The sequence below is a fragment of the Urocitellus parryii genome, chromosome 14 (genome assembly GCF_045843805.1).
Source record: "Urocitellus parryii isolate mUroPar1 chromosome 14, mUroPar1.hap1, whole genome shotgun sequence".
NCBI classification, from domain to species: Eukaryota; Metazoa; Chordata; class Mammalia; order Rodentia; family Sciuridae; genus Urocitellus; species Urocitellus parryii.
Window position 1 is genome coordinate 63,504,247 of NC_135544.1, and position 120,940 is coordinate 63,625,186.

At 41.9% G+C, this 120,940-nt stretch overlaps 1 protein-coding gene and 4 pseudogenes across 2 annotated transcripts; 4 read left to right on the forward strand and 1 right to left on the reverse strand.

Moving 5' to 3' along the window:
* Positions 1-6,358: 6,358 nt before the first annotated feature.
* On the reverse strand, positions 6,359-43,055 carry LOC144250164 (dihydropyrimidinase-related protein 2-like). 2 transcript variants are annotated; one of them, XM_077792665.1, is made up of 12 exons: positions 42,951-43,055; positions 29,724-29,888; positions 27,514-27,575; positions 27,175-27,255; positions 26,611-26,679; positions 22,254-22,374; positions 14,492-14,648; positions 13,851-13,992; positions 12,088-12,258; positions 9,251-9,430; positions 8,305-8,470; positions 6,359-6,901 (listed from the first exon to the last, which is right to left on the reverse strand). In XM_077792665.1, exons 1-12 carry the CDS (start codon positions 42,994-42,996, stop codon positions 6,810-6,812), a joined length of 1,452 nt encoding a protein of 483 aa, XP_077648791.1. In that variant the 5' UTR covers positions 42,997-43,055; the 3' UTR covers positions 6,359-6,809. The 2 variants fall into 2 exon arrangements, with proteins under 2 accessions (XP_077648791.1, XP_077648790.1); XM_077792664.1 differs by lacking the exon at positions 42,951-43,055 and adding an exon at positions 32,467-32,540.
* On the forward strand, positions 36,037-36,738 carry LOC144250165 (thyroid receptor-interacting protein 11 pseudogene; annotated as a pseudogene).
* Positions 43,056-50,905: 7,850 nt separating the features above from the next.
* LOC144250088 (thyroid receptor-interacting protein 11 pseudogene) lies at positions 50,906-52,906 on the forward strand (annotated as a pseudogene).
* Positions 52,907-64,410: 11,504 nt separating this feature from the next.
* Positions 64,411-67,847, forward strand: LOC144250089 (thyroid receptor-interacting protein 11 pseudogene; annotated as a pseudogene).
* A 10,759-nt stretch (positions 67,848-78,606) lies between these two features.
* LOC144250090 (thyroid receptor-interacting protein 11 pseudogene) lies at positions 78,607-110,417 on the forward strand (annotated as a pseudogene).
* Positions 110,418-120,940: the final 10,523 nt, after the last annotated feature.

Sequence of the window (120,940 nt, forward strand, 5' to 3'; positions counted from 1 at the left end):
AGGATGCCCAGAGGGACATGGGGATAACTACTGAGGAGAGAAAGGGGGATGAGTGCTGGGGAGGCTGGTAGCTGAGGCGAGGTCGGGAGGCTGAAGGTGCGTGAAGTCGGAGGGCGGGTGCAGGGGCAGGGGTGTGTGGGAAAGCCGGAGAGGGAGTGGAGACGAAGCAGAGAGCCCACCTCCCTCCATCCAGGAGGGCTCCCCAATCCACCCCAGGGATGCCTGGCTGCTCTCCAAAATATATAATAAAACAGACTGTCTCCCTCCAGCAGAGGGCGCTCAATGCCACCAACAGATTGAGGACAGCCTGCTCTTTCCCCTTGACCCTGGGGATGGGCCAACAGAGGCCTCCCCAAGAGCTGAGCATCACCCCCCACCCCCGGGCCCTGCCTAGGCCTTAGATGCTGGAGAAACCAAGGAGGGGCTCAGAAAGTGGGCCCTGGCGCCGCGCCCTGCAGGTCCTCTTCCCTTGGACTGCAGGTCCTGAAGAGCTGGGCAGCCAGACAGCTCGTCCTCCCCGCCTGCCCCCTCCTTCCTGGGGGTCCACCCTGGGTTCTCTCAGGGTCCCTTGATGGAACAGAAGCCTAAGGAGAAACTCTTTGAGTGCATTCAGCGTTTTGCAGATTTGGGGAAAGAGACACAACGTGTAAAGCTGCAAACATGTGATCCAGGTCAGGGGCATGGCTAGAGGACACAGGGCTCCTGCTGGGCACCCCCACCCCCACTGCTTCCCGTTGGAGGCTGCGTGGAAAATGAGGTGCCCCAGGATGACGGGGGTGTGGAACTCTAGCACTAAGCCAGGCTTAGCTGACAAACACCATCACACGGGGCACCTCCATGTAATCAATTATTTAACCATGAAACTCTAAGCCCTGGGGCTTGCTCCTCCTCACTCTCCCAGCGCTCCCCACAAGGTCCCTGTGGGTTGTGTGGAGCCCCGTGGGGAGGCTGCACCTCACAGCCTCCACTGCTCCTGGTGCCCAGAGCCCATGACCCTCCTGTGAGCACCAGCCCCCTCCAGAGCTAAACCTCAACTAAGTGTCAGTGCGTGTGCCTATCTATCTCTTGGGCCCTTTCCAAAGTATTTTTATGTCCTTTCCAAAGTATTTTTATGTCCTTTTTCAAAATCCTCATAAAATTAATCATGCTACTCAGTCGTGTACAAACACACATTCATGATTTTACCAAATCAACAGTTTCCCCAAATCTTAGCTCTAAAATTGAATTATTAGCTTTCAGTGACCCTCATCCTTCCCCAATTTCCTCCTGGGGCTGTGCTGGGGTTGGCTCTCTCACTTCTTACCAGAGCCCTCCCACTTTCAAGTTCAAGTTGGCTCCTGGTGATGGCCCCAGGGCTGTCTGCCCCTTTCCTCCCTGGGCCTCAGACCACAGGCCTTCTCCTCTGGCACTTTCCAGCCCCCTCCCCCTCCCCCTCCTAAGCCAGGGCTTTCCCACCAACAGTGAATAAGGGCAATTGAAAACACGCCCCATTTCCTTCAGCCTTTGAGTGTCGTCCCTCTCCTACTTCAGTGTGGGGAGACAGCTAGACACAGTGCAGCTATATTCCCTGTGTCTATTTGGGCTCTTTTCTGGATTCTTTTCCATTATTTCACACATTCACATTGCTATCAATATCTTATCTAATTATAAGGGTTTTCTATGATTCATTGCTGTCTACGAGGCCAACATTTCATTTTTCTCTTATTATTAAATTTTCTGGCCATTCTTAGATATTCTCAGATCATTTTTTCCTAATTTCCGAAAAGAGAATATTTTCCAACCTGTGTCTGTTGAGGACAAATGCCCATTTTTTGATAATAAATTCTCCCTTAGAAACCAACTGGCCCCAGGCCGCATGGACTCAAAACCTGCTTCTGAGCAAGTTGTGGGGCTGTTTCTGACCCCTCATCTGCTCCACAGCACAAACCTGATGCCTCCTTCATACATTGCTGCGAAGAGCAGCAGAGTTAGGTGTGAAGCTCTTAGAGCGGAGCCTGGACATCGTGTTAGCTGTCATCGCCACGGTGACTTTAACCAGCAGATTGCTCTGTTCAGCAGTCAACACCATCTCTGATGGCTCACAGTCCTGCAATCTCTGCAGTCCACCAAAGACCTTGACAATCCCCAGTCTTCATCTCCTAATCATTTCTGTCTGGAGAGACATTTAGGACACTGTCTGCAGCAGCCTCCTCCAGATCCTGGCAAGCCTCTGCTCTGCCCACGCCCCATTCATGGCTTGCCCTTTACTAAAGGTCTAGGAAAGCTGGGGATTCAGCTGCGGCTGGTTAGATAACATCATCTATCTTTCAGAGAGGGTAACTCAGACCCACAGCAGTGAAACCGTTTTCTGAAGACATCCCTGATCAGCAGCGCTGTCAGGGCTGAGGCCCACCTCCGTCGATGGGGGAAGGAAGAGATGGGCCTTCTATTCAACTTGGGCTCCAGAAACTCGCCAGACAATGGAGCTTCCCACTCCTGGCACTGCAAGGCCAAGCCACTTCCCAAAGGCTATGTGTGCCACTTACTCTTCCTACATGCTCCAAAATGTGCCTCTGGAGTAAATCACACCCACAAAGTTATGTAGCTGGTCCAATCATTTAACAAGGCGCTAGTGCCCGGATCCATCTCTAGAGACCCCCTGGCCAGTCCCCTGCAGCCTGCCTCCTGCCACTCTTGCCATCCACCAGGAGTCACTAAGACACAGCTTAGGAGGCCCTTCCAGGACAGCTTTGGTACCTGGGCCCCAGCAATCCTCTTCTCAAATGGGCCAGAGCCTGCTTCTCGTACCTGCCTGAGCTCCTGCTGGGTCTGTCCTGCAGACGGTGGCCCTGTCCGCTGTGAAGGACAGCCCTTGTCAGGGTGGGGCAGCATGTGCACACACACCTCTGTTGGCATGGATAGGAACCTGAGCCTCTGAGGTGTGGGAGGACATTGGTGTGGTCTGGGCATTGGAGACGGGCTGTGGCTCTGGGGTCTCTGCTTTCTCTCACCGCAGGCCTTCACACATTAGGGTGAGGTGTCTCATCCCCCTCTTTGGGCAGATGTGATTCCACTGGACCACAGAGGCAGCTCCCAGCACTGTGGCTACCGAGAGGACCCAGGACTCTCCCTCTAAGCTGACTCGGGATTTTCTCGATTTCTTCTCAAGGCCTCATTTATTTCTTTTGTCACTGGTCACTGTAAATGCTGGAACTGGCAAAATCAGTGCTCTCAGAGCTCCTGAAGTTTCCAGGCCCAGGGCAGACACTCAGTGCCGACCCACTTGGGTCTTGGGATCCCCGCTTTTATTTTCCTTTCACCCGATGAGTCTTTCTTTATGAAATCTTGGGACCAGGTACATATTTTTGTAAGTCACTCATTTCCTGTTTGGATAAGTTTGGACAGAAATCCAAAAGGGAGGGAAGGAAAAGAGGAGGAAGGGGGAAAACAGAGAAAACGACTTCGACCCTATGATGGCCCCAGAACCCAAGGCCAGCACCTCACGCAGTTCTCAGGAGCGGCGATGCCCGCGACGTGTCAGTTAACCGGCGACTGCAGGAGCAAGACCTGGCCCTGAGCCGCACCCTTGGCCCTTGGCTGAGGGTAGAGGGAAGCACTGGGGTTTTCTCTCTGGTTCCCTAGCAGCTCCTCTGCTGAAGGGTGGGTTCAAGTCAGCGTGATTCAGTCACCCACCTTTAACGCACCCAGGCAGCACGAGGGTTTTCCACGGTACAGAAGGAGGAAGCCCTGGGACAGAGGGACCCCACCTGAACCTCAGGTGCTCCACTGACTCCCAGGATCAGTCGTATGTCCACAGCAGGTTCCTGGGGACCTCTGGCCTCTCTGGGACGTGTTCTATGAATTTCTGACGTTTGTGGGCTGGGGTCGTGGCTCAGTGGTAGCACATTCGTCTGGCATGTGTGAGGCACTGGGTTCGATCCTCAGCACCACATAAAAATAAATGAATAAAGGTCGCCTGGACATGGCCACCGTGATGGGGACCGAGTGTCAAGATGAGATGACCTACGTTTTGATGCTGCACTTGTCCATCTACAACTAAAAAATTATTTCTAAAAGATGCTACTTAAAAAAAAAAATTCTGACATTCGGCTTCCGTGCACCCCACAGGATATAGTTTTGCTTGGAATGAGACCTTATCCTATGGCCTGGACAAGGCCACCGTGATGTGGTCCGAGAGCTCCTTAACTGGTAGAGTCACCAAAACCAAGCCAAGCCAGAGCTTCCGTGAATATCCAGGGGAGAAGCATTTTTGGAGACCAAGCAGCCACCTCCTGAGCACCCCAACACAGACACACCCCTGAAACAACCACATTTTGCTTTATTAGGTGTTCCATGGTGATATAAAACAGAGTTCTTAAGGAATAATAAACACGAGACTTGTCTTTTACCATAATTATTTTGCCATTAAGACAGTGGTTACAAAAAAAAAAAACCAAAAAAAAACAAACAAAAACAAAAGTCTCTTCTGGTTACACACATGATCAGCTTTAGCACTGAAAGGTCCTCCACTCAGGGGTCACAATCACAATCGCAAGGATTAAAAACCATCTATTATTAAGCCCTACACTGTTTTAGAGCATCAAGTCACTGCAGTTATTCAGTTCTGAGACACTGTCGATTTATTTTAGCATTTACATATGACATTCGTTTAACAGACACACACAGCAAGCCAACAGGTAAACATGCTTACACAGCCTGCGGAAATCTTCAGATTTTAAACTGTTTTTTTTCTTTTCTTTTCTTTTTTTTAAGAAAACAATCAAAACAACCAAAGTTACCATGACCTGGTACAGGAAAAACAGGAAGACAAGTGAATACTGACGAGCTGCTTGTGTTTCTTAGAATTGAAACAAAAATGTTTTCCAACTTGTTCAAATTTCCTCTAAGTGAAGGTAAGAAAGAAAAAAAAAAAAGAAACAAATATATTAAGTCAACCAATTAATTTTTCAAAAGTGCAATTCACCTTTAAAATAACAAATAAACAACAACAACAAACCAAAACCCCGACCATAACCCTGAAGGCAAAACGTGAGGATAGACAAGCGTCAAGATGTGATGACCTACGTTTTGATGTTGCACTTGACAAAAGCAGATTTGGTTTCATAGAAGCCTGCAGACCTGACACTGCTTACAAGGACCTGGAAACAGGTTTGGAAAGAAATGCGACACAAGTCAGCAGGGACAGAAAGCAGCCAGCTAGTGTAGGGGGGGTCTCTGAGCCAAGGGAAGGGAGGAGTGTGAGACACGAGGCCACCGTGGTCTAAGTGGGCCACATGCTGGACTTGAAAGGTTTTCTCCCACAACAGCCCTGATGTGACATACAATACATACAACATTTTTCTTTCCTCTTGCAAAGTGAACAGGTCTTGAAGTCAAAGTTCCAAGGGATTTTCTGGGTTGACAAGTTCTCCCTATGTTGCATTACATCTTTTGAAATAATTGAACGGGGAAAAAAAAATGGTCTTTTCCCCCTAAGGGAAAAGGACCAATATAGAAACTTTCCAGGAGAAAAAAGATCTGACCCTCAGGGCCAGACTCCCATGGCCAAGGCCCCTCTAAGGTGGTAGATGGCTTGCGTTTGGCTGGTTCACCGGGTTACTGGGTTGGATTTATGGATTGGGCCAGTTAGCTCTGCATTTTTCTCCAATGCTTGGCTCTGTGTGGCTCCATACTGGGCCCGTCCTGGACAGCGTGGGTGAGAACCCAGCCCATCCCTGCACCTGGTAAGAGTCTTAAAGTCAGACACACCTCCTCGTGATGGTGGGCGGGTAGCACCACTCTTCCAGGACCAGGATAACATGTACTATGGTCACAAGGGCAAAGCTCAAGTCCTGCTGGACAGGTTCTGGCCTCAGTAAAACTGTTACCCTGGCAATTGGAAAAGACAACGGGGACAGGAGGAAAAATACCATCTCAGAGACAAGGGCCAGAGGAAACATGGAGAAAGAGCCAGATATCTGAAGGTACTCATGACTGACAACACTAGAGAGAAAGAGAGAGAGAGAGAGAGAGAGAGAGAGGGAGAGAGAGAGAGAGCAGAAAAATGGCAAAGAGAATCCTCAAAAGATCTAATCTGCTGCAAAATCTAGGCCCAAAAAGAAAACTTGCCCTTTCTCAACAGTTGACCCAGAAGATTACAGAATGTCGATGTGGACACTTTGGAGCCTCTCAGGAGGGACAAAGCGAGTCTGCCAACCCCCCTGAGTCAGCATGATGGTTATATAATTGCATCATTAGGATGTCCAGTTCAAACCCTGTGTGTTAATATTGAATCAGACTTTCCAATTTAGTATTAAAAAAAAAAAAGAACAAAACTCTAGCCCACCCCCTACCCCTCCCCAGCCCCACAAAAAAAAAAAAAAAAAAAAAAAGCTTTTTAAAAAATTTAAAAAGAAAAGGAAAAAAAGGCAGCTCTGGGCAATTCACTGTATCTCCCCCCATGAGAAGGAAAGATGCTGACGGGCACAGGGGGGCGCCGTGGAGGGCGCCCTCGATGGGGTTTGCTTTGTAGCATGTCTGAGTGTTGGGTGCAGCTCCGTGTGGGGACGGGTGGCTAGGCTTGGGTGTGGTACTCATGTACAGGGATGTAGGTGACAAATTCGTAACTCCAAGTGAGAGACGGAGTGCAGGGCCCAAGAGGGAGCCCCATGAACTGGCTGCCCACAGCAACTATCACAGGCTCTTAAAAAAAAAAAAAAAAGAAAAAAAAAAGAGGAAGAAGAAGAAGGAGGAGAAGGAGAAGGAAGGAAGTCTCAGAATGTCCTCAGGTGTCCCATCCCCCATTCCCCAGTGGCCTGCAGGCCAGAGCTCTAGCCCAGGCTGGTGATGTTGGCACGGCCACCAGGGGGCGCCACGATGCGCTGGGTGGTACGGCGGGGGATGTTGTCATCAATCTGAGCGCCTGGAGGGAAGGGGAGAGAAGACAGGGGTGAGGGGACACAGCAGTAAAACAGTCTCCTGCTTTAAACCCAAAAAGCAGTCTAGAAGGGGTGCCGGGCACAGCCTTCTCCGTTTTTTTTTTTTTTTTTTTTTTAAACATGAGCTCAAACCCCAAAAAGGAGATGGACCAAAGTTAGCCCAAGAATTACATCCAGGACAAGCAGTCCTCGTGGGGGCCTGGCTGGATCCATTAGTGGGGAAGTAAAACCACAGATAAGACCCCGACTTTTCACCCTGCAGCCTGTCCTGGTTCCTAGGGGGGCAGCTTTTCTGAGGACACAGCAATCTCCCTCTCTGGTATCGTGTTTCCTAGTCCTACACACGCAATGAGGAGCAGGAACACAGGAGCATCTGGGATCCAAAATCCCAAATCCGAAACACTCCCAAATCTGAAACTTTTTGAAAGTCCACGTGACCTCACTAGTGGACAGTTCCCCAGCTGGCCTCATGTGGGGGCTGCAGTCGGAACACATGCACTCTAGAATAGCATATAGAATTTCCTTCTGATCGTGGACGGTAGATACAAAACATGAGTGAACTTCATGTTTAAACTCGGGGCCAATCCCCAAGATATTTCATTATGTCTACGCAAGTGTCCCCAATATTTAAAAAAAAAAAAAAAAACCTGAAATTTGAAACACTTCTCATTCCAAGTACTTGGGATGAGGGACCTGCACTTTTATATAACTGCATGACAAAAACAAGGTTCATTAATTAAACTTTTTGAAAATGGGTAATCTATATATGGCCTATATGGCAATTTTCTAGAAAAAAAAAAGAGAGACCTGACAAGAAAAACATCTAATGAGTTATTTCTTTAACATATGGCAGGACTCTGGAAGGTGGGAAGCTCTGGTCACAGGCCCAATGAAAGAGGGGAAGGAAGTTTCAAGGAAGGAAACCTTAAAATCTAGACCTTTCCTCTCACCAAGGGAACATCACATATTTTATCCCAGCAAATAGCTAACAGCTCTCCAATGGCTCTGATCTCAGCATTTTGGTCGAACGTCAACTCAACTGATCCTCACAATTCCATAAGGGAGCTGCTACCGTAGTCCCTGTTCCACGGAAGAGGAGATCGAGGCCCACGTGGAGCTGGGCTATTGAGTTTGCTCCAGACTCCGGGACTACTCCCCCTGAAATAGTAGTGTCCTTCCTGAGGATGGATACAACTAAAAAAAATGTCCTTGCCATCTATTAGACCCTGGACCTAGGAGGGGCCTGGTAGTGCCACAGGTGGCATAAACGAATGTGGAGATTCTGACTCTAAAGATGCATCTTGGGTGACAGGAGTGTGTCCCACCTCCCACTGCAACCTCACGGAGCTGGCCTACAGAGGGGCCCCTGGGCAAGCCGGGAACCTACCAGACAAGCTGAATCCAGACTGGTGCAGGTTCCGGACAGGCGGGGCCTGCTGTTTGGCGGGAGACGTCTTGGCTGAGGAGGCTGGGGTGACCGTCTTGGGCGTCACGGACACCTTGCACACAGGTCTGTCATACAGGCCGCGAGGGACTCCTCTTAACTCTGCCAGCTGCAAAACACAAGAGCCCCTCTGCTCAGGCCACAGAGGACACCTCCCCTGCTGGGAAGGAACATGGCCTGGAGCCCAGGCGTGAGGAGATGGAGGGCTTTCCTTACAGACGGGAACAACAGGGACTCATGTGGCGGAGGATCCCGCAGCTCCAGGCCCAGCTCCCACGAGGTGGGCTACAGGTAACTGGTTATTCCACAGTAACTAACATTTTTTAGATTTCTTCCCAAGGCCCCTCAACCTTAGACCCTGGAAGAGTCCCCTAAACTTACAGTGTCATGTCCGAGATCTGCCCCAAGCTCTTTCTAATCTCTCTCTTCCTGTAATTCTCATAGGGCTCCATCCTTCCCCTGCCTCCCAGACCCCAAGCACCAGCTATGCCCAGACACGGTCGGCTTCCAGGCTCATGACAGCCTCCCTCTGCAGTTCCTGCACCTCCCTTCTCTGACTTGATAAACTCCTACTTCACCTTCAAAACCCAACTCGAAATGCCCCCTCCCAGGACACCTTCCCTGCTCTGGGCTCACGGCAGCTCCTCGCCGCAGCACACGCTGCAGGACCACAGGGCGGCACACACTGCCCTGGCTGGCTCTGAGCAGGCTTCTCCACCCAGACCTCCAGCACCAGGAATAAGAAGATCGGGTCTCCTCATCCCCATGTCCCTCTGTGCTCATCCCAGGATTCTGACATCAGTGCTTCATACATGTCGGTGGAACTGAACTTAATCCAAGACTTAAAAAAAAAAAAAAAAAAGAAATTCCTAAGAACAAAAGCACTTACCCTGCTCCTTGCCTTGATGCGCTTGTAAACAAAGTCGGGGAAGGGCTTCCGGGGAACATAGAGCCCTGAGCCCTCGGTGACGTGCAGAGTGCCATCCTCCAGGACGATCTTCCCCTGGCTGATGACCACCAGAGGGGGGCCCCGGCACTCCATGCCCTCGAAGATGTTGTACTCCAGAGACTGCAAGAGGGGAGCACAGGAAGTTCAGAGCAGGCCCCGCCCCTTGCCCCTGCCAGAGTCGGGGCACGAAAGGTCTCTTGCCACCTTCTCCGGCAGGGCAGCCCCACCTCTCACTGACCCTCTAGGCCCAGGCTGGGCTGCATGGCCCAGCATTTTGACAGGCGTCTCCTATGAGACTTCTCCTGTTGGCTCTCCTCCATCATCAACTAAGGGACTCTCTTACCACCCATGGCATCTCAGCCACAGTAACATCCAGGAGCTGTGTGACTCTGGGCTAGGTCACTTTAACCCTGTCTCAGAGCTTTGGTTTCTTCATCTGTCACCTTTCCAAGTCTTCAGTGACAATGACAACACAAAAGGTTTCATCTCTGTGTAGTTCGTCAGAGAACCCTGACATCTCTGAAAAGCCCTTCAGAAGGTGTGTGTCAACCTGGGTCAAGCCATCCACATTATCCCACAACCCCTTGTCTAATAAATACCTCTGCTTGAACCCTTCCAGACAGAGACTGAACCTAGGGCCATCTTCCTGGGTCCCCACCCCAGGTCTGCCATTTGCCAGCTGTGTGAACCTGGACAAGTCCCTAACACCTTCCTCATCCGTAAGTGGCTAAGACCCACTTCAAAGGACAGAGGCCAAGAGCAAATGAAATGAAAGCAGCTATCTGGGGCTTGGCACCGAGGGACATTTGGCTCTTTACTGGCCTACCAGGGTGTGAGCCCTTTGGCAACCAAGGCCTCATGTGACACTTGTACTAAGCCTTGTCACCTAGGAATGAGCCCCTGGAAGGGCTCTGGGGACATCTCACTTTCAAACGCTGGATGGAGGGACCAGCCCCACGGCTCAAAGTACCATAAAACCGAAGCATCCCGGGGTGGGTCACAGCACTGGGTACTCAGCCCTTCAGGCACCTGTAGGCAGGGGCTCCGATACGCGATACCCACCCAGCTCCCCAAAACCCATGCTCATTGCTCCGTGGCAGGAGACACGAGTGACACAGGGTAAACCTCCTGCTGTGACTAATGACACACGGCATGCTGAGTGCCGGGGCTGTGAGGCAGGTGAGGGCAGAAGAGAGGCGATCTGAAAGCCGCTGTTTCCCCACAGGGTCACCTGCAGGAAAGGCAGGCAGTGCTGACCCTCTAACAGGTCTGAGTGGGAACAGACGGAGCCCAGCCTCTGTCTTCCTGAGGCTCATCCTCCATGGTCCAGACGGAGCACGCCAGAGGCGAGTCCCCAGGTCATCTGACCTCCAGCCAGGACCCTGTCTGCTCTTTCCATTGCCTCTGGGGGAGGGACTGTGCGCGGGAGGGAAGCACTGTCTCCATCAACCCTGACCGCAGGCTGTGTGCTCAGCCTGGCAGTGAAGGGCCCTGGACGATGTTCAGTTCCAATTCTGGCTCGACTGCAAAATCGCCGTGTGACATAGACCAGTCACTTCCACTCTCAAGGCCTCCATCTATTTATCTCCCCTCGTGGGGTGAGAAAACGCCCTTTACTGGGGGTCACATGACAGAGCAGGCGGGAGTGCCAAGCTAGGTGCCCAAGGATACGTAGGTTCCCCAGAGGGGATCACTCAGCACCCAGACGGGATCGAGGCTGGAAGTGGGCCAGCCAACGGGGACAGAGGGAAGGAAAGGCAGCCCCACACATGGACTGGAGCCCGCCTCGCCGCAGCCCCAGAACCTCTGTCCAAGTGAGGGCCCCAGCCTGTCCTGGAGAGATGCCAGAATCCCATCCCCGTGACTCGGGGCACTCGGGTGGGGTCCGTGCTGGCTAGATCAACTAGAACCGGTCCACTGGAGCCAACAGCTCTCCACGGAGAACTGCACCCAGAACCTCCTCTTGTTTCGTTAAGGAAGCACTTCAAGATTCAAGTGAGGTCCTGAGAAGACACTTCGGCCAGAGGCACCCTTCTTTTCCACAGCTCACCTGGTCCATGCTCTTTCGATTTTACACACAGATGATTTTTACAGAGGAATTGTGCTCATGCCCACTGCCCCACAGCATCACAGGACACACAGACCTCAGCTGCTGTGGAGACCGAGACCTTTAAAGACAGCACATTCCCAAGCTTGAGAGCCTAACTAAGAGGCGAGAGCTCCCCACACCTGCAGGTCCTAACCATCATCCAACGGCTGCACGTATTTCTTCTCTTTGGGGCGAAGTCAAGGTTGATCAATTCACTTAGGACAGTAAAACCAGCTGTCATTTTCCGTCAGGTTCCGGGGTAACACCACCCCCACAGAAAACAATGACATGTGAAAATTAAAGTGCCCGGTGACTCTCAGGACTGTACAGTGACTTCTCTATTCAGGTCCCTGGCACCAAGCACCAGCAAAAGAGGTGCTGCCGCAAACCATGTTGCTGGAATGATGCCCAACTTCTAGAAGCTTCTTAGGACCCAATATCACCTTGGGGATGCTGAAGGTAAAGCGTACTCTAAAATGTGGGTGAGAGTAACATTCTTAATGAATTCACTGAAGAAAGTGAAATGGCTTTTTTCTTTTTGTTTGCTCCCTCAACAAATTTCAAGTTATCACACATCCTGGGGAAAATTCATTCCCAGCCCAGCAAGTACTTTTTACAGCCCCTGGGCCTCTCCCTTCCTCTGCCCCTTGTGTGCCTGTAATCCATGTGGATGAGGTGTGAGGCTTACACTGTTATGCGTCTTCGCAGAGATGGTTTTGATGCTGTCAGGGTCCTGGATGACCAGATCGGCGTCAGATCCCACAGCAATGCGGCCTTTCTGGGGGTAAAGGTTAAAGACTTTGGCTGCATTGGTGCTGGTTACAGCCACAAACTGGTTCTCGTCCATCTTCCCAGTGACCTGAGGGGCAGAGCACACACGACAGCAGGTCAGAGAGCTGCAAGGTGGGATGCTATCCAGCATAGAGAAGGGACATGCCATTGGAACACAGAGGTTGCATGTGCCTCTCAACAAAAGAGAGGTGCAGCTGGGTGGTACACGCCTGTAATCCCAACGGCTCCAGAAGCTGAGGCAGGAGGATTGCGAGTTCAAAGCCAGCCTCTCAGCAAATAGTGAGGCACTAAGCAACTCAGTGAGACCCTCTCTCTAAATAAAATACAAAATAAGGCTGGGGATGTGGCCCAGTAGCCAAGTGCCCCTGAGTTCAATACCTGGTACCAAAAAAAAAGACAGGGAGAGAGGCATAGATGTCGCCTCGCATCTAGTCTACCTGCAGGTCTCAGCTCTGCCTCTGGCTCCACAGAATACAGTAGGCGCCAATCACATTAGCTCAAGTCCTTTCCTTTCCAAATCTGTTCTAAATTCAGTACAACAATGGGCACAGGAAATGATCATGCAGCAAGAGAGAGTCAAAAAGGTACAAATGGCCAAAAAGCACATAAGAGAATATTCACTCTAATCAGTAGCTGAAGAAATTAAAGGTCAAACAATAAGACTCAACATTCACCTAACAAATCAGTACTACTTTGAGCTTTTGGCTCATAGTACCCATTTGGACATGGAGAAAACACTGGGGTGCAATCTTCCTAGAAGGAATGCTAACAATAATATGCATCAACAGCCTTAAAAATGCACACACCCTTTTCCCTGATGATGCCTAGAAACATTATTAAGGATGTGTCCAAGGATGTATCTACATGGATGCCTATCCCGGTAAAAAATATCAGGAATGTTCAAAGCATTGCCAGTGAATCATCATTTAGCACCAAATGGAAAAGTCTGCTATCAAAAATCAAGTGCATTTAAGGATATGGAAACTTTTTCATGGTATATTAAAACTGCCCAAAAAACAGATCTCAAAATACTATGCATGACGCTAATGTTATTGACACACTGTCACATAACATATGTAACCCGTGCACTTAAGCACTCCTTAAAAATGGAAAGGCACTTGCTAGCATGCTCCCTGTAGTTGGGTCTGAAACAAGGTGATTTTTATTTACATAATCTAAAAATTCATCAAGAAACAGAAAACCTGTTGCTGTTACATTTTAAAACATTAAAATGAAATAGACCAAAGATTTCCCCAAAGCTCAGTGCCTGTTCAAACTGGGCATTCCAGAAGCCTGAGGTGGGACAGAAATGCTAAATCCAGACAGCCTTCAGAGAGCCCATTTCCAAAGGGACAAGAGGTAGCTGATTGAGTCACCAGGTGGCTGAGGAAGTTCTCTCCAGACGGGCACAGAAGTCAAATTTAAAGACTACATGTTTTCAGGCTCCGCTGTCCCAGAGATGATGATAAGAGACATGTAATACTTAAGGTGAAATGATCTTTCAGGAGTAGTCATGGAGACTATTCCTACTTGTGTAGGAGACTGCCACACAAGTACCAGCTTCTAGAATGTTCTCAACCAGCATCTCAAGTCCATGCCTGCAGATGAGGAGGCAGGGGAGCACCAAGGCGCACCATGAGTGAGGCCCTTGGTCCTTACCACAGCCTTGTCCCAGATGACGGACATCCGCTCCTCCGTGCCGTTGGTGCCCTCAGGAATCAGGGTGAAGTTGTCCTTTCCTACGGCTTTCTGGGCAGTGTTGAAAGTGCAGTGGGCACTGCCAGTGACCTGGAGGTCTCCACTGGAAGGAAACATATCATCGGATAACACTGTGCCCAATCTGTCCTATGAGGAATCTGGGGGAACTCGTGGCACCAGAGAATCAGAACACCCAGGGCTCAGTCCAACAACACTAAAGAGTATGGAGGCCACCTTCACCAGGGGACACTCGCCGGCAGCCCACCAGCACTCTCCTCAGGCCTCTAAGGAGATGGCATCCTCGATGCACAGGTGAGACAACTTGTGGTCAGGGAGGTCAAGTCCTGCAGCCAAAGAGGGGTCTTCGGATACCAACTCATGCCTCATGGCTGACTGTCACGATGGCCCAGCTTTTTATCAGGAACACCCTCCAGGGACAGTGACACAATGACAATTCCTTGTTCGCATCTATCGACCCCAGTTTGGTGCATGCATAAGGGTCTATTTCCAAGCTTGCTCTGGGCCACCGCATGGTCACCTGCAGGTCAGCTTGGCCTGAGGAGTCAGAGAATGTGGAGTGTGAGCAGGGGGCCAGGACTCACCAGGACAGCAGGGAGTTGAGAAAGTCTGGAGTGGTTGGATCTGGGCTCAGGGGTGGCGAGGTGACAAAGGCAGCGGCCTTGGCCCAGTTCTTGCTCCAGTAGTGAGAGCCGTCAGTCCCCAAGCTGGCGGTGATGGGCTCGCCGTACACCACAGTTCCTGAGGGTCAGAACACACGTGGCTCAGTCAGACAGGAGGAGGAGTGGGGCCACCTTCACTGGGGGACACTGGCAGCCCCCACTGCTCTCACCAGCCCTGTGAAGGGGACGGCAGCCTTGTCACAGGTAAGGCAATGCATGCCAGGGAGGCCACGTCCCTCATCTGGCCAAAGCCAGATAGGGAAGGTGCTCCCGGGAATTTCCTGTGAACCCCCCTGTGAAGCCTGCGCATTGTCTCCTGGTGGTCCCAAACAGCCCCCAGGCTTCTGCCTCCCACGCCTGCTCCCAAGCTCCGGGAACAATCTCCAGCTTACTTGGCTTCAAGCACCCCGCCCCAAGTGCCACCTCGGCTCTTCTCGGATGCACTCGAACGTGCCCTTGGGGCTCAGCAAGCGCCCTCTCCACTCACACGTGCCGGTGCCCTGCCCTGTCTAGTTCTGTTGCAAGGCCAGCAAGAGGAAATCACCCAGGACAGGACGAGCCGAAGCCCTGGACAGCAAACACACCACCTCCAGACCTCCCGAGAGGAAGCCTGGACCCGGGTGGCCACGTGAGGGGAGCTGCCCATGTCAGCTGCCATACCCATGGCCGACTTTGGTGGAGTGGCCACAGCCACACTAGTGCGGTCTCAGAGCTTCCAAAGCCTTGGCGAATTTGATACAATGTCCAAGAAAGAACGCCAGCTCCTGCTGCCCAAGTCCTGTCCCCAACTCTGTCAATGCAGAGCCAGCCAGGGTGTTGGGAATCATTTATATACACGGGAAGGCAAACTGTTAGTGCCCTAAGCACAAAAATTTTAAAATTAAAAAATAAAAGTAAAAATAAAATAAAAACCACTCCTCACTGAAACATCTACTGCCCTCACTATCCAAAGGTCTCCCCTTTGACACCATGCCGAGAACAACTCGGCCTCACACCATCTGCCCCAGAATCCCATCCTCCGCTCCACTGAATGCCCAGTTTTGAATTTTTTTGACTCCTCTCAATGGCGACACATTGAAGGCAATTTATTCATTTGCACAGAGTAGGCACTCAAAAACTACACGTTAGATGGATCAAACGGCCCAGTCATGTATTAATTAAAGGCATCAGAGCCGGAATTTGAGCTCGGCCAGCCACATCCACCTCTCCTACCGCAGGGTTCGCCCCCACCCACATTGGCCAGCCTAGATTCCCTTCTCCCCAAACACAGGGCCCAGTCAGGAATGCGCTTCCCTTCCTCTCCACAGCTTCCAAAGCCTTATCACCACATAATATTCCACAGCACCCTCTTTGCCCGCCACTTAGAGCTGGCTCAGAGGAGCTGCCCCCTCCTGCCTCAGGAATTCCACAAAGAAGTCGCTGTTCAGCTGGGAGTGGTGGAGGCTCCGGCAGGCCGCTGGCTCCGGGCAATCAGTCCCAGTCCCAAGCAGGAGGAGGGACCCCAGGACCAGGGGGCCTGCCCAGAAGAAAGCCCCCAGGAAGAAGAGTGCCACTCAGGACGACTGGAAGGGACCCTGCCTTCCTGATCCACTCAAGGACTCCCCCAGAAGCTGGTGCAGAGAGCCCACTCAGCTCACCCCAAAGCAGAAAAACAGCCTATGTGACAAGGACTTGTTACAGCCAAGGTCCTTCACCAGATGCCAACAGCTGACCAGGACCCAGGGGCAGCCTCTCACAGGACCTCAGCTCCCAGCTTTGGGGTGGTGCATCCAAAAGATCTTGTTAAGTCTAACTTGATCTGGTTAAGTCTCACTCTCCCGGCCCAGCCAGGTCTGGACGTCCCACCTACTGCTGCCTGCCTGTCTGAGCCCAAAGGTGACATCTGTGTAAGCCCTAGGAACACCAAGGATTCACAGTCCTGAAGGTCTTCTGGTTCTATCCCCACGGCTGTGAGAAAGTTCATGAGAGAAAGGGTGCTTGGAGTAATAAAAACCAACCCAACAACCAGTAAAAACCCATGGTCAGAGGGCCTGGAGGTCCCTGAACCAATGCCCACATTTCCCAGGGTTCCAGGTAACTTGTCGTGACTCATCCTCTCACTTGAATTTGCTGCTCAGTCCTGCCCTTGGAAACTGAGCACCAGGAGGGGATGGTGCTAGGAGCGCTGGCTTCATCTCTCCCTGTGATATACCACTCGGGTTGGGGTAGGGAGCTGCTCAAAGGTCTCTTCCTTCAGCACCCAGGACACCCACCTCACAAGAGAACAAACTCAGCCTTCAGCCTCTGGAAACCTCTTAACTTGATGGGTTGGGGCTCCCAAGGCCACTGCTGACCAGAGCCTCCCTGCTTAGACCAGGATAAGCAAGGACTCCTAAACCTGAGCCAAACCAAGATGGCAGCAGCATGGACAAGAAAGGGGGCACTAAGAGAAAAGGGGAGCCTCTGGAGGGTCATTTCTGCTTTGTTCTGTTCTAATTCACGGAGGGATTCAGAGGTTCTTGCTGTCTTTGGACTTTATTTCTGTTCTTCAGTTCCAAAGGCAGGGCAGGGATTAACTACCAGTCCAAGGCCTCCACCTCCAGGCAGCATGGGTCTACAGAATGAGGCTCTCCCCAGTGGCCTGGTGCCTCCCCCAGGGCTCGTCTCCCCATTCTCTAAACAGCATGCACAAGGAGCGCTGAATGAGCTTCCGGAGCTCAGTCAGGCCATGGACACCAGGGAGCTTGCATGCCAGAAATAATTGCCACTCATAATAATAAACCACGGAATGGCTTAATCGGCCTTTCTGCACTTCTCTAAACACACTGCTGACGCTTTCTTGGCGGCCCTCGGAGCTTCATGATTTTCTTCTCCAGGGAAAGTCTAAACTGAAGGATGTGACCCCAAGCCAGCCTCTGGCAGGCTCACTCGTAACCCTGGGAAATGCAGGGACTCACAGGGGACACACGGGTGGTGTTTATTCACAACCAGCCTGGGGCCAGGGTGCATTCGTGAAGAATAAATGCAAGGTTGGGGTTTAAAAATGTTTGACAGCTCCTTGCTCCTACAGTTCATCATTTCCCATGAATGAGAAGCAGGAGGACAAATCCAAAGGAGGAACAATGGAAGATCACATGTATGTGTAACTCAGAATGAAGCACAAGAGAGACAGAAAAGAGCCTGGGACAGAAAGACAGAGAGACAGGCACACACCACTCACACACACACATACACACACACCAGACTTGCTCTTTCAGAGAACCCATGCCGCACCCATCAGCCTTAGGACCGTGCTATCAGATTTTGGTACTAAGAGTGGTTCTAGGGAAACAAAAATCTCAAGACTGATTTTCAGGATTGCTTCTGAGGTTGTTGGAATTGGTTTTCTAATCCAATTCAATTTAAAAGCCTTAAGGTTTCTATTTCCAGTAAAGACAGCCCTTGCCGTCGATGGCACAATGGGGCGACAGATACACAGAATCCGACTCCTGATGCTCCCTATCAACACTTCTAAGAGGCAAGATTCTGGGTGACACTGTAGAACATTTTTGTCAAACTGACAAAATGTCATGAGATTGACTGTTGCTCTTAATGGTGCTGGAACCAAATGGGGAAAGAAAACAATGGATTCAGGGGTTCGAATTCCCACATCAAGCACCACATAAATGGCCTGAAAGAGACTCCTAAGTCTCACAGATGCAGAAGTGAGATGGCTGAAAATCAAAAGCAGGATCCAAGGGCACGTGTTGTTCAAAGGAGAGAGTGTTGACCCAGAAGGGCTCGTCTCTGGATAGCCTGTGGACTCAGGTGAAAACCTCCTCCCTGGGGTCTCCAGCCTGCTAGCCCACCCTGCAGGCTTCAGACTTGCCAGCCCCACACTTGCATGAGCCAATTCCTTAAAATAGGTCTGTCTCCATCCCCCACCCCCTTTGGTTCTGTTTCTCTGGATAATCCTGACTAATCCAGACTTTGGTAAATTTTATTTCACAACCCAACCCACCTGCCACTCTCAGTTCTAATTCTAGGTTGCTATGTGGTGCACTAGCTGAGCCCTAAGGGTTCATCCCAAGCTGAGGGGGTCCTCCCGATGCCCGAGCACACCTATTGGCCTGCAGGGCATAAGAACTCCTGTCCTGAATCAGGGTTCCCAGGGCTTAAGCCCTCAGCAGCCACAGCTGAATGTGTCTGCCTCTGGGTTCTGGGGGTGGTTTGAGGAGGAAGAAAAAATAGCAAGTCCACAAATGATGTCACTGGGCACCGCCCACGGGCCGCCATTCACCTGTGAAATCTGCCATTCACACACCAGTTTTCATGTAGTGACAAAGGCAGTGGGAAGGAGACCATTCTAGGAGAGAAAGACCCACAGTGAACCCCTTGGACAGAAAGATGCCCGGGAGTCTGGAACTACTTCCCCCAGGCCCCATGATCTGGGGTAAGATTCAATTTCTGCCTTCTGGTTCCTCTTCCAGGAAACAAAGCACTAAACTGACCAGTGTCTGAGATCCTTTCAAGCACAAAAACTGTCCCAGGCATCCTGGTCCTCGCTGTGCTTTCATTTCCTAATCTGCAAAATGGGTTGACGCCATCTGTCCTGCTATGGCCTGGCACAGAAGGATGGAGGCAGCCTGTGTCCAGGAAAGACGGGCTCAGTCGGGTCGGGTCAGGCCAGCATGGGAGAAAAGAGTCCTCACCGATGTTCATCTCAGCGTCTCCCTTTTATCTCAGACCCTCACTTTCCTAAACATCTAGACACACAGACGTCGTAAAGGACCACAGGGGACACGGGAGACACCGAGGTACAGGGGCTCACAAGAGAAGCACCTGTCACTGCTGGTTATGAGTTACCAACTGTCCACATTGGTAGAGAAATTCTGAGTTCTGGCCCCCTGAGGCTCTGTGTAGGTCCCCAGCCCTGCTTGGCTTATACCTCCTCGGTAGCACTGACCACGTCCCACGGTCACTTTATGGTCAAGAGTCCCTTTCCTACTGGTGAAGGAGCTGGCTGAGGCTTGGGACGGTGTCTTGTCCCTGATACCTAGGCCTAAAGTATCACATAGGAAAAGTTTGCTGAAGGAAAAAAAAAGAAATCTCTCTCCATTTCACAGATGAAGGAGTGGAATGGATAAAGCCTCAGACCTCAGACCTCAGACCTGGGGGCCAGAAGAACCCTCCGAGGCAGAAAAGCAATCCTTAGCAGAAAACCTTTGCCCTGAGTTGGCAGTGTCTTTCCTCTGCTTGCCTAACAAGTCTGAGGATAAAGCAGCCCTTCATTCTTTCATCCTGAGGATAACTGGCAGAAGTTATTGTATACACCTTTACCTACATGATCACATTTAAACGGCATCATTGCCCCATGAGATGAGTGATGATTACTACCCTCCCCTTGCAGGTGGGAGGAGGTTGCATGGGAATCCTTGCTTCCACATTCCCCAAGCTTCTGCCAGGTGTCAGGCTCCAGTTTCTACCAGGTTCTTGAGGGAAGCCCCAGCCCAGGGAGACCACAGCATTTCCTAGTCTAACATAATCTCCCAGTGTGCAGGTAAGTCAGTCAAACATTAACGTGGAGATCTGTGGGCTGAAGTCAGACGCCTGGCAATCGAGCCCCAGTTCCACACTTTAATAGCCCTGACCTTGTTGACTCAGCTGCAAAGGAAAACAAAACATAAAAGTTGCTGCCTGAGCTGCCTCCTGAAGTTGTCAGGGAGTCCCAACAAGGTGGAAAGAACTTTAATGGCCGGTGTGGTTGGCCAGGGTTCCTGTCCTGCTCGTTAGCACCCAAGAGCACTGAAATTCCTTCCAGCAGCTCAGGTCTGACACAAAGGCTTTCAAGGACTAAAAGGGTGACAAGACCGAACGCAAAAGCCACGTTGGCAACCATGGTGTGGGTACAGCTGGACTGATCCTGGGAGGTTCTGGAACTAGAAAAGACTGAAATCGTTCCCTTGGGTGCTCACCCCGCGGACACACACAGAGCTGAAAGTTAGTGGAACAATAGAGGGCACCGGCCCCCTGGATGCTTCAGTAACACTCCAGACCCTCATTTAGATGAGAAAACTCAGGTACCGGAAGAAAGGGCTTCAGCACCACTCAGGGGGCTGGTCCCCCAAGACCACCTGCCCTGAGTGCAGTCTGGTGAGGGTCCACACGGTCCATGCTCCAGTTTGGGCAGGTGAGTGTCTCAATTCAGGTACACACTAGATAACAGGGCCACAAATCAAGATTATTTTAAACTGTTTGCCTGACTGGTGAATTATCATCATCCAGGCACAGAATAATTGATAAAAGACACAAAAGTCAACTGCCCTCTAGATTCTCCTTTTTGGATACTGTGTGAATAGCCCCCACGCTACATGGTACTGCGACAGGTGATCAGTGTTGTGGCTGAGCCCCACCTGGCCGTCGTGCAAATGTGTGTCTGGGCGATGAAGACATCATCCGCAAGGTCTCCTTGGGTGGATTATATTACGTCTGAGGAGATCATATCACTTTAGGGGAATGCTGACTGCAAAAAAGCAATTCCTTGAACCTGCCAGGAGAGGGCAGGTTCCCAAGAACGCACCAGCAAAGCAACCCCTTGAGAGCCCCAGAGAGCTCCCAAGCACAGGGGCTGGGAATTGCTGGGTCTGAGCAGGCAGTGCTAGGTCCATCTGGAAGCCATCTCCTGGGACCAGCTGACTTAGTGGTCATTGAGCAATTTGTTCTGGGGCTTGTATGAAGTCACCCACCAGTGAAATAAATCCCACAGCCCTCCCCGATCTGTGTGGATCACCTTCCTCGGGGAAGTGGAAACGGAGCTGCAGAGGTCCAAGTGCTCCCTACCGACAGAAACAGAGAGAGACACAGGTACAGACAGAGACTAAGAGAAAGAGAGGCGGAGAAAGACAAGACCCAGTCAAGAGAAAATTAGAAATGGGCAGGTAGAGAGGCAAGCGGTAGGGAGAGAGAAAAAAGTTAGGAAGAAGGGGCTCCTTTTCTCGTGTTCATTTCAGATCAGACTAAGATCCACCATCAAAGCCAACTCTGGGCTCTCAGGCTCCCTGTGTGAGGAGCGAGCTCCCAAGCTGGGGACAACAGGTCTCTGCTGCATTCATTATGCAGAAGATGCTCCACACAAGGAAGCGTCCCCTGAGGGAAGCGCTGGAAGCTGCACTCAATGAATTAGTTTCCAGAGCCTTCTCAATGACTCCCTAGTATGAACAGAGAACCAGCCTTGACCAGGATGCATCCATAGTTTATTAAAGGGTCGGGGGTGTACTCAAGCCCAGGATCTTATCTGGGGCAGAAAGGCACCCCTGCCCACCACGAGGCTTTCTGACCTACCCCGCCAAGATCACCAGCCTCCAAGGGGAGACACCTTTGCAAAGTAACGTTCCCCAGAAAGGCTCTGTAGCAAATGAAAAACGACGTCACCCACGTATGTGCCTAGTTTATTTAGACGGCATCAAACTAAATCCCACTTTTCTACAGGGCGGGGGGCGCCCACCAGCCGGCTGCGGCTTTAAATAGATAAGAACAAGGCCGCAGCAGAGGAACAAAGACAGGAAACTGGAGCTCCCTGCCTCGCTGGGCTGTAATTAGGTTAATGCTGGAACGTGATAAAAGTGTCCCAGTTGGCATGAGGGTCGGAAAAGGAGCCCTCCTGGGTGAGGAGCCCTCCCTCCCGCCAACCTGTCCACAGCCAGGTGGCCCAGCCCACAGCACTCACCCTTCTTCCGGGCCTGGGCAATGACTTCAGCCGCGCTCTTGCTCATCACCTTGGTGATGTACAGAGGGCAGTTGGTCTGGTTGCCAATGGTGATGGAACGATTCACAGCTTCCGCCTCCACCTGCAGCAGAAGAGCGAGGTATAAGAATTCAGCCCACCCCAGAGCCCCCATCTTTATCCTCTACCCACCAAGAGACTGACTGCTGTGTCCCCAAGGTTCTGCCCCAGGGGGTACCCAGTGTCAATCAAAATAGGAATGGTGGCAGGGATAGGGCCTTATTCCACAAGCTGACAACATCAGCATCAACCAGGTCCATAAGAAACCCAGATTCCTGGCCCAGGGACCAGATTCCAAAACCCGGGGACCAGAACTCCAGGAGCAGGGCCCAGCCATGGGGGATAAAACATGCTAATATTTGAGAACCACCATGTCCAGGGAACTGGCTGATCTCTATTCAGTACGTTGGTTCAGCAGCCAGTCTTGAGCCAAGACATTGAGTACTGTGACTCTGGACTGGGCTTCTGTCAAAAGCTCATGAACGAAACCAGCATCACCCCCAAAACAATGCACCCTCACAGGGCTCAGGACAGGGACAGGCAGCAGCAGCTGTGAGCACCAAGGGCCTCTGTGTGCACACACCAACACGGCCGGCCAGCCGCTGCCTGGTACGCCCTTGAGCCCCAGAGGGGAGGACTGAGCTCATAAACTAACCCAGTATCCCCAAGTTGGCCAGGGGCTCAGGTTCCCCACTGGCTGTAACTGGTAAACCTGGCTCTGCACATCGGCTGCCTCAGTGGACAGTATTTTAAAGATCCCCCGTGAATACCCATCAGGGAAGACTCCCCAGATGCAGTTTATCTTCAGGGCAATCAGCTATGTGTGTCTAAAATGGCAGGTAAGGCTGTGTCCATGCAGCCTCGAGAGGTCACGGGCTCCTTCCAGCAGCCTGTGGTGTGCACTCATCAAGGGGAGGGAAGGGGTGGCCTGCTCCTCCTTGCCCTGCCCCCAACTCTCCCAGGGTAGTGCCTGGTTTGCAGCAGATGCTCGATAATGTTTGCTGCACAAATAAATGACTTCACTTTATTAAGGGTACTTAAAGCTGGGCATTCCTCAGAGCTGGTACTTTCCACCTGGAGTCGCTAACCCAGAATCCCCAAGTTGGCCTGGGGCTCAGGTTCCCCTCTGGCTGTAACGGGTAAACTAATGGCGAGAAGTAAGACAGCTCCATTCACATGTGGCCGTCTGGGCACCACCTATGTGAAGAGGGCTGTCTGGAGGTCCACAGGCAGGGCAAATGGCTCTTGAACATGCTCATGAAGCACCCAAATCTTTTTAATTCCTGGCATAGCTGGGGAAGGGACCCACCCCCCCCTCTCCAGGGCTTCACAAGTCCCCAGAGTGAAGTATGAAGAGGGCTCTGCCTCGGTCCTCAGCACTCCCCAGGGATGCCAGAAGCTACCCAGTTCAATGTCCCACACAGACACTTCTGACGGGGAAGAGGCACTATCAAGGATTCCCTAAGGAGACTTTCTGACCGACCCTGCAGAGATCACATTTGCAAAGTAACATTCTGCAGAAGGGCCAGCCCTGAACTGTCCCAAGCAAACTAGTGAGTGCAATGGGTCTAATTAGGGGGACAAGGAGCCTTTAACCAGGGGCTCTACCCCTGGGGGACTGACTCCCACCAGGACCAGCCTTGGACAGAAGAATCCAGGTCCAGGGCTCTGTCTGGATCTGCATACCTGCTGTGTGCTATGTGCTGTGTGTGAAGTGAGCTGGTCCCCACCCCTGCCCCAGCCAGCAAGAGGCTCAACCGAAACCTTCGCTCCTCAGAAGAGAAGTCAGTTAAATTCCACCTGTACCACGAGTTTACCCTCCTTAGGTGTGGGCTTCTGGTGCATAATCACACACTGCTCCACACAATGCTGAAAGAGTAGGATAGTTTAAAAGTAAAATCTCTGCCTCGTTATAGGGCTCTCGGGGACTTGGGAAGTCATCTATTCCCACCTTCTGCAAAGGAGACGACCTATCCAGAGACACACACTGTCAGTACACCACCTGCTCAACCGCACTGGCCCCCTGGACTCCTGGCAGACACAGTGCATGACATTCTGTGAGGCCCAGGCGGGAGTTCCCCTCTCCACGAGGCATTCTTCACCTGCATCTGAGTCCCCAGGCTCTTCCTAGTACCAGGGTCTTTGGGTCGCTCCTTGCTCCTAGCTCATCACATTCCGTCCTATGTACTTGCTTCCTATCTGCCTCTTTGTCCCCAGCTCGTGAGTCCCTTCAGAAAGGACCATGTCTCTCTCATCTCTCTGCCCTGCAGAAGCCTGCACAGCCCAAATCAGAACACCTGCTCGACAATGGAATATTACTCAGCAATAAAAGAGAATAAAATCATGGCATTTGCAGTTGGAGAAGAAATGCTAAGTGAAGTCAGCCAATCCCAAAAGAAAACAAATGGCGAATGTTTTCTCTGATATAAGGAGGCTGATTCATAGTGGGGTAGGGAGGGGGAGCATGGGAGGAATAGACGAACTCTAGAGAGGGCAGAGAGGTGGGAGGGGAAGGGAGGGGGCAGGGGATTAGCAAGGATGGTGGAATGTGACGAACATCATTATCCAAAGTACATGTACGAAGACATGAATTGGTGTGAACACACTTTATATACAGAGATATAAAAAAATTGTGTTATACATGTGTAATAAGAATTGTGATGCATTCTGTTGTCATGTATTTAAAAAAATAAAAGCAATTTAAAAAATTAAATTAAAAAAAAGAAAGAACACATGCTCAGTCACCTCTCGCCCATTACAGACAGTGATCTCCAGAATTCTCTCCAATCTCCTCCATCTTCTCAGATAATGACCAGGGAAAACCCTACTGAGTGGTCTCACATGGTGGGTTGGGAAGAAAAACATGGCGGCGGGAAGGTGTTGGTAAGTTCAAACTCCGTTAACATCATGATGTGAGTGGTTGAAAGACCCTGAAACCGCATGGAAACTGGACTGTGGTATTAGCTGCTGCTTCCTATGTGTTGGGGGCTCTCCCCAATGGGACGGGGGTGCTCAGAGCCACTCAGAATGTTTCCATGTTTCATTCCCTTTACCGCCCACTCAGGGGGTAGCTCACAACAGACCTCTCTTGGCAAACTGACAAAGGGAGAGGAGGTGCAGCTGGAGTGAGGTAGAGCTCTAACTCTACTGTGCCACCCATCAGGCCTCGAAGACTCCCTGTGTCCCCTCCTCATCTCGAAGGACTGTCACACGGTGAAATTACTCAGGGGAAACACCCCAGGCACAGTGCAGGTGCCTCCAAGTCAGATGAAAAGACATTCCCTGACTGGTGCCTGCCCTGAGTTGTGTCTCCTGAGGAGCCTTGCCAACTAGCTGCACCCGGTGCAACCAGAACAGCTTCCCCCCTGCAGCTCTCCTTCCCAGTAAACCCAGGCGAGCTGTCTTCCTGTTTGCTGTGGGACAGCCCTAAAGCTCTGCTTCAGTGGTCCTGCCCCTTTACAGCCCTCTGGTCAAGCATCTTCCTTCTCCTGTTTCTGGAGGAAAACTCCTAATTTCAAGCTTCTATCTGCCCAGGTCCTTGGCGGTTGCTCTTCCTCCTCCACACCTTCTGTTTTTCCACCAGTTCTTTCTGTAGAACATCTGTTCAGACTCCCTCATTGTTCTCTTGGCTCAGAGCTGCCAGACTCGGCCTTAGCCAGGTCTGCCACAGCTTGACCTTGACCAAAATCTGAAAAGCATTTAAAGGCCAAAAATTCTACTTGGGAAGAAGAGATTGTCTGTCACCTACACCTACACGGTTGTGAGCCCCCTTCCTGTTCACAATCGTGACTCACTCATCCCAGCCAGGGCCCTGATTCTTGGCTGTGGCGCCAAACAGGATCCTGCTCTAAATTTTCCTTCCCCAGTTTTAAGGGTCTGTCCACCAAACTCTGCTGATCGTGTTGTGCTGTGTGCAGGCTTACCACGGAAAAGCTTACAACCCCCCAGAGACACAGAAGAGCTTGGTGATCTGCGTTCCTGTTTTGGTAACTGGCTGCTGGTTATAAACTACTAGGCGACAGGAAGATAATCAAGAGCTTCCCAAGGAAGGGCTTGGAAAACCAGAGAGGAGCACTCAGGCCACACAATCCCACCCTCTACCTCTGGGCTCCGTAGAACACTTCATTTTGCCTGTGTAGATATACAACGCACGCCTGCACACACATGTGAGCCATAGCTTCTCAGAGAGACCAGTCTGCACGACAAAAGCCCCGTTCTCAACTGGCACAAAGAAGGCTCTGCATGCTCTGCACAGCACCCAAGGGACCTCAAGTCCCGTATCCCATCTGGGGGTGTTCACCTCCTCAGGCCGGCTCAGCACGTGTCCCTCAGGGCCTGTGATGCCCAGATCCAGGATCCTCTGCTGTTCCTGAAATGTGTAAAGAAAGCCAGGTGGTCAGGAAGCTGGCCTTCAGGTCTGACCAACAGAGACCTGGGACCAGGGTGACCCGAGCAAAATGTGAAATTGGCTCTGCTGATCACTCTGCCCTCGTCCCAAGACCTTATAAAGAAAAAGGTTCACTGCCCTATACCCTGGCCTGTCTGACCAGCCTCTGCAAACCACTCAGCCTTCCCCTGGGAGGCTGAGAGCAATATGCTCCTGGTCCTCAGCCTCAGCCACAATGTAAGATGCCCAGGCGTGACCAGGGAGCTTCCGAACCCCACCCAAGGCAGCTGCACTACGGTCCCAAGGGAAACAGCCTCCTTGAAACAGGGACTGGCTGGCGGGACGCTCATGCCTGCAGGGAGACTGCAGCGGAGTCCAGCCCAGGAACACCAGGCCCTCTGATCTCCCTCCTTGGTGTTCAGCTACCCGCGTCACCCTCCAGGAGATGCAGAAATGATGCAAACGAAAGCCCCCTACCTCTGCAATGATGTCGCCGTTTTCTGCGTGGACTTGGGCTATGGCACCAATATCCCGGATCACACTCAGTACTTCATAAATCTGAGAGAGAGGAAGGTGGGATCAGTCAAGGACTCTGCAATTTACAAAACAGCACAAACTGAAAGGACACGGATGAGAGCAAGAAGCCAGGGCTAAAGCCCTGGGCTCACATTCTCCCCAAAGGCTGAATCACATCCCTAAATGACTCCACCAGCCGAGCCCCACAAAGCCAAGGATGTACGTATACTGGAGAATGCTTTCCCAGGGGGCAGCAGTGACCACGTGCCCACCAGCCCATTCAGAAGAGCTGATGCGTACCTGGGAATCCGTTAGCTGGAAGTGATCTTTGAAAGCCATGTACACGAGGAAGGAGTTGACCCCTGGGGACAGACAAAATAGAGAGGGAGACGTGACTTTTAATACACAAACCAAATAATCTGGAAGGGAATGAGAAAGTGATGCTACCACATGTGTGTGTGTGTATGGGGAGAGAGAGAGAGAGAGAGACAGACAGACAGACAGAGAGACAGAGAGAGAGAGGGGAGAAAGGAAAAGAGACAGAGATGGAGATACAGAGAGAATGATAAAGCAAACCGGGTAAAACATAAACAACCAATGAATTCTGGGGACAGGGTTCATGAGAATTCCTTTGAGTAGTCTTATAGTTGTTCAGGAGGCTTAAAATGATATCAAAATGAAAAGCTGAAGTGGTTATACACCCATGTTCATAGCAGCCCAAGTGGCCATCCAATGGATGATGAGATAAAATCTGGTCTATACATGCAACAGAATTTCACTGAGCCTTAAAAAGGACATTCTGACACCTTCAATAAGACAAATACCATGTGATCCACTCCTGTGAGGGGCCTGGAGAGACAGGAAGTGGAATGGGGCTGGCTGCCTGGGGCTACAGACAAGGGCACGTGGAGACGCATTGTTTAATGTGCAGAGTTTCAGTGTAGTAAGAGGAAGGGTTCTGGAGATGGATGTGCTTCGTGCCACTCTCCCGGACACTGACAGGTGGTTAGAAGGGTGAGTTCTGGGTTATGTGTATTTTACCACAGTTCCTATATTTTTTTTTAAGCTGCCCCCAACACAAGTCTGTCGTGCCTTTAATAAGAAAATGAATTAGAAGTTTCTGTCTGTGAAGATCAGTACCACATGTCTTCTCTTTGGCAAGCAGACTATACTCCTTGCCGATTTTTAAGAAACTCTTTTTTAAATAAAAAAAGGTCCAGTGGCTCAACAAGCAGACATCCCGGGCCCATCCTCTCTTCTCTGAGTTCTTGCTTCCCCGCCTCCCGAGGCAACAGACCAAACACCCCTGCCCAACATTCATCACAATGTTAAACAATCGTCCTGACAACCTCCTCGCCTTGGAGCTTAATTCAAGCCACCTGGGGTGCTGGGCGCTGCCTGAGTTAAATGCTCCTGGACATCCTGACCCTTCTCTCCTTGCTAGGCAACAGTTGTCATGGTAACTCTCAGGCCTGGTTTAAAGTAGATTCACTCTAAATATTGAGAGTTAAATCCATTGGAGTCTGGTTATTCTCAAATGTGAAGAAGGTCAAAGGTTACCCACTTTCTTGTTTGTGGAATCTTCAGGCTGGAAAGAAACATCGCAGTGCAGTATGCTCATGTGGGAGATTTTTTTTTTTTTAAAGGGAGAACCATAAACTTTAAGCAACTTGCCCAAGGTCACAGAGCTAGCCTGTGGAAGGGCAAAGAAATAAGGCTGAGGTTCTAGCTCTCCATCCTGCAGATTCTGCACCACATCTGTGGCTGCCCCCCATCCCCACCCCATCCACATCCACATCCACGTCCAGGTTTCCCTCCTGCTGTGGATCACAGCACACAGCACGCCTGAGCCTGGAAGTCCCCTACGTGCATGATGCTTCCCTGAAGGTCAAGACCCAGTGAGGTCAACAAGTGGCCCCAGAAACCCAGTCCCCAGCCAAGTTCAAGAAGACCTGGAAACACCACGTGGTTTGACTTCCCCACCAAACCCCTGAGCCCCCAGGCTCCTGTGAACCGGAGTCCTGGAGACACCTTAAGGTGGATTCCTCCCACCTCCCAGTGAATCTCTCCAATCCCTGGAAATTGTGAAACAGAAAAGCCCCCTTAGGTGTGAAGTGTCCCCCTACTTTCACATCGACCCTGGACTCACGGCTCAGGTGCACCCTGACTGCCCAGCAGCCTCACGGGGCTCAACCAACGCTCACCACATCCCCAACTCCCAGCCTGGCTAGAGAGCAAGGGTCCCTGAGACCAGCAAGCTGTAGGCAGCTGCCACCCAAAAACAGGCCAGTAGCAGGGCTCACATTCTCTACCAACCACGACTGCAGGGGGTTAGGCCCTCCAGTGAGCACAGGCTGCTGCCCAAAGCCCGCTCTCCTTGCTCAGGGCCAGGCACCAGCAAAAAGCACAACTGGGATCCAGAGGCAGTACCCAGAGTTTCCCCAGGGCCCTGCCAATGCCTGGGCGGAAGCGCAGCCATCAGCAGCAGGTGTCAGGGCAGCGCCACCTACCGTGGTCCTTCACCAGCGCCTCCATCTCCTCCTGGATGCCCTTATGCCACTCGGTGATGTCCACGTGCAGAGAGTAGTCACAGCAGGACTTGCTGTCGGCCCATTCCCTCCACTGGTCAAAGGCGGCCAGCAGGCTCGTCCCAGACTCGGGAACAACGTGGTCAACTAGGAGAGAAGAGACACACGGCGTCATCTTCAAGAAACTCACAGGCCACGGCTGGCAGGTGTTTTCCCACTTGGCCCCTGAACAGGGCTTCTTGGGTTCCCAACCGAGACAGCGATGCCTTCGTCAGCCCCTAAGAATGCTCTGAAGCCAGCTGAGTACTCAGGAGGGACGAAGGAGAAACCTGTCCTTGGATGCTCCGGGGAAACCACACGTGAACTGCCCGGATCTGATTTCCCAACTCCAAGTCCCTAACCCCGGGGGCACGCTTCATGGACAATGTGTCCTTATGAACAATGGCAGTGTCAAATGACCGGCCAGAGGAGCCAGAACTTCTTTGTGCTGATAGCTGCCATGAGACGCCCCCACCAGACAGCTAGGCACTGGGGGGACTGGAGCGCAGCCACACACTCGGGCCTTTCCAAAGTGCCCAGGCTCAGCTACTCTCCCGTGGCTGCTCATGTTTCTGCAGCATAATACCAGTCTGTAATTTAAGGGAAATCTTTCATCTTAAGAGTTCAAAGCATTCTAAAACGGTGGCTGCTGTGATATTATTATGGAGGTAGGCTGACCCGGAGGACAAAGGACCATGGCTCAGGCTACCTGGGGTCTGTTTCCTGGCTCCCCCTTCAAGGTACCCTTGGGTAAACTACTTAATCTCCATGGTCAGAAATGTCTTGCTGGTTTAAAATGGGGGACAATATTACCCAGCACAGACATTTATTATGGGGATTAAATGAGAGGCGTAGCTATCACCCTTATCGAGCTCCCTGATTTAAACCCTCCAACAGTGTCCCATTGCACGTCATATAAAGGTTAGAATCCCAGCCAACCTCCACACATGATCCTAGATCAGCCCCACCTTGCATTCTGCTCTCCAGCGCCAAAGGCTGTTTTGGGGGTGCTGCACCCCCAGCCCGTCCTCCCACCACAGGGCCCTTGCAGGTGCCATTGTCTCTCCTAGGCCTAGGGGAGCTCTCACCCAGCCACTGTGATGACAGGCTTTCTAGACTACTGTCACCCAGCTTTACAGGAAGCACCTCAGAAATACAAAGCAAAACGATTTGTCCAAGGTTGAATCAAACTTGGGCAACAAGAAAGATGAAGCCCAGGATTCCAGATGCCTAAAGCAATGAGGCATTCTTCCTAAATAAAATATTAGATGTTCTGCACCCAGGTAAGCAGTTCTGAGCTAAGAAAATGCCAGCCTTGGCAACACGGTGAGCTCAGATTTCTGAAATGAATCAAACTTGCAGATGCTGCTAAACTGGGATCCCCTGAGCTTGCCTTTATATATGTCAGGGATATGGTCATCGGACATATTGACTACCCTGATCAGATCATTACAAATTGTATATATGCACTGAATGTCACACTGCACCATATGAAAGTACATGCAGTTACTATGTGTCAATTAAAAAATTTATAAAAATATGGCACACTGTGGTAAATTTCTTTGGATAGAATCCACTTTTCCATAAATATTTGCAAGCATTAGTATAAAATATATGCATGTCTATATAATCGATCAGTCCTGATATCTGTAATACGCTAACATTATCTAAAAAAGTAAAATCGATGCACATTTTAAATGCAATTCTGTTCCGTTGGTAAAATGTTACCAGAAATTATGACAAAACAATTCTAATTCTTCTTCTTAAATTGTGCCCCTGACTCCCTCCTCACAAAAAAAGAAAAAGAAGAAAAAAAAAAACAGAAAAACCTCAGCAACAATCAGTTTGGACAGTCTCCACGGCCACTCCCCTGCTTCACCTCTCGCCCTCCTCCAAACCTCCCTCCTAAGCAGCCAAGTGAGTTTTCTAAAACCTTTACTCAGCTGCTGCCAGTCGCCGGCTGAAATCCTTCAGGGGCCAGCCTCCATCTACAGAGTCAAATTCAGACTCCTTCCCCAGGTCCCGTGGGTCTGGGCCCAGCTGACATCCCCAATGCACTCTGTCCCCTACCTGCTCACGGCCATGGCCACCCTGACAGCTTGTCACTTCTTTGGGCAGCCCAGCACCTGCCCATCCCAGATGCCCCCTCTCTGGAAATCTACTGTCCTTGTTCCTCATCCTTCTCATCAGGTCTGTCACCATCCCATGGGGACACCACGATTTGAAATAGTTTCCATACAGGCATCACTAATAATGTGCTGTCTGACCACGCCCCCACTAGGACAAATTCCTCAGAGCAGGGACTGAGGGTTGGGACACAGGAAGAGCTCAATAAATGAACTAAGTAAGTAAAAGAATGTCGCCTCTCAGCTCTCACGTTCCGCCACACAGGATCAGGTGAAGCAGCCAGAGTTAGAGTCACCCCTTGGTATTACGAGGCAAAGTCTTGCCCATGCCAAAATCCACAGACACTCAGGTCCCTTATGTAAAATGGCATAGCATTTGCATATGACCCATTCAAAACCTTGAGTGTCCCCTCCCTCCCTTCCTTCCTCCCTCCCTCCCTTCCTTCCTTCCTTCCTTTTGCTTTATTGTGCTCAGGATCAAATCCAGGGCCCCCAAGCAGGCCCCCTACCACTAGCTAAATCCCACATACTTTATATCATCTCTAGATTATTCATAATACCTAGAGGGATGCCTGCATGCCTCCGTTGGAGCGGATTCAGTGGATTCAGCATTACTACTTGCTTTGAAGCACATTTTAGTTTTGCTTTTTGGTACTTTCTGGAATGTTTTTTTCCAAACATTTTCGACCTGTGGTTGGTTGAACCCACAGTGGGTTGAATTCACAGATGCAGTATGTGTGGATATGAAGGGACATTTGTACTGTCCTAGAGCCCAGCAGCTTTTCCTGCTCATGCCCCAGAGCTGCTGTGAAGCCCAGAGGGCCCCTGCGCAGCCATGCTGCCTGCCAATCAGAGGGCCGTCTTCCACTGGTGGCAGGGGATGCGGGAGACACATGTTTTCTTGGGATAGATGGAGATGTCCAGGGCTTGCCAAGCACGTGTAAGGCCTGGGTTCAATCCTCAGTACTGAACAAAGAAAGAGGAAAGACTGCTTGAAAAAAAAAAAAAAGGTTTTAGGGCTCAGGGTGTGGCTCAGTGGTAGAGCCCTTGCTAGTACATATGAGGCCCTGGGTTCATTTCCCAGTGCTGCAGAAAAAAAAACAAAAAAAAGTAGAAAATCTCAAATTTTAGGCAAAGTTAATATCACATCTAATCCAATCTCTACCACCATCACCCTGCCAAAAACCAGCCTACTCGAATTTGGTACGTTTCCTCTATACCTTTTCTCTACACATTGTATTTTTATTCTATTTTTTTTTATTTATAGTTCGTCTCCTCTCAAAAAATTTTAAAGTGGGTTAAAAAGATAATTATAAGAAGACTTGATTAAAGCAGAAATAGGAATAAAAGATGATATAGGAGGAAAAAAATAATGGTGGACATAAAATGAAACCAAGAACAAGGCCTGTCTGTATGTCCATGTGTGTGTGTGTGTGCATGTGTGTGTGTGTGTGTGTACAAAACACTTGTGTTTGTAGGTAGATGTATTTGCACATGTGTACAGATAAACAACATTTGTCCTACACATGGCTGGATTTAAGGTCAGGCCTTCTAGCCAAAGTAAACAAGGAAGCCTGATATTTTCAGCAGATCTGTTTCCTTTGGGATTAAAAGAACCCACCACTCCCGGGAGAAGGGCAAACACTGCCAAGGCCAAGATCCACAAGCTCGCAGCTAGAGAACGATCCTTTCCACTCTATTGCTCTCCGATGACTTTTAAAAATACTTTAATGTTAGTACTATTAGATAAAGCATTTGATAATATTTTTAATTTGCACATACATTACAGAGAAATAAGACAGTTCTGACCCTGGGTTATTTTTCTTTTGTTCCCTTTGTCACTCTTAGTATTAAATGAGCAGCTGCTTCTTTGTAGTTGTCCATGGATCTTTATTTTTTATATATATGTGGTGCTGAGCACAGTAGCCTCACACATGCCGGGCAAGTGCTCCACCACTGAGCCTTTAGAGCAGCTTCAAACCTGGTGGTAAACGTTCCAATTTATTCCTCTTTTTTTTCTTCCTTTTTTTGGAACCCAGGGCAATTCTAGGCAAGCCTCTACCAGTGAGCTGCACCCCAGGTCTTTAATTTTTAGAAGAAAAAATATTATCTTTCAAAAGCTCGGTTCCTCCATCAGCTTCGCTTCCCTCCTTAACCTGGGAACTCTGGGAAGCCCTCCTGAGCATTCCTGCTCCACGCCCTAGAGCAAGCACTCCCCCCTCCCTAGCCCACACAGTGGGAGGTGTCTGCAGAGGACACCCTCAGACCAGTGACAGCCCACAACCCCAGGTGCCCCAGGGGTGGCAGATCACTTGTGTCAGGGTCCTCATGCCCCTTGGAGCTCACAAGAACAACCTTGAGAGCTTATTAAAACCCAGTGTGGGCCTCCCCCAGAGCTCTGAGGCTAGGTGCAGGCTGGGACCTGGTGATCTGCATTTCTCGTGAGCACCCTGATCTGCTGAGGACCACTTTGACCACAGCCAATTAGAGCACAGTTTCCCATTTGCTTCCCGCCCTCCCCCTGCATTCACCAGCAGGACCTGTGGCTCCGCGACAGTATCATGAGAACATGCATCAGGCTCCCTGGCTGCAGTCCACAGCTGCCCTCCACGCTGGGCATGCAGAACTGGCTTGGGAGCCAGTGCCTAGCGCTGGGGACCCTTGAAAACTCAGGACCCAGAAGAAGCCGAGTACTTCGCGCTTCTTCCAAGAGCTAGCGAGGTTGAGAAGCCCCGAGGAGCTGCATGGGTTTTCCCACAGTCCTCTTCCCGACCGAGCTCTCCTGGGAAGAGCCCCTCCAAGGGAACAGGACAGAAGGTCACCCTCACTTCCGGAGGCAGCGGAGTCCCTGTTCGGATGCAAGCTGGAAAGACTTGCCCGGAACTCACAGGCCTTCCCTCTGGGGACCTTCCTATGCCATCCGCCCCTGCAGAGGGGGCACTCAGCCACCAGCCAGCCACCAGCCAGCCACCAGCAGTGACAAGAGGTGGACCTTGGGGTCCAAGCACCCCTGTCCTGCCACAGTCCTCCTTGCTGTGCTCACACTCTGGGACTTGCCATTTTGTCACTAAAAAACACAGACATGAAGCCACCCACCGTGAACTACAAAAAGTCTACATAGGACCTGCAAACAAACACACACACACACACACACACACACACACACACACACACACGGGCTTCCTCAGGCTGTGCTGGGGAACACTATTGGGGATTCTGGGGGGAGTCTGGGAACCTGCTTGGTGGGGAAGCCAAGAACAGGCCAGGGACAGTGGCCCGAACTTGGAAGCTACAAGCAGAATCTGGAAGTACTTCCATGCAAACACCACCAGCTATTTCCAGAGGGCTATTACAAGATGCCGATCCTTAATCCAAGAATCCAAACCCCAAAATGCTCTAAAATCTGATACCACAAGTAAAACATCCCACCTCTGACCTCATGTGACAAGTCCCAGACAAAACGCAGGTACTCTAAAATATTGCATAAAATAACCTATGTTAACTCGTCTGGGCTACGATGCCCAGATACTTGGCCAGCTTTTATTCTGGGTGTGTGTCTGTGCTGGTGTTATGGGGTGAGATTTACTTTTGAATCGGGGACTTTTAGTTAAATAGATTCCATTCTCTAATGTGGAGCGAGACCTCACCTCGTCAACTGAATGCAACTGAATGGGACAAAAAGCCCACCTCTCCCAGACAAGAGGGAACTGTCCGGTGAACTACCTTTGGATTTCATCTACAACATTGATTCTTCCTGGCTCCACAGCACACTGCCTTGGGACTCAAACTGGGACACTTTCCTGGATCTCTAGCTCCTCCCAGCCAACCCTGCCCAATCCTGTGAGCCAACAGCTGACAGGCAAGTGCAGGGAAGAAGCAGAGGCCCTGCAGGGGGTGAGTGTGCTACTGGATGCCAGTCCCTGGTCAAAGCGCAGGACAGGCTTCTGAGTTTACAGGCAGGAAGGGATGATTAGTGTTGGTGGAGCCCCAGGAACCCCGCGCTCTGAGGAATTCTGAGCGCTTGGGTCATAATCGACCCCGGCAACGCCGGAGGACGTTCGGGGCAGAGAAGTGGATGGTGATGGACGCGCTTCTCAGAGCTGGTCCGATGGATCGCTGAAGTGGCCACGATGTGGTCCTGGTTTGGAGGCCTGGGCTCAGGCTTGGGCCACTTCTTGGGTCAGGTGGGGAGCAGCTTGGCTTTCCTCACCGGCCAGAGCTCCACCTTCAACAGGGAAATGCTTCTGGATGACTTAGGAGACCCAGAAGCAGCTTTACATCATTGTTCGAGAAAGGAAATGGAAACTACTGATTCCACACTAAGATGTGAGAATGAAGGACCGAAAAAGTGCTGTACTGACCTGGAAGAAAAGCATGAAGCATCAGAGCTACAAATAAACCATCAGTCTGTAAGTTCCCAGAATCAACTGCCACAGAAAGAGGTAGAGATCAGCCATCCTAAAGCAGGACAGATTGTACTGCAAGATCAAATGTTCCAACTACAGGCAGCTGCTCAATCAGTACGCTCGGGAGCTTGTGGTGTACCAACAACAACTGCACCGGCTCCGTTCGGTCCCCTGGTCGGTAGTCATTTTTCAGCCTTTCGTGATGATGACACGGACTTTAGTGACATAATTTTATCACAACAAGAAACAAACGGATTACCAACTGAAGTTGCAAAACATGAATCTGAAGTTGGCCACTCGAGGCAGATTGCTGAGGCTCAGGGAACGCACCATTCTGACTCAAGTGAAATCTGCAAAGTACTAAATACTATCAAGACTCTTCAACCAAACCAAAGTCCAGACATATATGATCATCAGCATGAAATTTCAGTTTGGGAGCAGAGTTCTACTGTGGCAGAAAAGGGAAGAACCCTTCCTCAGCATTCAGCAGTGGAAGAAGTGTTCAGGCTTCAACGAGCCCTGGCTGATGCGGAGAAGGAAATCGTGAGACTAAATGGTTTAAACCAGGATAACCGTCTTGCTGAAGACAATCTGAAACTTAAAATGCATGTTGAAGCTCTAGAAAAAGAGAAGTCATCATTGAGTCAAGAAAAAGAGGAACTTCAGATGTCACTGTCAAAACTGAGCCGTGACTATCAAGTCATGAAAAACAGAGCTTCAACGGACATGAATTTGAATGTACAATTACTAGACTTAAAACTTCACTTGAAGGCAAAGGAGGAAGAACTGAATCAGACTATCAATGAAAAGAAAATGCTGATGGCTGAGTTAGAAGAACTGGATCATCGGAATCGGGAAGCTACAGAGCACATGATTTTGATACAAGATGAGCTATCAAAACAACAAAATGAAGGAGACCTTGTCATCAAGAAGTTGGAACAAGATCTAGATGATGAAAAAAAGAGAGTTCATCAACTTGAGGATGAGCAAATGAACATATCCCAAGAGCTGCATGTGCAGAAGGAGAAGTTAACTGAGAATGCACGGAGCCTCAGTGATTTGCGTTTAACCAAGCAGAAGCTTGAAGGAAAAGTAGAAGATTTAGTAGATCAGCTAAATCAGTCACAAAAAAATAGTTCAAACATCCAGCAGGAAAACCTTGGGCTTAAGGATCACATTAGACAACTTGAAGAGGAGCTGTCTGGGTTTAAGAGTAAGTATCGAACCTCTCTGAATGAAGACTCTAACAGTCATTGTAAGGATGACATGCCTAAAGAACGAGAAGCTGAAGCTAGCAACCTTTCTGAAGAGGAACAGCTCAATGAAAACTTAACGAAAGTTGCTGTTGAACTCAAGACGGAAAATGAAATGTTGATTTTAGCACGTGACGATGTAAGGCGTAAGTTGGAAGAATCTATTGCTGCTTACAATCAAATCTCTCAAGAAAAAGACACTATCACGGAGACTCTCAAAAGAGACAAAGAAGAGACTGAAGCCAAACTGCACCAGGCAGAAAAAAGACTGTTGGAAGAAGCAAATAATCACAGGCAGACTATTCAGGAACTCTCCAATGCACATGATTGGAATACCTCGGCCTTAAAGCTGAAACACGAATGTGCAGTTCAACTCAATCAAGAGAAGGACTTTGAAATAGCAGGACTCAAAAAGAATATTGAGCAAATGACTGCTGATGAAAAAGAAACTGAGGAAATTTTGGCATCTTATATAGAAGAAGAGGAGCGATTGACACAAGTCATAAATGAGAAAGAAGTTTTTATTGAAAAACTCGAAGAAAAAATTTCACAACTACAAAAGGATTTACATAAGTGTTCTCAGGCCTTAAGAGAAAATGAAACTTTAAGGCAATCCGTTGAAAGAAAGGACAAAAGTCTTACCTACATGAGAGCAGAAAACAACTATCTGCGAGTAGAACTGGAAATACTTACGGAACAGCACAATCAAGCTGCACCAGTGGCTGAGCCTGAAGCTCTTGATGCTATCACAGAACTAGAATTGGAGGTATCTCAACTGAACATAGTCAAAAATCATCTGGAAGATGAAATTCAAGACCATCTGAATATAATTGAAAATCAAAACCAGCATAAAATGCAACTACTTCAGTCTTTACAGGAGCAGAAGGAGGAAATGCATGAATTTAAGTACAAGTATGAGCAGATGAATGCTGCGCATAGCCAGTTAATTTCAGAAAGAGAGGAGGAAATTAAGAACTTGCAGAAAACTATTGAAGAACTAAAAGCCCAGTTGCCTGGAGAGAGAGGAGACGCTCAAACACTGAATTCTGATATTTTTCAAGAGACCAAAGTAAAAATCCTAAGAGAAAACGAGGTTCAACACTTCCAAGAAGAAGAGAAAGCTCTGCATTCTGCTGAACTAGCCAAAGAAAAACAGTCAATAGCTGAATGGAAGAACAAGGCCGAAAAGCTAGAAGGAGAAGTAACATCACTGCAGGAACGTTTGGATCAAGCGAATGCTCTGTGGGATTCTGCTTCCAGGCTGAGAGAAGACTTAGATCTCAAGGAAGAGCAGATGGCAGAACTGAAAAAACAAAACGAGCTCCGAAAAGAAATGCTGGACCACGCACAACAGAAATTGTCGACTTTGGTCAACAGCGCAGAAGGAAAAGTGGACAAAGTCCTCATGCGAAACCTTCTAATCGCTCATTTCCAGATAACAAAAGGCAAACGTCGTCGTGAAGTATTGCAGTTGATGGGGAGCATCCTGGACGTTCCAAAGGACGAAATGGAGCACTTGTTGAATAAAGATTATGGTGGTGTCAGAAAGTGGATGAGGAGTTGCCTTGGAGGGGCTTCAACAAGTGTCCCCAGCACACCTCCGAAACCAAATCAACAACCCCAACCCGTGCTTCATAGTTCTTTTTCAGAACCCCTTTACCAGGAAATGTTAAAGACGGAGCCAAATTAAGAGCTGGCAGAAGCACCAACGGGAATCCACTCTTGGTCCCACGTTCTGCAGCGGTGCCTCTTAGTAACCTCGCTGGAGTTGGACTTGGTGGACCTGGGCGTCCTCTTTTCACACCCATTGCAGATTTCATGCCCACCTTTACACCGTCGCCAGTGTCCCTGCACAACAGGGCCAGAGCTGTACTCCAGGATCTTCTAAATATTTAGCATTATTCTAAAGAAGCCATAACCCTTTTTGATGTTTTACAGCATGGCCTTTTGAAAAAGCACGCATGTGCTTGTAGACAAAAAGAGAAAGCAAAACAGCTGGTATATGTAAGTGTATAGCTACTAGGTATTTTATTTTATTTCTTTAGTTGTTGTTGTTGTTGTGATTTTTTGCTATAGTACTTTTTAAAAAATTTGTTTTGTTTTTTGTAGCACTTTTTGTTTATAGAATTTTGTTCCAATGTAGCAGATAATCATCACCAGTTATCAATTCTGATGTACTTTTGTGAGCCACTGTACAGAGCAGCCTTCTTGAACCACTAGTTCCAACCTCACTTAATGGCATTAAGATAAAAACGATACATGCAATCACAGGAAACGAGAGAAATCCAACCCATAAGAAGGATGTCTCAGATTTAGAGTACATGAAAACCAAATATAATGTTGCAAAACGTTGAGAATATTTAGTTTATCCAAGATAACATTGTACAACTACCAAGCGAAAATTCCAATGGGGAGGACCTAAACAGGAAGCTTAGTGGATAAATTCTAAGATGCTTTGAATCCAAATTCTATGACCCCTATCCATTTTGCTGATTTCCATTTCTCTACGAAAGTCACTTCACATTAATTCAGTTTTCCAGATGATAAATATGTCCAGAAGGAAGAGTATTTTTATGAGGCAACCCCGAAGTGGGATCACATGATCCATTGCCAATGGAAAAGTTAATTAGTAAGAATGTATCATTAAATATCTGGACTGCTTATCTACCTACTATTGGGGGCTCTACAATCGTTCTTATAAACACATTTTATAAAACATTTGATCAAAACAAGTTGGGGAGAGAAATAAGCTGACAACAGTTTTTGGAAGATGAAAAGCTTTACAACAGGAGTAGTTATAACCTTTTGATAAATTAAGGTAAAAGATGAATCAAAAGTTTCTAGCTTAAGTAGGTGAAATCCGAGAAGCGAAAAAGCAGATTGCATAGCACATACTTCTCTGACACCCGTAGTTTCTAAAACCATTCAGAACGTTTTTATTAAAATTAATTTAAACAAAATTTAATATGTTTTTAAATATAAATTATACTATCATTTAATATAAATTAATCTAATTTAAATCAATCTAATTTAAATTAATTTTATTAGTAGTATTATTTAAATTTCTTTTATTAATACGATGGTTTGATTTAAATTTATTTTATTAATTGATATTGTTTATTAACTTATGTTAAATTATAGTATGATTTATATTTAAAAATTCATTAAATTTTATTTAAATTAATACAATTTAACAAAGTAAATTTAACATAATATAGATTGAATTATTTAATATTGACTATATAATTTAATATAAATGTCAATAAAGTTAATTTTAATAAAAATGCTCTTAGTTGTTTTGGAAATTACAGGTGGCAGTGAAGTATTAGCAATGTTATCTTCTTTTTTCTCCTCTTTGATTTTACCTAACTTAAGCTAGAACCTTTTGGTTTATCTTTTGCTTTACTTTACAAAAATAAAAAAAAGGAAGAAAAACACCTAGTAGCTACACACATATCAGCTTTTCCTTTCTTATTTCTAAATTTCACCTTAACATTTACATTATTTTACCAAAATTAAGATGCCATCAGTTGTTAGGCATGAACAAAATCACTGAAACAACAACTGGAGGACGCATCCCAAAGGCACATTGGCCAAGTATTCAAAACATATAAATGTCTGAGAACCGATGAGCTCTGATAGTAAAGTTTCCCACCTATGAAAAGTTTCCCAATGCTATGGAAAATGATGACATTTCTCTTTTTGTGTTTTTTAAGCTGAGAACCAACCTAAGGTATGTTATCAGAAATTGTATGTAACTCAAGTCTTTAAATTTCTTATTTTTCCTGTACTGCAGACAAAGAGGCTCACAATTCCTTGAGCTCTACTAGCATTTCAGTGACAGGAAAAAATTCAATGATGCATAGTTGTTTATTTGCATTCAATGTCTATCAATCTTACATACTTTGGGAAGGGTCACAAGCCACGGCCCTTATGCCTCCTGCTCTATTTCAAAGCCTCCAGCATCAGTTGCAACAATTCTAGGAAACACTGGGAATACTCTATGGTACAAAATGCACAATTACTTTTATTTGAAAGCATCTCTAAGACATGAGTCATTAGGTGACTTTCTTGTTCTAAGTAAATTTACTGAATTATTATTAAGTGATAACACGGTAAGCCAAAATGAAAAATGAAAGCATATGCTTCAAATCAGAGCAAGGAAGAAATAAGAAGGTATGATGTGTGGTAAAAATACACGAACATGCAAATATTATCCAGCCTTCTTACGTCAAATGTCCTCTCTTTTATTTATTTATTTTTTGGAGGTTACATTCTTGCATGATATGCATGGAACAACTTTTGGGGGGATACGATCAGAAATTCAGCACTAAAATCTGCCTTCCTGTAACATCACACGGCTTACTCCCGAGAAGAATATCAAAGTATATATTTGGCTTCGACTTGCCAAATTACTTGGAATCTTATTCCAGTAGACTTCACACGGTTGGGAAAAGCAGAGTTCAGATTTGTCATGAGAGATTTTTATATATTCTGCTCACTCCATTGTGTCTAGGTGAGCCTTTGGGTTTCAATGCCTGGAAACACACTTCTTATATTTCAGAATTGAAGAGCTCTTGGAAACGGCGACCTCACTGCATTCTTGAGAAAAATATGTTATACAGGTACTCAGAAAATTACAAAGATTAATCTAGATCCAAGGTTTTTTTAAGACAAGGGGTTTAATGGAGAACACAGCAAGATAGCCTTAGAAATTTCATACTCCCTGCATTCTTAGGAAAAGCTGCTATATTGTAAAGAATAACACCAAACAGAAAAGTTCCTAAGAAAATATTGTGCTTTCAGTTTCCTTGTCTCATAAATTTTATTAAAGTTTCATTAAAGACCCTGTATTTGCTAGCCTTTTTATTAAATACTTTTTTGAGATATTCTATTAATGTCTATGACTGGATTTTACTTGGTCTCACATGAATGTCGCTCCCTGTGACAAAGGGTACATGGGAGGCAGGCAGGATCAGCCTGTCCTCTCCGAGGCACCAGCTGTCCGAACCAGGCTCTGACAGAGGTAGTGAAGGGCACTAGCGTCTCCTGGACTGAGCGAGAGGGTAAGTATCTGAGTGATATTAATTGTGTATAAATGCCACATTTTTTTTTTATGCATTCATCTACTAAGTTGTTTCCACAATTTAGCTAATGTGAATTTTGCTGCTATAAACATTGATGCGGCTGTGTCCCTGTAGTATGCAGTTTTTAAGTCCTTTGGGTATAGACCAAAAAGAGGGATAGCTAGGTCAAATGGTGGTTCTATTCCCAAATTTCCAAGGAATTGCCGCCAAACTGCTTTCCATATTGGCTGCACCAATCTACAGTCCCACCGACAGTGTAGGAGTGTACATTTTTCCTGAAATCCTCACCAACACTTACTGTTGTTGTCTTCATCATAGCTGCCATTTTCAAAAATCGCTGACATTCTAACTGGAGGGAGGTGCAATTAAACCCCTATCTCTCACCATGCACAAAACTCCACTCAAATGAATCAAGGACCTAGGAATAAAACCAGAGACCTTGCATGTAACAGAAGAAAAAGTAGGCCCTAATTCCAATCATATGGGATTAGTCCCAAAATTCCTTAATGAGACTCCTATAGCACAAGAATTAAAACCAAGTATCAATAAATGAGATAGATTCAAACTAAAAAAGTTTCTTCTCCACAAAACAAACAATCTGGGAGGTGAATAGGGATCCTACATCTTGGGAGAAAAGTTTTGCCCCATCACACATCAGATAGAGCACTAATCTCTAGGGTATAGAAAGAACTCACAAATCTAAATACACACACACACACACACACACACACACACAAATAAATAAATAAATGAATGAATGAACGAACGAACGAATAAATAAATAAATAAAATAAAATAAAATAACCCATTCAATAAATGGGCCACGGACCTGAACAGACACTTCTCCCAAGATGATATAAAATTAATCAACAAATTTATGCAAATATGCTCATCATCACTAGCACTTAGAGAAGTGAAAATCAAAACTACACTAAGATTTGAGGTTCAATCTTAAAGGCTGAAAATGAGCATGTTTCACCTCTCTTTCTCCTTCTACCACCAAATCCTCATAGAAGTTAGAAAAGGACATTTGAAATGCTCAGTGATCCAAAATAAGAATGAGAATTTCAAGGACTGAACACAAAAATAGATTATGAAAGAGTAGATCAAGTTGAAAAGACAAAAGCAAACATAGAACGTGCAAGGAAACAGTTCACTTGCAGAAGCTGAGAGGTAACAGGCTGCTTCATGCTTTCAGTATTACATACCAGGGATCACAGAGCACAGGACAACAATAAGATAGTTATCTGGGGTACCACACCGTGGGGTACATAGAGCAAAAACATGGGAAACCCTGCAGAATAAAAGGCATCAACTGAACATCCCTCTCTCAGAACCCAAACAAGGAACCACCAACAAGCAGGGGGGAGGGATAGAGAAGAGCTGTGTAATGCACTTAAGAAGCCTGACTGAGGAGCTATACCAAGAAGTTGTACCATGCACACAAAACTACATATCATGTTCAAACACACAGGCTACAGCCACCAAAATTTACCATGCCCTAGACCACAATGAAAACGCCAGCCAATTCCGTAAAGGTGTTATCACACAGGCTGCAATTCCTTGTGCATCTAAAATTAGAAGAATTTTGACTCCTCAAAAAAAAAAAAAAAAAAAAAAAATTCCATATACAATGAAATTAGGGCCATAGAAACAATTCCAAATAATTGTTAGATTAAAGCAAAAATCAAGATGGAATTAAATTAAAATACTATAATGGCAGAAGCAACAGGGATTTTAGATATATGTATTTGAAAAGAGATTGAAATCAAACGGCATATGCTTTTAACATAAAAACATAAGAAAATACCTGGATACTGGATAAAATAATGTAAATGTTAAGGCAAAATTTAGAAAAAAACAAAGGAAAAGCTGATGTGTGTAGCTACTGGGTGTTTTGTCTTCCCATTTTTATCTTGGTAAATTAAGATAAAAGATAAACAAAAGTTTCTAGCTTAAGTTAGGCAAAATGAGAGAGCAGACAAAAGTAGAATATATAGCTAATATTTCTCTGATACCTGTAGTTTCTAAAACCACTAAGTGGATTTTTATTAAAATTAATCTTATTAATATTTTTATTATATAGTTCATATTAAATGATTTAATCTATATTAAATGTTATTTAAATTGACTTTGTTAAATTGTATTAATTTAAATGAAATTTAATGAATTTTTAGTATACCGATTTTAAGTCCTTTAGTTATAAACCAATGAGTGGGACAGCTGGGTCAAATGGTGCTTCCGATCCCAGTTTTCCGAGGAATTTTCATACTGCTTTTCAGACTGGCTGCATCAATTTGCAGTGCCACCAGCAATGTATACGTGTACCTTTTCCCCCCACATCCTCGCCAACATTTACTGTTGCTTATATTCTTGATGATTGCCATTCTGATTGAAGTGAGATGAAATCTTAGAGTAGTTTTGATTTGCATCTCTCTCATTACTAGTGAAGTTGAACATTTTTTCATATATTTATTGACTGATTGTATTGCTTCTTCTGTGAAGTGTCTGTTCAATACCTTGCCCTTTACATTAAAATATATATATATATATATATATATATATATATATATATATATATATTGTTTATTGCTGGCAAAAATAGAGTATCATTGAATAGTTCCAAAGTTTAGAGACTTCTAAAAAAGTGGCTTTTATAGACTTTCATGAGTTGAAAACTAGTTGTATTTCTAATAGGGTGGAGCTCAGTAATCACTATGTTGCCATCAAGAAAGCCCGGCAGATGTTTGCCCAGTGGAATGAAAGAAAAAAAAAAAAAAAAAAAAACAGAATTGAGAACATCATCCAGGCAAATCAGTAGGCAACTGATTCTAGTTCGAGGCAGACAATTAATCTGTTGACGAATCTACTTTCACAGTTTGTACATAACATTTATGGACTATTATTTTAAATTCTATTTTAAAAATATTTATTATTTAGCCTTTAGTGGACACAACATCTTTATTTTATTTTATTTTTTTTTTTATGTAGTGCTGAGGATCAAACCCCATGCCTCACGCATGCTAGGTGAACGAGCTACTACTTGAGCCATAGACCCAACACTCTCTTAAAGAAATTCTTATTTCCACCTTGCTTCTTTATGATAATGAGAATTCAAATTTATGGGTAATATATCATTCACTGAACAACTTCTCAGTCCAAATCAATCCTTCTACTACTGTATTGTCACTGGAGTGTTATGTTAATCTTCCTACAAACGTGTGCGGAACATTTCATTGATTATGCCAATTCTTAAAGATACAAATGTGCCGAGCCCTAATATCCAGAGTACACAAAGAACTCAAAAAGTAAACATTAAGAAAACAAACAACCCAATCAACAAATGGGCCAAGGACCTGAACAGACACTTCTCAGAGAAGGATACACAATTAATCAAAAAATACACGGAAAAAAATGCTCACCATCTCTAGCAATCAGAGAAATGCAAATTAAAACCACTCTAAGATACCAAATCAGTCCAGTAAGAATGGCAGCCATTAGGAAGTCAAACAACAACAAGTGCTGGCAAGGATGTGGGGGGAAAAGGTACACTTGTACATTGCTGGTGCGACTGCAAATTGGTGCAGCCAATTTGGAAAGCATTATGGAGGTTCCTGGGAAAGCTGGGAATGGAACCACCATTCGACCCAGCTATTCCCCTTCTCGGACTATTCCCAAAGACCTAAAAAGAGCATGCTATAGGGATACAGCTACATCAAGGTTCACAGCAGCACAATTCACAATAGCTAGAATGTGGAACCAACCTAGATGCCAGTCAATAGATGAATGGATAAGAAAATGTGGCATTTGTACACAATGGAATATTACTCAGCACTAAAAAATAACAAAACCATGGCATTTGCAGGGAAATGGATGGCATTAGAGGAGATTATGCTAAGTGAAGTTAGCCAATCCCTAGGAAAGAAATGCTGAATGTCTTCTTTCATATAAGGAGGGGGACTCAAAACAGAGCAGGCTGGAAGAGCATGAAAAGAAGACTACCAATTAGAAGGGACAAGAGGTGGGAGGGAATGGGAGAGAGAAGGGGAATTTCATGGAAATGGAAGGATACCCTCATTGTTACACACAATTACATAGAAGAGGATGTGAGGGGAAAGGGGGGAAAAAAGGAGAGAAATGAATTACAGTAGCTGGGGTAGAGAGAGATTATGGGAGGGGAGGGGACAGAAGGGGGGATAGGGAGGGAATAGGAAAGGCAGCAGAATATAACAGACACTAGTATGGCAGTATGTATAAACCTGCACGTACAGCCAATGTGATCCTGCAAACTGTACACGTGGTAAAAATAAGAATTCATACCCCACTTGAATCAAATGTATGAAATATGATATGTCAAGATCATTGTAATTTTTTCTTAAGCAACCAATAAAAATTTAAAAAAAGAAACGAGACAAGGCCCATATTAAAGAGATTTAAAAATTCTACTGAAATCTATAAGAAAATGTTTGAGTGAATCATGAGGTATTAAAAGAAGTACAAACTTAATATCTTGCATAGAATTTATCACCCTATGTTTATAGACTCAAAAAGCTTTCCTTACTTTAACCTTCAACTGTGTTTTAACAAAGCCACATTATTCAGGGCTCTCTACTTCTGGCTTTATTCTTTCTTACTTAGTCTTTTCCCCCATATGAGATCCTCACCACCACAGTCGTCAATGGCTGACCTTGCATTATATTTCAAGGATCACTCTATGTAACATCTTCTCCATTGACTGACTGTATTCAATTGCACTTCATAGCAGGAAATGTATATAACACAGCTTTATGTTGTTCACAATATCTACCACAATACCTTGTACTTTTTGGGCACTGAATGTATGTATAAGGATACACTTATGATTACTGGATCCTTTTTGTCACGTGTGCTCGCGAATGAGCCAGGGTTTTCCCTCCATATCCCCCATAGTTTCCAGGAATATTCCAAACATATTGAGAAGAAGAGAAATGCTTTTATTTGGACGGTCAGTTTCGAATACACTAGGTAGGTATCTCTCTCAGATAGAAATACAAAATGACAAACAGCTGTGGTCAGAGTGAACCATGCTAGAAGACCGAATCTGAGTGATCAGAAATGCCTTTCAGCAGGAGGAGCAACAACCACTGGAACCAGATTCAAGCCAAATGGGATAGGTCTTACACTGAAAAAGGATCATTATTTGTGATTTAAAACAATAAACAAACACAGAACACCTAAAGAGAAGGAGGCACCCTGCTATAATTTGGATCTGGAATGTTGCCCAAAGGTCATGTGTTGAAAGCTTGGACCCCAATCCACCAGCATTCAGAACGGACTCTACAGAAAGGTGAATTGAATCCTGAGCTCTAACCTCGTCTGTGGATCAATCCACTGATGGGTTCATGATTGGACAGGACTATCGGGAGTTGGTCAAAACTGTGGGCGGTAGGGCCTAGTTGGAGGGTAGGCCACTGGAGTTGATTCCCTGGAAGGGTACATCATATTCCTCAGTCCTCTCTTCCCCTCACCATTTCCCTGATCTCCATGAGTTGAGAAGCTCTGTTTTGAAGCCAGGCTCTCTGCCATGGTAATCTGCCTCACTTCAGGCCACAGCAATGGAGCCTGAAATTGAACCAAAATAAATATTTACTCATTTAATTTTCTCAGGTATGTTGTCAAAGTGATGAAAAAGTCTTCTAACACACACACACACACACACACACACACACACACAGGAGGAATGGTCTAAAGGGAGAAAAGGACACTTGGTATTGTTGATGCCTTCTTCAACAGTAGACACAGCTGGGGTACAGCGTGGATTCTCACTTCAGCAGATGCTAAAAGGGGCTTAAATTTTTATTTTAGTCTTTTATGAGGAGACATTGACTAACACAGGCCTGACTTCTCTCTCAGATTTGGAGATGAATAAGAAGGACCAAGAAGATTTCCTTTTCTAGCACAGGACACAAATGCAGTCACTAGTTTCTGATAGCAATCTGAGTAATTATGTCTACTTGCTCTATCTTGAAGGCAAGAGACATTATGAGGTGATTCATATGATCCTCAGAATCTATTTAACCATTAATTTTCCAAAAATTCTTCCTTTTTTTTAAATTTTATTTCTGCCACCTTGGGGTTTTGTTTCCTGAACAGACATATAGAAAGAACAGCTCAAGGAAAAGAGTCTCCTGAATATGGGCTCTGGGAAGAGAGTAATGGGAGCAAACCCAAACCCCTTCTAAAGGGTAATAAGGAAAATGATCCTAAAGGAAACAAAAAGGCAAATATGAACAAAGTGGCAGCAGGCTCCATTTGTTGGCCACTTTCTCTGCACCAGCCATCAGGTGAGAACTACACACACTATGTTCTCATTTACTGTTCAACTCATGCTTGTGAGAGAGGTTTCATAAATGCATTCTGTCAGTTTAGCTCCAAAATTGCTTTGGTCCCAACTGGTCTGTCTGTTACAGCCCACGTGCTTCCTCTCTTTGCTTTGTCCCCAACTCTACAAAACTGCCTCCTCATTAACTTGTTGGAATTTAAACACCTTGGAAAGCAGGGCCTTATCTTAACTCCTTCTGATCCTTAGAGGTATGGGAATTACATTTAGGATTGTTACTCCATAGTAGAAAATTTCTCAACTTTCTATTTCGCTCTGTACTCTTGAAACCTGGATTATATTTGGCACTGATAAACAACCATAGGTGAAGTGAACATCAACCTATTGGCTCTAAAACAAATTTTTCTTAAGTGAAATTTAAGCGGAATTTTTGAGCACTTAAATAAACTTCAATCAGAATCAACAAGGACCAAATAATATTAAAATGAACTCGAAAATGTATAGATTAACAGCAAAAGTTTACTTTTGGAAAGGGTAAAGATGGTTCTTTAGTGAAATTTAATCCGTATTATAATTTGAATTCTGAGACTGATTAAGACTCTGTGATGGTTAATTTTATATGTTAACTCGTCTGGGCTACGATGCCCAGATACTTGGCCAACTTTTATTCTGGGTGTGTCTGTGCTGGTGTTATGGGGTGAGATTTACTTTTGAATCGGGGACTTTTAGTTAAATAGATTCCATTCTCTAATGTGGAGCGAGACCTCACCTCGTCAACTGAATGCAACTGAATGGGACAAAAAGCCCACCTCTCCCAGACAAGAGGGAACTGTCCAGTGAACTACCTTTGGATTTCATCTACAACATTGATTCTTCCTGGCTCCACAGCACACTGCCTTGGGACTCAAACTGGGACACTTTCCTGGATCTCTAGCTCCTCCCAGCCAACCCTGCCCAATCCTGTGAGCCAATAGCTGACAGGCAAGTGCAGGGAAGAAGCAGAGGCCCTGCAGGGGGTGAGTGTGCTACTGGATGCCAGTCCCTGGTCAAAGCGCAGGACAGGCTTCTGAGTTTACAGGCAGGAAGGGATGATTAGTGTTGGTGGAGCCCCAGGAACCCCGCGCTCTGAGGAATTCTGAGCGCTTGGGTCATAATCGACCCCGGCAACGCCGGAGGACGTTCGGGGCAGAGAAGTGGATGGTGATGGACGCGCTTCTCAGAGCTGGTCCGATGGATCACTGAAGTGGCCACGATGTGGTCCTGGTTTGGAGGCCTGGGCTCAGGCTTGGGCCACTTCTTGGGTCAGGTGGGGAGCAGCTTGGCTTTCCTCACCGGCCAGAGCTCCACCTTCAACAGGGAAATGCTTCTGGATGACTTAGGAGACCCAGAAGCAGCTTTACATCATTGTTCGAGAAAGGAAATGGAAACTACTGATTCCACACTAAGATGTGAGAATGAAGGACCGAAAAAGTGCTGTACTGACCTGGAAGAAAAGCATGAAGCATCAGAGCTACAAATAAACCATCAGTCTGTAAGTTCCCAGAATCAACTGCCACAGAAAGAGGTAGAGATCAGCCATCCTAAAGCAGGACAGATTGTACTGCAAGATCAAATGTTCCAACTACAGGCAGCTGCTCAATCAGTACGCTCGGGAGCTTGTGGTGTACCAACAACAACTGCACCGGCTCCGTTCGGTCCCCTGGTCGGTAGTCATTTTTCAGCCTTTCGTGATGATGACACGGACTTTAGTGACATAATTTTATCACAACAAGAAACAAACGGATTACCAACTGAAGTTGCAAAACATGAATCTGAAGTTGGCCACTCGAGGCAGATTGCTGAGGCTCAGGGAACGCACCATTCTGACTCAAGTGAAATCTGCAAAGTACTAAATACTATCAAGACTCTTCAACCAAACCAAAGTCCAGACATATATGATCATCAGCATGAAATTTCAGTTTGGGAGCAGAGTTCTACTGTGGCAGAAAAGGGAAGAACCCTTCCTCAGCATTCAGCAGTGGAAGAAGTGTTCAGGCTTCAACGAGCCCTGGCTGATGCGGAGAAGGAAATCGTGAGACTAAATGGTTTAAACCAGGATAACCGTCTTGCTGAAGACAATCTGAAACTTAAAATGCATGTTGAAGCTCTAGAAAAAGAGAAGTCATCATTGAGTCAAGAAAAAGAGGAACTTCAGATGTCACTGTCAAAACTGAGCCGTGACTATCAAGTCATGAAAAACAGAGCTTCAACGGACATGAATTTGAATGTACAATTACTAGACTTAAAACTTCACTTGAAGGCAAAGGAGGAAGAACTGAATCAGACTATCAATGAAAAGAAAATGCTGATGGCTGAGTTAGAAGAACTGGATCATCGGAATCGGGAAGCTACAGAGCACATGATTTTGATACAAGATGAGCTATCAAAACAACAAAATGAAGGAGACCTTGTCATCAAGAAGTTGGAACAAGATCTAGATGATGAAAAAAAGAGAGTTCATCAACTTGAGGATGAGCAAATGAACATATCCCAAGAGCTGCATGTGCAGAAGGAGAAGTTAACTGAGAATGCACGGAGCCTCAGTGATTTGCATTTAACCAAGCAGAAGCTTGAAGGAAAAGTAGAAGATTTAGTAGATCAGCTAAATCAGTCACAAAAAAATAGTTCAAACATCCAGCAGGAAAACCTTGGGCTTAAGGATCACATTAGACAACTTGAAGAGGAGCTGTCTGGGTTTAAGAGTAAGTATCGAACCTCTCTGAATGAAGACTCTAACAGTCATTGTAAGGATGACATGCCTAAAGAACGAGAAGCTGAAGCTAGCAACCTAAGTCAAAATCTTTCTGAAGAGGAACAGCTCAATGAAAACTTAACGAAAGTTGCTGTTGAACTCAAGACGGAAAATGAAATGTTGATTTTAGCACGTGACGATGTAAGGCGTAAGTTGGAAGAATCTATTGCTGCTTACAATCAAATCTCTCAAGAAAAAGACACTATCACGGAGACTCTCAAAAGAGACAAAGAAGAGACTGAAGCCAAACTGCACCAGGCAGAAAAAAGACTGTTGGAAGAAGCAAATAATCACAGGCAGACTATTCAGGAACTCTCCAATGCACATGATTGGAATACCTCGGCCTTAAAGCTGAAACACGAATGTGCAGTTCAACTCAATCAAGAGAAGGACTTTGAAATAGCAGGACTCAAAAAGAATATTGAGCAAATGACTGCTGATGAAAAAGAAACTGAGGAAATTTTGGCATCTTATATAGAAGAAGAGGAGCGATTGACACAAGTCATAAATGAGAAAGAAGTTTTTATTGAAAAACTCGAAGAAAAAATTTCACAACTACAAAAGGATTTACATAAGTGTTCTCAGGCCTTAAGAGAAAATGAAACTTTAAGGCAATCCGTTGAAAGAAAGGACAAAAGTCTTACCTACATGAGAGCAGAAAACAACTATCTGCGAGTAGAACTGGAAATACTTACGGAACAGCACAATCAAGCTGCACCAGTGGCTGAGCCTGAAGCTCTTGATGCTATCACAGAACTAGAATTGGAGGTATCTCAACTGAACATAGTCAAAAATCATCTGGAAGATGAAATTCAAGACCATCTGAATATAATTGAAAATAAAAACCAGCATAAAATGCAACTACTTCAGTCTTTACAGGAGCAGAAGGAGGAAATGCATGAATTTAAGTACAAGTATGAGCAGATGAATGCTGCGCATAGCCAGTTAATTTTAGAAAGAGAGGAGGAAATTAAGAACTTGCAGAAAACTATTGAAGAACTAAAAGCCCAGTTGCCTGGAGAGAGAGGAGACGCTCAAACACTGAATTCTGATATTTTTCAAGAGACCAAAGTAAAAATCCTAAGAGAAAACGAGGTTCAACACTTCCAAGAAGAAGAGAAAGCTCTGCATTCTGCTGAACTAGCCAAAGAAAAACAGTCAATAGCTGAATGGAAGAACAAGGCCGAAAAGCTAGAAGGAGAAGTAACATCACTGCAGGAACGTTTGGATCAAGCGAATGCTCTGTGGGATTCTGCTTCCAGGCTGAGAGAAGACTTAGATCTCAAGGAAGAGCAGATGGCAGAACTGAAAAAACAAAACGAGCTCCGAAAAGAAATGCTGGACCACGCACAACAGAAATTGTCGACTTTGGTCAACAGCGCAGAAGGAAAAGTGGACAAAGTCCTCATGCGAAACCTTCTAATCGCTCATTTCCAGATAACAAAAGGCAAACGTCGTCGTGAAGTATTGCAGTTGATGGGGAGCATCCTGGACGTTCCAAAGGACGAAATGGAGCACTTGTTGAATAAAGATTATGGTGGTGTCAGAAAGTGGATGAGGAGTTGCCTTGGAGGGGCTTCAACAAGTGTCCCCAGCACACCTCCGAAACCAAATCAACAACCCCAACCCGTGCTTCATAGTTCTTTTTCAGAACCCCTTTACCAGGAAATGTTAAAGACGGAGCCAAATTAAGAGCTGGCAGAAGCACCAACGGGAATCCACTCTTGGTCCCACGTTCTGCAGCGGTGCCTCTTAGTAACCTCGCTGGAGTTGGACTTGGTGGACCTGGGCGTCCTCTTTTCACACCCATTGCAGATTTCATGCCCACCTTTACACCGTCGCCAGTGTCCCTGCACAACAGGGCCAGAGCTGTACTCCAGGATCTTCTAAATATTTAGCATTATTCTAAAGAAGCCATAACCCTTTTTGATGTTTTACAGCATGGCCTTTTGAAAAAGCACGCATGTGCTTGTAGACAAAAAGAGAAAGCAAAACAGCTGGTATATGTAAGTGTATAGCTACTAGGTATTTTATTTTATTTCTTTAGTTGTTGTTGTTGTTGTGATTTTTTGCTATAGTACTTTTTAAAAAATTTGTTTTGTTTTTTGTAGCACTTTTTGTTTATAGAATTTTGTTCCAATGTAGCAGATAATCATCACCAGTTATCAATTCTGATGTACTTTTGTGAGCCACTGTACAGAGCAGCCTTCTTGAACCACTAGTTCCAACCTCACTTAATGGCATTAAGATAAAAACGATACATGCAATCACAGGAAACGAGAGAAATCCAACCCATAAGAAGGATGTCTCAGATTTAGAGTACATGAAAACCAAATATAATGTTGCAAAACGTTGAGAATATTTAGTTTATCCAAGATAACATTGTACAACTACCAAGCGAAAATTCCAATGGGGAGGACCTAAACAGGAAGCTTAGTGGATAAATTCTAAGATGCTTTGAATCCAAATTCTATGACCCCTATCCATTTTGCTGATTTCCATTTCTCTACGAAAGTCACTTCACATTAATTCAGTTTTCCAGATGATAAATATGTCCAGAAGGAAGAGTATTTTTATGAGGCAACCCCGAAGTGGGATCACATGATCCATTGCCAATGGAAAAGTTAATTAGTAAGAATGTATCATTAAATATCTGGACTGCTTATCTACCTACTATTGGGGGCTCTACAATCGTTCTTATAAACACATTTTATAAAACATTTGATCAAAACAAGTTGGGGAGAGAAATAAGCTGACAACAGTTTTTGGAAGATGAAAAGCTTTACAACAGGAGTAGTTATAACCTTTTGATAAATTAAGGTAAAAGATGAATCAAAAGTTTCTAGCTTAAGTAGGTGAAATCCGAGAAGCGAAAAAGCAGATTGCATAGCACATACTTCTCTGACACCCGTAGTTTCTAAAACCATTCAGAACGTTTTTATTAAAATTAATTTAAACAAAATTTAATATGTTTTTAAATATAAATTATACTATCATTTAATATAAATTAATCTAATTTAAATCAATCTAATTTAAATTAATTTTATTAGTAGTATTATTTAAATTTCTTTTATTAATACGATGGTTTGATTTAAATTTATTTTATTAATTGATATTGCTTATTAACTTATGTTAAATTATAGTATGATTTATATTTAAAAATTCATTAAATTTTATTTAAATTAATACAATTTAACAAAGTAAATTTAACATAATATAGATTGAATTATTTAATATTGACTATATAATTTAATATAAATGTCAATAAAGTTAATTTTAATAAAAATGCTCTTAGTTGTTTTGGAAATTACAGGTGGCAGTGAAGTATTAGCAATGTTATCTTCTTTTTTCTCCTCTTTGATTTTACCTAACTTAAGCTAGAACCTTTTGGTTTATCTTTTGCTTTACTTTACAAAAATAAAAAAAAGGAAGAAAAACACCTAGTAGCTACACACATATCAGCTTTTCCTTTCTTATTTCTAAATTTCACCTTAACATTTACATTATTTTACCAAAATTAAGATGCCATCAGTTGTTAGGCATGAACAAAATCACTGAAACAACAACTGGAGGACGCATCCCAAAGGCACATTGGCCAAGTATTCAAAACATATAAATGTCTGAGAACCGATGAGCTCTGATAGTAAAGTTTCCCACCTATGAAAAGTTTCCCAATGCTATGGAAAATGATGACATTTCTCTTTTTGTGTTTTTTAAGCTGAGAACCAACCTAAGGTATGTTATCAGAAATTGTATGTAACTCAAGTCTTTAAATTTCTTATTTTTCCTGTACTGCAGACAAAGAGGCTCACAATTCCTTGAGCTCTACTAGCATTTCAGTGACAGGAAAAAATTCAATGATGCATAGTTGTTTATTTGCATTCAATGTCTATCAATCTTACATACTTTGGGAAGGGTCACAAGCCACGGCCCTTATGCCTCCTGCTCTATTTCAAAGCCTCCAGCATCAGTTGCAACAATTCTAGGAAACACTGGGAATACTCTATGGTACAAAATGCACAATTACTTTTATTTGAAAGCATCTCTAAGACATGAGTCATTAGGTGACTTTCTTGTTCTAAGTAAATTTACTGAATTATTATTAAGTGATAACACGGTAAGCCAAAATGAAAAATGAAAGCATATGCTTCAAATCAGAGCAAGGAAGAAATAAGAAGGTATGATGTGTGGTAAAAATACACGAACATGCAAATATTATCCAGCCTTCTTACGTCAAATGTCCTCTCTTTTATTTATTTATTTTTTGGAGGTTACATTCTTGCATGATATGCATGGAACAACTTTTGGGGGGATACGATCAGAAATTCAGCACTAAAATCTGCCTTCCTGTAACATCACACGGCTTACTCCCGAGAAGAATATCAAAGTATATATTTGGCTTCGACTTGCCAAATTACTTGGAATCTTATTCCAGTAGACTTCACACGGTTGGGAAAAGCAGAGTTCAGATTTGTCATGAGAGATTTTTATATATTCTGCTCACTCCATTGTGTCTAGGTGAGCCTTTGGGTTTCAATGCCTGGAAACACACTTCTTATATTTCAGAATTGAAGAGCTCTTGGAAACGGCGACCTCACTGCATTCTTGAGAAAAATATGTTATACAGGTACTCAGAAAATTACAAAGATTAATCTAGATCCAAGGTTTTTTTAAGACAAGGGGTTTAATGGAGAACACAGCAAGATAGCCTTAGAAATTTCATACTCCCTGCATTCTTAGGAAAAGCTGCTATATTGTAAAGAATAACACCAAACAGAAAAGTTCCTAAGAAAATATTGTGCTTTCAGTTTCCTTGTCTCATAAATTTTATTAAAGTTTCATTAAAGACCCTGTATTTGCTAGCCTTTTTATTAAATACTTTTTTGAGATATTCTATTAATGTCTATGACTGGATTTTACTTGGTCTCACATGAATGTCGCTCCCTGTGACAAAGGGTACATGGGAGGCAGGCAGGATCAGCCTGTCCTCTCCGAGGCACCAGCTGTCCGAACCAGGCTCTGACAGAGGTAGTGAAGGGCACTAGCGTCTCCTGGACTGAGCGAGAGGGTAAGTATCTGAGTGATATTAATTGTGTATAAATGCCACATTTTTTTTTTATGCATTCATCTACTAAGTTGTTTCCACAATTTAGCTAATGTGAATTTTGCTGCTATAAACATTGATGCGGCTGTGTCCCTGTAGTATGCAGTTTTTAAGTCCTTTGGGTATAGACCAAAAAGAGGGATAGCTAGGTCAAATGGTGGTTCTATTCCCAAATTTCCAAGGAATTGCCGCCAAACTGCTTTCCATATTGGCTGCACCAATCTACAGTCCCACCGACAGTGTAGGAGTGTACATTTTTCCTGAAATCCTCACCAACACTTACTGTTGTTGTCTTCATCATAGCTGCCATTTTCAAAAATCGCTGACATTCTAACTGGAGGGAGGTGCAATTAAACCCCTATCTCTCACCATGCACAAAACTCCACTCAAATGAATCAAGGACCTAGGAATAAAACCAGAGACCTTGCATGTAACAGAAGAAAAAGTAGGCCCTAATTCCAATCATATGGGATTAGTCCCAAAATTCCTTAATGAGACTCCTATAGCACAAGAATTAAAACCAAGTATCAATAAATGAGATAGATTCAAACTAAAAAAGTTTCTTCTCCACAAAACAAACAATCTGGGAGGTGAATAGGGATCCTACATCTTGGGAGAAAAGTTTTGCCCCATCACACATCAGATAGAGCACTAATCTCTAGGGTATAGAAAGAACTCACAAATCTAAATACACACACACACACACACACACACACACACAAATAAATAAATAAATGAATGAATGAACGAACGAACGAATAAATAAATAAATAAAATAAAATAAAATAACCCATTCAATAAATGGGCCACGGACCTGAACAGACACTTCTCCCAAGATGATATAAAATTAATCAACAAATTTATGCAAATATGCTCATCATCACTAGCACTTAGAGAAGTGAAAATCAAAACTACACTAAGATTTGAGGTTCAATCTTAAAGGCTGAAAATGAGCATGTTTCACCTCTCTTTCTCCTTCTACCACCAAATCCTCATAGAAGTTAGAAAAGGACATTTGAAATGCTCAGTGATCCAAAATAAGAATGAGAATTTCAAGGACTGAACACAAAAATAGATTATGAAAGAGTAGATCAAGTTGAAAAGACAAAAGCAAACATAGAACATGCAAGGAAACAGTTCACTTGCAGAAGCTGAGAGGTAACAGGCTGCTTCATGCTTTCAGTATTACATACCAGGGATCACAGAGCACAGGACAACAATAAGATAGTTATCTGGGGTACCACACCGTGGGGTACATAGAGCAAAAACATGGGAAACCCTGCAGAATAAAAGGCATCAACTGAACATCCCTCTCTCAGAACCCAAACAAGGAACCACCAACAAGCAGGGGGGAGGGATAGAGAAGAGCTGTGTAATGCACTTAAGAAGCCTGACTGAGGAGCTATACCAAGAAGTTGTACCATGCACACAAAACTACATATCATGTTCAAACACACAGGCTACAGCCACCAAAATTTACCATGCCCTAGACCACAATGAAAACGCCAGCCAATTCCGTAAAGGTGTTATCACACAGGCTGCAATTCCTTGTGCATCTAAAATTAGAAGAATTTTGACTCCTCAAAAAAAAAAAAAAAAAAAAAAATTCCATATACAATGAAATTAGGGCCATAGAAACAATTCCAAATAATTGTTAGATTAAAGCAAAAATCAAGATGGAATTAAATTAAAATACTATAATGGCAGAAGCAACAGGGATTTTAGATATATGTATTTGAAAAGAGATTGAAATCAAACGGCATATGCTTTTAACATAAAAACATAAGAAAATACCTGGATACTGGATAAAATAATGTAAATGTTAAGGCAAAATTTAGAAAAAAACAAAGGAAAAGCTGATGTGTGTAGCTACTGGGTGTTTTGTCTTCCCATTTTTATCTTGGTAAATTAAGATAAAAGATAAACAAAAGTTTCTAGCTTAAGTTAGGCAAAATGAGAGAGCAGACAAAAGTAGAATATATAGCTAATATTTCTCTGATACCTGTAGTTTCTAAAACCACTAAGTGGATTTTTATTAAAATTAATCTTATTAATATTTTTATTATATAGTTCATATTAAATGATTTAATCTATATTAAATGTTATTTAAATTGACTTTGTTAAATTGTATTAATTTAAATGAAATTTAATGAATTTTTAGTATACCGATTTTAAGTCCTTTAGTTATAAACCAATGAGTGGGACAGCTGGGTCAAATGGTGCTTCCGATCCCAGTTTTCCGAGGAATTTTCATACTGCTTTTCAGACTGGCTGCATCAATTTGCAGTGCCACCAGCAATGTATACGTGTACCTTTTCCCCCCACATCCTCGCCAACATTTACTGTTGCTTATATTCTTGATGATTGCCATTCTGATTGAAGTGAGATGAAATCTTAGAGTAGTTTTGATTTGCATCTCTCTCATTACTAGTGAAGTTGAACATTTTTTCATATATTTATTGACTGATTGTATTGCTTCTTCTGTGAAGTGTCTGTTCAATACCTTGCCCTTTACATTAAAATATATATATATATATATATATATATTGTTTATTGCTGGCAAAAATAGAGTATCATTGAATAGTTCCAAAGTTTAGAGACTTCTAAAAAAGTGGCTTTTATAGACTTTCATGAGTTGAAAACTAGTTGTATTTCTAATAGGGTGGAGCTCAGTAATCACTATGTTGCCATCAAGAAAGCCCGGCAGATGTTTGCCCAGTGGAATGAAAGAAAAAAAAAAAAAAAAAAAAAAAACAGAATTGAGAACATCATCCAGGCAAATCAGTAGGCAACTGATTCTAGTTCGAGGCAGACAATTAATCTGTTGACGAATCTACTTTCACAGTTTGTACATAACATTTATGGACTATTATTTTAAATTCTATTTTAAAAATATTTATTATTTAGCCTTTAGTGGACACAACATCTTTATTTTATTTTATTTTTTTTTTTATGTAGTGCTGAGGATCAAACCCCATGCCTCACGCATGCTAGGTGAACGAGCTACTACTTGAGCCATAGACCCAACACTCTCTTAAAGAAATTCTTATTTCCACCTTGCTTCTTTATGATAATGAGAATTCAAATTTATGGGTAATATATCATTCACTGAACAACTTCTCAGTCCAAATCAATCCTTCTACTACTGTATTGTCACTGGAGTGTTATGTTAATCTTCCTACAAACGTGTGCGGAACATTTCATTGATTATGCCAATTCTTAAAGATACAAATGTGCCGAGCCCTAATATCCAGAGTACACAAAGAACTCAAAAAGTAAACATTAAGAAAACAAACAACCCAATCAACAAATGGGCCAAGGACCTGAACAGACACTTCTCAGAGAAGGATACACAATTAATCAAAAAATACACGGAAAAAAATGCTCACCATCTCTAGCAATCAGAGAAATGCAAATTAAAACCACTCTAAGATACCAAATCAGTCCAGTAAGAATGGCAGCCATTAGGAAGTCAAACAACAACAAGTGCTGGCAAGGATGTGGGGGGAAAAGGTACACTTGTACATTGCTGGTGCGACTGCAAATTGGTGCAGCCAATTTGGAAAGCATTATGGAGGTTCCTGGGAAAGCTGGGAATGGAACCACCATTCGACCCAGCTATTCCCCTTCTCGCGGACTATTCCCAAAGACCTAAAAAGAGCATGCTATAGGGATACAGCTACATCAAGGTTCACAGCAGCACAATTCACAATAGCTAGAATGTGGAACCAACCTAGATGCCAGTCAATAGATGAATGGATAAGAAAATGTGGCATTTGTACACAATGGAATATTACTCAGCACTAAAAAATAACAAAACCATGGCATTTGCAGGGAAATGGATGGCATTAGAGGAGATTATGCTAAGTGAAGTTAGCCAATCCCTAGGAAAGAAATGCTGAATGTCTTCTTTCATATAAGGAGGGGGACTCAAAACAGAGCAGGCTGGAAGAGCATGAAAAGAAGACTACCAATTAGAAGGGACAAGAGGTGGGAGGGAATGGGAGAGAGAAGGGGAATTTCATGGAAATGGAAGGATACCCTCATTGTTACACACAATTACATAGAAGAGGATGTGAGGGGAAAGGGGGGAAAAAAGGAGAGAAATGAATTACAGTAGCTGGGGTAGAGAGAGATTATGGGAGGGGAGGGGACAGAAGGGGGGATAGGGAGGGAATAGGAAAGGCAGCAGAATATAACAGACACTAGTATGGCAGTATGTATAAACCTGCACGTACAGCCAATGTGATCCTGCAAACTGTACACGTGGTAAAAATAAGAATTCATACCCCACTTGAATCAAATGTATGAAATATGATATGTCAAGATCATTGTAATTTTTTCTTAAGCAACCAATAAAAATTTAAAAAAAGAAACGAGACAAGGCCCATATTAAAGAGATTTAAAAATTCTACTGAAATCTATAAGAAAATGTTTGAATGAATCATGAGGTATTAAAAGAAGTACAAACTTAATATCTTGCATAGAATTTATCACCCTATGTTTATAGACTCAAAAAGCTTTCCTTACTTTAACCTTCAACTGTGTTTTAACAAAGCCACATTATTCAGGGCTCTCTACTTCTGGCTTTATTCTTTCTTACTTAGTCTTTTCCCCCATATGAGATCCTCACCACCACAGTCGTCAATGGCTGACCTTGCATTATATTTCAAGGATCACTCTATGTAACATCTTCTCCATTGACTGACTGTATTCAATTGCACTTCATAGCAGGAAATGTATATAACACAGCTTTATGTTGTTCACAATATCTACCACAATACCTTGTACTTTTTGGGCACTGAATATATGTATAAGGATACACTTATGATTACTGGATCCTTTTTGTCACGTGTGCTCGCGAATGAGCCAGGGTTTTCCCTCCATATCCCCCATAGTTTCCAGGAATATTCCAAACATATTGAGAAGAAGAGAAATGCTTTTATTTGGACGGTCAGTTTCGAATACACTAGGTAGGTATCTCTCTCAGATAGAAATACAAAATGACAAACAGCTGTGGTCAGAGTGAACCATGCTAGAAGACCGAATCTGAGTGATCAGAAATGCCTTTCAGCAGGAGGAGCAACAACCACTGGAACCAGATTCAAGCCAAATGGGATAGGTCTTACACTGAAAAAGGATCATTATTTGTGATTTAAAACAATAAACAAACACAGAACACCTAAAGAGAAGGAGGCACCCTGCTATAATTTGGATCTGGAATGTTGCCCAAAGGTCATGTGTTGAAAGCTTGGACCCCAATCCACCAGCATTCAGAACGGACTCTACAGAAAGGTGAATTGAATCCTGAGCTCTAACCTCGTCTGTGGATCAATCCACTGATGGGTTCATGATTGGACAGGACTATCGGGAGTTGGTCAAAACTGTGGGCGGTAGGGCCTAGTTGGAGGGTAGGCCACTGGAGTTGATTCCCTGGAAGGGTACATCATATTCCTCAGTCCTCTCTTCCCCTCACCATTTCCCTGATCTCCATGAGTTGAGAAGCTCTGTTTTGAAGCCAGGCTCTCTGCCATGGTAATCTGCCTCACTTCAGGCCACAGCAATGGAGCCTGAAATTGAACCAAAATAAATATTTACTCATTTAATTTTCTCAGGTATGTTGTCAAAGTGATGAAAAAGTCTTCTAACACACACACACACACACACACACACACACACACACACAGGAGGAATGGTCTAAAGGGAGAAAAGGACACTTGGTATTGTTGATGCCTTCTTCAACAGTAGACACAGCTGGGGTACAGCGTGGATTCTCACTTCAGCAGATGCTAAAAGGGGCTTAAATTTTTATTTTAGTCTTTTATGAGGAGACATTGACTAACACAGGCCTGACTTCTCTCTCAGATTTGGAGATGAATAAGAAGGACCAAGAAGATTTCCTTTTCTAGCACAGGACACAAATGCAGTCACTAGTTTCTGATAGCAATCTGAGTAATTATGTCTACTTGCTCTATCTTGAAGGCAAGAGACATTATGAGGTGATTCATATGATCCTCAGAATCTATTTAACCATTAATTTTCCAAAAATTCTTCCTTTTTTTTAAATTTTATTTCTGCCACCTTGGGGTTTTGTTTCCTGAACAGACATATAGAAAGAACAGCTCAAGGAAAAGAGTCTCCTGAATATGGGCTCTGGGAAGAGAGTAATGGGAGCAAACCCAAACCCCTTCTAAAGGGTAATAAGGAAAATGATCCTAAAGGAAACAAAAAGGCAAATATGAACAAAGTGGCAGCAGGCTCCATTTGTTGGCCACTTTCTCTGCACCAGCCATCAGGTGAGAACTACACACACTATGTTCTCATTTACTGTTCAACTCATGCTTGTGAGAGAGGTTTCATAAATGCATTCTGTCAGTTTAGCTCCAAAATTGCTTTGGTCCCAACTGGTCTGTCTGTTACAGCCCACGTGCTTCCTCTCTTTGCTTTGTCCCCAACTCTACAAAACTGCCTCCTCATTAACTTGTTGGAATTTAAACACCTTGGAAAGCAGGGCCTTATCTTAACTCCTTCTGATCCTTAGAGGTATGGGAATTACATTTAGGATTGTTACTCCATAGTAGAAAATTTCTCAACTTTCTATTTCGCTCTGTACTCTTGAAACCTGGATTATATTTGGCACTGATAAACAACCATAGGTGAAGTGAACATCAACCTATTGGCTCTAAAACAAATTTTTCTTAAGTGAAATTTAAGCGGAATTTTTGAGCACTTAAATAAACTTCAATCAGAATCAACAAGGACCAAATAATATTAAAATGAACTCGAAAATGTATAGATTAACAGCAAAAGTTTACTTTTGGAAAGGGTAAAGATGGTTCTTTAGTGAAATTTAATCCGTATTATAATTTGAATTCTGAGACTGATTAAGACTCTGTGATGGTTAATTTTATATGTTAACTCGTCTGGGCTACGATGCCCAGATACTTGGCCAACTTTTATTCTGGGTGTGTCTGTGCTGGTGTTATGGGGTGAGATTTACTTTTGAATCGGGGACTTTTAGTTAAATAGATTCCATTCTCTAATGTGGAGCGAGACCTCACCTCGTCAACTGAATGCAACTGAATGGGACAAAAAGCCCACCTCTCCCAGACAAGAGGGAACTGTCCAGTGAACTACCTTTGGATTTCATCTACAACATTGATTCTTCCTGGCTCCACAGCACACTGCCTTGGGACTCAAACTGGGACACTTTCCTGGATCTCTAGCTCCTCCCAGCCAACCCTGCCCAATCCTGTGAGCCAATAGCTGACAGGCAAGTGCAGGGAAGAAGCAGAGGCCCTGCAGGGGGTGAGTGTGCTACTGGATGCCAGTCCCTGGTCAAAGCGCAGGACAGGCTTCTGAGTTTACAGGCAGGAAGGGATGATTAGTGTTGGTGGAGCCCCAGGAACCCCGCGCTCTGAGGAATTCTGAGCGCTTGGGTCATAATCGACCCCGGCAACGCCGGAGGACGTTCGGGGCAGAGAAGTGGATGGTGATGGACGCGCTTCTCAGAGCTGGTCCGATGGATCACTGAAGTGGCCACGATGTGGTCCTGGTTTGGAGGCCTGGGCTCAGGCTTGGGCCACTTCTTGGGTCAGGTGGGGAGCAGCTTGGCTTTCCTCACCGGCCAGAGCTCCACCTTCAACAGGGAAATGCTTCTGGATGACTTAGGAGACCCAGAAGCAGCTTTACATCATTGTTCGAGAAAGGAAATGGAAACTACTGATTCCACACTAAGATGTGAGAATGAAGGACCGAAAAAGTGCTGTACTGACCTGGAAGAAAAGCATGAAGCATCAGAGCTACAAATAAACCATCAGTCTGTAAGTTCCCAGAATCAACTGCCACAGAAAGAGGTAGAGATCAGCCATCCTAAAGCAGGACAGATTGTACTGCAAGATCAAATGTTCCAACTACAGGCAGCTGCTCAATCAGTACGCTCGGGAGCTTGTGGTGTACCAACAACAACTGCACCGGCTCCGTTCGGTTCCCTGGTCGGTAGTCATTTTTCAGCCTTTCGTGATGATGACACGGACTTTAGTGACATAATTTTATCACAACAAGAAACAAACGGATTACCAACTGAAGTTGCAAAACATGAATCTGAAGTTGGCCACTCGAGGCAGATTGCTGAGGCTCAGGGAACGCACCATTCTGACTCAAGTGAAATCTGCAAAGTACTAAATACTATCAAGACTCTTCAACCAAACCAAAGTCCAGACATATATGATCATCAGCATGAAATTTCAGTTTGGGAGCAGAGTTCTACTGTGGCAGAAAAGGGAAGAACCCTTCCTCAGCATTCAGCAGTGGAAGAAGTGTTCAGGCTTCAACGAGCCCTGGCTGATGCGGAGAAGGAAATCGTGAGACTAAATGGTTTAAACCAGGATAACCGTCTTGCTGAAGACAATCTGAAACTTAAAATGCATGTTGAAGCTCTAGAAAAAGAGAAGTCATCATTGAGTCAAGAAAAAGAGGAACTTCAGATGTCACTGTCAAAACTGAGCCGTGACTATCAAGTCATGAAAAACAGAGCTTCAACGGACATGAATTTGAATGTACAATTACTAGACTTAAAACTTCACTTGAAGGCAAAGGAGGAAGAACTGAATCAGACTATCAATGAAAAGAAAATGCTGATGGCTGAGTTAGAAGAACTGGATCATCGGAATCGGGAAGCTACAGAGCACATGATTTTGATACAAGATGAGCTATCAAAACAACAAAATGAAGGAGACCTTGTCATCAAGAAGTTGGAACAAGATCTAGATGATGAAAAAAAGAGAGTTCATCAACTTGAGGATGAGCAAATGAACATATCCCAAGAGCTGCATGTGCAGAAGGAGAAGTTAACTGAGAATGCACGGAGCCTCAGTGATTTGCATTTAACCAAGCAGAAGCTTGAAGGAAAAGTAGAAGATTTAGTAGATCAGCTAAATCAGTCACAAAAAAATAGTTCAAACATCCAGCAGGAAAACCTTGGGCTTAAGGATCACATTAGACAACTTGAAGAGGAGCTGTCTGGGTTTAAGAGTAAGTATCGAACCTCTCTGAATGAAGACTCTAACAGTCATTGTAAGGATGACATGCCTAAAGAACGAGAAGCTGAAGCTAGCAACCTAAGTCAAAATCTTTCTGAAGAGGAACAGCTCAATGAAAACTTAACGAAAGTTGCTGTTGAACTCAAGACGGAAAATGAAATGTTGATTTTAGCACGTGACGATGTAAGGCGTAAGTTGGAAGAATCTATTGCTGCTTACAATCAAATCTCTCAAGAAAAAGACACTATCACGGAGACTCTCAAAAGAGACAAAGAAGAGACTGAAGCCAAACTGCACCAGGCAGAAAAAAGACTGTTGGAAGAAGCAAATAATCACAGGCAGACTATTCAGGAACTCTCCAATGCACATGATTGGAATACCTCGGCCTTAAAGCTGAAACACGAATGTGCAGTTCAACTCAATCAAGAGAAGGACTTTGAAATAGCAGGACTCAAAAAGAATATTGAGCAAATGACTGCTGATGAAAAAGAAACTGAGGAAATTTTGGCATCTTATATAGAAGAAGAGGAGCGATTGACACAAGTCATAAATGAGAAAGAAGTTTTTATTGAAAAACTCGAAGAAAAAATTTCACAACTACAAAAGGATTTACATAAGTGTTCTCAGGCCTTAAGAGAAAATGAAACTTTAAGGCAATCCGTTGAAAGAAAGGACAAAAGTCTTACCTACATGAGAGCAGAAAACAACTATCTGCGAGTAGAACTGGAAATACTTACGGAACAGCACAATCAAGCTGCACCAGTGGCTGAGCCTGAAGCTCTTGATGCTATCACAGAACTAGAATTGGAGGTATCTCAACTGAACATAGTCAAAAATCATCTGGAAGATGAAATTCAAGACCATCTGAATATAATTGAAAATCAAAACCAGCATAAAATGCAACTACTTCAGTCTTTACAGGAGCAGAAGGAGGAAATGCATGAATTTAAGTACAAGTATGAGCAGATGAATGCTGCGCATAGCCAGTTAATTTTAGAAAGAGAGGAGGAAATTAAGAACTTGCAGAAAACTATTGAAGAACTAAAAGCCCAGTTGCCTGGAGAGAGAGGAGACGCTCAAACACTGAATTCTGATATTTTTCAAGAGACCAAAGTAAAAATCCTAAGAGAAAACGAGGTTCAACACTTCCAAGAAGAAGAGAAAGCTCTGCATTCTGCTGAACTAGCCAAAGAAAAACAGTCAATAGCTGAATGGAAGAACAAGGCCGAAAAGCTAGAAGGAGAAGTAACATCACTGCAGGAACGTTTGGATCAAGCGAATGCTCTGTGGGATTCTGCTTCCAGGCTGAGAGAAGACTTAGATCTCAAGGAAGAGCAGATGGCAGAACTGAAAAAACAAAACGAGCTCCGAAAAGAAATGCTGGACCACGCACAACAGAAATTGTCGACTTTGGTCAACAGCGCAGAAGGAAAAGTGGACAAAGTCCTCATGCGAAACCTTCTAATCGCTCATTTCCAGATAACAAAAGGCAAACGTCGTCGTGAAGTATTGCAGTTGATGGGGAGCATCCTGGACGTTCCAAAGGACGAAATGGAGCACTTGTTGAATAAAGATTATGGTGGTGTCAGAAAGTGGATGAGGAGTTGCCTTGGAGGGGCTTCAACAAGTGTCCCCAGCACACCTCCGAAACCAAATCAACAACCCCAACCCGTGCTTCAGAGTTCTTTTTCAGAACCCCTTTACCAGGAAATGTTAAAGATGGAGCCAAATTAAGAGCTGGCAGAAGCACCAACGGGAATCCACTCTTGGTCCCACGTTCTGCAGCGGTGCCTCTTAGTAACCTCGCTGGAGTTGGACTTGGTGGACCTGGGCGTCCTCTTTTCACACCCATTGCAGATTTCATGCCCACCTTTACACCGTCGCCAGTGTCCCTGCACAACAGGGCCAGAGCTGTACTCCAGGATCTTCTAAATATTTAGCATTATTCTAAAGAAGCCATAACCCTTTTTGATGTTTTACAGCATGGCCTTTTGAAAAAGCACGCATGTGCTTGTAGACAAAAAGAGAAAGCAAAACAGCTGGTATATGTAAGTGTATAGCTACTAGGTATTTTATTTTATTTCTTTAGTTGTTGTTGTTGTTGTGATTTTTTGCTATAGTACTTTTTAAAAAATTTGTTTTGTTTTTTGTAGCACTTTTTGTTTATAGAATTTTGTTCCAATGTAGCAGATAATCATCACCAGTTATCAATTCTGATGTACTTTTGTGAGCCACTGTACAGAGCAGCCTTCTTGAACCACTAGTTCCAACCTCACTTAATGGCATTAAGATAAAAACGATACATGCAATCACAGGAAACGAGAGAAATCCAACCCATAAGAAGGATGTCTCAGATTTAGAGTACATGAAAACCAAATATAATGTTGCAAAACGTTGAGAATATTTAGTTTATCCAAGATAACATTGTACAACTACCAAGCGAAAATTCCAATGGGGAGGACCTAAACAGGAAGCTTAGTGGATAAATTCTAAGATGCTTTGAATCCAAATTCTATGACCCCTATCCATTTTGCTGATTTCCATTTCTCTACGAAAGTCACTTCACATTAATTCAGTTTTCCAGATGATAAATATGTCCAGAAGGAAGAGTATTTTTATGAGGCAACCCCGAAGTGGGATCACATGATCCATTGCCAATGGAAAAGTTAATTAGTAAGAATGTATCATTAAATATCTGGACTGCTTATCTACCTACTATTGGGGGCTCTACAATCGTTCTTATAAACACATTTTATAAAACATTTGATCAAAACAAGTTGGGGAGAGAAATAAGCTGACAACAGTTTTTGGAAGATGAAAAGCTTTACAACAGGAGTAGTTATAACCTTTTGATAAATTAAGGTAAAAGATGAATCAAAAGTTTCTAGCTTAAGTAGGTGAAATCCGAGAAGCGAAAAAGCAGATTGCATAGCACATACTTCTCTGACACCCGTAGTTTCTAAAACCATTCAGAACGTTTTTATTAAAATTAATTTAAACAAAATTTAATATGTTTTTAAATATAAATTATACTATCATTTAATATAAATTAATCTAATTTAAATCAATCTAATTTAAATTAATTTTATTAGTAGTATTATTTAAATTTCTTTTATTAATACGATGGTTTGATTTAAATTTATTTTATTAATTGATATTGTTTATTAACTTATGTTAAATTATAGTATGATTTATATTTAAAAATTCATTAAATTTTATTTAAATTAATACAATTTAACAAAGTAAATTTAACATAATATAGATTGAATTATTTAATATTGACTATATAATTTAATATAAATGTCAATAAAGTTAATTTTAATAAAAATGCTCTTAGTTGTTTTGGAAATTACAGGTGGCAGTGAAGTATTAGCAATGTTATCTTCTTTTTTCTCCTCTTTGATTTTACCTAACTTAAGCTAGAACCTTTTGGTTTATCTTTTGCTTTACTTTACAAAAATAAAAAAAAGGAAGAAAAACACCTAGTAGCTACACACATATCAGCTTTTCCTTTCTTATTTCTAAATTTCACCTTAACATTTACATTATTTTACCAAAATTAAGATGCCATCAGTTGTTAGGCATGAACAAAATCACTGAAACAACAACTGGAGGACGCATCCCAAAGGCACATTGGCCAAGTATTCAAAACATATAAATGTCTGAGAACCGATGAGCTCTGATAGTAAAGTTTCCCACCTATGAAAAGTTTCCCAATGCTATGGAAAATGATGACATTTCTCTTTTTGTGTTTTTTAAGCTGAGAACCAACCTAAGGTATGTTATCAGAAATTGTATGTAACTCAAGTCTTTAAATTTCTTATTTTTCCTGTACTGCAGACAAAGAGGCTCACAATTCCTTGAGCTCTACTAGCATTTCAGTGACAGGAAAAAATTCAATGATGCATAGTTGTTTATTTGCATTCAATGTCTATCAATCTTACATACTTTGGGAAGGGTCACAAGCCACGGCCCTTATGCCTCCTGCTCTATTTCAAAGCCTCCAGCATCAGTTGCAACAATTCTAGGAAACACTGGGAATACTCTATGGTACAAAATGCACAATTACTTTTATTTGAAAGCATCTCTAAGACATGAGTCATTAGGTGACTTTCTTGTTCTAAGTAAATTTACTGAATTATTATTAAGTGATAACACGGTAAGCCAAAATGAAAAATGAAAGCATATGCTTCAAATCAGAGCAAGGAAGAAATAAGAAGGTATGATGTGTGGTAAAAATACACGAACATGCAAATATTATCCAGCCTTCTTACGTCAAATGTCCTCTCTTTTATTTATTTATTTTTTGGAGGTTACATTCTTGCATGATATGCATGGAACAACTTTTGGGGGGATACGATCAGAAATTCAGCACTAAAATCTGCCTTCCTGTAACATCACACGGCTTACTCCCGAGAAGAATATCAAAGTATATATTTGGCTTCGACTTGCCAAATTACTTGGAATCTTATTCCAGTAGACTTCACACGGTTGGGAAAAGCAGAGTTCAGATTTGTCATGAGAGATTTTTATATATTCTGCTCACTCCATTGTGTCTAGGTGAGCCTTTGGGTTTCAATGCCTGGAAACACACTTCTTATATTTCAGAATTGAAGAGCTCTTGGAAACGGCGACCTCACTGCATTCTTGAGAAAAATATGTTATACAGGTACTCAGAAAATTACAAAGATTAATCTAGATCCAAGGTTTTTTTAAGACAAGGGGTTTAATGGAGAACACAGCAAGATAGCCTTAGAAATTTCATACTCCCTGCATTCTTAGGAAAAGCTGCTATATTGTAAAGAATAACACCAAACAGAAAAGTTCCTAAGAAAATATTGTGCTTTCAGTTTCCTTGTCTCATAAATTTTATTAAAGTTTCATTAAAGACCCTGTATTTGCTAGCCTTTTTATTAAATACTTTTTTGAGATATTCTATTAATGTCTATGACTGGATTTTACTTGGTCTCACATGAATGTCGCTCCCTGTGACAAAGGGTACATGGGAGGCAGGCAGGATCAGCCTGTCCTCTCCGAGGCACCAGCTGTCCGAACCAGGCTCTGACAGAGGTAGTGAAGGGCACTAGCGTCTCCTGGACTGAGCGAGAGGGTAAGTATCTGAGTGATATTAATTGTGTATAAATGCCACATTTTTTTTTTTTATGCATTCATCTACTAAGTTGTTTCCACAATTTAGCTAATGTGAATTTTGCTGCTATAAACATTGATGCGGCTGTGTCCCTGTAGTATGCAGTTTTTAAGTCCTTTGGGTATAGACCAAAAAGAGGGATAGCTAGGTCAAATGGTGGTTCTATTCCCAAATTTCCAAGGAATTGCCGCCAAACTGCTTTCCATATTGGCTGCACCAATCTACAGTCCCACCGACAGTGTAGGAGTGTACATTTTTCCTGAAATCCTCACCAACACTTACTGTTGTTGTCTTCATCATAGCTGCCATTTTCAAAAATCGCTGACATTCTAACTGGAGGGAGGTGCAATTAAACCCCTATCTCTCACCATGCACAAAACTCCACTCAAATGAATCAAGGACCTAGGAATAAAACCAGAGACCTTGCATGTAACAGAAGAAAAAGTAGGCCCTAATTCCAATCATATGGGATTAGTCCCAAAATTCCTTAATGAGACTCCTATAGCACAAGAATTAAAACCAAGTATCAATAAATGAGATAGATTCAAACTAAAAAAGTTTCTTCTCCACAAAACAAACAATCTGGGAGGTGAATAGGGATCCTACATCTTGGGAGAAAAGTTTTGCCCCATCACACATCAGATAGAGCACTAATCTCTAGGGTATAGAAAGAACTCACAAATCTAAATACACACACACACACACACACACACACACACAAATAAATAAATAAATGAATGAATGAACGAACGAACGAATAAATAAATAAATAAAATAAAATAAAATAACCCATTCAATAAATGGGCCACGGACCTGAACAGACACTTCTCCCAAGATGATATAAAATTAATCAACAAATTTATGCAAATATGCTCATCATCACTAGCACTTAGAGAAGTGAAAATCAAAACTACACTAAGATTTGAGGTTCAATCTTAAAGGCTGAAAATGAGCATGTTTCACCTCTCTTTCTCCTTCTACCACCAAATCCTCATAGAAGTTAGAAAAGGACATTTGAAATGCTCAGTGATCCAAAATAAGAATGAGAATTTCAAGGACTGAACACAAAAATAGATTATGAAAGAGTAGATCAAGTTGAAAAGACAAAAGCAAACATAGAACGTGCAAGGAAACAGTTCACTTGCAGAAGCTGAGAGGTAACAGGCTGCTTCATGCTTTCAGTATTACATACCAGGGATCACAGAGCACAGGACAACAATAAGATAGTTATCTGGGGTACCACACCGTGGGGTACATAGAGCAAAAACATGGGAAACCCTGCAGAATAAAAGGCATCAACTGAACATCCCTCTCTCAGAACCCAAACAAGGAACCACCAACAAGCAGGGGGGAGGGATAGAGAAGAGCTGTGTAATGCACTTAAGAAGCCTGACTGAGGAGCTATACCAAGAAGTTGTACCATGCACACAAAACTACATATCATGTTCAAACACACAGGCTACAGCCACCAAAATTTACCATGCCCTAGACCACAATGAAAACGCCAGCCAATTCCGTAAAGGTGTTATCACACAGGCTGCAATTCCTTGTGCATCTAAAATTAGAAGAATTTTGACTCCTCAAAAAAAAAAAAAAAAAAAAAAATTCCATATACAATGAAATTAGGGCCATAGAAACAATTCCAAATAATTGTTAGATTAAAGCAAAAATCAAGATGGAATTAAATTAAAATACTATAATGGCAGAAGCAACAGGGATTTTAGATATATGTATTTGAAAAGAGATTGAAATCAAACGGCATATGCTTTTAACATAAAAACATAAGAAAATACCTGGATACTGGATAAAATAATGTAAATGTTAAGGCAAAATTTAGAAAAAAACAAAGGAAAAGCTGATGTGTGTAGCTACTGGGTGTTTTGTCTTCCCATTTTTATCTTGGTAAATTAAGATAAAAGATAAACAAAAGTTTCTAGCTTAAGTTAGGCAAAATGAGAGAGCAGACAAAAGTAGAATATATAGCTAATATTTCTCTGATACCTGTAGTTTCTAAAACCACTAAGTGGATTTTTATTAAAATTAATCTTATTAATATTTTTATTATATAGTTCATATTAAATGATTTAATCTATATTAAATGTTATTTAAATTGACTTTGTTAAATTGTATTAATTTAAATGAAATTTAATGAATTTTTAGTATACCGATTTTAAGTCCTTTAGTTATAAACCAATGAGTGGGACAGCTGGGTCAAATGGTGCTTCCGATCCCAGTTTTCCGAGGAATTTTCATACTGCTTTTCAGACTGGCTGCATCAATTTGCAGTGCCACCAGCAATGTATACGTGTACCTTTTCCCCCCACATCCTCGCCAACATTTACTGTTGCTTATATTCTTGATGATTGCCATTCTGATTGAAGTGAGATGAAATCTTAGAGTAGTTTTGATTTGCATCTCTCTCATTACTAGTGAAGTTGAACATTTTTTCATATATTTATTGACTGATTGTATTGCTTCTTCTGTGAAGTGTCTGTTCAATACCTTGCCCTTTACATTAAAATATATATATATATATATATATATATATATATATATATATATTGTTTATTGCTGGCAAAAATAGAGTATCATTGAATAGTTCCAAAGTTTAGAGACTTCTAAAAAAGTGGCTTTTATAGACTTTCATGAGTTGAAAACTAGTTGTATTTCTAATAGGGTGGAGCTCAGTAATCACTATGTTGCCATCAAGAAAGCCCGGCAGATGTTTGCCCAGTGGAATGAAAGAAAAAAAAAAAAAAAAAAAAACAGAATTGAGAACATCATCCAGGCAAATCAGTAGGCAACTGATTCTAGTTCGAGGCAGACAATTAATCTGTTGACGAATCTACTTTCACAGTTTGTACATAACATTTATGGACTATTATTTTAAATTCTATTTTAAAAATATTTATTATTTAGCCTTTAGTGGACACAACATCTTTATTTTATTTTATTTTTTTTTTTATGTAGTGCTGAGGATCAAACCCCATGCCTCACGCATGCTAGGTGAACGAGCTACTACTTGAGCCATAGACCCAACACTCTCTTAAAGAAATTCTTATTTCCACCTTGCTTCTTTATGATAATGAGAATTCAAATTTATGGGTAATATATCATTCACTGAACAACTTCTCAGTCCAAATCAATCCTTCTACTACTGTATTGTCACTGGAGTGTTATGTTAATCTTCCTACAAACGTGTGCGGAACATTTCATTGATTATGCCAATTCTTAAAGATACAAATGTGCCGAGCCCTAATATCCAGAGTACACAAAGAACTCAAAAAGTAAACATTAAGAAAACAAACAACCCAATCAACAAATGGGCCAAGGACCTGAACAGACACTTCTCAGAGAAGGATACACAATTAATCAAAAAATACACGGAAAAAAATGCTCACCATCTCTAGCAATCAGAGAAATGCAAATTAAAACCACTCTAAGATACCAAATCAGTCCAGTAAGAATGGCAGCCATTAGGAAGTCAAACAACAACAAGTGCTGGCAAGGATGTGGGGGGAAAAGGTACACTTGTACATTGCTGGTGCGACTGCAAATTGGTGCAGCCAATTTGGAAAGCATTATGGAGGTTCCTGGGAAAGCTGGGAATGGAACCACCATTCGACCCAGCTATTCCCCTTCTCGGACTATTCCCAAAGACCTAAAAAGAGCATGCTATAGGGATACAGCTACATCAAGGTTCACAGCAGCACAATTCACAATAGCTAGAATGTGGAACCAACCTAGATGCCAGTCAATAGATGAATGGATAAGAAAATGTGGCATTTGTACACAATGGAATATTACTCAGCACTAAAAAATAACAAAACCATGGCATTTGCAGGGAAATGGATGGCATTAGAGGAGATTATGCTAAGTGAAGTTAGCCAATCCCTAGGAAAGAAATGCTGAATGTCTTCTTTCATATAAGGAGGGGGACTCAAAACAGAGCAGGCTGGAAGAGCATGAAAAGAAGACTACCAATTAGAAGGGACAAGAGGTGGGAGGGAATGGGAGAGAGAAGGGGAATTTCATGGAAATGGAAGGATACCCTCATTGTTACACACAATTACATAGAAGAGGATGTGAGGGGAAAGGGGGGAAAAAAGGAGAGAAATGAATTACAGTAGCTGGGGTAGAGAGAGATTATGGGAGGGGAGGGGACAGAAGGGGGGATAGGGAGGGAATAGGAAAGGCAGCAGAATATAACAGACACTAGTATGGCAGTATGTATAAACCTGCACGTACAGCCAATGTGATCCTGCAAACTGTACACGTGGTAAAAATAAGAATTCATACCCCACTTGAATCAAATGTATGAAATATGATATGTCAAGATCATTGTAATTTTTTCTTAAGCAACCAATAAAAATTTAAAAAAAGAAACGAGACAAGGCCCATATTAAAGAGATTTAAAAATTCTACTGAAATCTATAAGAAAATGTTTGAGTGAATCATGAGGTATTAAAAGAAGTACAAACTTAATATCTTGCATAGAATTTATCACCCTATGTTTATAGACTCAAAAAGCTTTCCTTACTTTAACCTTCAACTGTGTTTTAACAAAGCCACATTATTCAGGGCTCTCTACTTCTGGCTTTATTCTTTCTTACTTAGTCTTTTCCCCCATATGAGATCCTCACCACCACAGTCGTCAATGGCTGACCTTGCATTATATTTCAAGGATCACTCTATGTAACATCTTCTCCATTGACTGACTGTATTCAATTGCACTTCATAGCAGGAAATGTATATAACACAGCTTTATGTTGTTCACAATATCTACCACAATACCTTGTACTTTTTGGGCACTGAATATATGTATAAGGATACACTTATGATTACTGGATCCTTTTTGTCACGTGTGCTCGCGAATGAGCCAGGGTTTTCCCTCCATATCCCCCATAGTTTCCAGGAATATTCCAAACATATTGAGAAGAAGAGAAATGCTTTTATTTGGACGGTCAGTTTCGAATACACTAGGTAGGTATCTCTCTCAGATAGAAATACAAAATGACAAACAGCTGTGGTCAGAGTGAACCATGCTAGAAGACCGAATCTGAGTGATCAGAAATGCCTTTCAGCAGGAGGAGCAACAACCACTGGAACCAGATTCAAGCCAAATGGGATAGGTCTTACACTGAAAAAGGATCATTATTTGTGATTTAAAACAATAAACAAACACAGAACACCTAAAGAGAAGGAGGCACCCTGCTATAATTTGGATCTGGAATGTTGCCCAAAGGTCATGTGTTGAAAGCTTGGACCCCAATCCACCAGCATTCAGAACGGACTCTACAGAAAGGTGAATTGAATCCTGAGCTCTAACCTCGTCTGTGGATCAATCCACTGATGGGTTCATGATTGGACAGGACTATCGGGAGTTGGTCAAAACTGTGGGCGGTAGGGCCTAGTTGGAGGGTAGGCCACTGGAGTTGATTCCCTGGAAGGGTACATCATATTCCTCAGTCCTCTCTTCCCCTCACCATTTCCCTGATCTCCATGAGTTGAGAAGCTCTGTTTTGAAGCCAGGCTCTCTGCCATGGTAATCTGCCTCACTTCAGGCCACAGCAATGGAGCCTGAAATTGAACCAAAATAAATATTTACTCATTTAATTTTCTCAGGTATGTTGTCAAAGTGATGAAAAAGTCTTCTAACACACACACACACACACACACACACACACACACAGGAGGAATGGTCTAAAGGGAGAAAAGGACACTTGGTATTGTTGATGCCTTCTTCAACAGTAGACACAGTTGGGGTACAGCGTGGATTCTCACTTCAGCAGATGCTAAAAGGGGCTTAAATTTTTATTTTAGTCTTTTATGAGGAGACATTGACTAACACAGGCCTGACTTCTCTCTCAGATTTGGAGATGAATAAGAAGGACCAAGAAGATTTCCTTTTCTAGCACAGGACACAAATGCAGTCACTAGTTTCTGATAGCAATCTGAGTAATTATGTCTACTTGCTCTATCTTGAAGGCAAGAGACATTATGAGGTGATTCATATGATCCTCAGAATCTATTTAACCATTAATTTTCCAAAAATTCTTCCTTTTTTTTAAATTTTATTTCTGCCACCTTGGGGTTTTGTTTCCTGAACAGACATATAGAAAGAACAGCTCAAGGAAAAGAGTCTCCTGAATATGGGCTCTGGGAAGAGAGTAATGGGAGCAAACCCAAACCCCTTCTAAAGGGTAATAAGGAAAATGATCCTAAAGGAAACAAAAAGGCAAATATGAACAAAGTGGCAGCAGGCTCCATTTGTTGGCCACTTTCTCTGCACCAGCCATCAGGTGAGAACTACACACACTATGTTCTCATTTACTGTTCAACTCATGCTTGTGAGAGAGGTTTCATAAATGCATTCTGTCAGTTTAGCTCCAAAATTGCTTTGGTCCCAACTGGTCTGTCTGTTACAGCCCACGTGCTTCCTCTCTTTGCTTTGTCCCCAACTCTACAAAACTGCCTCCTCATTAACTTGTTGGAATTTAAACACCTTGGAAAGCAGGGCCTTATCTTAACTCCTTCTGATCCTTAGAGGTATGGGAATTACATTTAGGATTGTTACTCCATAGTAGAAAATTTCTCAACTTTCTATTTCGCTCTGTACTCTTGAAACCTGGATTATATTTGGCACTGATAAACAACCATAGGTGAAGTGAACATCAACCTATTGGCTCTAAAACAAATTTTTCTTAAGTGAAATTTAAGCGGAATTTTTGAGCACTTAAATAAACTTCAATCAGAATCAACAAGGACCAAATAATATTAAAATGAACTCGAAAATGTATAGATTAACAGCAAAAGTTTACTTTTGGAAAGGGTAAAGATGGTTCTTTAGTGAAATTTAATCCGTATTATAATTTGAATTCTGAGACTGATTAAGACTCTGTGATGGTTAATTTTATATGTTAACTCGTCTGGGCTACGATGCCCAGATACTTGGCCAACTTTTATTCTGGGTGTGTCTGTGCTGGTGTTATGGGGTGAGATTTACTTTTGAATCGGGGACTTTTAGTTAAATAGATTCCATTCTCTAATGTGGAGCGAGACCTCACCTCGTCAACTGAATGCAACTGAATGGGACAAAAAGCCCACCTCTCCCAGACAAGAGGGAACTGTCCAGTGAACTACCTTTGGATTTCATCTACAACATTGATTCTTCCTGGCTCCACAGCACACTGCCTTGGGACTCAAACTGGGACACTTTCCTGGATCTCTAGCTCCTCCCAGCCAACCCTGCCCAATCCTGTGAGCCAATAGCTGACAGGCAAGTGCAGGGAAGAAGCAGAGGCCCTGCAGGGGGTGAGTGTGCTACTGGATGCCAGTCCCTGGTCAAAGCGCAGGACAGGCTTCTGAGTTTACAGGCAGGAAGGGATGATTAGTGTTGGTGGAGCCCCAGGAACCCCGCGCTCTGAGGAATTCTGAGCGCTTGGGTCATAATCGACCCCGGCAACGCCGGAGGACGTTCGGGGCAGAGAAGTGGATGGTGATGGACGCGCTTCTCAGAGCTGGTCCGATGGATCACTGAAGTGGCCACGATGTGGTCCTGGTTTGGAGGCCTGGGCTCAGGCTTGGGCCACTTCTTGGGTCAGGTGGGGAGCAGCTTGGCTTTCCTCACCGGCCAGAGCTCCACCTTCAACAGGGAAATGCTTCTGGATGACTTAGGAGACCCAGAAGCAGCTTTACATCATTGTTCGAGAAAGGAAATGGAAACTACTGATTCCACACTAAGATGTGAGAATGAAGGACCGAAAAAGTGCTGTACTGACCTGGAAGAAAAGCATGAAGCATCAGAGCTACAAATAAACCATCAGTCTGTAAGTTCCCAGAATCAACTGCCACAGAAAGAGGTAGAGATCAGCCATCCTAAAGCAGGACAGATTGTACTGCAAGATCAAATGTTCCAACTACAGGCAGCTGCTCAATCAGTACGCTCGGGAGCTTGTGGTGTACCAACAACAACTGCACCGGCTCCGTTCGGTCCCCTGGTCGGTAGTCATTTTTCAGCCTTTCGTGATGATGACACGGACTTTAGTGACATAATTTTATCACAACAAGAAACAAACGGATTACCAACTGAAGTTGCAAAACATGAATCTGAAGTTGGCCACTCGAGGCAGATTGCTGAGGCTCAGGGAACGCACCATTCTGACTCAAGTGAAATCTGCAAAGTACTAAATACTATCAAGACTCTTCAACCAAACCAAAGTCCAGACATATATGATCATCAGCATGAAATTTCAGTTTGGGAGCAGAGTTCTACTGTGGCAGAAAAGGGAAGAACCCTTCCTCAGCATTCAGCAGTGGAAGAAGTGTTCAGGCTTCAACGAGCCCTGGCTGATGCGGAGAAGGAAATCGTGAGACTAAATGGTTTAAACCAGGATAACCGTCTTGCTGAAGACAATCTGAAACTTAAAATGCATGTTGAAGCTCTAGAAAAAGAGAAGTCATCATTGAGTCAAGAAAAAGAGGAACTTCAGATGTCACTGTCAAAACTGAGCCGTGACTATCAAGTCATGAAAAACAGAGCTTCAACGGACATGAATTTGAATGTACAATTACTAGACTTAAAACTTCACTTGAAGGCAAAGGAGGAAGAACTGAATCAGACTATCAATGAAAAGAAAATGCTGATGGCTGAGTTAGAAGAACTGGATCATCGGAATCGGGAAGCTACAGAGCACATGATTTTGATACAAGATGAGCTATCAAAACAACAAAATGAAGGAGACCTTGTCATCAAGAAGTTGGAACAAGATCTAGATGATGAAAAAAAGAGAGTTCATCAACTTGAGGATGAGCAAATGAACATATCCCAAGAGCTGCATGTGCAGAAGGAGAAGTTAACTGAGAATGCACGGAGCCTCAGTGATTTGCATTTAACCAAGCAGAAGCTTGAAGGAAAAGTAGAAGATTTAGTAGATCAGCTAAATCAGTCACAAAAAAATAGTTCAAACATCCAGCAGGAAAACCTTGGGCTTAAGGATCACATTAGACAACTTGAAGAGGAGCTGTCTGGGTTTAAGAGTAAGTATCGAACCTCTCTGAATGAAGACTCTAACAGTCATTGTAAGGATGACATGCCTAAAGAACGAGAAGCTGAAGCTAGCAACCTAAGTCAAAATCTTTCTGAAGAGGAACAGCTCAATGAAAACTTAACGAAAGTTGCTGTTGAACTCAAGACGGAAAATGAAATGTTGATTTTAGCACGTGACGATGTAAGGCGTAAGTTGGAAGAATCTATTGCTGCTTACAATCAAATCTCTCAAGAAAAAGACACTATCACGGAGACTCTCAAAAGAGACAAAGAAGAGACTGAAGCCAAACTGCACCAGGCAGAAAAAAGACTGTTGGAAGAAGCAAATAATCACAGGCAGACTATTCAGGAACTCTCCAATGCACATGATTGGAATACCTCGGCCTTAAAGCTGAAACACGAATGTGCAGTTCAACTCAATCAAGAGAAGGACTTTGAAATAGCAGGACTCAAAAAGAATATTGAGCAAATGACTGCTGATGAAAAAGAAACTGAGGAAATTTTGGCATCTTATATAGAAGAAGAGGAGCGATTGACACAAGTCATAAATGAGAAAGAAGTTTTTATTGAAAAACTCGAAGAAAAAATTTCACAACTACAAAAGGATTTACATAAGTGTTCTCAGGCCTTAAGAGAAAATGAAACTTTAAGGCAATCCGTTGAAAGAAAGGACAAAAGTCTTACCTACATGAGAGCAGAAAACAACTATCTGCGAGTAGAACTGGAAATACTTACGGAACAGCACAATCAAGCTGCACCAGTGGCTGAGCCTGAAGCTCTTGATGCTATCACAGAACTAGAATTGGAGGTATCTCAACTGAACATAGTCAAAAATCATCTGGAAGATGAAATTCAAGACCATCTGAATATAATTGAAAATCAAAACCAGCATAAAATGCAACTACTTCAGTCTTTACAGGAGCAGAAGGAGGAAATGCATGAATTTAAGTACAAGTATGAGCAGATGAATGCTGCGCATAGCCAGTTAATTTTAGAAAGAGAGGAGGAAATTAAGAACTTGCAGAAAACTATTGAAGAACTAAAAGCCCAGTTGCCTGGAGAGAGAGGAGACGCTCAAACACTGAATTCTGATATTTTTCAAGAGACCAAAGTAAAAATCCTAAGAGAAAACGAGGTTCAACACTTCCAAGAAGAAGAGAAAGCTCTGCATTCTGCTGAACTAGCCAAAGAAAAACAGTCAATAGCTGAATGGAAGAACAAGGCCGAAAAGCTAGAAGGAGAAGTAACATCACTGCAGGAACGTTTGGATCAAGCGAATGCTCTGTGGGATTCTGCTTCCAGGCTGAGAGAAGACTTAGATCTCAAGGAAGAGCAGATGGCAGAACTGAAAAAACAAAACGAGCTCCGAAAAGAAATGCTGGACCACGCACAACAGAAATTGTCGACTTTGGTCAACAGCGCAGAAGGAAAAGTGGACAAAGTCCTCATGCGAAACCTTCTAATCGCTCATTTCCAGATAACAAAAGGCAAACGTCGTCGTGAAGTATTGCAGTTGATGGGGAGCATCCTGGACGTTCCAAAGGACGAAATGGAGCACTTGTTGAATAAAGATTATGGTGGTGTCAGAAAGTGGATGAGGAGTTGCCTTGGAGGGGCTTCAACAAGTGTCCCCAGCACACCTCCGAAACCAAATCAACAACCCCAACCCGTGCTTCAGAGTTCTTTTTCAGAACCCCTTTACCAGGAAATGTTAAAGACGGAGCCAAATTAAGAGCTGGCAGAAGCACCAACGGGAATCCACTCTTGGTCCCACGTTCTGCAGCGGTGCCTCTTAGTAACCTCGCTGGAGTTGGACTTGGTGGACCTGGGCGTCCTCTTTTCACACCCATTGCAGATTTCATGCCCACCTTTACACCGTCGCCAGTGTCCCTGCACAACAGGGCCAGAGCTGTACTCCAGGATCTTCTAAATATTTAGCATTATTCTAAAGAAGCCATAACCCTTTTTGATGTTTTACAGCATGGCCTTTTGAAAAAGCACGCATGTGCTTGTAGACAAAAAGAGAAAGCAAAACAGCTGGTATATGTAAGTGTATAGCTACTAGGTATTTTATTTTATTTCTTTAGTTGTTGTTGTTGTTGTGATTTTTTGCTATAGTACTTTTTAAAAAATTTGTTTTGTTTTTTGTAGCACTTTTTGTTTATAGAATTTTGTTCCAATGTAGCAGATAATCATCACCAGTTATCAATTCTGATGTACTTTTGTGAGCCACTGTACAGAGCAGCCTTCTTGAACCACTAGTTCCAACCTCACTTAATGGCATTAAGATAAAAACGATACATGCAATCACAGGAAACGAGAGAAATCCAACCCATAAGAAGGATGTCTCAGATTTAGAGTACATGAAAACCAAATATAATGTTGCAAAACGTTGAGAATATTTAGTTTATCCAAGATAACATTGTACAACTACCAAGCGAAAATTCCAATGGGGAGGACCTAAACAGGAAGCTTAGTGGATAAATTCTAAGATGCTTTGAATCCAAATTCTATGACCCCTATCCATTTTGCTGATTTCCATTTCTCTACGAAAGTCACTTCACATTAATTCAGTTTTCCAGATGATAAATATGTCCAGAAGGAAGAGTATTTTTATGAGGCAACCCCGAAGTGGGATCACATGATCCATTGCCAATGGAAAAGTTAATTAGTAAGAATGTATCATTAAATATCTGGACTGCTTATCTACCTACTATTGGGGGCTCTACAATCGTTCTTATAAACACATTTTATAAAACATTTGATCAAAACAAGTTGGGGAGAGAAATAAGCTGACAACAGTTTTTGGAAGATGAAAAGCTTTACAACAGGAGTAGTTATAACCTTTTGATAAATTAAGGTAAAAGATGAATCAAAAGTTTCTAGCTTAAGTAGGTGAAATCCGAGAAGCGAAAAAGCAGATTGCATAGCACATACTTCTCTGACACCCGTAGTTTCTAAAACCATTCAGAACGTTTTTATTAAAATTAATTTAAACAAAATTTAATATGTTTTTAAATATAAATTATACTATCATTTAATATAAATTAATCTAATTTAAATCAATCTAATTTAAATTAATTTTATTAGTAGTATTATTTAAATTTCTTTTATTAATACGATGGTTTGATTTAAATTTATTTTATTAATTGATATTGCTTATTAACTTATGTTAAATTATAGTATGATTTATATTTAAAAATTCATTAAATTTTATTTAAATTAATACAATTTAACAAAGTAAATTTAACATAATATAGATTGAATTATTTAATATTGACTATATAATTTAATATAAATGTCAATAAAGTTAATTTTAATAAAAATGCTCTTAGTTGTTTTGGAAATTACAGGTGGCAGTGAAGTATTAGCAATGTTATCTTCTTTTTTCTCCTCTTTGATTTTACCTAACTTAAGCTAGAACCTTTTGGTTTATCTTTTGCTTTACTTTACAAAAATAAAAAAAAGGAAGAAAAACACCTAGTAGCTACACACATATCAGCTTTTCCTTTCTTATTTCTAAATTTCACCTTAACATTTACATTATTTTACCAAAATTAAGATGCCATCAGTTGTTAGGCATGAACAAAATCACTGAAACAACAACTGGAGGACGCATCCCAAAGGCACATTGGCCAAGTATTCAAAACATATAAATGTCTGAGAACCGATGAGCTCTGATAGTAAAGTTTCCCACCTATGAAAAGTTTCCCAATGCTATGGAAAATGATGACATTTCTCTTTTTGTGTTTTTTAAGCTGAGAACCAACCTAAGGTATGTTATCAGAAATTGTATGTAACTCAAGTCTTTAAATTTCTTATTTTTCCTGTACTGCAGACAAAGAGGCTCACAATTCCTTGAGCTCTACTAGCATTTCAGTGACAGGAAAAAATTCAATGATGCATAGTTGTTTATTTGCATTCAATGTCTATCAATCTTACATACTTTGGGAAGGGTCACAAGCCACGGCCCTTATGCCTCCTGCTCTATTTCAAAGCCTCCAGCATCAGTTGCAACAATTCTAGGAAACACTGGGAATACTCTATGGTACAAAATGCACAATTACTTTTATTTGAAAGCATCTCTAAGACATGAGTCATTAGGTGACTTTCTTGTTCTAAGTAAATTTACTGAATTATTATTAAGTGATAACACGGTAAGCCAAAATGAAAAATGAAAGCATATGCTTCAAATCAGAGCAAGGAAGAAATAAGAAGGTATGATGTGTGGTAAAAATACACGAACATGCAAATATTATCCAGCCTTCTTACGTCAAATGTCCTCTCTTTTATTTATTTATTTTTTGGAGGTTACATTCTTGCATGATATGCATGGAACAACTTTTGGGGGGATACGATCAGAAATTCAGCACTAAAATCTGCCTTCCTGTAACATCACACGGCTTACTCCCGAGAAGAATATCAAAGTATATATTTGGCTTCGACTTGCCAAATTACTTGGAATCTTATTCCAGTAGACTTCACACGGTTGGGAAAAGCAGAGTTCAGATTTGTCATGAGAGATTTTTATATATTCTGCTCACTCCATTGTGTCTAGGTGAGCCTTTGGGTTTCAATGCCTGGAAACACACTTCTTATATTTCAGAATTGAAGAGCTCTTGGAAACGGCGACCTCACTGCATTCTTGAGAAAAATATGTTATACAGGTACTCAGAAAATTACAAAGATTAATCTAGATCCAAGGTTTTTTTAAGACAAGGGGTTTAATGGAGAACACAGCAAGATAGCCTTAGAAATTTCATACTCCCTGCATTCTTAGGAAAAGCTGCTATATTGTAAAGAATAACACCAAACAGAAAAGTTCCTAAGAAAATATTGTGCTTTCAGTTTCCTTGTCTCATAAATTTTATTAAAGTTTCATTAAAGACCCTGTATTTGCTAGCCTTTTTATTAAATACTTTTTTGAGATATTCTATTAATGTCTATGACTGGATTTTACTTGGTCTCACATGAATGTCGCTCCCTGTGACAAAGGGTACATGGGAGGCAGGCAGGATCAGCCTGTCCTCTCCGAGGCACCAGCTGTCCGAACCAGGCTCTGACAGAGGTAGTGAAGGGCACTAGCGTCTCCTGGACTGAGCGAGAGGGTAAGTATCTGAGTGATATTAATTGTGTATAAATGCCACATTTTTTTTTTATGCATTCATCTACTAAGTTGTTTCCACAATTTAGCTAATGTGAATTTTGCTGCTATAAACATTGATGCGGCTGTGTCCCTGTAGTATGCAGTTTTTAAGTCCTTTGGGTATAGACCAAAAAGAGGGATAGCTAGGTCAAATGGTGGTTCTATTCCCAAATTTCCAAGGAATTGCCGCCAAACTGCTTTCCATATTGGCTGCACCAATCTACAGTCCCACCGACAGTGTAGGAGTGTACATTTTTCCTGAAATCCTCACCAACACTTACTGTTGTTGTCTTCATCATAGCTGCCATTTTCAAAAATCGCTGACATTCTAACTGGAGGGAGGTGCAATTAAACCCCTATCTCTCACCATGCACAAAACTCCACTCAAATGAATCAAGGACCTAGGAATAAAACCAGAGACCTTGCATGTAACAGAAGAAAAAGTAGGCCCTAATTCCAATCATATGGGATTAGTCCCAAAATTCCTTAATGAGACTCCTATAGCACAAGAATTAAAACCAAGTATCAATAAATGAGATAGATTCAAACTAAAAAAGTTTCTTCTCCACAAAACAAACAATCTGGGAGGTGAATAGGGATCCTACATCTTGGGAGAAAAGTTTTGCCCCATCACACATCAGATAGAGCACTAATCTCTAGGGTATAGAAAGAACTCACAAATCTAAATACACACACACACACACACACACACACACACACACAAATAAATAAATAAATGAATGAATGAACGAACGAACGAATAAATAAATAAATAAAATAAAATAAAATAACCCATTCAATAAATGGGCCACGGACCTGAACAGACACTTCTCCCAAGATGATATAAAATTAATCAACAAATTTATGCAAATATGCTCATCATCACTAGCACTTAGAGAAGTGAAAATCAAAACTACACTAAGATTTGAGGTTCAATCTTAAAGGCTGAAAATGAGCATGTTTCACCTCTCTTTCTCCTTCTACCACCAAATCCTCATAGAAGTTAGAAAAGGACATTTGAAATGCTCAGTGATCCAAAATAAGAATGAGAATTTCAAGGACTGAACACAAAAATAGATTATGAAAGAGTAGATCAAGTTGAAAAGACAAAAGCAAACATAGAACATGCAAGGAAACAGTTCACTTGCAGAAGCTGAGAGGTAACAGGCTGCTTCATGCTTTCAGTATTACATACCAGGGATCACAGAGCACAGGACAACAATAAGATAGTTATCTGGGGTACCACACCGTGGGGTACATAGAGCAAAAACATGGGAAACCCTGCAGAATAAAAGGCATCAACTGAACATCCCTCTCTCAGAACCCAAACAAGGAACCACCAACAAGCAGGGGGGAGGGATAGAGAAGAGCTGTGTAATGCACTTAAGAAGCCTGACTGAGGAGCTATACCAAGAAGTTGTACCATGCACACAAAACTACATATCATGTTCAAACACACAGGCTACAGCCACCAAAATTTACCATGCCCTAGACCACAATGAAAACGCCAGCCAATTCCGTAAAGGTGTTATCACACAGGCTGCAATTCCTTGTGCATCTAAAATTAGAAGAATTTTGACTCCTCAAAAAAAAAAAAAAAAAAAAAAATTCCATATACAATGAAATTAGGGCCATAGAAACAATTCCAAATAATTGTTAGATTAAAGCAAAAATCAAGATGGAATTAAATTAAAATACTATAATGGCAGAAGCAACAGGGATTTTAGATATATGTATTTGAAAAGAGATTGAAATCAAACGGCATATGCTTTTAACATAAAAACATAAGAAAATACCTGGATACTGGATAAAATAATGTAAATGTTAAGGCAAAATTTAGAAAAAAACAAAGGAAAAGCTGATGTGTGTAGCTACTGGGTGTTTTGTCTTCCCATTTTTATCTTGGTAAATTAAGATAAAAGATAAACAAAAGTTTCTAGCTTAAGTTAGGCAAAATGAGAGAGCAGACAAAAGTAGAATATATAGCTAATATTTCTCTGATACCTGTAGTTTCTAAAACCACTAAGTGGATTTTTATTAAAATTAATCTTATTAATATTTTTATTATATAGTTCATATTAAATGATTTAATCTATATTAAATGTTATTTAAATTGACTTTGTTAAATTGTATTAATTTAAATGAAATTTAATGAATTTTTAGTATACCGATTTTAAGTCCTTTAGTTATAAACCAATGAGTGGGACAGCTGGGTCAAATGGTGCTTCCGATCCCAGTTTTCCGAGGAATTTTCATACTGCTTTTCAGACTGGCTGCATCAATTTGCAGTGCCACCAGCAATGTATACGTGTACCTTTTCCCCCCACATCCTCGCCAACATTTACTGTTGCTTATATTCTTGATGATTGCCATTCTGATTGAAGTGAGATGAAATCTTAGAGTAGTTTTGATTTGCATCTCTCTCATTACTAGTGAAGTTGAACATTTTTTCATATATTTATTGACTGATTGTATTGCTTCTTCTGTGAAGTGTCTGTTCAATACCTTGCCCTTTACATTAAAATATATATATATATATATATATATATTGTTTATTGCTGGCAAAAATAGAGTATCATTGAATAGTTCCAAAGTTTAGAGACTTCTAAAAAAGTGGCTTTTATAGACTTTCATGAGTTGAAAACTAGTTGTATTTCTAATAGGGTGGAGCTCAGTAATCACTATGTTGCCATCAAGAAAGCCCGGCAGATGTTTGCCCAGTGGAATGAAAGAAAAAAAAAAAAAAAAAAAAACAGAATTGAGAACATCATCCAGGCAAATCAGTAGGCAACTGATTCTAGTTCGAGGCAGACAATTAATCTGTTGACGAATCTACTTTCACAGTTTGTACATAACATTTATGGACTATTATTTTAAATTCTATTTTAAAAATATTTATTATTTAGCCTTTAGTGGACACAACATCTTTATTTTATTTTATTTTTTTTTTTATGTAGTGCTGAGGATCAAACCCCATGCCTCACGCATGCTAGGTGAACGAGCTACTACTTGAGCCATAGACCCAACACTCTCTTAAAGAAATTCTTATTTCCACCTTGCTTCTTTATGATAATGAGAATTCAAATTTATGGGTAATATATCATTCACTGAACAACTTCTCAGTCCAAATCAATCCTTCTACTACTGTATTGTCACTGGAGTGTTATGTTAATCTTCCTACAAACGTGTGCGGAACATTTCATTGATTATGCCAATTCTTAAAGATACAAATGTGCCGAGCCCTAATATCCAGAGTACACAAAGAACTCAAAAAGTAAACATTAAGAAAACAAACAACCCAATCAACAAATGGGCCAAGGACCTGAACAGACACTTCTCAGAGAAGGATACACAATTAATCAAAAAATACACGGAAAAAAATGCTCACCATCTCTAGCAATCAGAGAAATGCAAATTAAAACCACTCTAAGATACCAAATCAGTCCAGTAAGAATGGCAGCCATTAGGAAGTCAAACAACAACAAGTGCTGGCAAGGATGTGGGGGGAAAAGGTACACTTGTACATTGCTGGTGCGACTGCAAATTGGTGCAGCCAATTTGGAAAGCATTATGGAGGTTCCTGGGAAAGCTGGGAATGGAACCACCATTCGACCCAGCTATTCCCCTTCTCGCGGACTATTCCCAAAGACCTAAAAAGAGCATGCTATAGGGATACAGCTACATCAAGGTTCACAGCAGCACAATTCACAATAGCTAGAATGTGGAACCAACCTAGATGCCAGTCAATAGATGAATGGATAAGAAAATGTGGCATTTGTACACAATGGAATATTACTCAGCACTAAAAAATAACAAAACCATGGCATTTGCAGGGAAATGGATGGCATTAGAGGAGATTATGCTAAGTGAAGTTAGCCAATCCCTAGGAAAGAAATGCTGAATGTCTTCTTTCATATAAGGAGGGGGACTCAAAACAGAGCAGGCTGGAAGAGCATGAAAAGAAGACTACCAATTAGAAGGGACAAGAGGTGGGAGGGAATGGGAGAGAGAAGGGGAATTTCATGGAAATGGAAGGATACCCTCATTGTTACACACAATTACATAGAAGAGGATGTGAGGGGAAAGGGGGGAAAAAAGGAGAGAAATGAATTACAGTAGCTGGGGTAGAGAGAGATTATGGGAGGGGAGGGGACAGAAGGGGGGATAGGGAGGGAATAGGAAAGGCAGCAGAATATAACAGACACTAGTATGGCAGTATGTATAAACCTGCACGTACAGCCAATGTGATCCTGCAAACTGTACACGTGGTAAAAATAAGAATTCATACCCCACTTGAATCAAATGTATGAAATATGATATGTCAAGATCATTGTAATTTTTTCTTAAGCAACCAATAAAAATTTAAAAAAAGAAACGAGACAAGGCCCATATTAAAGAGATTTAAAAATTCTACTGAAATCTATAAGAAAATGTTTGAATGAATCATGAGGTATTAAAAGAAGTACAAACTTAATATCTTGCATAGAATTTATCACCCTATGTTTATAGACTCAAAAAGCTTTCCTTACTTTAACCTTCAACTGTGTTTTAACAAAGCCACATTATTCAGGGCTCTCTACTTCTGGCTTTATTCTTTCTTACTTAGTCTTTTCCCCCATATGAGATCCTCACCACCACAGTCGTCAATGGCTGACCTTGCATTATATTTCAAGGATCACTCTATGTAACATCTTCTCCATTGACTGACTGTATTCAATTGCACTTCATAGCAGGAAATGTATATAACACAGCTTTATGTTGTTCACAATATCTACCACAATACCTTGTACTTTTTGGGCACTGAATATATGTATAAGGATACACTTATGATTACTGGATCCTTTTTGTCACGTGTGCTCGCGAATGAGCCAGGGTTTTCCCTCCATATCCCCCATAGTTTCCAGGAATATTCCAAACATATTGAGAAGAAGAGAAATGCTTTTATTTGGACGGTCAGTTTCGAATACACTAGGTAGGTATCTCTCTCAGATAGAAATACAAAATGACAAACAGCTGTGGTCAGAGTGAACCATGCTAGAAGACCGAATCTGAGTGATCAGAAATGCCTTTCAGCAGGAGGAGCAACAACCACTGGAACCAGATTCAAGCCAAATGGGATAGGTCTTACACTGAAAAAGGATCATTATTTGTGATTTAAAACAATAAACAAACACAGAACACCTAAAGAGAAGGAGGCACCCTGCTATAATTTGGATCTGGAATGTTGCCCAAAGGTCATGTGTTGAAAGCTTGGACCCCAATCCACCAGCATTCAGAACGGACTCTACAGAAAGGTGAATTGAATCCTGAGCTCTAACCTCGTCTGTGGATCAATCCACTGATGGGTTCATGATTGGACAGGACTATCGGGAGTTGGTCAAAACTGTGGGCGGTAGGGCCTAGTTGGAGGGTAGGCCACTGGAGTTGATTCCCTGGAAGGGTACATCATATTCCTCAGTCCTCTCTTCCCCTCACCATTTCCCTGATCTCCATGAGTTGAGAAGCTCTGTTTTGAAGCCAGGCTCTCTGCCATGGTAATCTGCCTCACTTCAGGCCACAGCAATGGAGCCTGAAATTGAACCAAAATAAATATTTACTCATTTAATTTTCTCAGGTATGTTGTCAAAGTGATGAAAAAGTCTTCTAACACACACACACACACACACACACACACACACACACACACACAGGAGGAATGGTCTAAAGGGAGAAAAGGACACTTGGTATTGTTGATGCCTTCTTCAACAGTAGACACAGCTGGGGTACAGCGTGGATTCTCACTTCAGCAGATGCTAAAAGGGGCTTAAATTTTTATTTTAGTCTTTTATGAGGAGACATTGACTAACACAGGCCTGACTTCTCTCTCAGATTTGGAGATGAATAAGAAGGACCAAGAAGATTTCCTTTTCTAGCACAGGACACAAATGCAGTCACTAGTTTCTGATAGCAATCTGAGTAATTATGTCTACTTGCTCTATCTTGAAGGCAAGAGACATTATGAGGTGATTCATATGATCCTCAGAATCTATTTAACCATTAATTTTCCAAAAATTCTTCCTTTTTTTTAAATTTTATTTCTGCCACCTTGGGGTTTTGTTTCCTGAACAGACATATAGAAAGAACAGCTCAAGGAAAAGAGTCTCCTGAATATGGGCTCTGGGAAGAGAGTAATGGGAGCAAACCCAAACCCCTTCTAAAGGGTAATAAGGAAAATGATCCTAAAGGAAACAAAAAGGCAAATATGAACAAAGTGGCAGCAGGCTCCATTTGTTGGCCACTTTCTCTGCACCAGCCATCAGGTGAGAACTACACACACTATGTTCTCATTTACTGTTCAACTCATGCTTGTGAGAGAGGTTTCATAAATGCATTCTGTCAGTTTAGCTCCAAAATTGCTTTGGTCCCAACTGGTCTGTCTGTTACAGCCCACGTGCTTCCTCTCTTTGCTTTGTCCCCAACTCTACAAAACTGCCTCCTCATTAACTTGTTGGAATTTAAACACCTTGGAAAGCAGGGCCTTATCTTAACTCCTTCTGATCCTTAGAGGTATGGGAATTACATTTAGGATTGTTACTCCATAGTAGAAAATTTCTCAACTTTCTATTTCGCTCTGTACTCTTGAAACCTGGATTATATTTGGCACTGATAAACAACCATAGGTGAAGTGAACATCAACCTATTGGCTCTAAAACAAATTTTTCTTAAGTGAAATTTAAGCGGAATTTTTGAGCACTTAAATAAACTTCAATCAGAATCAACAAGGACCAAATAATATTAAAATGAACTCGAAAATGTATAGATTAACAGCAAAAGTTTACTTTTGGAAAGGGTAAAGATGGTTCTTTAGTGAAATTTAATCCGTATTATAATTTGAATTCTGAGACTGATTAAGACTCTGTGATGGTTAATTTTATATGTTAACTCGTCTGGGCTACGATGCCCAGATACTTGGCCAACTTTTATTCTGGGTGTGTCTGTGCTGGTGTTATGGGGTGAGATTTACTTTTGAATCGGGGACTTTTAGTTAAATAGATTCCATTCTCTAATGTGGAGCGAGACCTCACCTCGTCAACTGAATGCAACTGAATGGGACAAAAAGCCCACCTCTCCCAGACAAGAGGGAACTGTCCAGTGAACTACCTTTGGATTTCATCTACAACATTGATTCTTCCTGGCTCCACAGCACACTGCCTTGGGACTCAAACTGGGACACTTTCCTGGATCTCTAGCTCCTCCCAGCCAACCCTGCCCAATCCTGTGAGCCAATAGCTGACAGGCAAGTGCAGGGAAGAAGCAGAGGCCCTGCAGGGGGTGAGTGTGCTACTGGATGCCAGTCCCTGGTCAAAGCGCAGGACAGGCTTCTGAGTTTACAGGCAGGAAGGGATGATTAGTGTTGGTGGAGCCCCAGGAACCCCGCGCTCTGAGGAATTCTGAGCGCTTGGGTCATAATCGACCCCGGCAACGCCGGAGGACGTTCGGGGCAGAGAAGTGGATGGTGATGGACGCGCTTCTCAGAGCTGGTCCGATGGATCACTGAAGTGGCCACGATGTGGTCCTGGTTTGGAGGCCTGGGCTCAGGCTTGGGCCACTTCTTGGGTCAGGTGGGGAGCAGCTTGGCTTTCCTCACCGGCCAGAGCTCCACCTTCAACAGGGAAATGCTTCTGGATGACTTAGGAGACCCAGAAGCAGCTTTACATCATTGTTCGAGAAAGGAAATGGAAACTACTGATTCCACACTAAGATGTGAGAATGAAGGACCGAAAAAGTGCTGTACTGACCTGGAAGAAAAGCATGAAGCATCAGAGCTACAAATAAACCATCAGTCTGTAAGTTCCCAGAATCAACTGCCACAGAAAGAGGTAGAGATCAGCCATCCTAAAGCAGGACAGATTGTACTGCAAGATCAAATGTTCCAACTACAGGCAGCTGCTCAATCAGTACGCTCGGGAGCTTGTGGTGTACCAACAACAACTGCACCGGCTCCGTTCGGTCCCCTGGTCGGTAGTCATTTTTCAGCCTTTCGTGATGATGACACGGACTTTAGTGACATAATTTTATCACAACAAGAAACAAACGGATTACCAACTGAAGTTGCAAAACATGAATCTGAAGTTGGCCACTCGAGGCAGATTGCTGAGGCTCAGGGAACGCACCATTCTGACTCAAGTGAAATCTGCAAAGTACTAAATACTATCAAGACTCTTCAACCAAACCAAAGTCCAGACATATATGATCATCAGCATGAAATTTCAGTTTGGGAGCAGAGTTCTACTGTGGCAGAAAAGGGAAGAACCCTTCCTCAGCATTCAGCAGTGGAAGAAGTGTTCAGGCTTCAACGAGCCCTGGCTGATGCGGAGAAGGAAATCGTGAGACTAAATGGTTTAAACCAGGATAACCGTCTTGCTGAAGACAATCTGAAACTTAAAATGCATGTTGAAGCTCTAGAAAAAGAGAAGTCATCATTGAGTCAAGAAAAAGAGGAACTTCAGATGTCACTGTCAAAACTGAGCCGTGACTATCAAGTCATGAAAAACAGAGCTTCAACGGACATGAATTTGAATGTACAATTACTAGACTTAAAACTTCACTTGAAGGCAAAGGAGGAAGAACTGAATCAGACTATCAATGAAAAGAAAATGCTGATGGCTGAGTTAGAAGAACTGGATCATCGGAATCGGGAAGCTACAGAGCACATGATTTTGATACAAGATGAGCTATCAAAACAACAAAATGAAGGAGACCTTGTCATCAAGAAGTTGGAACAAGATCTAGATGATGAAAAAAAGAGAGTTCATCAACTTGAGGATGAGCAAATGAACATATCCCAAGAGCTGCATGTGCAGAAGGAGAAGTTAACTGAGAATGCACGGAGCCTCAGTGATTTGCATTTAACCAAGCAGAAGCTTGAAGGAAAAGTAGAAGATTTAGTAGATCAGCTAAATCAGTCACAAAAAAATAGTTCAAACATCCAGCAGGAAAACCTTGGGCTTAAGGATCACATTAGACAACTTGAAGAGGAGCTGTCTGGGTTTAAGAGTAAGTATCGAACCTCTCTGAATGAAGACTCTAACAGTCATTGTAAGGATGACATGCCTAAAGAACGAGAAGCTGAAGCTAGCAACCTAAGTCAAAATCTTTCTGAAGAGGAACAGCTCAATGAAAACTTAACGAAAGTTGCTGTTGAACTCAAGACGGAAAATGAAATGTTGATTTTAGCACGTGACGATGTAAGGCGTAAGTTGGAAGAATCTATTGCTGCTTACAATCAAATCTCTCAAGAAAAAGACACTATCACGGAGACTCTCAAAAGAGACAAAGAAGAGACTGAAGCCAAACTGCACCAGGCAGAAAAAAGACTGTTGGAAGAAGCAAATAATCACAGGCAGACTATTCAGGAACTCTCCAATGCACATGATTGGAATACCTCGGCCTTAAAGCTGAAACACGAATGTGCAGTTCAACTCAATCAAGAGAAGGACTTTGAAATAGCAGGACTCAAAAAGAATATTGAGCAAATGACTGCTGATGAAAAAGAAACTGAGGAAATTTTGGCATCTTATATAGAAGAAGAGGAGCGATTGACACAAGTCATAAATGAGAAAGAAGTTTTTATTGAAAAACTCGAAGAAAAAATTTCACAACTACAAAAGGATTTACATAAGTGTTCTCAGGCCTTAAGAGAAAATGAAACTTTAAGGCAATCCGTTGAAAGAAAGGACAAAAGTCTTACCTACATGAGAGCAGAAAACAACTATCTGCGAGTAGAACTGGAAATACTTACGGAACAGCACAATCAAGCTGCACCAGTGGCTGAGCCTGAAGCTCTTGATGCTATCACAGAACTAGAATTGGAGGTATCTCAACTGAACATAGTCAAAAATCATCTGGAAGATGAAATTCAAGACCATCTGAATATAATTGAAAATCAAAACCAGCATAAAATGCAACTACTTCAGTCTTTACAGGAGCAGAAGGAGGAAATGCATGAATTTAAGTACAAGTATGAGCAGATGAATGCTGCGCATAGCCAGTTAATTTTAGAAAGAGAGGAGGAAATTAAGAACTTGCAGAAAACTATTGAAGAACTAAAAGCCCAGTTGCCTGGAGAGAGAGGAGACGCTCAAACACTGAATTCTGATATTTTTCAAGAGACCAAAGTAAAAATCCTAAGAGAAAACGAGGTTCAACACTTCCAAGAAGAAGAGAAAGCTCTGCATTCTGCTGAACTAGCCAAAGAAAAACAGTCAATAGCTGAATGGAAGAACAAGGCCGAAAAGCTAGAAGGAGAAGTAACATCACTGCAGGAACGTTTGGATCAAGCGAATGCTCTGTGGGATTCTGCTTCCAGGCTGAGAGAAGACTTAGATCTCAAGGAAGAGCAGATGGCAGAACTGAAAAAACAAAACGAGCTCCGAAAAGAAATGCTGGACCACGCACAACAGAAATTGTCGACTTTGGTCAACAGCGCAGAAGGAAAAGTGGACAAAGTCCTCATGCGAAACCTTCTAATCGCTCATTTCCAGATAACAAAAGGCAAACGTCGTCGTGAAGTATTGCAGTTGATGGGGAGCATCCTGGACGTTCCAAAGGACGAAATGGAGCACTTGTTGAATAAAGATTATGGTGGTGTCAGAAAGTGGATGAGGAGTTGCCTTGGAGGGGCTTCAACAAGTGTCCCCAGCACACCTCCGAAACCAAATCAACAACCCCAACCCGTGCTTCAGAGTTCTTTTTCAGAACCCCTTTACCAGGAAATGTTAAAGATGGAGCCAAATTAAGAGCTGGCAGAAGCACCAACGGGAATCCACTCTTGGTCCCACGTTCTGCAGCGGTGCCTCTTAGTAACCTCGCTGGAGTTGGACTTGGTGGACCTGGGCGTCCTCTTTTCACACCCATTGCAGATTTCATGCCCACCTTTACACCGTCGCCAGTGTCCCTGCACAACAGGGCCAGAGCTGTACTCCAGGATCTTCTAAATATTTAGCATTATTCTAAAGAAGCCATAACCCTTTTTGATGTTTTACAGCATGGCCTTTTGAAAAAGCACGCATGTGCTTGTAGACAAAAAGAGAAAGCAAAACAGCTGGTATATGTAAGTGTATAGCTACTAGGTATTTTATTTTATTTCTTTAGTTGTTGTTGTTGTTGTGATTTTTTGCTATAGTACTTTTTAAAAAATTTGTTTTGTTTTTTGTAGCACTTTTTGTTTATAGAATTTTGTTCCAATGTAGCAGATAATCATCACCAGTTATCAATTCTGATGTACTTTTGTGAGCCACTGTACAGAGCAGCCTTCTTGAACCACTAGTTCCAACCTCACTTAATGGCATTAAGATAAAAACGATACATGCAATCACAGGAAACGAGAGAAATCCAACCCATAAGAAGGATGTCTCAGATTTAGAGTACATGAAAACCAAATATAATGTTGCAAAACGTTGAGAATATTTAGTTTATCCAAGATAACATTGTACAACTACCAAGCGAAAATTCCAATGGGGAGGACCTAAACAGGAAGCTTAGTGGATAAATTCTAAGATGCTTTGAATCCAAATTCTATGACCCCTATCCATTTTGCTGATTTCCATTTCTCTACGAAAGTCACTTCACATTAATTCAGTTTTCCAGATGATAAATATGTCCAGAAGGAAGAGTATTTTTATGAGGCAACCCCGAAGTGGGATCACATGATCCATTGCCAATGGAAAAGTTAATTAGTAAGAATGTATCATTAAATATCTGGACTGCTTATCTACCTACTATTGGGGGCTCTACAATCGTTCTTATAAACACATTTTATAAAACATTTGATCAAAACAAGTTGGGGAGAGAAATAAGCTGACAACAGTTTTTGGAAGATGAAAAGCTTTACAACAGGAGTAGTTATAACCTTTTGATAAATTAAGGTAAAAGATGAATCAAAAGTTTCTAGCTTAAGTAGGTGAAATCCGAGAAGCGAAAAAGCAGATTGCATAGCACATACTTCTCTGACACCCGTAGTTTCTAAAACCATTCAGAACGTTTTTATTAAAATTAATTTAAACAAAATTTAATATGTTTTTAAATATAAATTATACTATCATTTAATATAAATTAATCTAATTTAAATCAATCTAATTTAAATTAATTTTATTAGTAGTATTATTTAAATTTCTTTTATTAATACGATGGTTTGATTTAAATTTATTTTATTAATTGATATTGCTTATTAACTTATGTTAAATTATAGTATGATTTATATTTAAAAATTCATTAAATTTTATTTAAATTAATACAATTTAACAAAGTAAATTTAACATAATATAGATTGAATTATTTAATATTGACTATATAATTTAATATAAATGTCAATAAAGTTAATTTTAATAAAAATGCTCTTAGTTGTTTTGGAAATTACAGGTGGCAGTGAAGTATTAGCAATGTTATCTTCTTTTTTCTCCTCTTTGATTTTACCTAACTTAAGCTAGAACCTTTTGGTTTATCTTTTGCTTTACTTTACAAAAATAAAAAAAAGGAAGAAAAACACCTAGTAGCTACACACATATCAGCTTTTCCTTTCTTATTTCTAAATTTCACCTTAACATTTACATTATTTTACCAAAATTAAGATGCCATCAGTTGTTAGGCATGAACAAAATCACTGAAACAACAACTGGAGGACGCATCCCAAAGGCACATTGGCCAAGTATTCAAAACATATAAATGTCTGAGAACCGATGAGCTCTGATAGTAAAGTTTCCCACCTATGAAAAGTTTCCCAATGCTATGGAAAATGATGACATTTCTCTTTTTGTGTTTTTTAAGCTGAGAACCAACCTAAGGTATGTTATCAGAAATTGTATGTAACTCAAGTCTTTAAATTTCTTATTTTTCCTGTACTGCAGACAAAGAGGCTCACAATTCCTTGAGCTCTACTAGCATTTCAGTGACAGGAAAAAATTCAATGATGCATAGTTGTTTATTTGCATTCAATGTCTATCAATCTTACATACTTTGGGAAGGGTCACAAGCCACGGCCCTTATGCCTCCTGCTCTATTTCAAAGCCTCCAGCATCAGTTGCAACAATTCTAGGAAACACTGGGAATACTCTATGGTACAAAATGCACAATTACTTTTATTTGAAAGCATCTCTAAGACATGAGTCATTAGGTGACTTTCTTGTTCTAAGTAAATTTACTGAATTATTATTAAGTGATAACACGGTAAGCCAAAATGAAAAATGAAAGCATATGCTTCAAATCAGAGCAAGGAAGAAATAAGAAGGTATGATGTGTGGTAAAAATACACGAACATGCAAATATTATCCAGCCTTCTTACGTCAAATGTCCTCTCTTTTATTTATTTATTTTTTGGAGGTTACATTCTTGCATGATATGCATGGAACAACTTTTGGGGGGATACGATCAGAAATTCAGCACTAAAATCTGCCTTCCTGTAACATCACACGGCTTACTCCCGAGAAGAATATCAAAGTATATATTTGGCTTCGACTTGCCAAATTACTTGGAATCTTATTCCAGTAGACTTCACACGGTTGGGAAAAGCAGAGTTCAGATTTGTCATGAGAGATTTTTATATATTCTGCTCACTCCATTGTGTCTAGGTGAGCCTTTGGGTTTCAATGCCTGGAAACACACTTCTTATATTTCAGAATTGAAGAGCTCTTGGAAACGGCGACCTCACTGCATTCTTGAGAAAAATATGTTATACAGGTACTCAGAAAATTACAAAGATTAATCTAGATCCAAGGTTTTTTTAAGACAAGGGGTTTAATGGAGAACACAGCAAGATAGCCTTAGAAATTTCATACTCCCTGCATTCTTAGGAAAAGCTGCTATATTGTAAAGAATAACACCAAACAGAAAAGTTCCTAAGAAAATATTGTGCTTTCAGTTTCCTTGTCTCATAAATTTTATTAAAGTTTCATTAAAGACCCTGTATTTGCTAGCCTTTTTATTAAATACTTTTTTGAGATATTCTATTAATGTCTATGACTGGATTTTACTTGGTCTCACATGAATGTCGCTCCCTGTGACAAAGGGTACATGGGAGGCAGGCAGGATCAGCCTGTCCTCTCCGAGGCACCAGCTGTCCGAACCAGGCTCTGACAGAGGTAGTGAAGGGCACTAGCGTCTCCTGGACTGAGCGAGAGGGTAAGTATCTGAGTGATATTAATTGTGTATAAATGCCACATTTTTTTTTTTATGCATTCATCTACTAAGTTGTTTCCACAATTTAGCTAATGTGAATTTTGCTGCTATAAACATTGATGCGGCTGTGTCCCTGTAGTATGCAGTTTTTAAGTCCTTTGGGTATAGACCAAAAAGAGGGATAGCTAGGTCAAATGGTGGTTCTATTCCCAAATTTCCAAGGAATTGCCGCCAAACTGCTTTCCATATTGGCTGCACCAATCTACAGTCCCACCGACAGTGTAGGAGTGTACATTTTTCCTGAAATCCTCACCAACACTTACTGTTGTTGTCTTCATCATAGCTGCCATTTTCAAAAATCGCTGACATTCTAACTGGAGGGAGGTGCAATTAAACCCCTATCTCTCACCATGCACAAAACTCCACTCAAATGAATCAAGGACCTAGGAATAAAACCAGAGACCTTGCATGTAACAGAAGAAAAAGTAGGCCCTAATTCCAATCATATGGGATTAGTCCCAAAATTCCTTAATGAGACTCCTATAGCACAAGAATTAAAACCAAGTATCAATAAATGAGATAGATTCAAACTAAAAAAGTTTCTTCTCCACAAAACAAACAATCTGGGAGGTGAATAGGGATCCTACATCTTGGGAGAAAAGTTTTGCCCCATCACACATCAGATAGAGCACTAATCTCTAGGGTATAGAAAGAACTCACAAATCTAAATACACACACACACACACACACACAAATAAATAAATAAATGAATGAATGAACGAACGAACGAATAAATAAATAAATAAAATAAAATAAAATAACCCATTCAATAAATGGGCCACGGACCTGAACAGACACTTCTCCCAAGATGATATAAAATTAATCAACAAATTTATGCAAATATGCTCATCATCACTAGCACTTAGAGAAGTGAAAATCAAAACTACACTAAGATTTGAGGTTCAATCTTAAAGGCTGAAAATGAGCATGTTTCACCTCTCTTTCTCCTTCTACCACCAAATCCTCATAGAAGTTAGAAAAGGACATTTGAAATGCTCAGTGATCCAAAATAAGAATGAGAATTTCAAGGACTGAACACAAAAATAGATTATGAAAGAGTAGATCAAGTTGAAAAGACAAAAGCAAACATAGAACGTGCAAGGAAACAGTTCACTTGCAGAAGCTGAGAGGTAACAGGCTGCTTCATGCTTTCAGTATTACATACCAGGGATCACAGAGCACAGGACAACAATAAGATAGTTATCTGGGGTACCACACCGTGGGGTACATAGAGCAAAAACATGGGAAACCCTGCAGAATAAAAGGCATCAACTGAACATCCCTCTCTCAGAACCCAAACAAGGAACCACCAACAAGCAGGGGGGAGGGATAGAGAAGAGCTGTGTAATGCACTTAAGAAGCCTGACTGAGGAGCTATACCAAGAAGTTGTACCATGCACACAAAACTACATATCATGTTCAAACACACAGGCTACAGCCACCAAAATTTACCATGCCCTAGACCACAATGAAAACGCCAGCCAATTCCGTAAAGGTGTTATCACACAGGCTGCAATTCCTTGTGCATCTAAAATTAGAAGAATTTTGACTCCTCAAAAAAAAAAAAAAAAAAAAAAAAAAAAAAATTCCATATACAATGAAATTAGGGCCATAGAAACAATTCCAAATAATTGTTAGATTAAAGCAAAAATCAAGATGGAATTAAATTAAAATACTATAATGGCAGAAGCAACAGGGATTTTAGATATATGTATTTGAAAAGAGATTGAAATCAAACGGCATATGCTTTTAACATAAAAACATAAGAAAATACCTGGATACTGGATAAAATAATGTAAATGTTAAGGCAAAATTTAGAAAAAAACAAAGGAAAAGCTGATGTGTGTAGCTACTGGGTGTTTTGTCTTCCCATTTTTATCTTGGTAAATTAAGATAAAAGATAAACAAAAGTTTCTAGCTTAAGTTAGGCAAAATGAGAGAGCAGACAAAAGTAGAATATATAGCTAATATTTCTCTGATACCTGTAGTTTCTAAAACCACTAAGTGGATTTTTATTAAAATTAATCTTATTAATATTTTTATTATATAGTTCATATTAAATGATTTAATCTATATTAAATGTTATTTAAATTGACTTTGTTAAATTGTATTAATTTAAATGAAATTTAATGAATTTTTAGTATACCGATTTTAAGTCCTTTAGTTATAAACCAATGAGTGGGACAGCTGGGTCAAATGGTGCTTCCGATCCCAGTTTTCCGAGGAATTTTCATACTGCTTTTCAGACTGGCTGCATCAATTTGCAGTGCCACCAGCAATGTATACGTGTACCTTTTCCCCCCACATCCTCACCAACATTTACTGTTGCTTATATTCTTGATGATTGCCATTCTGATTGAAGTGAGATGAAATCTTAGAGTAGTTTTGATTTGCATCTCTCTCATTACTAGTGAAGTTGAACATTTTTTCATATATTTATTGACTGATTGTATTGCTTCTTCTGTGAAGTGTCTGTTCAATACCTTGCCCTTTACATTAAAATATATATATATATATATATATATATATATATTGTTTATTGCTGGCAAAAATAGAGTATCATTGAATAGTTCCAAAGTTTAGAGACTTCTAAAAAAGTGGCTTTTATAGACTTTCATGAGTTGAAAACTAGTTGTATTTCTAATAGGGTGGAGCTCAGTAATCACTATGTTGCCATCAAGAAAGCCCGGCAGATGTTTGCCCAGTGGAATGAAAGAAAAAAAAAAAAAAAAAAAAAACAGAATTGAGAACATCATCCAGGCAAATCAGTAGGCAACTGATTCTAGTTCGAGGCAGACAATTAATCTGTTGACGAATCTACTTTCACAGTTTGTACATAACATTTATGGACTATTATTTTAAATTCTATTTTAAAAATATTTATTATTTAGCCTTTAGTGGACACAACATCTTTATTTTATTTTATTTTTTTTTTTATGTAGTGCTGAGGATCAAACCCCATGCCTCACGCATGCTAGGTGAACGAGCTACTACTTGAGCCATAGACCCAACACTCTCTTAAAGAAATTCTTATTTCCACCTTGCTTCTTTATGATAATGAGAATTCAAATTTATGGGTAATATATCATTCACTGAACAACTTCTCAGTCCAAATCAATCCTTCTACTACTGTATTGTCACTGGAGTGTTATGTTAATCTTCCTACAAACGTGTGCGGAACATTTCATTGATTATGCCAATTCTTAAAGATACAAATGTGCCGAGCCCTAATATCCAGAGTACACAAAGAACTCAAAAAGTAAACATTAAGAAAACAAACAACCCAATCAACAAATGGGCCAAGGACCTGAACAGACACTTCTCAGAGAAGGATACACAATTAATCAAAAAATACACGGAAAAAAATGCTCACCATCTCTAGCAATCAGAGAAATGCAAATTAAAACCACTCTAAGATACCAAATCAGTCCAGTAAGAATGGCAGCCATTAGGAAGTCAAACAACAACAAGTGCTGGCAAGGATGTGGGGGGAAAAGGTACACTTGTACATTGCTGGTGCGACTGCAAATTGGTGCAGCCAATTTGGAAAGCATTATGGAGGTTCCTGGGAAAGCTGGGAATGGAACCACCATTCGACCCAGCTATTCCCCTTCTCGGACTATTCCCAAAGACCTAAAAAGAGCATGCTATAGGGATACAGCTACATCAAGGTTCACAGCAGCACAATTCACAATAGCTAGAATGTGGAACCAACCTAGATGCCAGTCAATAGATGAATGGATAAGAAAATGTGGCATTTGTACACAATGGAATATTACTCAGCACTAAAAAATAACAAAACCATGGCATTTGCAGGGAAATGGATGGCATTAGAGGAGATTATGCTAAGTGAAGTTAGCCAATCCCTAGGAAAGAAATGCTGAATGTCTTCTTTCATATAAGGAGGGGGACTCAAAACAGAGCAGGCTGGAAGAGCATGAAAAGAAGACTACCAATTAGAAGGGACAAGAGGTGGGAGGGAATGGGAGAGAGAAGGGGAATTTCATGGAAATGGAAGGATACCCTCATTGTTACACACAATTACATAGAAGAGGATGTGAGGGGAAAGGGGGGAAAAAAGGAGAGAAATGAATTACAGTAGCTGGGGTAGAGAGAGATTATGGGAGGGGAGGGGACAGAAGGGGGGATAGGGAGGGAATAGGAAAGGCAGCAGAATATAACAGACACTAGTATGGCAGTATGTATAAACCTGCACGTACAGCCAATGTGATCCTGCAAACTGTACACGTGGTAAAAATAAGAATTCATACCCCACTTGAATCAAATGTATGAAATATGATATGTCAAGATCATTGTAATTTTTTCTTAAGCAACCAATAAAAATTTAAAAAAAGAAACGAGACAAGGCCCATATTAAAGAGATTTAAAAATTCTACTGAAATCTATAAGAAAATGTTTGAATGAATCATGAGGTATTAAAAGAAGTACAAACTTAATATCTTGCATAGAATTTATCACCCTATGTTTATAGACTCAAAAAGCTTTCCTTACTTTAACCTTCAACTGTGTTTTAACAAAGCCACATTATTCAGGGCTCTCTACTTCTGGCTTTATTCTTTCTTACTTAGTCTTTTCCCCCATATGAGATCCTCACCACCACAGTCGTCAATGGCTGACCTTGCATTATATTTCAAGGATCACTCTATGTAACATCTTCTCCATTGACTGACTGTATTCAATTGCACTTCATAGCAGGAAATGTATATAACACAGCTTTATGTTGTTCACAATATCTACCACAATACTTTGTACTTTTTGGGCACTGAATATATGTATAAGGATACACTTATGATTACTGGATCCTTTTTGTCACGTGTGCTCGCGAATGAGCCAGGGTTTTCCCTCCATATCCCCCATAGTTTCCAGGAATATTCCAAACATATTGAGAAGAAGAGAAATGCTTTTATTTGGACGGTCAGTTTCGAATACACTAGGTAGGTATCTCTCTCAGATAGAAATACAAAATGACAAACAGCTGTGGTCAGAGTGAACCATGCTAGAAGACCGAATCTGAGTGATCAGAAATGCCTTTCAGCAGGAGGAGCAACAACCACTGGAACCAGATTCAAGCCAAATGGGATAGGTCTTACACTGAAAAAGGATCATTATTTGTGATTTGAAACAATAAACAAACACAGAACACCTAAAGAGAAGGAGGCACCCTGCTATAATTTGGATCTGGAATGTTGCCCAAAGGTCATGTGTTGAAAGCTTGGACCCCAATCCACCAGCATTCAGAACGGACTCTACAGAAAGGTGAATTGAATCCTGAGCTCTAACCTCGTCTGTGGATCAATCCACTGATGGGTTCATGATTGGACAGGACTATCGGGAGTTGGTCAAAACTGTGGGCGGTAGGGCCTAGTTGGAGGGTAGGCCACTGGAGTTGATTCCCTGGAAGGGTACATCATATTCCTCAGTCCTCTCTTCCCCTCACCATTTCCCTGATCTCCATGAGTTGAGAAGCTCTGTTTTGAAGCCAGGCTCTCTGCCATGGTAATCTGCCTCACTTCAGGCCACAGCAATGGAGCCTGAAATTGAACCAAAATAAATATTTACTCATTTAATTTTCTCAGGTATGTTGTCAAAGTGATGAAAAAGTCTTCTAACACACACACACACACACACACACACACACACACACACACACAGGAGGAATGGTCTAAAGGGAGAAAAGGACACTTGGTATTGTTGATGCCTTCTTCAACAGTAGACACAGCTGGGGTACAGCGTGGATTCTCACTTCAGCAGATGCTAAAAGGGGCTTAAATTTTTATTTTAGTCTTTTATGAGGAGACATTGACTAACACAGGCCTGACTTCTCTCTCAGATTTGGAGATGAATAAGAAGGACCAAGAAGATTTCCTTTTCTAGCACAGGACACAAATGCAGTCACTAGTTTCTGATAGCAATCTGAGTAATTATGTCTACTTGCTCTATCTTGAAGGCAAGAGACATTATGAGGTGATTCATATGATCCTCAGAATCTATTTAACCATTAATTTTCCAAAAATTCTTCCTTTTTTTTAAATTTTATTTCTGCCACCTTGGGGTTTTGTTTCCTGAACAGACATATAGAAAGAACAGCTCAAGGAAAAGAGTCTCCTGAATATGGGCTCTGGGAAGAGAGTAATGGGAGCAAACCCAAACCCCTTCTAAAGGGTAATAAGGAAAATGATCCTAAAGGAAACAAAAAGGCAAATATGAACAAAGTGGCAGCAGGCTCCATTTGTTGGCCACTTTCTCTGCACCAGCCATCAGGTGAGAACTACACACACTATGTTCTCATTTACTGTTCAACTCATGCTTGTGAGAGAGGTTTCATAAATGCATTCTGTCAGTTTAGCTCCAAAATTGCTTTGGTCCCAACTGGTCTGTCTGTTACAGCCCACGTGCTTCCTCTCTTTGCTTTGTCCCCAACTCTACAAAACTGCCTCCTCATTAACTTGTTGGAATTTAAACACCTTGGAAAGCAGGGCCTTATCTTAACTCCTTCTGATCCTTAGAGGTATGGGAATTACATTTAGGATTGTTACTCCATAGTAGAAAATTTCTCAACTTTCTATTTCGCTCTGTACTCTTGAAACCTGGATTATATTTGGCACTGATAAACAACCATAGGTGAAGTGAACATCAACCTATTGGCTCTAAAACAAATTTTTCTTAAGTGAAATTTAAGCGGAATTTTTGAGCACTTAAATAAACTTCAATCAGAATCAACAAGGACCAAATAATATTAAAATGAACTCGAAAATGTATAGATTAACAGCAAAAGTTTACTTTTGGAAAGGGTAAAGATGGTTCTTTAGTGAAATTTAATCCGTATTATAATTTGAATTCTGAGACTGATTAAGACTCTGTGATGGTTAATTTTATATGTTAACTCGTCTGGGCTACGATGCCCAGATACTTGGCCAACTTTTATTCTGGGTGTGTCTGTGCTGGTGTTATGGGGTGAGATTTACTTTTGAATCGGGGACTTTTAGTTAAATAGATTCCATTCTCTAATGTGGAGCGAGACCTCACCTCGTCAACTGAATGCAACTGAATGGGACAAAAAGCCCACCTCTCCCAGACAAGAGGGAACTGTCCAGTGAACTACCTTTGGATTTCATCTACAACATTGATTCTTCCTGGCTCCACAGCACACTGCCTTGGGACTCAAACTGGGACACTTTCCTGGATCTCTAGCTCCTCCCAGCCAACCCTGCCCAATCCTGTGAGCCAATAGCTGACAGGCAAGTGCAGGGAAGAAGCAGAGGCCCTGCAGGGGGTGAGTGTGCTACTGGATGCCAGTCCCTGGTCAAAGCGCAGGACAGGCTTCTGAGTTTACAGGCAGGAAGGGATGATTAGTGTTGGTGGAGCCCCAGGAACCCCGCGCTCTGAGGAATTCTGAGCGCTTGGGTCATAATCGACCCCGGCAACGCCGGAGGACGTTCGGGGCAGAGAAGTGGATGGTGATGGACGCGCTTCTCAGAGCTGGTCCGATGGATCACTGAAGTGGCCACGATGTGGTCCTGGTTTGGAGGCCTGGGCTCAGGCTTGGGCCACTTCTTGGGTCAGGTGGGGAGCAGCTTGGCTTTCCTCACCGGCCAGAGCTCCACCTTCAACAGGGAAATGCTTCTGGATGACTTAGGAGACCCAGAAGCAGCTTTACATCATTGTTCGAGAAAGGAAATGGAAACTACTGATTCCACACTAAGATGTGAGAATGAAGGACCGAAAAAGTGCTGTACTGACCTGGAAGAAAAGCATGAAGCATCAGAGCTACAAATAAACCATCAGTCTGTAAGTTCCCAGAATCAACTGCCACAGAAAGAGGTAGAGATCAGCCATCCTAAAGCAGGACAGATTGTACTGCAAGATCAAATGTTCCAACTACAGGCAGCTGCTCAATCAGTACGCTCGGGAGCTTGTGGTGTACCAACAACAACTGCACCGGCTCCGTTCGGTTCCCTGGTCGGTAGTCATTTTTCAGCCTTTCGTGATGATGACACGGACTTTAGTGACATAATTTTATCACAACAAGAAACAAACGGATTACCAACTGAAGTTGCAAAACATGAATCTGAAGTTGGCCACTCGAGGCAGATTGCTGAGGCTCAGGGAACGCACCATTCTGACTCAAGTGAAATCTGCAAAGTACTAAATACTATCAAGACTCTTCAACCAAACCAAAGTCCAGACATATATGATCATCAGCATGAAATTTCAGTTTGGGAGCAGAGTTCTACTGTGGCAGAAAAGGGAAGAACCCTTCCTCAGCATTCAGCAGTGGAAGAAGTGTTCAGGCTTCAACGAGCCCTGGCTGATGCGGAGAAGGAAATCGTGAGACTAAATGGTTTAAACCAGGATAACCGTCTTGCTGAAGACAATCTGAAACTTAAAATGCATGTTGAAGCTCTAGAAAAAGAGAAGTCATCATTGAGTCAAGAAAAAGAGGAACTTCAGATGTCACTGTCAAAACTGAGCCGTGACTATCAAGTCATGAAAAACAGAGCTTCAACGGACATGAATTTGAATGTACAATTACTAGACTTAAAACTTCACTTGAAGGCAAAGGAGGAAGAACTGAATCAGACTATCAATGAAAAGAAAATGCTGATGGCTGAGTTAGAAGAACTGGATCATCGGAATCGGGAAGCTACAGAGCACATGATTTTGATACAAGATGAGCTATCAAAACAACAAAATGAAGGAGACCTTGTCATCAAGAAGTTGGAACAAGATCTAGATGATGAAAAAAAGAGAGTTCATCAACTTGAGGATGAGCAAATGAACATATCCCAAGAGCTGCATGTGCAGAAGGAGAAGTTAACTGAGAATGCACGGAGCCTCAGTGATTTGCGTTTAACCAAGCAGAAGCTTGAAGGAAAAGTAGAAGATTTAGTAGATCAGCTAAATCAGTCACAAAAAAATAGTTCAAACATCCAGCAGGAAAACCTTGGGCTTAAGGATCACATTAGACAACTTGAAGAGGAGCTGTCTGGGTTTAAGAGTAAGTATCGAACCTCTCTGAATGAAGACTCTAACAGTCATTGTAAGGATGACATGCCTAAAGAACGAGAAGCTGAAGCTAGCAACCTTTCTGAAGAGGAACAGCTCAATGAAAACTTAACGAAAGTTGCTGTTGAACTCAAGACGGAAAATGAAATGTTGATTTTAGCACGTGACGATGTAAGGCGTAAGTTGGAAGAATCTATTGCTGCTTACAATCAAATCTCTCAAGAAAAAGACACTATCACGGAGACTCTCAAAAGAGACAAAGAAGAGACTGAAGCCAAACTGCACCAGGCAGAAAAAAGACTGTTGGAAGAAGCAAATAATCACAGGCAGACTATTCAGGAACTCTCCAATGCACATGATTGGAATACCTCGGCCTTAAAGCTGAAACACGAATGTGCAGTTCAACTCAATCAAGAGAAGGACTTTGAAATAGCAGGACTCAAAAAGAATATTGAGCAAATGACTGCTGATGAAAAAGAAACTGAGGAAATTTTGGCATCTTATATAGAAGAAGAGGAGCGATTGACACAAGTCATAAATGAGAAAGAAGTTTTTATTGAAAAACTCGAAGAAAAAATTTCACAACTACAAAAGGATTTACATAAGTGTTCTCAGGCCTTAAGAGAAAATGAAACTTTAAGGCAATCCGTTGAAAGAAAGGACAAAAGTCTTACCTACATGAGAGCAGAAAACAACTATCTGCGAGTAGAACTGGAAATACTTACGGAACAGCACAATCAAGCTGCACCAGTGGCTGAGCCTGAAGCTCTTGATGCTATCACAGAACTAGAATTGGAGGTATCTCAACTGAACATAGTCAAAAATCATCTGGAAGATGAAATTCAAGACCATCTGAATATAATTGAAAATCAAAACCAGCATAAAATGCAACTACTTCAGTCTTTACAGGAGCAGAAGGAGGAAATGCATGAATTTAAGTACAAGTATGAGCAGATGAATGCTGCGCATAGCCAGTTAATTTTAGAAAGAGAGGAGGAAATTAAGAACTTGCAGAAAACTATTGAAGAACTAAAAGCCCAGTTGCCTGGAGAGAGAGGAGACGCTCAAACACTGAATTCTGATATTTTTCAAGAGACCAAAGTAAAAATCCTAAGAGAAAACGAGGTTCAACACTTCCAAGAAGAAGAGAAAGCTCTGCATTCTGCTGAACTAGCCAAAGAAAAACAGTCAATAGCTGAATGGAAGAACAAGGCCGAAAAGCTAGAAGGAGAAGTAACATCACTGCAGGAACGTTTGGATCAAGCGAATGCTCTGTGGGATTCTGCTTCCAGGCTGAGAGAAGACTTAGATCTCAAGGAAGAGCAGATGGCAGAACTGAAAAAACAAAACGAGCTCCGAAAAGAAATGCTGGACCACGCACAACAGAAATTGTCGACTTTGGTCAACAGCGCAGAAGGAAAAGTGGACAAAGTCCTCATGCGAAACCTTCTAATCGCTCATTTCCAGATAACAAAAGGCAAACGTCGTCGTGAAGTATTGCAGTTGATGGGGAGCATCCTGGACGTTCCAAAGGACGAAATGGAGCACTTGTTGAATAAAGATTATGGTGGTGTCAGAAAGTGGATGAGGAGTTGCCTTGGAGGGGCTTCAACAAGTGTCCCCAGCACACCTCCGAAACCAAATCAACAACCCCAACCCGTGCTTCATAGTTCTTTTTCAGAACCCCTTTACCAGGAAATGTTAAAGATGGAGCCAAATTAAGAGCTGGCAGAAGCACCAACGGGAATCCACTCTTGGTCCCACGTTCTGCAGCGGTGCCTCTTAGTAACCTCGCTGGAGTTGGACTTGGTGGACCTGGGCGTCCTCTTTTCACACCCACTGCAGATTTCATGCCCACCTTTACACCGTCGCCAGTGTCCCTGCACAACAGGGCCAGAGCTGTACTCCAGGATCTTCTAAATATTTAGCATTATTCTAAAGAAGCCATAACCCTTTTTGATGTTTTACAGCATGGCCTTTTGAAAAAGCACGCATGTGCTTGTAGACAAAAAGAGAAAGCAAAACAGCTGGTATATGTAAGTGTATAGCTACTAGGTATTTTATTTTATTTCTTTAGTTGTTGTTGTTGTTGTGATTTTTTGCTATAGTACTTTTTAAAAAATTTGTTTTGTTTTTTGTAGCACTTTTTGTTTATAGAATTTTGTTCCAATGTAGCAGATAATCATCACCAGTTATCAATTCTGATGTACTTTTGTGAGCCACTGTACAGAGCAGCCTTCTTGAACCACTAGTTCCAACCTCACTTAATGGCATTAAGATAAAAACGATACATGCAATCACAGGAAACGAGAGAAATCCAACCCATAAGAAGGATGTCTCAGATTTAGAGTACATGAAAACCAAATATAATGTTGCAAAACGTTGAGAATATTTAGTTTATCCAAGATAACATTGTACAACTACCAAGCGAAAATTCCAATGGGGAGGACCTAAACAGGAAGCTTAGTGGATAAATTCTAAGATGCTTTGAATCCAAATTCTATGACCCCTATCCATTTTGCTGATTTCCATTTCTCTACGAAAGTCACTTCACATTAATTCAGTTTTGCAGATGATAAATATGTCCAGAAGGAAGAGTATTTTTATGAGGCAACCCCGAAGTGGGATCACATGATCCATTGCCAATGGAAAAGTTAATTAGTAAGAATGTATCATTAAATATCTGGACTGCTTATCTACCTACTATTGGGGGCTCTACAATCGTTCTTATAAACACATTTTATAAAACATTTGATCAAAACAAGTTGGGGAGAGAAATAAGCTGACAACAGTTTTTGGAAGATGAAAAGCTTTACAACAGGAGTAGTTATAACCTTTTGATAAATTAAGGTAAAAGATGAATCAAAAGTTTCTAGCTTAAGTAGGTGAAATCCGAGAAGCGAAAAAGCAGATTGCATAGCACATACTTCTCTGACACCCGTAGTTTCTAAAACCATTCAGAACGTTTTTATTAAAATTAATTTAAACAAAATTTAATATGTTTTTAAATATAAATTATACTATCATTTAATATAAATTAATCTAATTTAAATCAATCTAATTTAAATTAATTTTATTAGTAGTATTATTTAAATTTCTTTTATTAATACGATGGTTTGATTTAAATTTATTTTATTAATTGATATTGCTTATTAACTTATGTTAAATTATAGTATGATTTATATTTAAAAATTCATTAAATTTTATTTAAATTAATACAATTTAACAAAGTAAATTTAACATAATATAGATTGAATTATTTAATATTGACTATATAATTTAATATAAATGTCAATAAAGTTAATTTTAATAAAAATGCTCTTAGTTGTTTTGGAAATTACAGGTGGCAGTGAAGTATTAGCAATGTTATCTTCTTTTTTCTCCTCTTTGATTTTACCTAACTTAAGCTAGAACCTTTTGGTTTATCTTTTGCTTTACTTTACAAAAATAAAAAAAAGGAAGAAAAACACCTAGTAGCTACACACATATCAGCTTTTCCTTTCTTATTTCTAAATTTCACCTTAACATTTACATTATTTTACCAAAATTAAGATGCCATCAGTTGTTAGGCATGAACAAAATCACTGAAACAACAACTGGAGGACGCATCCCAAAGGCACATTGGCCAAGTATTCAAAACATATAAATGTCTGAGAACCGATGAGCTCTGATAGTAAAGTTTCCCACCTATGAAAAGTTTCCCAATGCTATGGAAAATGATGACATTTCTCTTTTTGTGTTTTTTAAGCTGAGAACCAACCTAAGGTATGTTATCAGAAATTGTATGTAACTCAAGTCTTTAAATTTCTTATTTTTCCTGTACTGCAGACAAAGAGGCTCACAATTCCTTGAGCTCTACTAGCATTTCAGTGACAGGAAAAAATTCAATGATGCATAGTTGTTTATTTGCATTCAATGTCTATCAATCTTACATACTTTGGGAAGGGTCACAAGCCACGGCCCTTATGCCTCCTGCTCTATTTCAAAGCCTCCAGCATCAGTTGCAACAATTCTAGGAAACACTGGGAATACTCTATGGTACAAAATGCACAATTACTTTTATTTGAAAGCATCTCTAAGACATGAGTCATTAGGTGACTTTCTTGTTCTAAGTAAATTTACTGAATTATTATTAAGTGATAACACGGTAAGCCAAAATGAAAAATGAAAGCATATGCTTCAAATCAGAGCAAGGAAGAAATAAGAAGGTATGATGTGTGGTAAAAATACACGAACATGCAAATATTATCCAGCCTTCTTACGTCAAATGTCCTCTCTTTTATTTATTTATTTTTTGGAGGTTACATTCTTGCATGATATGCATGGAACAACTTTTGGGGGGATACGATCAGAAATTCAGCACTAAAATCTGCCTTCCTGTAACATCACACGGCTTACTCCCGAGAAGAATATCAAAGTATATATTTGGCTTCGACTTGCCAAATTACTTGGAATCTTATTCCAGTAGACTTCACACGGTTGGGAAAAGCAGAGTTCAGATTTGTCATGAGAGATTTTTATATATTCTGCTCACTCCATTGTGTCTAGGTGAGCCTTTGGGTTTCAATGCCTGGAAACACACTTCTTATATTTCAGAATTGAAGAGCTCTTGGAAACGGCGACCTCACTGCATTCTTGAGAAAAATATGTTATACAGGTACTCAGAAAATTACAAAGATTAATCTAGATCCAAGGTTTTTTTAAGACAAGGGGTTTAATGGAGAACACAGCAAGATAGCCTTAGAAATTTCATACTCCCTGCATTCTTAGGAAAAGCTGCTATATTGTAAAGAATAACACCAAACAGAAAAGTTCCTAAGAAAATATTGTGCTTTCAGTTTCCTTGTCTCATAAATTTTATTAAAGTTTCATTAAAGACCCTGTATTTGCTAGCCTTTTTATTAAATACTTTTTTGAGATATTCTATTAATGTCTATGACTGGATTTTACTTGGTCTCACATGAATGTCGCTCCCTGTGACAAAGGGTACATGGGAGGCAGGCAGGATCAGCCTGTCCTCTCCGAGGCACCAGCTGTCCGAACCAGGCTCTGACAGAGGTAGTGAAGGGCACTAGCGTCTCCTGGACTGAGCGAGAGGGTAAGTATCTGAGTGATATTAATTGTGTATAAATGCCACATTTTTTTTTTTATGCATTCATCTACTAAGTTGTTTCCACAATTTAGCTAATGTGAATTTTGCTGCTATAAACATTGATGCGGCTGTGTCCCTGTAGTATGCAGTTTTTAAGTCCTTTGGGTATAGACCAAAAAGAGGGATAGCTAGGTCAAATGGTGGTTCTATTCCCAAATTTCCAAGGAATTGCCGCCAAACTGCTTTCCATATTGGCTGCACCAATCTACAGTCCCACCGACAGTGTAGGAGTGTACATTTTTCCTGAAATCCTCACCAACACTTACTGTTGTTGTCTTCATCATAGCTGCCATTTTCAAAAATCGCTGACATTCTAACTGGAGGGAGGTGCAATTAAACCCCTATCTCTCACCATGCACAAAACTCCACTCAAATGAATCAAGGACCTAGGAATAAAACCAGAGACCTTGCATGTAACAGAAGAAAAAGTAGGCCCTAATTCCAATCATATGGGATTAGTCCCAAAATTCCTTAATGAGACTCCTATAGCACAAGAATTAAAACCAAGTATCAATAAATGAGATAGATTCAAACTAAAAAAGTTTCTTCTCCACAAAACAAACAATCTGGGAGGTGAATAGGGATCCTACATCTTGGGAGAAAAGTTTTGCCCCATCACACATCAGATAGAGCACTAATCTCTAGGGTATAGAAAGAACTCACAAATCTAAATACACACACACACACACACACACAAATAAATAAATAAATGAATGAATGAACGAACGAACGAATAAATAAATAAATAAAATAAAATAAAATAACCCATTCAATAAATGGGCCACGGACCTGAACAGACACTTCTCCCAAGATGATATAAAATTAATCAACAAATTTATGCAAATATGCTCATCATCACTAGCACTTAGAGAAGTGAAAATCAAAACTACACTAAGATTTGAGGTTCAATCTTAAAGGCTGAAAATGAGCATGTTTCACCTCTCTTTCTCCTTCTACCACCAAATCCTCATAGAAGTTAGAAAAGGACATTTGAAATGCTCAGTGATCCAAAATAAGAATGAGAATTTCAAGGACTGAACACAAAAATAGATTATGAAAGAGTAGATCAAGTTGAAAAGACAAAAGCAAACATAGAACGTGCAAGGAAACAGTTCACTTGCAGAAGCTGAGAGGTAACAGGCTGCTTCATGCTTTCAGTATTACATACCAGGGATCACAGAGCACAGGACAACAATAAGATAGTTATCTGGGGTACCACACCGTGGGGTACATAGAGCAAAAACATGGGAAACCCTGCAGAATAAAAGGCATCAACTGAACATCCCTCTCTCAGAACCCAAACAAGGAACCACCAACAAGCAGGGGGGAGGGATAGAGAAGAGCTGTGTAATGCACTTAAGAAGCCTGACTGAGGAGCTATACCAAGAAGTTGTACCATGCACACAAAACTACATATCATGTTCAAACACACAGGCTACAGCCACCAAAATTTACCATGCCCTAGACCACAATGAAAACGCCAGCCAATTCCGTAAAGGTGTTATCACACAGGCTGCAATTCCTTGTGCATCTAAAATTAGAAGAATTTTGACTCCTCAAAAAAAAAAAAAAAAAAAAAAAAAATTCCATATACAATGAAATTAGGGCCATAGAAACAATTCCAAATAATTGTTAGATTAAAGCAAAAATCAAGATGGAATTAAATTAAAATACTATAATGGCAGAAGCAACAGGGATTTTAGATATATGTATTTGAAAAGAGATTGAAATCAAACGGCATATGCTTTTAACATAAAAACATAAGAAAATACCTGGATACTGGATAAAATAATGTAAATGTTAAGGCAAAATTTAGAAAAAAACAAAGGAAAAGCTGATGTGTGTAGCTACTGGGTGTTTTGTCTTCCCATTTTTATCTTGGTAAATTAAGATAAAAGATAAACAAAAGTTTCTAGCTTAAGTTAGGCAAAATGAGAGAGCAGACAAAAGTAGAATATATAGCTAATATTTCTCTGATACCTGTAGTTTCTAAAACCACTAAGTGGATTTTTATTAAAATTAATCTTATTAATATTTTTATTATATAGTTCATATTAAATGATTTAATCTATATTAAATGTTATTTAAATTGACTTTGTTAAATTGTATTAATTTAAATGAAATTTAATGAATTTTTAGTATACCGATTTTAAGTCCTTTAGTTATAAACCAATGAGTGGGACAGCTGGGTCAAATGGTGCTTCCGATCCCAGTTTTCCGAGGAATTTTCATACTGCTTTTCAGACTGGCTGCATCAATTTGCAGTGCCACCAGCAATGTATACGTGTACCTTTTCCCCCCACATCCTCGCCAACATTTACTGTTGCTTATATTCTTGATGATTGCCATTCTGATTGAAGTGAGATGAAATCTTAGAGTAGTTTTGATTTGCATCTCTCTCATTACTAGTGAAGTTGAACATTTTTTCATATATTTATTGACTGATTGTATTGCTTCTTCTGTGAAGTGTCTGTTCAATACCTTGCCCTTTACATTAAAATATATATATATATATATATATATATATATATATTGTTTATTGCTGGCAAAAATAGAGTATCATTGAATAGTTCCAAAGTTTAGAGACTTCTAAAAAAGTGGCTTTTATAGACTTTCATGAGTTGAAAACTAGTTGTATTTCTAATAGGGTGGAGCTCAGTAATCACTATGTTGCCATCAAGAAAGCCCGGCAGATGTTTGCCCAGTGGAATGAAAGAAAAAAAAAAAAAAAAAAAACAGAATTGAGAACATCATCCAGGCAAATCAGTAGGCAACTGATTCTAGTTCGAGGCAGACAATTAATCTGTTGACGAATCTACTTTCACAGTTTGTACATAACATTTATGGACTATTATTTTAAATTCTATTTTAAAAATATTTATTATTTAGCCTTTAGTGGACACAACATCTTTATTTTATTTTATTTTTTTTTTTTATGTAGTGCTGAGGATCAAACCCCATGCCTCACGCATGCTAGGTGAACGAGCTACTACTTGAGCCATAGACCCAACACTCTCTTAAAGAAATTCTTATTTCCACCTTGCTTCTTTATGATAATGAGAATTCAAATTTATGGGTAATATATCATTCACTGAACAACTTCTCAGTCCAAATCAATCCTTCTACTACTGTATTGTCACTGGAGTGTTATGTTAATCTTCCTACAAACGTGTGCGGAACATTTCATTGATTATGCCAATTCTTAAAGATACAAATGTGCCGAGCCCTAATATCCAGAGTACACAAAGAACTCAAAAAGTAAACATTAAGAAAACAAACAACCCAATCAACAAATGGGCCAAGGACCTGAACAGACACTTCTCAGAGAAGGATACACAATTAATCAAAAAATACACGGAAAAAAATGCTCACCATCTCTAGCAATCAGAGAAATGCAAATTAAAACCACTCTAAGATACCAAATCAGTCCAGTAAGAATGGCAGCCATTAGGAAGTCAAACAACAACAAGTGCTGGCAAGGATGTGGGGGGAAAAGGTACACTTGTACATTGCTGGTGCGACTGCAAATTGGTGCAGCCAATTTGGAAAGCATTATGGAGGTTCCTGGGAAAGCTGGGAATGGAACCACCATTCGACCCAGCTATTCCCCTTCTCGCGGACTATTCCCAAAGACCTAAAAAGAGCATGCTATAGGGATACAGCTACATCAAGGTTCACAGCAGCACAATTCACAATAGCTAGAATGTGGAACCAACCTAGATGCCAGTCAATAGATGAATGGATAAGAAAATGTGGCATTTGTACACAATGGAATATTACTCAGCACTAAAAAATAACAAAACCATGGCATTTGCAGGGAAATGGATGGCATTAGAGGAGATTATGCTAAGTGAAGTTAGCCAATCCCTAGGAAAGAAATGCTGAATGTCTTCTTTCATATAAGGAGGGGGACTCAAAACAGAGCAGGCTGGAAGAGCATGAAAAGAAGACTACCAATTAGAAGGGACAAGAGGTGGGAGGGAATGGGAGAGAGAAGGGGAATTTCATGGAAATGGAAGGATACCCTCATTGTTACACACAATTACATAGAAGAGGATGTGAGGGGAAAGGGGGGAAAAAAGGAGAGAAATGAATTACAGTAGCTGGGGTAGAGAGAGATTATGGGAGGGGAGGGGACAGAAGGGGGGATAGGGAGGGAATAGGAAAGGCAGCAGAATATAACAGACACTAGTATGGCAGTATGTATAAACCTGCACGTACAGCCAATGTGATCCTGCAAACTGTACACGTGGTAAAAATAAGAATTCATACCCCACTTGAATCAAATGTATGAAATATGATATGTCAAGATCATTGTAATTTTTTCTTAAGCAACCAATAAAAATTTAAAAAAAGAAACGAGACAAGGCCCATATTAAAGAGATTTAAAAATTCTACTGAAATCTATAAGAAAATGTTTGAATGAACCATGAGGTATTAAAAGAAGTACAAACTTAATATCTTGCATAGAATTTATCACCCTATGTTTATAGACTCAAAAAGCTTTCCTTACTTTAACCTTCAACTGTGTTTTAACAAAGCCACATTATTCAGGGCTCTCTACTTCTGGCTTTATTCTTTCTTACTTAGTCTTTTCCCCCATATGAGATCCTCACCACCACAGTCGTCAATGGCTGACCTTGCATTATATTTCAAGGATCACTCTATGTAACATCTTCTCCATTGACTGACTGTATTCAATTGCACTTCATAGCAGGAAATGTATATAACACAGCTTTATGTTGTTCACAATATCTACCACAATACCTTGTACTTTTTGGGCACTGAATATATGTATAAGGATACACTTATGATTACTGGATCCTTTTTGTCACGTGTGCTCGCGAATGAGCCAGGGTTTTCCCTCCATATCCCCCATAGTTTCCAGGAATATTCCAAACATATTGAGAAGAAGAGAAATGCTTTTATTTGGACGGTCAGTTTCGAATACACTAGGTAGGTATCTCTCTCAGATAGAAATACAAAATGACAAACAGCTGTGGTCAGAGTGAACCATGCTAGAAGACCGAATCTGAGTGATCAGAAATGCCTTTCAGCAGGAGGAGCAACAACCACTGGAACCAGATTCAAGCCAAATGGGATAGGTCTTACACTGAAAAAGGATCATTATTTGTGATTTAAAACAATAAACAAACACAGAACACCTAAAGAGAAGGAGGCACCCTGCTATAATTTGGATCTGGAATGTTGCCCAAAGGTCATGTGTTGAAAGCTTGGAACCCAATCCACCAGCATTCAGAACGGACTCTACAGAAAGGTGAATTGAATCCTGAGCTCTAACCTCGTCTGTGGATCAATCCACTGATGGGTTCATGATTGGACAGGACTATCGGGAGTTGGTCAAAACTGTGGGCGGTAGGGCCTAGTTGGAGGGTAGGCCACTGGAGTTGATTCCCTGGAAGGGTACATCATATTCCTCAGTCCTCTCTTCCCCTCACCATTTCCCTGATCTCCATGAGTTGAGAAGCTCTGTTTTGAAGCCAGGCTCTCTGCCATGGTAATCTGCCTCACTTCAGGCCACAGCAATGGAGCCTGAAATTGAACCAAAATAAATATTTACTCATTTAATTTTCTCAGGTATGTTGTCAAAGTGATGAAAAAGTCTTCTAACACACACACACACACACACACACACACACACACAGGAGGAATGGTCTAAAGGGAGAAAAGGACACTTGGTATTGTTGATGCCTTCTTCAACAGTAGACACAGCTGGGGTACAGCGTGGATTCTCACTTCAGCAGATGCTAAAAGGGGCTTAAATTTTTATTTTAGTCTTTTATGAGGAGACATTGACTAACACAGGCCTGACTTCTCTCTCAGATTTGGAGATGAATAAGAAGGACCAAGAAGATTTCCTTTTCTAGCACAGGACACAAATGCAGTCACTAGTTTCTGATAGCAATCTGAGTAATTATGTCTACTTGCTCTATCTTGAAGGCAAGAGACATTATGAGGTGATTCATATGATCCTCAGAATCTATTTAACCATTAATTTTCCAAAAATTCTTCCTTTTTTTTAAATTTTATTTCTGCCACCTTGGGGTTTTGTTTCCTGAACAGACATATAGAAAGAACAGCTCAAGGAAAAGAGTCTCCTGAATATGGGCTCTGGGAAGAGAGTAATGGGAGCAAACCCAAACCCCTTCTAAAGGGTAATAAGGAAAATGATCCTAAAGGAAACAAAAAGGCAAATATGAACAAAGTGGCAGCAGGCTCCATTTGTTGGCCACTTTCTCTGCACCAGCCATCAGGTGAGAACTACACACACTATGTTCTCATTTACTGTTCAACTCATGCTTGTGAGAGAGGTTTCATAAATGCATTCTGTCAGTTTAGCTCCAAAATTGCTTTGGTCCCAACTGGTCTGTCTGTTACAGCCCACGTGCTTCCTCTCTTTGCTTTGTCCCCAACTCTACAAAACTGCCTCCTCATTAACTTGTTGGAATTTAAACACCTTGGAAAGCAGGGCCTTATCTTAACTCCTTCTGATCCTTAGAGGTATGGGAATTACATTTAGGATTGTTACTCCATAGTAGAAAATTTCTCAACTTTCTATTTCGCTCTGTACTCTTGAAACCTGGATTATATTTGGCACTGATAAACAACCATAGGTGAAGTGAACATCAACCTATTGGCTCTAAAACAAATTTTTCTTAAGTGAAATTTAAGCGGAATTTTTGAGCACTTAAATAAACTTCAATCAGAATCAACAAGGACCAAATAATATTAAAATGAACTCGAAAATGTATAGATTAACAGCAAAAGTTTACTTTTGGAAAGGGTAAAGATGGTTCTTTAGTGAAATTTAATCCGTATTATAATTTGAATTCTGAGACTGATTAAGACTCTGTGATGGTTAATTTTATATGTTAACTCGTCTGGGCTACGATGCCCAGATACTTGGCCAACTTTTATTCTGGGTGTGTCTGTGCTGGTGTTATGGGGTGAGATTTACTTTTGAATCGGGGACTTTTAGTTAAATAGATTCCATTCTCTAATGTGGAGCGAGACCTCACCTCGTCAACTGAATGCAACTGAATGGGACAAAAAGCCCACCTCTCCCAGACAAGAGGGAACTGTCCAGTGAACTACCTTTGGATTTCATCTACAACATTGATTCTTCCTGGCTCCACAGCACACTGCCTTGGGACTCAAACTGGGACACTTTCCTGGATCTCTAGCTCCTCCCAGCCAACCCTGCCCAATCCTGTGAGCCAATAGCTGACAGGCAAGTGCAGGGAAGAAGCAGAGGCCCTGCAGGGGGTGAGTGTGCTA

Coding starts and splice junctions, on each gene's coding strand:
- LOC144250164 (XM_077792664.1), bottom strand. CDS start 32,518: ATGCTGAATCCACTGAATCCGCTCCAACGGAGGCATGCAGGCATCCCT. Junction 22,375..26,610: donor TGCTGAGCCGGCCTGAGGAG/GTGAACACCCCC, acceptor CTTCTGCTGCAG/GTGGAGGCGGAAGCTGTGAA. Junction 6,902..8,304: donor GTCTGGATTCAGCTTGTCTG/GTAGGTTCCCGG, acceptor CCTTCCCTCCAG/GCGCTCAGATTGATGACAAC.